Source organism: Nerophis lumbriciformis, linkage group LG08 (genome assembly GCF_033978685.3).
Source record: "Nerophis lumbriciformis linkage group LG08, RoL_Nlum_v2.1, whole genome shotgun sequence".
Taxonomy (NCBI): Eukaryota; Metazoa; Chordata; class Actinopteri; order Syngnathiformes; family Syngnathidae; genus Nerophis; species Nerophis lumbriciformis.
Window position 1 is genome coordinate 24,633,570 of NC_084555.2, and position 144,179 is coordinate 24,777,748.

Consider the following 144,179-nt stretch of genomic DNA (forward strand, 5'->3'; position numbering starts at 1 on the left):
AATTTAGTCTACGAATAAGAACGAGATGAAAATACCTGACAGAGACGAAATCTAATTATTTCTAATTTTGTTTTTGGGTGTGTTGGACAAGTTAGGAACCTATCCAATCACAGTAGCATGCAGGAGAAAGGCGGGGGTAAATCACAGCAGGGATCCAATCAGAGCTACAACTACTAAGACAGGGTGTTTGGATTTTTCATCGGGAAACAATACTATATTGTATCGATGTAATGATTAATGGTAATAATGATAACGGCAACAACACTCCAACGGTTAGTATTACCCTTTTGAATTAAAATTATCTAAAAACCGAGATTGGTAACTGCACTTTTATAAACCCTCGGGCGACGGCAGATATACTGATGCCAGCTCGTCAGCTTGAATGCTAACATGAAATCAAGAGACATATTTTTCCATTAAAAACAACTCATCCCAATCTAAACTTCTATTAACACATTATTGTCTGAGCGACTAAGATATTCAGTTGTGCACATTGAACCTACAGACTGTACACAAAATTACGATGATCGGTATTTACTCAGAGAAAAAGAGAGAAGGTGTTTTTATGACTGAATGAACAGTCTCCCTTAAATAGTCCAAGCCCCTCCCTCGGGCATACCACTGACAGGGGAAAAGGGTGAAAAAAACAAACTTGTACCCTTAATGTACATATCTAGATAATAATTGACAATAGTTCATGCTAAAAATAATCCAGTATATGTCTATATATCCATTAGATCATCAAATTGAACTTAATATTTAGCAACTACATGAATAAATAATACATCCACCTTAAGACCACTTGGTCTGGTTCACTGGTCACATGACCTCCGCAAAGCACGCCAATGCGCACTTATATGGCGTCATCTAAACGCGCATTGTCCTTTTTGACTGAACTCCACGTGACGCCATGACGACAGCCTACAGCTCTGTGAGTCTCTCTTGTGTGCGTGCTTGGGTCTCGCGTGTCTCGCGTTGTGGTGTACATCTGACTACACACCACTCAAAACTTTATATTCTCCAAGTCACAACACTGACATTGTCTTTGTGGCAGCATGCTTGCTCCCACTGTCAGTGTGCAGGTGCGTCCTCGCTCTCCTGGCCAGAAAGAGAGAGGGACGTGCTGGTCCTCAAGTGACGGCATGATAAGAGCGCACCGTTACATTATCCCCTTCCTCCACAAGGTTGACGATGTGCGACAACCTGGAAAGGTAGTCTGCGACAACGTTTTTTCTCCCTGCTCTATGTTGAATCTGGAACTGGTACGGCTGTAATGTTTGGTACCAACGGGTGAGGCGGCTGTTGTGGTCCTTCATTGAGTTAATCTAGGTCAAGGCACGGTGGTTCGTCTCAAGGTGGAACTCCCTTCCCAACAGGTAGTACCTCAAGTTCTCCAGGGCCCACTTGATGGTGAGGCCCTCCTCCACCGTGGAATACCTGGTCTCACGTGGCAGCATCTTCTGACTCAGGTACAAGATCGGTTGTTTCTCCCCAGGATACCACTGCGCTAGGACTGCCCCATGTCCAACAGCAGACGCGTCAGTCTAGACGAGGAACCGCTGCTTGAAGTCCGGTGTTCTCAGCCCGGTTGATGAACTTAGGCAGTTCTTTAATGTTCTGAAGGCGGTTTCACAAGCTTCACTCCAGACAAGAAGATTATTCTGGTCCTTTGCTATCAGAGCTGTGAGTGGAGCAGCAATGGTGGCAAACTGCTGGACGAACCTCCTTTACCAGACTGCCAGGCCTAAAAACGACCTAACCTCTTTCTTTGTCCGAGGCCATGGGCAGCTGCCGATAGCCTCCACCTTATCCACTCGTGGTCGCACTTCTCCACATCCCAAACGATAGCCAAGATACTTTTCCTCCTGCTTGGCCCACTAGCAGTTGGCAGGATTCAGGGTCTGTCCTGCCTGCTGGATCTGACCCAGGACTCGCTCGAGGTGGCTCAGATGATCTCCCAGGTGTTACTGTAGATCACTACATCGTTCAGGTAGGCAGCGCTGCAGTCTTCACACCCTCGGAGCACACAGTCTATCAGCCTCTGGAAGATGACTGGAGCGCCGTGAAGTCCAAAAGGCATCACAATGAATTGGTAGAGACCAGCATGTGTTTGGAAGGTGGTGTAAGGGCGGCCGGCTTCTTCCAAAGGCACTTGCCAGTAGCCCTTACTAAGGTCGAGGGTAGTGATGAACCAGCAGGTCATCAATCCGGGGCATCGAATATGCGTCGAACCCAGAGATGGGATTGAGTTTGCGAAAGTCCATGCAGATGCGCAGCATACCATCTTTCTTCACCACGATGACCACCGGACTGCATCACTCGGACTGCGATGTCTCGACCACCCCCAAGCGCTGCATCTCCGCCACTTCCTTGCACAGTGGCAACCCCAGATGTTGGGGAACTATATAGGACCTCTGGCGGATAGGCTGTCTTTCCCTCAGACGGATGACGTGCTCGACCAGCGCCGTCCTCCTTGGGTTGGCGGCAAACAGCTCTGTCACCTTCTGGAAAACTTGATTAAGTTGACTAGTCTGAGTTGGTGTGAGGTGGTCAAGGACAGGTGCTGTGCTATCAGCGAAGTCTGCACGGGTTGTTTCCTCCTCTCCTCCGCTGTCCACTTCCTTCACCATCAGAGATGCCACTGGATTCTGGATCGGGGCCTCCTTCCACTCCTTCAGCAGGTTGACGTGGTAGGTCTGCCTTGTTTTTCTCTTGTCAGGATGATGGATCTCGTAGGTCACAGGGCCCATCTTCCTGAGCACGGTGTCGGGAACCTGCCACTTGGCTAACAGCTTGCTGTTACAAGATGGCAGGAGCAGCAAGACCTTCTGCCCAGGCTTGAAGTCTCAATGCCTGGCTTGTTGGTCATACCATGCCTTTTGAATACGCTGGGCCCCTCTTAAGTTGACCTCTGCCTCTGTCTGATTCTGGGTCAGTCGTTCCCTCATTTCCAGCATGTACTGCACCACTCTGCGATCATTGGCTGTCGGGGTCGGAGCCTCCCAACTCTTCAATAGCAGGTCCAATGGGCCCTGGACCTCCCAGCCATACAGCAGTTCAAATTGGGGAACTCAAGTGACAGCGCGCCGTCACAGGGACACCACGGACCAACAGTTCCTTCCTCCAATAAAAAGAAGCATTCGCTTTGTGAGGGAGGGGTTACTACTAGCAGAGCTGTGCAGTGGAGGACGCACAGCTCTGCTCATTACCGATGTGTCCGTTGCAGATGACATTGTCTCCTCCTGCAAGGCTGCCACTGCCTGTTCGTTGCCCGGCAAGCCCACCACTGCTGTCTCGTTGCCCAGCGACGCCGCCGCCACCATCTCTAATCAGGCAAGATCGTCGCTGCCATCTCTATTTCAAGCGAAGCCGGCGCCCTCCACATCGTCAGTGGGGGTGTCACGAGTTCCACTCTCTGTGATGCTGCCCTGGATGTCACCTTCAGAGGACTCGCTTCAAGCGACACCATCAACTCCAGCGGGGCCACGACCTCCTCGGCGGCCGACAAAGTGCCCGCTGCGCGTTCAACCTACACAACGGCCGACGGAGAACAATAACCCTTGTTGTCGGCTGCAGGGATAGCCATTTCATGGATGCACTCCCTATCATCGCCGGCGATGCCCGGAACTTGGGCGTAGACCTCAGGGGCTGCTGAGGTTTTGTTTCCGCTCACATCTGCCTCCTCTTCAGCTGCAGATGTGGCCATTCCGTGGCCGCCCGCCTTGCCAGCGGCAGCAACGCCAGGGACTAGGGTGCGGCTCTCTGCTGCTGCTGAGGCAGCTATCCTGCACTTTTTGTCTGCCTCCTCGCCAGCAGCAGCACCATTTTACTCATCGCCGCCACCTGACTCTCGCGCGCTGGTTGCTGGGACACACGGCCTGGTGACCCTCTTCCAAGACCGCCTCCCTCCCTGTTTTTCTTTTTTTGCTTTTTGGGAGTTAAACGGCTGGTATCTGTTTTTTGAAGAACGGGCTCTTGTGACAATCTGTCACATCAGGTCTCACATTTTTCTTTATTTTCTGCATGTGTTTCCTGTTTGGTGCTCCTAGTTTTGTGCTCCTAGTTCAGTTATATTTCCTGTCTGTCTGCCTATGCTCTGTTCTTCCCTTACCTGTTGGTGATTGGCAGCCTGGGCACATCTGGTTATAATTGCCAATCAGGCTGCTATAAATGCCTGCCACGCCCTCTAGTCGGGGCTCAAGAATTAATGTTCTGTTATTGTTAGCATGCATATGAGCTGCTTATGTTACCTTTGTTACAATAATGAAATACTTGTCTTACCTGCACATCGTCCTTCTGTCTCCTGCATCTTGGAATCACAACTACCACAGTCATGCGAGTTTGTGACGTCATTATTATTATGATTATGTTATTATTATATTATTATTAGTGCATCTCCTGGGCCTTAAATCAGGGGTCTTTGAACACACCACAGCTATGTGTAATGAGATGCAAAAGTGAAACTTGCACATAGCTTTCTCCTATGCTACTCAATATAGATTTATGATATTTTTATCTTTCTTCGGCCATCTAATCTTTGTTCCAAAATGTTGATGCAGCGTGTGAATGCTTAAAAGTGACGTCTGTGTTGAATGAAGGGTTCCTTGCTAGGTTTGCCGCTATCCAGGTGGAACGAACCATTTTTCACTTTTGATTGAGAGTGTAGGTAGCCTTAGATGTTTTTATTTTGATTACGGATATTTACATTTATGACTTTGTTGTCATAAGTGAAGCACACTCCAAATTGGACTCGTATGTCCGAAGTTCAAAACAGCAAAATTAGACGGATAGTCCTCCTTGAAACCCATCTCCGCAGACTCCCCACGTTTTTAGAAACAATGTTGTATTAACAATGATACAACACATAATTACCACAAATCAACTGTTAGCATTTCTATCAATTTTCTTCGACTTATCATGTTCAGGGTCACAGAGAGCTAACACCTACCCAAGTGAACCCTGAGTGAAGACAGTCTGCATCCTGAAGTAGTCACCTGTCATTTGCTTTTCACTTTCGGATTTTCTGTCAGGAGAAGTGTGTATTCAAGCATGTATTAACATCTCAGATTATAATGACTGAGAGGAGTATTTTTTTGGTTTTTTTTTTTTTTTGGTTAGCTGAGACAGGAGGTTGTCAGGGTGTTGACGCGGCATTGCTGTGATTTCTACTGCAGACTTTGGAGAAAGTGAAGGGCACGTTTGTCTTTGCAGCTGCTGTGTGACGTCGGACATATCCGCCCGCATGGAGGACAAATCCGAGGATCTACAGCCCATCATGCAGCTTGCAGCTCTCAAAACAAACTGTGATTCAGCGGAGACTCTTAATGAGCTTCTTGAATGGATCCTGTGAGTTTGTCAGCTGTTTTTGCTTTGTGCAGCTTATAAAAAACAAACTCTGTACGCTCTTGACCTATTTGAAAACTTCTCTAAACACATTTTTTCTTATATAGTTAAAAGTGTGCACTATTTTAAGGGGTAGGGTATTCAACGCTGTAATAATGCAGCATATTTCACAGTTGACTACATATCACCAACTTCTTTAATGCAAGACTGATCACCTCTAATAACTGCTTTCTTCTTAAATTGACTGACAAAATGTAACACTGCTTTTGAATAAAAACCATGGCAGCAGTTATTCTTGGCTTGAAGAAAAAACAAATACTTGGTATGATAGTAATAAGCAATCACAAATTATTTTGCAATCCGTTTCTTGAATAAACACCTTGCTTCTAAGAGCCTGTCGCAACAGAACCGTTTTAGGTGGAAACTGTGAGCCTTTTATCCCCATGCAAAGCATGTTTTTTGTGGTCTGAAACAAAGGTTTTTGAGAACTACTTTCAGAGTGGGAAAGTCTGAAAACTCCGGCATTGTCGTTTCCATGGGGCAAAGGAAGCCGCCAGATTACCCGAGAATGATGACATCCCAGCTTCCTTCCTTCCCTGTCACCACCCAAAGGGAGAAGGCACGCGGAACAGCTGTCAACAACAAAGCTGTGATTGTGATGTACAGTTATTACTACTATTAGCACTATGGCAACACAATCTTGTCATCATATATCAAATATACATGCAGTGCAGACACGTACACATAATACACACGTGTTATTTTTTTGAATACAACAATGTCAAGCCTGACAAAGAACAAATGCTTGTTTGCCTTTTTTACTACTGTACACCATCCATCCATCCATCCATCTTCTTCCGCTTATCCGAGGTCGGGACGCGGGGGCAGCAGCCTAAGCAGGGAAGCCCAGACTTCCCTCTCCCCAGCCACTTCGTCCAGCTCTTCCTTTGGGACCCCGAGGCATTCCCAGGCCAGCCGGGAGACATAGTCTTCCCAACGTGTCCTGGGTCTTCCCCGTAGCCTCCTACCGGTCGGGCGTGCCCTAAACACCTCCCTAGGGAGGCGCTCGGGTGGCATCCTGACAAGATGCCCGAACCACCTCATCTGGCTCCTCTCGATGTGGAGGGGCAGCGGCTTTACTTTGAGCTCCCCCCGGATGGCAGAGCTTCTCACCCTATCTCTAAGGGAGATCCCCGCCACCCGGCGGAGGAAACTCATTTCGGCCGCTTGTACCCGTGATTTTGTCCTTTCGGTCATAACCCAAAGCTCATGACCATAGGTGAGGATGGGAACGTAGATCGACCGGTAAATTGAGAGCTTTGCCTTCCGGCTCAGCTCCTTCTTCACCACAACGGATCGATACAGCGTACGCATTACTGAAGACGCCGCACCGATCCGCCTGTCAATCTCACGATCCACTCTTCCCTCACTCGTGAACAAGACTCCGAGGTACTTGAACTCCTCCACTTGGGGAAAGATCTCCTCCCCAACCCGGAGATGGCACTCCACCCTTTTCCGGGCGAGAACCATGGACTCGGACTTGGAGGTGCTGATTCTCATCTCAGTCGCTTCACACTCGGCTGCGAACCGATCCAGCGAGAGCTGAAGATCCTGGCCAGATGAAGCCATCAGGACCACATCATCTGCAAAAAGCAGAGACCTAATCCTGCAGCCACCAAACCAGATCCCCTCAACGCCTTGACTGCGCCTAGAAATTCTGTCCATAAAAGTAATGAACAGAACAGGCGGAGTCCAACCCTCACTGGAAACGTGTCCGACTTACTGCCGGCAATGCGGACCAAGCTCTGGCACTGAGCATACAGGGAGCGGACTGCCACAATCAGACAGTCCGATACCCCATACTCCCTGAGCACTCCCCACAGGACTTCCCGAGGGACACGGTCGAATGCCTTCTCCAAGTCCACAAAACACATGTAGACTGGTTGGGCAAACTCCCATGCACCCTCAAGGACCCTGCCGAGAGTATAGAGCTGGTCCACAGTTCCACGACCAGGACAAAAACCACACTGTTCCTCCTGAATCCGAGGTTCGACTATCCGGCGTAGCCTCCTCTCCAGTACACCCGAATAGACCTTACCGGGAAGGCTGAGGAGTGTGATCCCACGATAGTTAGAACACACCCTCCGGTTCCCCTTCTTAAAGAGAGGAACCACCACCCCGGTCTGCCAATCCAGAGGTACCGCCCCCGATGTCCACGCGATGCTGCAGAGTCTTGTCAACCAAGACAGCCCCACAGCATCCAGAGCCTTAAGGAACTCCGGGCGGATCTCATCTACCCCTGGATCACACTCCTCAGCTTTTTAACTACCTCAGCAACCTCAGCCCCAGAAATAGGAGAGCCCACCACAGACTCCCCAGGCACTGCTTCCTCATAGGAAGACGTGTTGGTGGGATTGAGGAGGTCTTCGAAGTATTCCCTCCACCGATCCACAACATCCGCAGTCGAGGTCAGCAGAACACCATCCTCGCCATACACGGTGTTGATAGTGCACTGCTTCCCCTTCCTGAGGCGGCGGATGGTGGTCCAGAATTACTTCGAAGCCGTCCGGAAGTCGCTTTCCATGGCTTCCCCGAACTCCTCCCATGTCCGAGTTTTTGCCTCTGCGACCGCTGAAGCCGCACACCGCTTGGCCTGTTGGTACCTGTCCGCTGCCTCAGGAGTCCTATGAGCCAAAAGAACCCGATAGGACTCCTTCTTCAGCTTGACGGCATCCCTCACCGCCGGTGTCCACCAACGGGTTCTAGGATTACCGCCACGACAGGCACCAACTACCTTGCGGCCACAGCTCCAATCAGCCGCCTCGACAATAGAGGCGCGGAACATGGTCCATTCGGACTCAAGGTCCAGTACCTCCCTCGTGACATGTTCAAAGTTCTTCCGGAGGTGGGAATTGAAACTCTCTCTGACAGGAGACTCTGCCAGACGTTCCCAGCAAACCCTCACAATGCGTTTGGGCCTGCCAGGTCTGTCCAGCATCCTCCCCCACCATCGCAGCCAACTCACCACCAGGTGGTGATCGGTAGAAAGCTTCGCCCCTCTCTTCACCCGAGTGTCCAAAACATGAGGCCGCAAATCCGATGACACAACTACAAAGTCGATCATGGAACTGCGGCCTAGGGTGTCCTGGTGCCAAGTGCACATATGGACACCCTTATGCTTGAACAGTGTGTTCGTTATGGACAATCTGTGACGGGCACAAAAGTCCAATAACAAAACACCGCTCGGGTTCAGATCCGGGCAGCCATTCTTCCCAATCACGCCTCTCCAGGTTTCACTGTCGCTGCCAACATGAGCATTGAAGTCCCCCAGTAGAACGAGGGAGTCACCCGGGGGAGCACTCTCAAGTACTCCCTCGAGTGAATCCAAAAAGGGTGGGTACTCTGAGCTGCGGTTTGGCGCATAAGCGCAAACCACAGTCAGGACCCGTTCCCCCACCCGAAGGCGGAGGGAAGCTACCCTCTCGTCCACCGGGTTGAACTCCAATGTGCAGGCTCTGAGTCGGGGGCAAACAAGAATTGCCACCCCAGCCCGTCGCCTCTCACTGCCGGCAACGCCAGAGTGGAAGAGAGTCCAGCCCCTCTCGAGAGAACTGGTTCTAGAGCCCTTGCTGTGCGTCGAAGTGAGTCCGACTATATCTAGCCGGAACTTCTCCACCTCGCGCACTAGCTCAGGCTCCTTCCCCCCCAGCGAGGTGACGTTCCACGTCCCAAGAGCTAGCTTCTGTAGCCGAGGATCGGACAGCCAAGTGCCCTGCCTTCGGCTGCCGCCCAACTCACATCGCACCCAACTACTGTACACGACTGCTAAAAACATTGTGTTACCGTGATATACTCTAGTATTGCGTACTAGTGACATTTAATTGTAACTTTTGTTAAAAGTTACAATTACAATTACAAATTTCTGTTTTAAATGTTATTTTTTAGTCTGTCCTTTGCCTCTATTTCTTTGTGTTGTACATCCCTTTTGTTTTTCAACTGTGCTTGTTTTTAAAGGGCTTCATAAATAAAGTTGGTATGGTATGGTAAAGTGTGGAATGAGAACGAGACGATCTTGGTTAAATTGAAACAATGACAGCCCTTTATTTACTTTCTTTTATTGGACAAGATTCACTTTTTTAAATAGTGCACATGCAGTATCAAACCATTAAAGACTACATACATTCATCTATAAACACAATCCAACACTATTTTCTTTATTTTCCCATTTATGAGCACCTAAAAGGATCCTTCGAACATTTTTTCTTCATTTTGTCTCCTCCGCGGTTGTCGTGTGTCTTAGCGTAAACACTTTAGAATGTTGCATCACCTCATTGCAAACACTGTATAAGGAAATATGAACAATCAATCCATCAATTAAAATCATCCGGCCCTTAATCAAAAATACATCAAACCACAGTGCATATTTCGGCTCTGATCCAACATCCGGGCAAAAAAAAACTCAACCCAATGGGCACAATGAAAAACCTTGGAACGGATCGCAGATGTGTAATTATACAGAAATTCTTTACTGAGTCGCTTGGTGTACTTGTTTTGTTGTCAACTGTTAAGATGGTATTATTAAATAAATGCCGGTGTCTAGCAGGGCCGATAATCAACATTTCCGTTTTCTTAGCGTGAAGATGAAAAAAGTTGCTGGAAATCCATTGTTTAATACTATTTAGACACGCCTCCAGGTGACTACAATCTGGCGTGTTGGTCAGCTTAGGCACATGTAAAGTTGGGTGTCATCAGCATAACAGTGAAAGCTAACCGTATTTGCGTATGATGTCACCTAGCTGCAGCACATAGATGCTGAAGAGTGCAGGACCAAGAACAGAACTCTGTGGAACTCACCACGTTACCTTAACATACTCCGAGGTCACGTTGTTATGGGAGACGCACTGCATCCTGTCAGTAAGATAGGAGTTAAACCAAGAAAAGGCTAAGTATGACATACCAATACGTGTTTTGATATGTTAGAATGATATGATCGACGGTATCGACTCAATCGGTTGGGTTAGCGAAGCTACTGTCTTAAACAAATATTTTGGATTGTTTTTATTGAGGCGGATGAGATTGGAGTAGTAATTAGTTTTAGCTAAGATAAGAGCATGTTTATAAGTTATTTCAATGCTTGATGGAAAACCTAAAGTTTAGTTGCACGCCATTTGCGTTTCAGCTTTCTACATGATAGTTTAAGAGTTCTGATTTCTTCTGTGAACCAGGTGGTATGCCTTTTTAGTGGCCTTTTTTAGCTTTAGCAGTGCTATACTATCAATGGTGTTGCGCAGGGCATTGGTAGAGTTGTTAGTGAGGTCATCGATAGAGCAAAAATTATTTGTGAATGGTGCCATAACGAATAATGCTTTGGAAGACAATGGTCTGATGTTTAAAAAGTCCATGTTATAGGTAGTGGGCTGGTTTGAGGAATTTTTGTCAATGGTATCCGTCGTACTATATCAATAACTGTTATGTATGTCCCCGGTATTCATAAGTTTGTCTACGACCCATAAAGTAGACGGGCACGGAGCTATTTCTTAGCGTGTCTTTATTTCAGCCGGCACTTCAATACAACGACACAACATCCGGATTCCCATCATGCATTGCTTACAACTACGGCAAGTTGCGATGTCCAAAACATAACATCTCCTCCCCCCTTAGAAACCCCCCCAACAACAAAATCCTTATAGCAAAACACCATAACTTAACTGTATCATGGGCACTTCACCTATTTTTATTTTTATTTTATTTTTTTTTTTACATAGTTTGGTAACAGTTACCCAACATAACTCTGAGGTGAGGTTAAACGGCCTCACCCCGTGACCACACCCATGGGGATTATTCTGCCCCAGTTGGTTTGGGTTGGTCTCTAAACATAGAGTCTATAAATTCAGGCGTTCTGGAGGACGACGTTCTCTTACCGGATAACGGGGCTCAACAGAATGTTCAGTCTTACGGTCTCCGCTGGGTGACTCTGGAACAGCCGTGCGTGTTGGAACATCCATCACAGGATCTCGTAGTGAAGAGTCGGAAGCAGAAGTCTCACCAGTATATTCCATTGTTCTTTGGGGTGGTGGCAGCAGGAGATGGGGTGCGCTGAACTCGGACTCGTTCGGAGTATCCACCGACGGCTGGTTGGGGGTCGATGCTGTTGCCTGAAGAAGTTGATCGACGTGTCTTTTCCATACCAGTCCAGCAGCAGTACTAACGGTGTAAGAGACAGGACCAGATCGCTTGACTATGGTTGCAGGGACCCATCGGGTCTTGAGATGTTTTCAAAGCTTTCTTCATGGTCTGCACAAACCTTTCAGCAAGACCGTTGGTCGCAGGGTGAAATGGTGCAGATCAAATGTGTTGTACGCCATTTGCTTCAAGGAAGGTAGTCATTTCTTGTGACACCAGTTGTGGCCCGTTATCTGAGACCAACTGAAGAGGAGAACCGAACCGGCTGAAAATCTCCCCCAGCCTCTCAATAGTCTTTGCAGTGGTAGTGGTTTTCATTATGGCCACTTCCGGCCACTTACTGTGGGCGTCCACACACACAAGGAGCATACAACCCTCTACAGGTCCTGCAAAATCAATGTGCACCCGTTGCCATGGTTCTTCGGGAAACTCCCAGGGATGTAGAGGAGCTAGTTGGGGTGCCTTCCTAACTTCTTGGCATGAGGAACAGGTTTTGGCGGTAGTCTCTATCTCTCTGTCCACTCCTGGCCATCAGAAGTAACTCCTTGCTATCTCCTTCATTCGAACTATTCCACTGTGACCTGCATGGAGCTGTTGCAGAACTGATTTACGCAATGATGGCGGGATAATCACCCTCCTCCCCCACAGTAAGCAACCAGATTGCACCGACAGTTCTGCTCTCCTGGAGAGATAAGGTTGAATACTGGGGGCATCGCTACCTGATCTACTCCCCATCACCATGTCCATCACCGCAGACAGGACAAGGTCAGTGCGAGAGGCCCTCCTCACATGAGCAGCAGAAACTGGCGCACCATCCACTTGACTGAAGTAAAAGATTTCTGCTGCCCGCGGCTCAGGCCTGGTGATAGGAAGAGGCAACCTGGACAGGGCATTGGCGTTGCCGTGCAGGTCAGCCTTGCGATACTTGATGTCATACGAGTGTGCTGACAAGAGCAACGCCCACCGCTGCATGCGACTCGCGGCAAGTGAGGGTAACCCAGTGTGCGACCCCAGGATGGTCGTCAGGGGTCGGTGATCTGTCAGCAATGTAAATTGTCTCCCATACAGGTACTGATGGAACTTGCGAACCCCATAGACTATGCTCAACGCCTCCCGCTCTATCTGAGCATAGTTAGTCTCTGCTTTGTTCAAGGTCCGTGATGCAAATGCTATAGGCCTCTCTACCCCGTTTGGCATTAAATGTGAAATGACCGCCCCCACTCCATACGGGGATGCATCGCAGGCCAACTGAATGGGGAGTGATGTATCGAAATGGGTCAGTACCCCTGACGTCACTAATGTCTCCTTTGTTTTCTGAAAAACCTCTTGACAGGCACCACTCCAATTCCACTTCTTTCCTTGACAAAGTAAGTCATGCAGCGGCTTGAGTCTGGATGACAAATTCGGTATAAAACGGCCATAATAATTCAGTAAGCCCAAGAATGAACGTAATTGGCTAACATTCTCTGGCGGCGGCGCATCCACTATCGCTCGAACCTTTGACGGCGCAGTATGCAACCCTCGGGCATCAATTACATGTCCCAAATATTCAACAGACAGTTGAAAAAATTCGCACTTGTCTTTGCGAACCCTGAGCCCATACTCTTTCAGCCTTTGAAGAGCAGCATCCAAATTGTCCAGATGTTCTTGGTCCGTACTTCCTGTGCACAGAATATCGTCCAAATAGCACTGTACACCAGGGAGGCCATGTAGGATCTGATCCATGGCACGTTGGAAAAGTGCAGGGGCTGATGTGATCCCGAAAGGGAGTCGACAATATCTGAAAAGCCCCTTTTGTGTAGTTATGGTGAGCAAGTCTTTAGAATCCTCATGCACGTGCATTTGTAAGTAGGCTTGGTTAAGGTCTATTTTGCTAAACTTTTGCCCCTTACTCAGCCCAGCAAACAAATCGTCAATGCGGGGAAGAGGATACTGTTCTGCTGACAGTACAGGGTTCAGTGTCACTTTGAAATCTCCACAGATTCGTATTTCTCCCGTCTTCTTGGGTACGGGAACTATGGGCGTGGCCCACTCGCTGACAGTCACCGGTTCCAAAACACCGCTTTTAACTAAGGCGTCCAACTCATCCCCCACTTTCGATCGGATAGCATATGGTACCGACCTGGCCTTCATAAACTTTGGTGTTGTTTCCGGTTTAATGTTTAGCTTGACAGTAATGTCCTTCATACTGCCCAACTCCTTCCGGAAAACCTCATCATGTTTCCTCAATATAGCAGCTAGACTAGTAGCCATTGGTGATACCATTTTTACAGTGTGCCAGCTTAGCTTCATTTTCTCTAGCCACACACGTCCCAGAATAGCCGGGTAATCACCTTTGACAACATAGATGGGAAGCTTCCTCACCTGATTGTTACTCTGGACCACGACATCAGTCATTCCTGCCATGGGTACAGGTTCCCCTAGATAGGTTTTGAACCTAGTATCAGACTGTCGCAGCGGAAGGTGTCTCAAAACTTTTTTGTAAACCCCATCTGAGATGATGGATGCTTTTGAACCAGTGTCTATTTGCATACTCACTGGGTGCCCCTCCAGCATGGGCTCCACCCAGTAACCCTCAGAATCTTCATCCATCTTCATTATATTCAGTGTGTGTACACTCATCTCCTGTTCTCCTTCCGAAGAATCGCTGGACACAGTCTCCCTTTGTCTCACAGTGTGCACCTGTGTTTTTCTCCTGTTCTTCACAGAGTCATGTATGTTGGCAGACTTTGATGTTTTCTCCTTGTTCTTTTTTCTTAAGCAGGCCCGCTCGATATGGCCTCTTTTTCCACAACTGCGACAGTCCATATCCTTACACCAGCATGACGTGGCTAGGTGTCCTGATTTCCCACAACGGAAACATGTCCCTTGTCCACTAGGTCTATCCGTTTGAACTGTATGCACTCCGCCTGTAGCGTTCATTTGGTGAGCCTCTTTTGAGGCCATTTCCATGACACTGATTTCAATGACTTTCTGCAACGTTGGGTTACTTTCGGTCAGCAGTTTCTTCTGAGCGGCTTCATTTCTCAGTCCGAGGACCAATCTGTCTCTTAATGCGTCATTTAAACCTTGTCCAAATTCACAATGTTCAGCTAATTTCCTCAGCGCTGCAACAAACATGGTAACAGATTCCCCCTCTTCTTGATTGCGTCTGTGGAATCTAAACCTTTCTGCGAGCATTAATGGTTTGGGTGAAAAATGCTGGGTCAGAACATCCACTGTTTCTCCATAGGTTTTGGTACCCGGTTTGGTGGGCTGCAGCAGGTCACGCAACAAATTAAATGTCTTTGGACCCATCACTGACAAAAATGTGGGTACTACTTTATCATTAGCAATGTCATTTGCCAATACAAAATAGTCAAAACGTTCTGCATATGCACTTCACTGCTCCACGTGTTCATCAAAAGGGCCAATATTACCAACGACTCCTGCCATTTTCCTTTCAGGCTCCTGGTTGTTAGCAATATCCTCTGACAATTATTCCTCCTCAGACGGGTCCTCCCTCCGGTGATGTCACACGTCTCCTCTTCTCCTTTTTTTTTTTTTTTTTTCCTCTTCGCGCTATTCACAACAGACGCAGGCTGTGACGCGCCAAATGCTAACTAGCCGCGTTAGCTTCTCCTCAGTAAAACACCGCCACTCATAAAACTTGACTACACACACATTCCAGACATACCGCGCCCGTGGGTTCTCAAACCACCTCGTCGCCACTTGTTATGTATGTCCCCGGTATTCATAAGTTTGTCTACGACCCATAAAGTAGACGGGCACGGAGCTATTTCTTAGCGTGTCTTTATTTCAGCCGGCACTTCAATACAACGACACAACATCCGGATTCCCATCATGCATTGCTTACAACTACGGCAAGTTGCGATGTCCAAAACATAACAATAACGTTACGTCTATTTCGCATAGTGCGCCTATTGATTACATATAGGAATTGATATAGTGGGGATCTTGAGATTATTTGCTTTGTGCTGCATCCCTAACGCTTCATACTTTGCCACCTCAGTAGAATGCATGTCCACCTATGGCACAGTCATTACAGAAAACATCATTATGTAAGTTGTGTATTATTCTACAAGAAATACTATGTGTGCAGGAATTTTTCTGCTTGGTTCTGGCTTAACTGACTAGTTGTCTGTGTCCGCGCTTGCTTTAGTATAGTTAGTCAAGTGTGACTCAAACAGTAATCTATATTCCTACTAGGAGTGATGGCGCTGTCCCGATTAGGGTGAAGGCCGTCTCTCCTCAGCAAGCCCGGTTTGCCCCAGAAAGAGGGCCAATTATCAATAAACGTTAGTCCCTGTTCTCTACAAAAACTAGCCAGCCACTTGTTAAGCGATGCTATACCTCTCATCACACCTCTCGCAGGAAGGGGGCCAGAGACAAGTACTCGATGCCGAGACATCTTTCTATCGAGATTACAAGTCCGAGCTATAATCCTCTTTGTAATCTTTGACTGTCTTATCCTAGTGTCATTGGAGCCGATGTGTACAACTATGTCCGCGTAGCTAGTGGTGCGATTGGCCTGTTGTACGTGTATACTAGGCTTGTTGTTAGTCAGCTCCCTAAGACTAGGTTCAATGTTGGGTGCTCTGCACCTGGCAATACACTTAATTATGTTTGATTTACTAACTGTATGTTCTGGGTGATGGAGTCCACTATGACCAAAATGTGGTGTCCGGTAGATTACGATTACGATTATGCGTCTCAACTGGTTTACCGTGGCTTGTAGACCGCTTAGGGCTACTACAAACTGGGTTAGTCAGCTCGCTACAGCTAACGCTAGCAAATGTAACCGCGACGCCTAAAGTTATGAAATTACTCTGTTCTAACTGGCGGACACGGTCCTCTAGTAGAGCCAACCTATCAATGAGAAAGATGCATTAACAACAGGAAGCCACATTCACATTGTTTATTTTGCTGAATCAAGTTCTTACTGTCTTCTGAGCGCAGCAGCTTAGAACCGGGACTAGCTTATCTTTGCAATTAGCAACTGGCTTGCCGAAAGTGAGGCAGTGAATAGAGAGTGGGTGCTTTGTAAGTTCAGTAAGACTACTAAATGTTTTGAAGAAGGAATAAAGAAAACTGTAAAACAATTAGAAGCACACTGATACAAAGATAGAACTTAGCTTTTGACTGGCGAATAGCAGCAGCAGTGGGAGCAAGCCAGGTCATTTCTTTCACCAAGTCGAGTTCTAGCTGTCTTCGGAGCGCATTGACTTTAGACCGGAACTAGCTTAGCTTCGCTAGCTAAGCAGCTACCTAGCTGAAAGTGAAGCGGCAAAACAGAGAGTGGGTGCTTTGTAAGTTTGATACGACTACTAAATGTGTTGGAGAAAGAATAAAAAAAGCTGTAAAACAATTAGAAGCTAGAAAGATAGCATTTAGCTTTGAACAGCGGCGACAGATAGAAAGATAGCACTTAACTTTGAGCGGCGAGCAGAGAGAGTGAGCAGACTTCCAGACAATTGCATGCACTGACCTTGCTGCATAGATTATGCATCATAACTTGATAGTTACATCACCATGCTAGCTAAACTAGCTCTGATGTAGCATAACAAGTGGCTGGTAACAATTAGTTTGTGAAGATGAAAGTATAATTAAACCTACCAGAAGAACATTTCTGCTTCAGTTGTCCTCGCCAAGACTCCAAGAAGCAAACTATTGTTAGGGGGACTGTAAGCATTCAAGGAGAGCTGGAGACTGAGGCCAGTTTCAGTGAATGAAGAATCTTTAGGACTCCCAGTCAACATTGTCTTAAAAGTTTGCAGTTTTCTAATTAAGTGTGACGCGTAGAAGTAAGTTCACCTCTTCGTATGTTCAAACAAGAGTGACTTTCTTTGCGTGCATCTGCCATCTTGACTTTTTGTTTTGACGTGTGACTATAGACTAGAACTTCTTCTTCTATAGTTTTGGTGGCTTTGTTTGCTTAAAGTGCCACTCATGGCCAGGCACTGTATTACATCATTCTCACATCGGTAACGTTTCAGCCTGGATGTGACTGACTATTGATAGGACACTGTGGGGACGCTTTTTTTTTTTAACCCAAAACAAAAACGAACCACAAATGTTTCTGTGGGGACATACCCTAAGTTTCTAGAGAACAGTGCCCCACCCAATTTTAGCTGCAATTTTGTGCTCTTGATTTGTTACTTCTGTTTCCATTTGGTGTTGAATGCCGTCCTTTGGCTCCTGTCTGAAAAGGCTATGGTAACCACACCCATCAGGAGACACTTTTCCTGCACCTTGCCTTTGTCTTCTGGGTTGCAACTCAAACAGATCATGACATCTTTGGCCACATTATTCTTTTTTTTTCCCATCATACTCCATCCATCCATTGAAGGGGAACATTATCACCAGACCTATGTAAACATCAATATATACCTTGATGTTGCAGAAAAAAGACCATATATTTTTTTAACTGATTTCCGAACTCTAAATGGGTGAATTTTGGCGAATTAAACGCCTTTCTAATATTCGCTCTCGGAGCGATGACGTCACAACGGGAAGCAATCCGCCATTTTCTCAAACACCAAGTCAAATCAGCTCTGTTATTTTCCTTTTTTTCGACTGTTTTCCGTACCTTGGAGAAATCATGCCTCATTGGTGTGTTGTCGGAGGGTGTAACAACACGAACAGGGTCGAATTCAAGTTGCACCAGTGGCCCAAAGATGCGAAAGTGGCAAGAAATTGGACGTTTGTTCCGCACACTTTACCGACGAAAGCTATGCTACGACAGAGATGGCAAGAATGTGTGGATATCCTGCGACACTCAAAGCAGATGCATTTCCAACGATAAAGTCAAAGAAATCTGCCGCCAGACCCCCATTGAATCTGCCGGAGTGTGTGAGCAATTCAGGGACAAAGGTCCTCGGTAGCACGGCAAGCAATGGCAGCAGTTTGTTCCCGCAGACAAGCGAGCTAAACCCCCTGGATGTCTTGGCTCACACCGTCCCGAAGATGATCAAGAGAAGAATATCGACCCTAGCTTCCCTGGCCTGCTGACATGAGGGTATGTCTACAGAATATATTAATTGATGAAAATTGGGCTGTCTGCACTCTCAAAGTGCATGTTGTTGCCAAATGTATTTCATATGCTGTAAACCTAGTTATAAATGATAAATGGGTTGTACTTGTATAGCGCTTTTCTACCTTCAAGGTACTCAAAGCGCTTTGACACTACTTCCACATTTACCCATTCACACACACATTCACACACTGATGGAGGGAGCCGCCATGCAAGGCGCTAACCAGCACCCATCAGGAGCAAGGGTGAAGTGTCTTGCTCAGGACACAACGGACATGACGAGGTTGGTACTAGGTGGGGATTGAACCAGGGACCCTCGGGTCGCGCACGGCCATTCTTCCACTGCGCCACGCCGTCCCAGTTCATAGTTGTTAGTTTCCTTTAATGCTAAACAAACACATACCAATCGTTGGTTAGAAGGCGATCGCCAAATTCGTCCTCGCTTTCTCCCGTGTCGCTGGCTGTCGTGTCGTTTTCGTCGGTTTTGCTTGCATACGGTTCAAACCGATATGGCTCAATAGCTTCAGTTTCTTCTTCAATTTCATTTTCGCTACCTGCCTCCACACTACAACCATCCGTTTCAATACATTCGTAATCTGTTGAATCGCTTAAGCCGCTGAAATCCGAGTCTGAATCCGAGCTAATGTCGCAATAGCTTGCTGTTCTTTCCGCCATATTTGTTTGTGTTGGCTTCACTGTGTGACGTCACAGGAAAATGGACGGGTGTATATAACGATGGTTAAAATCAGGCACTTTGAAGCTTTTTTTAGGGATATTGCGTGATGGGTAAAATAAAAAAAAAAACTTCGAAAAATATAATAAGCCACTGGGAACTGATTTTTAATGGTTTTAACCATTCTGAAATTGTGATAATGTTCCCCTTTAATCCATTTTCTACCGCTTGTCCCTCTCAGGATTGCAGGGGTGCTGGAGCCTATCTCAGCTGCACACGGGTCAATGCGGGGTACACCTTTGACAATTAGCCACCTTATCGCAGGGCCAACACAGATAGACAGACAACATTCACACTCACATTCACACACTAGGGCCAATTTAGTGTTGCCAATCAACCTATCCCCAGGTGCATGTCTTTGGAGGTGGGAGGAAGCCGGAGAACCCGGAGGGAACCCACGCAGTCACGGGGAGAACATGCAAATTCCACACAGAAAGACTCCGAGCCCGGAGATCGAACCCAGGACCTTCGCATTGTGAGGCACACGCACTGATCCCTGTGACACCGTGCTGCCTGCCATCATACTCATTTACAAAAAAAAAAGCACCATGACTTAGTTACCAACATGTGGTATAGTTGATGTTATGGCTGGCAGAATACAGAAATAGGAGAGACAGGAAATATGTCCAAAAATTAAGTTAAATTAAGAACAAAGGGAATGCTACTGCACAAGTAATAGTATAACAACAAAAAAACTGATGAAAAAAGACATCCTAAATAAATATTCAAAGATAACATATAATAAGGAATCAAAGCAGCATCACAAAAAGATGGGAAATAGCAAGGTAAAAAAACAACTAAACACGCTGGTGAGGTCAAAGTAACAATCCCGCATCAATCATGCCTCTGAGTATGGATGGCTTAGGTAGCAGCTGATTGATAACAGGTTGCAGGTGAGCTGTAGCACCTCTGCCCAGGAACACCAAACAAGGTCGACTGAAACACAGGGAACAGCAGCAGCACCAGCAGCTAAGTGTGCACACCTGTGGCAAAAAACAGCTCATTATATTAGCTGATTGTAGTCACCCAATGTTGCTGGTTCTTTCCCTGATGTCTTCTCTTCACATCAGACCACACCAACTTTCTCCTTGCCACTGTTCCCTGCCTGAACTTGATAAGTGGTTTATTGTGCTACTTGTTATGTTTTAATGTGCCCTGAATCCTGTCACCTTCATCTCAGATAATATTTTTATTTGCTACTTTGTTTTCCATGTTTTTCGTGGCACTGGCTTTTCCCACCAGTGCCATTGTTTTGTGTTTTAATCGTCCTATGCTTTTATTAAAGACTTTGTTTATGCGAACAACTGCGCCTCATCTGCTTCTGGGGTCAATTCTGCTTCACAAATCGTACCAGACAGTCAAGCCAGTTGCTGGAACAAAATGAAAGTTATTTGTAGAAAGGTCTATAAATTATGTTTGCTTTTGACGATAAAGCTCATTGGGAGGTATATATATATATATATATATATATATATATATATATATATATATATATATATATATATATATATACATACATACGTATTAGGGTTGTACGGTAATAGTATAGTACCGCGATACTAATGAATCATATTCGGTACGATACCGTCTCTGAAACGTACCGGTCCCGATCCCCCCCCGCGCCAGCGTCAAAGTCACGTCGTGACATTGCTGGTTTTACGAGCAGAGGAGCATGTTCGGCAGCACACAATCACGGAGTACTTACAAGCAGACACAGTGTGTAGACAGAAAAGGGAGAACGGACGCATTTTGACTTAAAAACTAATGATAAAGGTGAAGCTTGAACACTGAAACGCCCACCGGAAGAGGTGCTTTAAGACATGGCTAGCTAGCTAGCGGCTAACGTCCATTCGCCGTCGGCAGTTTTTTAGCGACTTCTAAATCAATAATCCTCGCCTCCATGGCGACAAATAAAGTAAGTTTCCTACAAGTATCATCAAAATGGAAACAAACGCCATTGGTGGATCGACACCTAACATCCACTGTAATGATATCAAGTACAGACACGTATCTAGTCGATACTACCGTATTTTCCGCACTATAAGGCGCACCTAAAAACCACAATTTTTCTCAAAAGCTGACAGTGCGCCTAATAACCCGGTGCGCTTTATTACGATTCATTTTCATAAAGTTTCGGTCTCGCAACTTCGGTAAACAGCCGCCATCTTTTTTCCCGGTAGAACAGGAAGCGCTTCTTCTTCTACGCAAGCAACCGCCAAGGAAAGCACCCGCCCCCATAGAACAGGAAGCGCTTCACCCGCCCCCATAGAACAGGAAGCGCTTCACCCGCCCCCGGAAGAAGAAGAAAAAACGCGCGGATATCACCGTACGTTTCATTTCCTGTTTACATCTGTAAAGACCACAAAATGGCTCCTACTACGCGACAAGGATCCGGATCATAAAAAGACGCAATCTCTCCATCCGCACACGGATTACTACCGTATTTCACAGCAACTGATATTCCTGTGAACTGCACTGTGGAACGGGAGCACGTACGGTGAATATTCGCACCACAGGGAATGAGGAGTCATCCTTCACTGTGGTTCTAGCTTGCCATGCTAACTTCCACCCATCCAAAAGAGACCTTTCCAGCCGGCGTCATCATAAAAGCTAACTCGAAGGGATGGATGGATGAAGAAAAGATGAGCGAGTGGTTAAGGGAAGTTTACGCGAAGAGGCCGGGTGGCTTTTTTCACACAGCTCCGAAGGCGAACACACCTTCACTAAGACGGGCAGACAGCGCCGGTCGACATACGCCAACATCTGCCAGTGGATCGTAAATGCCTGGGCAGATAGTTTCGGTCACAACTGTGGTCCGAGCTTTCCGGAAGGCAGGATTCACAGAACTGCTGCACAACAACAGCGACACTGACTCCCGATGACTTCTACGAGACGGAACCGGCCATTTTTGGATCCCACGCTTGCGCAACTTTTCAATTCGGACACCGAAGACGAAGGATTCGAAGGATTTACGAATGAAGAATAACTTCAGAAGGTGAGCGCTATGTTTATTTTGTGTGTTGTGACATTAACGTTCGAGCAACATTATGTTGCTATTTATTGCTCTACACCATTTTGAATTTTACTATGTTTGTGATTGCACATTTGCGTACATTTTGGGACAGAGTTGTTAGAACGCTGGTTTTCAATATATTATTAAAGTTTGACTGAACTATCTGACTGTTTTTTTGACATTCACTTTAGCGCAGCGTTTTTTTGACATTCACTTTAGCGCAGCGTAGGCGCGGCTTTTAGTCCGGGGCGGCTTATTGGTGGACAAAATTATGAAATATGTAATTCATAGAAGGTGCGGCTAATAATCCGGTGCGCCTTATAGTGCGGAAAATACGGTACTATGATTACGTCAATATTTTTTGGCATCATAACATCTTCTTTGGTTTTTTTAAATGTATTTTATGTTTATAAACTCAAGAAATATATCCCTGGGCACATGAGGACTTTAAATATGACCAATGTATGATCCTGTAACTACTTGGTATCGGATTGATACCCAAATTTGTGGTATCATCCAAAACTAATGTAAAGTATCAAACAACAGAAGAATAAGTGATTATTACATTTTAACAGAAGTGTAGACAGAACATGTTAAAAGAGAAAGTAAGCAGATATTAACAGTAAGTGAACAAGTAGATTAATAATTACTTTTCTACCACTTGTCCTTAATAATGTAGACAAAATAATAGAATGATAAATGACACAATATGTTACTGCATACGTCAGCAGACTAAATCAGGAGCCTTTGTTTGTTTACTTACTTGTAAAAGACAAGTTGTCTAGTATGTTCACTATTTTATTTAAGGACTTAACTGCAATAAGAAACATACCGTAAGTTTAATGTACCCTAATATTTTTTTGTTAAAATAAAGCCAATAATGCAATTTTTTGGCGGTCCCCTTTATTTAGAAAATAATTTTAGTACCAGTACCGGTACCAAAATATAGGTATCGTTACAACACTAATATGTACATATATATACATATATATATATATATATATATATATATATATATATATATAAATAAATATGTATATGTATATCAAATCAAGTTTTATTTATGCAGAACTTTTCATGCACAGGCAAGTGGCAAACACAAAGTCATGTACAAAACAACAAAACAAAAAATAATAATAATATAAGAAGAGAAGAAATCTGTTAGCATAAAATTGTCAATAAAAGTTAAGAGTGTCTTACTTTGTGACATTTTTTGGACGCACTCACAACACAATACGCAGACCAATCACAGCTCTGCGTTGCCAGCGACCAGAACCGAGGATTTTTTGGAGGTGCACAAAGGCTAAGTGGGAGGCTACGGATGTGGATGGGGTACAAGCTATTTATATATATATATATATATATATATATATATATATATATATATATATATATATATATATATATATATATATATATATATATATATATATATATAAAATGTATATGTACATGTATATATACAGTATATATATAAACCTCATATATAGTTCTCCGCTTTTACACTATTGTATTGCCAAGCAGCTGTTGTTATGGCTGTGGACCTCTTGAGAGAATGTATTATTGCTGGACAGGCATGCTGCTTGTGTGGAGTTTGTGTTTAATGACTTCTGTGCCTCTATGGTATTGTCCTATTTTGCTCAAACTTTCCAACTGATGCGTTCCTAGGCTTTTGCTCTTCTCGTGTGCTGTAACTACGTAAATAAGATGACCACAATATTAGTAGTTCAATAGAACTGCAAACAACATGCCTCCCTTCAACATACAGTTGTATTAACGCCTCGCTTACAGTCACTACATTTACATCCACTGAAAAATACCCGTTATCGCATAAACTGACTTGGAATGTCTGAATTGGATTGTGTTCGATTTTTTCAAAAGATTGGATTAACACGCCGAGATTTGACCAGTTCTCTCTTACATGTACTGTTTGATCAAGCGATTATCAAAATTAGCTTTCTACATGACAAAGCCACATTCTGGCCCTCGGGGCGTACCAGGTTAACACTTTGCATGTATTATTCCATCGAGAATCGAGACTCGTTCGAGTTTTTAAAATAGTTTAGATGTCCGACCGGAAGAAATAGCAAACAAACAACAGAGAATAATAGTCGCCACCAACAAACAAGAAATGGCAGGTGCAGTCAGATAGAAGACTTTAGAATGTTTAACGTTGGTGGTAGCTGAATTATTTGAGAAATCTGACTTATCTTGTGAATGGAATGTGTCATTCAGTGTCTTTGTTATTGAATAACATTTTTTGTAGACTTTAAACCAGTGGGCGCCAATTCGTCGATCCCGATCTACCAGTCTACTTGGGGACCCTACCGGTCAATCGCGAAAATTTTAGAAAAAAAAAAGTGTTAATAACAACAACAGACTCGCAATCAGACAAGTATTTTAACGCCTGAACACGCCCGCATGCCTCTGCCTCTCTCTCTTCAGCCTCTCATCCCGCACCTCTCGACACTATGACGACAGTGGCCATAAACAATTGGCTTTCTACAGCAGGTATGCCCAAAGTGTGGCACAGAAGCCATCTGTGCCCCGTGACTCGTTTGTCATTGGCCCTCGGCACATTACAAAAAACAAATAACACCAGCAAAAATTGGGAAAACAGCAAGACACAAAATGAGAAAGAGCCAACACAAAGGACATAAGACACGGGAACAGGGAGCTCACAGGGAGAGAGAGCAAGTACGCAGGAGGGGAAGCCAGAGACCGGAGGCTTACTACAAAGAGTGAACTACGTTCCGGCACAGGATCCTCGGGTCCGCTGGTCTTTATACTGCTAGCCTTCATTAGTCCCAGGTGCGCTGATTGCTTGCAGCTTTGCCGGCGCGTGGCCAGAGCGAGCAGGGGCGTGTCCTGGCACGCTGGCAGCGGATGGGCCGGCATAGCATGCAGGATTGAGCCATCTTGGGCTCAAAAAGGTTAGTGACCACTGCTTTAAACTGTGTATGTATACCTTATTCATCCATCTAGTCTTTCACTTTTTTTTACTGTTGTCACCGGTCACCAACTTTGCTTCCTCAGCCCACAAGCTTCCAGGTTTCTTTCCGCCATACTATCTGTATATGGGCTACACCCACACACACACACACACTGGGGAGCAGTTAATGACACCCTTACAGCCAACCCTACCATCCTTGTTGGAGGAAGTCCTATTTCACAAATACTGTAGAGGCAGAGCGAAGGATTCTGTTAGGAGAGTTTCATTCACTGCTTTGGTGTATTCACTGCATATTATGTGTGTACCTTTCATCCAATTACGTATGTATGTATGTATGTATGTACCCGCAACTTACGCCAGTCCTTACATGTGTATTGTGTTTAATATTTAACATGTATGTTGCACACATTTGTTTTGGTTCCTTTGCAGACGTCTGTGTGAGTATGAGTGTGTGTGTGTGTGTGTGTGTGTGTGTGTGTGTGTGTGTGTGTGTGTGTGTGTGTGTGTGTGTGTGTGTGTGTGTGTGTGTGTGTGCCGGGACCACAGACAGATATCCAAACTGATTGGTCGCTTCTCTCGCCAGACATCTGACGAGGCATTCTGTCGGAGCGCATTCTCATTCGACGGGTCACCTCAGTTCCCCCAACACACACTGACACACATGCACACATGCCAAGAACATGTGAAGGAAACGACACACACACACACACACACACACACACACAATACATGCATACAATACCAAAAAGTTTGTACGGGTGGTCCTTGTTTTATGACATTTTTCGACATGATGGGCCTGATTTATTAAGATCCAAACAGCGTGTGCAAAAAAAAAAAAAAATAGCATGTACTATGATTGTTGCGTGTGATCCACTAACACTGCCTGTGCAAATGAACCGTGCTGCAGACCGCCTTATATAAATGAGGACTGTTGCAAACGGCAACAGTTACATTATGTTTGTTATACTGCTTCTGCTTTGTATGTACTACACAGCTATAATTAAAGCCTCTTCTTACCTGCACGTCAACTCCTGTCTCCTCCATCTTGAGCTCACAACTACTGCAGCGAAGCATGTTCGTGACAGATGTAGTTCATTTCATATCCTTCTAGTTCAAAATCTATTCCTTTTTTAGCATTAAGCCATTATTCTGCGATAGCGATCATTTTGAAGGGTTCGTTGAATTGTTTTTTTAAGAAAAAACTTGCTTGAGAACTAGTCACAGCACGTGCGGCGTAAGAATACAGTATATTTGGCACGCACGGTACAAGAGTAAAGTGTGTCTCACACGCAGCTACAGTAGTGGTCAAAAGTTTACATACACTTGTAAAGAACATAATGTCATGGCTGTCCTGAGTTTCCAAACATTTCTACAACTCTTATTTTTTTGTGATAGAGTGATTGGAGCACATACTTGTTGGTAACAAAAAGCATTTATGAAGTTTGGTTCTGTTTTTAATTTATTATGGGTCTACTGAAAATGTGACCAAATGTGCTGGGTCAAAAGTATACATACAGCAATGTTAATATTTGGTTACATGTCCCTTGACAAGTTTTACTGCAATAAGGCGGTGTTGGTAGCCATCCACAAGCTTCTGGCAAGCTTCTGGTTGAATTTTTGACCACTCCTCTTGACAAAATTGGCGCAGTTTAGCTAAATTTGTTGGTTTTCTGACATGGACTTGTTTCTTCAGCATTGTCCACACGTTTAAGTTAGGACTTTGGGAAGGCCATTCATAAAAGAACCAAACTTCATAAATGTTTTTTGTGACCAACAAGTATGTGCTCCAATCACGCTATCACAAAAAAATAAGAGCTGTAGAAATTATTGGAAACTCAAGACAGCCATGACATTATGTTCTTTACAAGTGTATGTAAACGTTTGACCACAACTGTACATTGAGAAAATGTGATCACATACAGTATATCAGTTAAATATTTGCACTTAATTACGTAATACTATCGTCTATACTTCCAGTTCTGCTCTACTGCTGAAACGTCTGAGTAATGTACTAATGCTGTTTATATATTTTTGTATTTTAAATTATTATGTACATACTATCTCAAATTTGGCAAAATGTGGAACTTTCGGTACTGAATGTTGTACAATCTTATGTGCTTTTTGTGTGCTGGTATGACAATAAAGTTCCTTGAATTCTTGTGCTACAACGGGTGAGTCTAAACTACGGCCCACGGGCCATGTTCGGACCTCAGTATGGCCCGCGGGTTTTCTCGAAATATTATTATAATAACATTCAAGTTAATCTACTGCAAGCGTATCCTCATCTTCAAGCAAACGTGAGTAACGTCAGTCAATAACCATGTGTATTAAATACAAATTGATGAGCTTAGCATCAAATTATAAGTAGCAATCCAAACAATCATTGTGCAGATAAAAAAAATTAAAATAAATAAATAAATAACACCTCAAGTTAACACAAATGTGGCACATGATGTTAGATGCCCACTGAATTATGTATACTTGATAAAAAATTGTCTAACCACCATACACAATTCAGAATTACACACTTCTAATGCCACTAAAAAGCATGATAGGCAACGTGCAAAACAGTTTGTCCTAACACTTTGCCATATTTGGCAAATTTTATTTGTGTTTGATGTTCCGGATTGATTGCAAAATGTTAAGGATGTTGTCAGGCCAAATCTTTTTGGCCCAATGTGGGCCCTAAGTTAAAAAGCTTGGACACCCCTGCTCTACAAGTACCAAGACAAAGAAGACTTCCAGGAGCAACCCAACCTTTATCACTTCCTTAAGTGCTACAGTAAGAACTTGAGGAGACTCTTCTGTCGTGTGGCAACACTTATGAATTATGTAAACCAGTGGTGTTTAAAGTGTAGCCCAGTTTTTTTTTATGAACCTTGGGCACATTGTAGGAATAAAATCAACTATTACAAAACATCAACATCAGAAAAATAGAGCAAAAAGGCATAATGCAATGAGGAAAAAGCTGAAATGTTGATACAAATAATGAATAAAAATAAAAATATGTGTTTTTATCAGCCGGCTTAATTACATATAACATGATAACGTCAGAAACCCCCACCCCTCCGTTGTCTCTGTAGTTTTAACCAAAAAGTCAAAATGACAATGCAAAATAGAATTTCCAGACAAAAGAACATTGAGATTTTATTTTTGGACAAATAATGCAGCCCAACAATAATCTATGACTTTTTAAATGGATTCCTATTGTTCACAATGCGCTTGAATGTTACAGAAATTGCTCTTGTTTGTGGATGATGACCGGCAGACTTGGTTTTGTTTGACCCCCACACTCTTGAACTGAAATAATTAATGTATTCAACACAGGGCCCAATGATACAAATCATAAACATTTGTCACAGATGGCATGTTTGTTGTCTGCATTTTTCTTCATGTTTATATTCGGTTCTGTCATTTTTCTGCATTTCCACTTCACTTATTTTAATGTTTGTTACCTCTTCTTATCGCTTTACCCATGTGTAGTTTTTACACGCCACCCTATTGTATCTCACCTGTGTCCAAATAGCTTCACGTCTTCTTCCTTATACAAAAGGTTATCTTCTGTTATTCTATTCGTAACCTCTTTTGCTTGATTCTTGGGTCAATTTTTGCCAGATACAGGGGCACAGTATATATTAATTGAATTGTAATTTATTGTAATGGGGAACATTGATTTGATGTACTAGTATTTTGGGTTACAAGCTTGGCCACAGATTCAACTGTATTAAACTTGTAAGCCGATGTATCACTTTGTTTGTTTCTTACTAAGGACTTCCTACTGGCTAAAGTTAATACAGTAAGGGCCTGATCTACTGAGATCCAAATACCACATGCTAAACTGCATGTGCAATCAATAAAATAACGTGTACTTTTAGTAGGTGTGTTGCGTGTGTTCAACTAACACTCAGCGGCCACCAATTGAAATGTGATGCAGTCCGCCTTATTTAAATGAGGTTTTTGCGTGAACGATACGGGGCATCACCACAAAGACACTCGATCATTTACTGCACATTCATGTTATCATGGTCCTACCTGTCACGTTTTGCTATGTTTTCAAACATGCAGCATACATGTGTTAATGTTTATGTGCATTTCAGAAGCAGTATTGCGGTGCATTTACATTAAAACCACGTTTTTTTGCATAGTGCATATTTATTTCACATAGCATATCTTTTCAAAATATATCTTATTTATGAAAGACAAATGTCATTTGAAAAAAAATGCCAAAACGTATTAATTGAATTTGTTTTAATCTGTCTCTTAAGCAGGGGTCTCAAAAACGCGTCCCGCGGGCCAATTGCGGCCCGCAAGACGTTATTTTGCAGCACCCACCTTAATATGAAAGTTAAATGTGCAGCCCGCGAGTTTTAAATGAATGGCGCTTGACAGTGTTGTGTGCGGAGTTAAAGGAATCTACCAACCCCGATGTGGTATAAGGCTCTCCACATTATCAAGGGCTTACCATGATGGCACTGCTTTTGATGTCCTCTAGTAACTGTCCCCACAGCATTATTATCTCCATACTATCAGAGTGCCGCCTCAATCTCATGTCGTATGAGGCTTCTGCAGACACACACGAGTCATTGCAAGACACACTTGAGGAACAGCCATACATGTCACACTGAGGGTGTACATATTTTATTTTATTTATTTTTTAACACTGTTACAAATATGCGCCACACAGTGAATCCACACCAAACAAGAATGACAAACACATTTCGGGAGAACATCCGCACTTAAACACAACATAAACACAACAGAACAAATACCCAGAATCCTTTGCAGCCCTAACTCTTCCGGGCTACAAAAACACCCCCTTGCTACCCCCAACCCCGCCCAACCCCGCCCACCTCAACCCCCCTACAAACACCTCATCTTACCCCCCCTCCCCATCTCCCGAATTCAGCGGTCTCAAGGTTGGCAAGTATGCATTGACGTCACTTGCGTGATGCAAGCAGAGAAACATTTTGCCGCTTTTCCACGACACCCGCACACGCTCTTCCTCCCTCCCTCCCTGCCTCCCTCGCTCGCCCGCCTGCTCGCTCCCTCCCCCTTTGTAAACAGTCCGGGCGGGGAAGACGAGCGGTCCGGTAGCTTTCAAAGCACTCCGCCGAAGGACCGAGCGACAATACAAAACTGTGGTGCACTGGACCCCAGCGCTGATACTCCGACAGAGAGTCGCTGGGCGAATCAGAAGTGTAACACGTTAGTGGTGATGTTACCCCTTTCGGGGCTAATTGTGCTATCGTAAATGTAAACTCCACTGCGAGACGCCCACCCCCCTCCCCCTTCCCCCCTGCCCTCCTCCCGTTGGCTCCAGACCGAGACGATTTTTGATGCAATATTTCTTTGTTGAGCACAGGGGCACCCCGATGTGTCTTATTTCATTTAATTTAATTTCATTTTTATTTATCTCCTTCATTGATGTGCATCTTTGATCGATAGACAATTATACATCAATTATTCAATTGTACATTTGCACACCAATGCCTGAGAAGGAGCAGGATGAAGAAAAATCTTATATTTTTCTGCCACCTTCAACATAATACGTAGTCTTACTTAATGATATCATATAAACCAACAATTACATCCAAATATAACGAAAACAAACAAAAAAAAAACCACAAAAAAACACAAGAAGTGCATAACTTCATGATGTACAAACCGAACAAAAAAAAACAAAAAAAGTAATATACACCTCACGGGATGATACAAAACAAATACAAAACCAGGCAAAAAATAAGTAAAATAATAAATATAACGCAAAATGTAAACACTTATGGCTGTCCATATGATCTTATTGTTCTGTCTTTATATATTTTTTCAATTGGAATATATTTTTACAATCTTTTATCTCATTGTAAAGATAATTCCATAGTTTAACCCCCACCACTGATGTGCACATTTGTTTTAAAGTTTTCCTTGAATACTGATGTTTGAAATTACCTTTTCTTCTATGCTCTTCATTCTCAGAAGTGATGACAAACATTTTTTGTAAATTTGCTGGTAATGTTTTACTTTTAGCCTTAAACATGACACATAATGTCTGTAACTTTACTAGCTCCTGTAATTTCAATAAACCCGAATTAATAAATAATATGTTAGTGTGTTCTAAGTAATCTACCATATGAATAATCCTTATAGCTCTTTTCTGTAGTTGATACAGAGAAAGTTGCGGTGCACAAGGAATACAATTTGAAACATCATTATACAACTAGACATGCTGAAAAGTATGCAAAATACCAGGGAGATGAGAGAGTGAACCGGGTTGCAAATTTTAAAACCAGTCTACTGAGGCAACAAGATTTCGTCAAGGAAACAAGCGAAAAGAGCGATGCAGCAGTCAAAGCTAGCTACATGGTGAGTGAGATGGTTGCTAGGGCGGGAAAGCCATATAAGAAAGTGAATTCATTAAAAAGTGCATGTTAGATTTTTTTTAAGAAATCTTTTCTTGCGGCCCAGCCTCACCCAGTTTCTGGATCCAGTGGCCCCCAGGTAAATTGAGTTTGAGACCCCTGCTCTAAATGGATTGCTCTCCTTTTCTGCTCACTAAAAAGACCAATTCCTGTGTTTAGTAAATCAGCTTTGGGTTTACTATCAATTTTGCACATGTTTTAGTTCACGCAAACTTTTAGTACAGTGGTTCTTAAACTTTTTTTTTTACCAAGTACCACCTCAGAATACACTTGGCTCTGCAAGTACCACAACAATGACCAACATTAAAATACAGTCAAGTAGTAGGCATAAGTATTCTTTAAAAACAAAGCAGAGGTAATATTTAACAAGTAGTCTGGCATCTGTAACATTACACACAATTTAAACAGTAACACTGTGTTTGAATGTAGGAAAATAAAACACTGTACTTAAATAATGAATTAGATTTTTGGCATACCACTAGATGGTGCCCGCGTACTACTAGTGGTACATGGAGCACAATTTGAGAATCACTGCCTAGTAAATCAGGCTCTAACTGTGCAAAGCTTTTGTATCCAGTCTGCTTTGTACGCAATAATATTGCATTGACTGATTCTTTGTTTTCCACTCTGTGTAGTAATTCATACAAAAACCTCAAAGTGTAAGTTTTACAGTAAAAGTGTGTGTGAATATACTGAACATGCATGCACACAAACTTGGTTGTGTTTCTTGGCAGCAAGCGGGGTCAGGTCAGTGCCAGACGGCTGCAGGGACACACTAGTCCGACAAAAACACATAAGCACATAAAAGTTGGCACATATATCTCTGAGTGAGGTAAGAGTAAGCAGAGCACGAATGTGTGAATCCATCGAGAGGAGCAAAGGGAGTGCGAGAACATTTGCATAAGGTAAAAGGCCAATGTTAAAAAGCTCGATCTTGCAGTGTTTAAGAAGGTGAAAATCACAACGGGTTTGGTCCAGATTCAGTGGTGCAGTGTTCTGTAGAAGTAAAAAAAACACTACACACACATCACTTGTATGTACAATCTATTTAATTGAAGTCTGGAAGTGAACCTCTTCCACCCAATGATCTGTTCAACCCAATGATGTGAGCCATTCCTTCACTAGATTTTCAGTTATCAATAATATATGATAAAGGGGACATACAATGACTTTAATCTACATTTAAAACACTTCATTGTGGTCTGGATAATACATATTGGATATGCTTTGGCGTAAATGTTGCTCTACAGTCACTTTTATAACCTGGTTTTGAGTCTGTCTGCAAGAGGTTTCTTTCTGGAGGCGCTCCCAGATTGCAAATTAAACCATGTCTCACCCTTTATAAAAGTATCATGATTTATCTTTTGAACATGTACTCTGTTTAAATATATATCTTGAAGTCGTCACCTCATATTTTCTTCCCAAACACAGTAGTAAATAAACTTCATTAACATACACTACATACACACCTTAGCTCTTGTAAAAAGAGCTCAGCAGCGCATGCACTTTTTGCGTCGGATGAAAAGAACACAGCTCCCTCCCCCCGTTCTCACCACATTCTACAAAGACACTATAGAGAGCTGCTGACCAACAGCATCTCTCTCTGTCTGGATTGGAGCTTGCAGTGCCTCGGACTGGAAGTCTCTCCAGAGAGTGGTGAGGACGGCGGAAAAGATCATCAGGACTCCTCTTCCTCCTATCCAGGAGATCGCAAAAAGCCGCTGCCTGACCAGGGCTCAGAAAATTTGCAAAGACTCCTCCCACCCCCACCAAGGACTATTTTCACTGCTGGACTCTAGAAAGAGGTTCCGCAGCCTCCGAAGTAGAACCTCCAGGTTCTGTAACAGCTTCTTCCCTCAGGCCGTAAGACTCTTGAACACATCATAATTAAATTATCCCCTCAACTCCCCCCAAAATGGATTAACTCGCTGGAATAAAAAAGACAATATAACATACATCCATAAACATGGACGCATGTGGAAAAAGTGCAATATATTTATCTGTACAGTGATCTATTTATTTATTTATATATATATTTATATATATTTATTTATTTTATATATATATATTATATATATTATTTATATTATTTATATTATTTATATTTATTTATTTATTTATATATGCACCTTATTGCTTTTTTATCCTGCACTACCATGAGCTTATGTAACGAAATTCCGTTCCTTTCTGTGCTGTAAAGTTCAAATTTGAATGACAATAAAAAGGAAGTCTAAGTCTAAGTCTAATAAAATATATATATTCACACGGTCACAAAATTGGGTACACCTGCACACTTGCTGATCGAATCAGTGAGTACATAAAAAGCTGCTTTTAGCAGAATTAATGTTATTGCATGTTGAACACCAGTGTTATTATGCACATGCCAAGATTAAATGAAAATGATACTTTATAATATCTTTTTCTGTATTTCCTCACAGTCTAAGGCAGAGAGGCTCCTCCCTCTTTTAGATGAGAGGTTGACGTAATATCCAAATAAGTACGTCTACTTCGCTGTGATATCACAATTTAGCCAGACTGCAAAACCCTGCGAATAGAGGCTTCCAAAACTGCGTTCAAGCTCACGCCATAATGTATGAACCTTACAATTTGACACTTTGGCATGGTTTCACTTAGTTTAGCAGTTTAAAAAAACAAAACAAAAAACATATATATATATATATATATATATATATATATATATTAGGGCTGTCAAAGTTAAGGCGATGATAATGCGTTATGGCGATTATCTTTTTAACGCGCAATTAACCGTTATGACGTTTATGACCCTCTCCCCGTTCCGTAGCTTGGGGAATTGTGTAATTGCGTACAGTTACTGATGAGCCACAAACTCAAAAATAGCTAACAGAACTGCACAAAGATTTATGGAAATCTCAGATCCAAAGCCATGGCAAGTTGTTTTCCGTAAAAGATAAGACAATTTTACCTTCAATCGCCGTGAGACGACATTATTGGAGCGAACCCTGCCGGCGTGCAATGCTGCTTGAGGAGGAGCTTGTCTTGTCATGGTATTAAAATGTGTTTTGTCTAGGGCATACTTATTAATGACAATTCTTTCTGCGATTATTGCGATTAATTTTGAGTTAACTATAAACAAAATGTAATTAACCTGCAAGTAAATATTTTAATCTTTTGACAGCCCTAATATATAAATAAACTATTATATATTTTTTAACTGCTGCTTAAGACTATAGGAGAGGCAAAAACATTTAGATTGGCACTAAAAGAATAAGTATGATTTGTTTCATCTCTGATAATTTGTGAAGGTCTGAAGGAGCAGCGGTATTGACAGTGGGTTGGTTCTGGCACATTGCTGTGTCCATTGTTGCAATAAAACAGGTGTAAACATCTACTGCACTGGTTATTTACAGGAGTTGACCACATTTTTAGTCTGTCTGTTGACAGACGAACTTAGTACTACAGTACACACGTTGTTCCAAACACACACTCCTAAAGACACACACAGTTCTTGAAGGGCAGCCAAACCACAAGGATAGGCTGCACAGTAGCAACTGAATCAGGGTTATACACTGTGTGTGTGTGCATGTGTGCATCTGTGTGCGTGTTTGTGTTTCTTTGTGTGTGTGTGTGTGTGTGTGTGTGTGTGTGTGTGTGTGTGTGTGTGTGTATGTGCGTGCGTGCGTGTATGTGTGCGCATGTGTGTGTGTGTGTGTGTGTGCATGTGTGCGTGCCTGTAACCAAACCAGGGCAAAGCTATTTATACATTTCAGCACCAATGGCCTCAAGCCCCCTCACTCATTCACACACACACACACACACACACACACACACACACACACACACACACACACACACACACACACACACACACACCAGAAATAATATCTCAGCAGGTGTGTATTGCATCCAAGTGTCTACGTGTGAAAACGAGAGAGACAATGAACGTTAAGTGTTAATTGAGCACAACGCAGAACACCGAGAGCTCCACTTGATTGCAGGTAAGCTGTTGAAGGATGTATTTATTTCTTCTTTCCCCTTTTCAGCAACACCTGGGGTTGTCAACACAAAGGCGATAATTATTTGGTTCTCTTTTTAACTCACGGAAATATAATAATGAGAATGTGACAAATTGTTTAAGATGACGCTTGACCGTGCGCGGCGACGTATCACATAAAAGGGTCTTGCCTAAGGACTGATCAGGATTTAAAACCTGACTCTACCTGTACCGAGAACTAGCGGCATTACCCTTGATAAGCGGAAGAAGATGGATGGATATTTACAAATATATAATAATGACATTGGTTCATTTCTGAATGTTAGTTATTGGTGGTGTAGGAAATCATTTCACTATAAAAAGTATTTCAAACATTGTGTTATGTTGGCATTATGAGAGGAAGAACATATTAAAAACCTCTTCAGTATGATGATTCACAACAATGTTAACTACAACTGCAATAATACACATTGTATTGAATGAAAACTTCTGCAGATACTGTATCTGGAGATATATTCTGGGAGAATCACTGATGATGTGTCCAGGTTGCACCATGAGGTGTATTATCAAAACTAATCTAGTATGGCATCGCCATTGACTTTCAGGAAGAAGCTGGATGACAACCCCGAAAGAGTGGTGACAACTGGAGAGACAGTTGACAGCCCGGAAAGACGGCAACCGGGGCAGGGAGGGTTAGCATCCCAAGCTGCAGCTCTCGCAAGGGAGCACCCATATAGCGCTACGAAAAACCCTGAAGATACATAAGACCAAGATAGGCTGCCTTGGGAAACCCGTGGTGCAACGCACAGTGCCAGTACCCTGTACGGCACCTGATGAGACGGAGGAGGATCCAGGCCCGGACACTCCCCACAGAGCCCAGAACCTCCAAGCACCCCTGGCGCAGCCCCAGGGCAGACCGTCGGAGGGGGGACGCGTGGTGTAGAGCGCTACCTGGACACAAGTCGAGGGACTGATCACCCTCGGCTGAGTCGCCCGGGTGAGGGTGTTTGATTAAGACCCGAAATACCCTATGACCCCGGGAAAATCACTGATGATGTGTCCAGGTTGCACCACGAGGTGTATTATCAAAACTATGTCACTCATGTAAAAGTGTATCTAATGGTGTAGACCAGTGGTTCTCAAATGGGGGTACGCGTACCCCTGGGGGTACTTGAAGGTATGCCAAGGGGTATGTGAGATTTTTTTTTAAATATTCTAAAAATAGAAACAATTCAAAAATCCTTTATAAATATATTTATTGAATAATTCTTCAACAAAATATGAATGTAAGTTCATAAACTGAACATCAAATCAAGTAGGCTATTCTATTAATTACCATAAACCCAGAGTTTCCCCCATACCATGATGGTTTGACCCTACCTGGTGGTGCAACACGGCACCAACTGCCAATCAACTATCGATGTAGAAAACAATGGTGATTTGGTTAAAGCGTAGCAGTAATGCAGCTGAAAACAAGGAGGAACATGTGCCAAAGAAGGCCAAACCAGAGCCGGCTAAATTCAGACAGTATTCTGAAGAATATGTGTTAATGGGATTTACGGCTTCGAGTTGTAACCCCCCCAAGGCATTGTGTTTTTTCTGTGGAGAAATGTTAGCTAACAGTGGCATGAAGCCTGCACATCTTCAGCGGCATCTCCAGACAAAACACGCTTGCCATGTCGGTAAGGCACCTGATTTTTTTAAGAGGAGACTAAATGAATTCAGGTCATCTCAAGACACGATGCGGAAGGCTTCCACAACATCAGCCAAAGCCCTGGAGGCTTCTTACGTGTGGTGTCTTTGCCTGTTGCTAAAGCCAAAAAGCCGTTCACTATCGCTGAAGAGCTGATACTTCCAGCCGCTGCAGTGCTGGCCGAGACAATACTGGATAAAAACGCAGCCGAGAAAATAAAGAATGTGCCTTTATCAAATGACTTTGTTTGCCGGAGAGTAGATAAAATGGGAAAAGACATTGTTGAGCAAGTTGTTGGAAAACTTAGCGACACATTTTCCCTCCAGCTGGATGAATCCACAGATATTAGTGGAAATGCACAACTTGTAGGTTTTGTCAGATACATCGATACTGACGATATTTATGAGCACATACTTTTTTGTAAAACATTAGAGGGGAGAACAACAGGAGAGGACATTTTTGACATTGTCAACACTTTCTTCTCTGAGAATAGCATCAGCTGGAAGTCCTGTAGCAGCATCTGCACAGATGCAGCAGCGTCAATGACGGGTAGCGTGAGAGGACTGATTGTACGCGCTAAAAAAAGAAAACCCCGACGTGAAGTGGACTCGCTGGGTCATACACAAGGAGGCATTGGCGTCCAGGAAAATTAGACCTGTGCTTCATGACGTTTTAAACGACAGCGTCAAAGTCATCAACTTTATAAAGTCTAAGCCACTTAATTCACGTCTGTTTCGTCGCCTCTGTGAAAATATGGGAGCTGAACACACGCAACTGCTGCTGCACACAGAAGTGCGCTGGCTCTCCCGAGGGATTATACTAAACTGGCTGCTGGAATTACGTTCCGAGGTACACACCTTTCTGATTGATCACCATTCCCCCCACGCCACCTTGTTCCAGGACACGGACTGGCTTGATAAGTTATGTTATCTGGCAGATATTTTCGGCAAACTGAATGAACTGAATATGTCCCTACAGGACAAGGACACCAACATTTTAAACCTTTATGACAAGGTGGGTGGTTTTCAGAAGAAAGCTAAGCTGTGGAAAACGGCCTGTGCTCAGGGAAATTTCACCTGCTTTCCTCAGGTGGATGATTTTCTCACAAATGAGGATGTGGACAGAGCTCCAGTCAAGTCAGTCATCATGGGTCATTTGACCAACTTGATTCAAGATTATTACTACTTTCCTGACATGGAGGAGAAATCTGCACAGCTGGATTGGGTGAGAAATCAGTTTCTATTGTCTGAAGCTACCAGAAGCAAGCTATCTGTCACTTATCAGGAAAAACTCCTGGAAGTGTCATCTGACCGTGGCTTCCAGATGAAGTTTTCCACCTCCACACTCACACAGTTCTTGGTGTTTGTGAAGCAGGAGCACCCTGACCTGGGGCAGAAAGCTTTGGAGAAGCTATTACCCTTTGCCTCCACATATTAAGTGAGTCCTCCTTCTCTGCAATGACTGTGATCAAATCAAAGCAAAGAAACAGACTCTGCGTGGAGAAGAACTTGATCACAGCCGTTGCCTCCCTGCCACCAAGACTGACAAAGATCCTCAGTGAAGCACAAGCTCAGGTTTCTCACTAAAATGTCTGTCAAAAAGAACTGTGAAAAGAAATGCAACAATGCAATATTTAGTGTTGACAGCTAGATTTTTTGTGGACATGTTCCATAAATATTGATGTTAAAGATTTATTTTTTTGTGAAGAAATGTTTAAAATTACTAGTAATTAGCAGAGGTGTGGACTCGAGTCACATGACTTGGACTCGAGTCAGACTCGAGTCATGAATTTGATGACTTTAGACTCGACTTGACAAAATGTAAAAAGACTTGCAACTCGACTTAGACTTTAACATCATTGACTTGTGACTTCACTTGGACTTGAGCCTTTTGAATTGACATGACTTGACATGACTTGCTACTTTCCCCAAAACCCAAAGATGAAAAAGTTATTCGGGAGCGCTCCGTATTTTTCATTGTGTACTTGTCTATCAGCGTTGCGTGTGTCAGCTGGTGTGCTGTCAGTACAACAGCCAATCAAATTAGATCTGCTTTGTTTTCATCACACAGCATTCATCCAATCAAATTGCAGGACAACCAACGAAGAAGACATGTCCAAACCACACGCCAGTGAACAAAAAATGATACCTAAAATAATTTTGTTTGGGTATAAAAATTACGAGGTGGTCAACACAAAACGGTTTGCAGTATGCAACACATGCGGTTCGAAAATTACTGATGGAGAGGCAACAACTTCCAACTTCGTCCGGCATTTGAAGTTGCACAAAGAACGGTAAGTTTTGAATGTAAGATAACGTTTATTGGCTAAGTAACGTGACTTTTATTTGCTGTGTAGTTAAATCAGTGAGGCTGTAAACTCACTGCTAACGTTATAACGTTATTGCAAACACGGGAATCTGTTGCCGTTCACTACCTTATTCATACTTTTTGTTCAGTGATTTTTTTTAAGCAGGGTTACGTTAGTCAATATATCACACGTAACGTTAGACGGCGGTCAGCAGCACCGCGTATTTTAGCCACCTAAAAAAAGACAAAAATAGTCAAATAAATGTCAGTTAAAATGTATACTATATTATGAATATGTGTACCGTTTTAGCTAGCTTTCTGACATACTGTTGGTTGTTTACCTCAGTGGTCCCCAACCACCGGGCCGCGGCCCGGTACTGGTCCGTGGATCGATTGGTATCGGGCCGCACAAGAAATAATTTTTTTTTTCTTTCTTTTTTTTAATTAAATCAACATAAAAAACACAAGATACACTTACAAGTAGTGCACCAACCCAAAACAACTCTCTCCCCCTTTTGTTCTGGGCATTGAACATGAAGACTCTTCCTTCACTGTTCCGAGTGGCCATGAGAGTCTTGGCAGTGCCTGCCTCCAGTGCTCCAGTGGAGCGAGTTTTCAGCCATGGTGGCATCATACTACGCCCCCATCGTGCACAAATGACTGACAAACTCTTGGCTAATTTGGTCTTTTGCAAATGCAATGCAGCATAGGGCCCTGACATATAAAAAGTACAACTTTTTTGTTATGTTCACGTATATGTCATGTTTTTTCAATGTTAACACTTTTGTACAAATAAGTACATTTGCACTTTATTTTTCAATGTGTTTGTTCTGTAAAGGAATGAGTTAATGTTTAAAATGACTGGTTAATAGTGCTATTATAAAGTGCAATGTCAGCACAATTTTCTTTCCTGCAATTTAAAATGCACTTGTTTTAATAAATAAATACAGCGTTTGAAAAGAATACACAATCTGTGTTAATATATTAGTCTGTGGTTAAAAGGACTTGAAAGGACTCGAAACTCAAAATGCAGGACTTAGGACTTGACTTGAGACTTTCCAGTCTTGACTTTGGACTTGACTCGGGGCTTGCCTGTCTTGACTCGGGACTTGACTCGGACTTGAGGGCAAAGACTTGAGACTTACTTGTGACTTGCAAAACAATGACTTGGTCCCACCTCTGGTAATTAGTAATTAGACATTATTTATTTCTAAATGATTGTTGAATCCCACGAAATGTAAGGCAACATGGCATTGTAGTGAGCTAACCAGTTAGCCTTAGTGTGCCTCCACTACAAACAAGTTAGCAACTACTGTTTCCGCGGCTCCTAAGAGTCTGACATCTATTGCAAACTTGCCATTTGTCTCGGAGGAAGCGGACAAAAGTACACAGTCAAATCAGCTAGTAATGTTTGCAGCGTTGTTGCTACAGTAACATGTCGAAATGTGAGTCACGTTGTGGTGCGTCAGTAGCTAATCAAATACCAATAATAATGGATTACATTTATTTAGCCCTTTTCTATCGACTAGATAAGGGGTCTCCAAACTATGGCCCGTGGGCCGGTTACGGCCCGCTAGCGTCCAAAATCCATTTTTATTTTTTATTATTTTAAATCTGACTTTTCTAATCCATTTTTTGGTGTCTCTTAGCCGCTCAGGCAAATTGTATTATCTAAAAATGTATTTTCCTGTATGACTTATATTGTCTTAGCTGTTTTCATGTGATCTGATTGTTACATTCTTATTTCAGAGTCACCACACAGCTGCATGACCATTTCAACAAGGACGGAATAAACAACCTCTGGATTGTGTTCTTCGACTAATGCCATAGCATGATGCAATTATTTGCCATGATATAGCAATGGACACACAGTGAGAAATGGGTTCAGTGGCTATACTGGATCTGGGCCGCCCTGGGTGGCCAGTCAAGGGTGGCTAGTCAAGGGTGGCCAGTCAAGGGTGTTGGAGGTGCCAAATGTGGCTCTCTGTCTGGCCTCATGTTCATGCAGCACATTGCGAAAACATCTATACAATGATCCTAGAAGGTTTCGGACATCCGCATCATCACACACACCAAAAAATGCAGATACAGTTTGAGTGTGCTCATTAAGCTCTAGATAAAGCCTCTCCTGATGGAAGTTATCAGAGTCCTCTTTTTGCAGCCTCTCAATGCAGTGCAGAAAACAAAAAACATCCTCTTTATTGCCTCTCACTTCCAAAAATAAAGCTTTAATCTGAAAAATGAAGAATATCATATGAAGATATGTTGTGGATGAAGCAAGAAGTGCTTGTCACCATATTCCATCGTTACCGAATACACGATCAGTCCATGCGTGCACGAAGACAACGTCACTTCCGTCAAATTGTTTTAAGCAATTATGATCATGCCCATCATACCAGTTCTCATGGTTTTCGCTTTTGTAATCATTATTTGAATAACAATAACATATGAAAGATTACACACAAAACAAATGTTACTTAAGAATACAGTATTTATTTTGGAACCATAAAGCAGCCTTAAATAGCAAATACATATTTGTTACTATTGCATTAAACACATTAATTCGCAATACTGATAATTTAAAAGTGTAGTTTTTGTTACACCACACATATAGATTTTTGTTAAAATGCGTTGTTTAAAAAGATGTATGTGATGAGTTAGTGGTGCCCCCGTGCGTCATTTATTGCGATGACAGAAAAGTAAAAGTGGTTGAAAATGTGGCGATAATTCTCCCTTTTTTAAATGTACATTCTGTTAATTTTTATATTATTGTTCCCTTTTACTCATTGGTAAGCTATAGTTTTACACAAAACATTAAAATAACACAGAAAAATGTTAAAGTTCCGGAAGTGACAGATTGTGTTTTCTGCTATCAATGGTTTAGTGTGCTGTAAACTTAACAAAAGGATATGTACTTCACTGTTTCGAGGAAAACAAAAGGCCATCGAACAGCAATGACTAGAATGGTGCATTTTTCTTTAAAGCAATTTCCATAACAAAGAAATTTTATATTAAACTTTTTCAAATTAAGTATTTACAAATTATTTTCGTCATAATTTTCTATCATTAAACAATATATTTAAACAACACTAACAAAAAACAAGAAACGTAAGGAATAACAGTTAAAAGTATAAAACAAAAATCAAATAAAAGCATCATATTACACAATACATATTGTTTTTTCTTTGATGTAATGTTTTTTTATGTCCCTGAGAGGGACAAGCGTTAGGAAATGGATGGATGGATGATAAAATGAAAAACTATTTGGTTTGCATGACATAACATTGTATTTATGAATAAGACCCCGAACGTGAGATTGGACATTAATGGTTAACTGACTCTTTTTCAATGGGACAAAAAAAGAGCATTCTAAAGAAACAGCCTGGATGAATTTAGACAAAAGAGATTTACAAGGTAACATTTGTGACATGATTGTAACTCTATTTGGGATAAGAAATGTGTTATGTTTAGTCCAATTGTTTTCAAAATGGATATGAGGTAACAAGTTTCTTTGGGACACAACCCTTTTTGGTGGACAAGTTCTATCAGAATTAATTGTGTTCCTTGTGTGTTATTGTTACATTTACTAACTAATATGTTTATTTTAGCAATCATTAAGCTTGGACAAACTTACTCCATCTGTTCATTCTGTAGAAAAGACTTTAAGAGCTGAAGAAGCTGGACTGAAATGCCATTTATCAATCTTTTATAATCAATAAGATTCATGTCAATAATATACTTTTCAACAAATTATTATGTTTGAATGAAAGTCCATTTCTGTCAAAAAAAGAGGATATATTAGTTTTCTTTTTAAATGTTGTTGTAGTCAGACACATACTTGCCAACCTTGAGACTTCCGATTTATACACACTGGTAAGATGCGCTCATACACATTGGTAAGATGCTCTTATACACACTGGTAAGATGCTCTTATACACACTGGTAAGATGCGCTCATACACATAACTGAAATCCTTGCACACATACTACTGAAATTGTTGTCTCTCACACGCACATGTAAAAAGCACAGACAAACGCAGGTGAAATCCATTTATACATACTAGAAAAAACATTTCCAGGTGTGTGTGTGTGTGCGTGAGAAAAAAACATTTCAGCAGTATTTATGAGAATGTTTCAGTAGGGTGTGTGAGAGAAAAAAAAATGTAGTTGGTTATGTGAGAGCATTTCAGTAGTGTATGTAAGAGTGTTTCAGTAGTGTGTATATTAGTGTTTCAGTAGTGTGTATAAGAGTGTTTCAGTAGTGTGCATAAGAGTGTTTCAGTAGTGTATAAGAGTGTTTCAGTAGTGTGCATAAGAGTGTTTCAGTAGTGTGTGTGTGAGAAAAAGATTCTAGTTGTTTATGTGAGATCATTTCAGTAGTGTGTAAAAGAGTGTTTCAGTAGTGTGTATAAGAGTGTTTCAGTAGGGTGTGTGAGAGAAAAACATTTTAGTTGTTGGGACGGCGTGGCGCAGTGGAAGAGTGGCCGTGCGCGACCCGAGGGTCCCTGGTTCAATCCCCACCTAGAACCAACCTCGTCATGTCCGTTGTGTCCTGAGCAAGACACTTAACCCTTGCTCCTGATGGGTGCTGGTTAGCGCCTTGCATGGCAGCTCCCTCCATCAGTGTGTGAATGTGTGTGTGAATGGGTAAATGTGGAAGTAGTGTCAAAGCGCTTTGAGTACCTTGAAGGTAGAAAAGCGCTATACAAGTACAACCCATTTATCATTTATCATTTATTTATGTGAGAGCATTTCAGTAGTGTGTATAAGAGTGTTTCAGTAGGTTGTGCATGTGTGTGTGCTTACCTGCATAAGTAATGAGTGTTATTCTGTGAGTTTAGGCGTAAGCCAAAGAAAGACGGGATACCGACATTGTGTGATTGTCGCCCGCAGGTTTGTGGTTGTATTTTATTTTCTAAAGGTGTTAACTATAGCAAATGTTGCATGTTTTGTTCTGCTACGGAATGGCGCTTAGAATGTACATTTCAATATTTTACAGACTGTTTGTAGCTGTCTTTTTCATTGTAAATTGTTAAAGATGTATATGTACACAGAAAGGTTTTACATGGCTGAGGGCGTAAGCCAAAGAAAGACGGGATACCGACATTGTCTGATTGCCGCCCGCAGGTTGGAAGGAAGAGAAATAAAGCTGAGAACAGTGAAAAAGTCTCATCATTGTGCCGACCCAAATCAGTTACACTGTCATAGAGATGATCTTTCACTAGCTTTTTTGCATAAGGTTCTTAAAAACTGCAGAGCGCTACTGTAACTGTAAAAATAAATAGACCAAAATCAAATGTCTACTGTAGAGAACACTGGTTCTCCGGATCATACAAAATACCTGCACCTCAGGGAGAACAGCACTCCTTTAAAATGAAAAGTGTACAGATTCCGGACAGAGAGCAGATGGTATGAACGAGTAGTGAGGGAAGCCATCTATGTCAAGGTTGAACAGAGGAGGTCGTCTGTTACACCACCTGTGTTCCACATACAACACTGTTCTTTCAACCAATCCTAAAAGACTCTACAATTTAGCCTCCAACAAATACCAGAAGTTAGAAACATTTGTTTACAACTGAATGAAATGCTAATGTGGGGGATTCTGTCTATTTTGGACTGGTAGTACAAACCCCGTGTTGCTGGCATCAAATTCTAAAGTTAATGATTATTTGCAAAAAAAATGTTTATCAGTTTGAACATCAAATATGTTGTCTTTGTAGCATATTCAACTGAATATGTGTTGAAAATGATTTGCAAATCATTGCATTCCGTTTTTATTTACATCTAACACAATTTCCCAACTCATATGGAAACGGGATTTGTAGTTGATCGACAGCGATCGTTCTGTCACACAATACCTTAAAGCTAACGAGGAAAAATTACACTCAACGACTGTTGTTGGCTTTGACAGTTAGGATTGCGTGTTTGCATTAAAAACATTGTTTTTCCCACTACGATAGGGCGAAGCCATCCTTACCCAGGCACACCCTCCTGGTTTTGGAGTATAAATATTTGGGGTTTTGGCACCAGCCACTAGACTAGATCTGACCAATCTAAGTCTAAGACTCGATCTGACCAATTTTAGTCTATGAGCACGAACTGATGAAGTCTACTCGGAGGAGAGGCGAAACATCTTCTAAGACAAACCAAGCAGTCCAGTTGCGATCGATTGAATGCCCTGAGATGACAATGACTTGGATGAATGAGAACATTCATGGGCATACAAAATAAGACTAAAAGTGAATGTGGCCCCCTTAACATCCATTCATCCATTTTCTACCGCTTGTCCCTCTCAGGGTCGTGGGGGGTAGTGGAGCCTATAAACATTTAGTTGAATATCCCTGCCACATTGTCGACTGGGGGCCATCCATCAATTAGACGATTCCATTTTGATCCCAAATAAATAGGCCAATACTGCACCACTCTGATGTAATCATGCAGCATAATTTTTCTTGGTTGAGTCTGTGCAGAATGTCCATTAAATATGCTTTTGTGTGAAAAACTCTTAAGGGTTTTATAACTTTGCAAACAAGAGCTGCAAGTTTGAGAACTTCACATCAAGTTTTGAGAGTTGGTTAATTATGTATGTTTAGGGTATTTAAAAAAGGGACCAAAATGTCTACAGCATTTTAATAAATCAACATAAAGGTTACAAGTGTGTGACCTTTTTCTCTGTGACTTGTTTGAAGTCCCCAAAAAGGACATTTCTTCCCCAAAGTGTGACAGCGAAAGCAGATTCATGGCACACATGCACGCACAAGACGAGATTAAAAAATAATGTTCTATTCTTGTTATCATTATTACTTTTCGCATGCATTTAAAAACATGTTAACATTTTGGTAGAATTATACATCACACACATTACTGTCACACTCTCTTCTTGACTGATTCCATGATGTAATTTGAAAGTCAAACACAAAATCAAACCAACGGAAATATTAATCACATCTCACGATCTTTAGTAGCCTCTCCCGAATTTTGATCCTTGACGCAAAGTGGACAATTTCTAGTATTAAGGTTAGAAAAATTAACATTTTAATGCGGATTTATCCATTAACTGTTATGTGTGTACAGGGGAAGAAGATAGCACAGACAGCTCTATTTATTATTCATATATATATTTACAAAAGTATGGAGTGTGAAACTAATCCTAAATGTATATGTGTGTGACCTTGTGTGGAGATTAAATGAAGAGTGTTACCCGGAAGTGTTGAGCGAGGTGCGGAAGTCCAAGGGGGGGGGCAAGGCAAGCTCGGAGGTCCGTGAGACAGGCAGGAAGTCGGGGGCAGTAGCGAGGCGTCAATGTCCGTGTCCAGGTGGGAGGTGGAGCTCCAAGATGCAGCCAGGGAACCAGAGGGAACACGGGGAGACGAGACACACTGCTCATGACATGGGAGCGGAGGTAGGCTGCTAGAAGGCCTGAGAAATGAACACGGAGGGGGAGAAACACAGAGAGAGAAAAAATGCATAGAGCTTGATAGGTTCGGCTTACTGTACAGGACAGATCGCTACGTTCTGGCACAGGATTGCAGGTTCCTCTGGCTTAAGAAGGCAGGAGAGCTCATTAGCGACAGGTGTGTAGATTGCCGATTGGTGATTGAATGCAGCCGCTTGCTGCAGCCGGAGTGGCGCGCATCGGTACGCTCTTGGAGGTGCACCCAGCGCAGCGCACAGATGAATGCGCACTGGTGTGCGCTCGGGCCGTGACATCAACATGATTAATCTAATTAAACTAATTTAGAGCAATTGACCGATCTACAGCAGAAAATTACTCAAAATCCCTTAAACATCTCTGGCGCATTTCAGGCAGTTTTTCCAATTAGTGTTGCTGTCGTACATGAACAAATGTGCAGTTGATTGTGTAATGATAGCTGCAGAAGTAAACAAATCAATAAAATGCACCTTAAAGTACCACATTCAGTACATGTCCATGCACCAAATCAGTCCGATTTCTCAAATAGTTTGGCTCTAAATAAGCATCTTACAACCCATGGAAACAATTTAATCTGATCGTGTTCGTTTTTTGAAAAATTCGGACTAACACACCTGGATTATGCGATTTAAAACCAGATAGACTGATATACATTTTTAACATTAAAGAGATCATCATCAGACTTTATTCCGGACACAAATGTCGTCCATAATACACAATACACAAAACACAAACAACATCAACAAAACTGCTCCATATATTTAAATAAAAAGATAAACAGAACAAAAATGTTTGTCTAATGCTGTACAATCAAAGGTGCCAATCTTTCCAAAAACTGGAGAGGAGCCTAATTGAACTTTGGACAGGGTTCGTCAGAGTGCATATTATGTTATTTGAAAAGTCTGTAAGCCTACACATACATACATGAGGTTAGATATAATGCTGTTAAAATAACAAGTTAACTCATGTAATTATTCACAAAATGTCTTTGCATTAATTATGTAGATACGCAGATTAATCACACAATTTATTTTGATCCTAAATTCTCCTTTTCCCTAACTGCAAATACTTACCTGAAAGGCGTTTTTTATACAGTTGATTTCAATTATGCGAGCATGTAATAACCTGTGATTAATCATGATTAATCCAAATGCAAAAGGGTGATTAATCTGTTTAAAAAAAAAAAATCATTTGTCAGCGCTAATTAAAACCAATACAATGTAGGTAAATCAAGATCATTGTTAGGAAAGTTACTTAAAAAATAATCAATTACAGTTACTTGTTACTTTCCCAAAATACAGAATTACTCTTGAGTAGATGTAATTAATTACTACAAAAAGTAATTGATGCTTTCCTTTTTATTTTTTTAAAACATTCGTATAGCTGGTGTATGCGGTTGAGATGTGTCAAGACATCAAAATTAGTCCAAAGCCACCGTGTGAGTTCCATCCATCCATTTCCACCCCTTGTCCCTTACGTGGTCGTGGAGGGTGCTGGAGCCTATCCCAGCTGCACACAGGCGGAAGTCGGGGTACACCCTGGACAAGTCGCCAACACAGATAGACAGACAACATTCACACACTAGGGCCAATTTAGTGTTGCCAATCAACCTATCCCCAGGTGCATGTCTTTGGAGGTGGGTCTTTGCAGTCACAGGGAAAGCATGCAAACTCCACACAGAAAGATCCCGAGCCCAGGATCTCACCCAGGACCTTCGTATTGTGAGGCACACGTACAAACCCCTGTTCCACCGTGCTGCCCCACCGTGTGAGTTATCTAATCGAAATATTGAATCTAAACAGCACACATTAATGTTTAGCAGCTATTTTATTGAATGGCGAGTAAAGAATGTATTGGTAAATACATGTTTTATGTTTGTTGCCATGAATTCATGGCTGTGTTGTACTTCATCATTTTTATGCATGAGACTGTTACATTTGGTCCAATTTGGTCTCAAAAATTTGGGGAACCCTTATCCAAACCAAACGGTCATCTCAAAGTGACCTGAAAGCGGAACTCAAATATGGATCATAAAACCTGCTGTAAAAACAAGGGCTTGTGAAATATCCAGTGTAGCGTTTACATAGCTGTTGGTTTAAATAAGGCAATCTAAATATATTAACCAACACAATTATTTGATTAAATATCATGTAAAAAGATGAATCAAAACTGCAGTCAGAATTCTGCTACATCTGATTAATTGCTACTAACAGTACGGTCAAGAGAAATCTAACTAATGAGCAGTGAGCAAGAGAGATTTATATCTATATAACAGTGACGTGCAGTCAGGGGAGGCAGGTGAGGCGTGGCCTCACGTGCCATCATGGAAAGAAAAAAAATGTAAAAAGAAAAAAAAAAAATAATTACATTGTTATATGTATCCAGTGATTATACTATAAAGTTATTTTCCATTTAACTTCACCAGTTTTAGATTATTTTTATTCAAAATCGCTGAATTTTCACATTTGCCGTTCAAACACTGAGAAGAGACTTGCGGTGAGTCAGCAGCCAGTTGAGGCACGTCACTGAGTTGAGCCTCACCATGGATTGCGCAATGACTCGGCTAACTGCTGGCCTGCTGTGCAGTGAGACCGTATTGCTATATGAATTATATTATACATTTCCATAGTTTAGTTAGCTGAGGTATATAATGTACAGTGTATTTTGTCAACAACTGTATGTGTGTAACGTATTTCTTGTGCTGAGCAATCATAAAACGGCTGCAAAAGACGCACTGGCTGAGGCTCGCAGTAATCCCGCCTCCTGGTGGTAGAGGGCGGTAGTGATCCCAGAGATCATTCTTGCGACTACTCGGCTGCAGAAGAAGTGACAACAAGCAGCAACAGTTAGCAGCGATCGTTTATTTTTTCCTCTTGCCTGGACTATTAACATGGAGGATTACATATCTAAAATAAAACAGTTTTCTAAACTGGACTTTCAATCGAAGCAGGAGGTAATACTTAAAGGAAGATCTCCATCGAGACAGAGAGACTTTTAAAACTGAAGAAAGATAAGGAAGACTTGTATAAACAAGTTATCGATGCTTTTGTTCAAAAGGAGCAGCGCATGGACTTCATTTATAAGTAAAGGTAAGACCACAATAACGTTTTTTTTATTAAATGTGCTTTTTTGTGTGCTACAGTTTGTATGTGTAAAGTTAAAGTTAAGTTAAAGTACCAATGATTGTCACACACACTAGGTGTGGTGAAATTTGTCGTCTGCATTTGACCCATCCTCTTGATCACCCCCTGGGAGGTGAGGGGAGCAGTGGGCAGCAGCGGCACCGCGCCCGGGAATCATTTTTGGTGATTTAACCCCCAATTCCAACCCTTGATGCTGAGTGCCAAGCAGGGAAGAATGCTGGTATGAGCTTTTAAACATAACCTGTTAACTGCTGCCAATCAAATGGTGAATGAGATACTCTTTAGGGTTCATATGTTTGTAAATCTCATTGTGATGAAGTCAGTGCCTCACCAGCCATGAACCTCACCGCACATCACTGATATATAACCATTGAGGTGACATAGTGGATTAGAGGAAGGACATTGTATACAATGAATTTGTTTAGACAATATATAGTATAGCCCACCACAAAACGGTCCAATTGTTCTGCTTGATGGATGCTACATGCTCCAAGTCAACATCTAAGTTTCATTCTCATTTGTTTGCTTGTTTGTTTGTCTGTCGACTTTGTTCTGCAGCTAAGCTAACGAGGCCCTAGTTTTGCCCAGGTCAGTGGTATGGTCCAATTAAAGCGTGTGATCAGCTGGAACACTTTAATGATGGTTGTGGTGTCGGAGTTGAGCGGCTTACACAGAGTGGGAGAGAAGCGGTAGCATGCTGTGAGATGCTGGCTGTTGCATGCCAACGTTGTGCCTCAGTAGCTCTGCTGCAGACAGAAGACAGCAAAAATGAGCCCTCCTTGGTTTCCGTCAGTGGGAGCAGAATGCCAGTCGATCACTGCAGTTGTCTGCTGTAATGATAACAGGTACTGCAGTTCATTTGACATCAATTTAAATCATTTTAAAAACCTTTATATGCATTGACATGAACAAGTTTTGGATAATTTTACAAATATGTGACATCTTCTTTGATGCTATTTTACTTTTGTGGAAGTCTCTCTCTATGGTGGGTTCTCCTGGTGCCGACAGATCTTCTGGGAGCCCAGTGGTCAGGTTTGAACAAAGTCTTTTATTGCCACACACAAGTCTCGGTTGCTTTTGAGCAATATATATTCTAGGACTTTTCAGTCCGGCGTGTCTCTGCTTCCTCTTGCTCCGCCCTCCTGCATGTGTCTTGCTCTGCTCCAACTCCCAACTCCAACCACGTGTCTTGTGCCGGCTGCTGCTAATAAGGGCGACAGGTGATTAGATAACACGCCCCAGCTGGGCAATCTACTCACCTGCCGCTGTCTTCGAATCTGGTCCTTACACACCCCGCTCCACGGCAGGCCCGCAGACCACGCGCCCCTCCACAACTTTGTTTAGTGAAAACACACATCACACTTTGTTTACATACTTCTATATCTTCAGAAAAAAGTTGTTGTTTTTTCGGTCGCTTAACACAAACATCATAATCTGGATTGTTTTCCGTAGCTGTACGCGACCTGGCAAGGTTGTTTCTTCGAGATTCCCCTAGAGCACTAGTTGTCAAACATTTTTCCCAAAGCACTATCTCATAAAAAAACGTTGTTGTCCAAGTACCTCCATATTGACCAACATTAAAACACAGTAGCGTAGTAAGCCTAATTATTCATTAAAACAAGGAAGAGGTTTTATTTAACAAGTATATTTAGATATTTGGCCACTGTAAAATTACATGCAGTTTGAACAGTAACACAGTGTTGAATGTAGGAAAATATAACACTGTACTTTTAATCTACTTTGACGTACCACTAGATGGAGCCTGCATACTAATAGTGGTACACGTGTCACAAATTGAGAATCCCTGCCCTAGAAGACAATGCAACAGAGACGCAACTAACTCCTTCCCTGTCAACAACACCTGAGGAGTTGAACTCTGTTCGCCGTTCCTGCAGAGCGACTCCAGGCCTACAGACATTACACGCACACACCATGGACCATCGACTGCCACATATGCACACATACCCCCACGCCTTTCGGTTATCGTGGCTATCATTTTTATTTATTTTTTCCAGGCCCCAGACTGAGAACCCCCCGCCTCCCATAGAAGTCTAGCCTGTGATCGACTTTTTGTATTTCCTCCCTAACTAATACAAATTTATAACATTTGGACAACAAGGAGTGCCCAGAACTTTAAATATGCGGACAGAGTTTCCTCTGGGCCGCTGCAATACAGCACACAAGAGAGGAGTGGTGTGTGACTTTTTTTCACATTTTTATCAATGCAAACATGTTTAAAGTACAATTTCAATGTTAACGTGCATTAATTAGAAAACAAGAATGAAGGTTATGGCAAACAAAAAAATAATTGCGTATTTCAACTTTTTCTCCTAATGCATTGAAGCTATTAAGTGTGTTTAAAGGATTACTTGATTAATCGAACAAACTAATCAATGGATTACCGTATTTTTCGGACTATAAGTCGACATTTTTTTCATAGTTTGGCCGTGGGTGCGACATATACTCCGGAGCGACTTATGTGTGAAATTATTAACACATTACAGTAAAATATAAAATAATATTATTTATCTAATTCGTGTGAGCGACGAAGAAAATGTCCGCACTCGTCACTCACACGCCAACCAATAAGAATTCGACGGGGGAGGGTCATGGCAGAAGTGCATTGTGGGTCATGGAATGCTAACTGCTATATGCTATAAGCTACTGCTGGAGCTATTAAAATGGATCACATCAACATTGGCGGTAACTTATAAAAACTGAGAAGGGCTGAACTAAAATGGCACCGAAAAGGAAATCATATACTGCAGATTACAAGCCGGACGTAGTGAAATATGTAGCAGAAAACGACGATCGAGCAGCAGAAAGAAAGGGAGCGGCGCATACCAGGAGCGACAACGAAGAAGTAGATTTCATCGGATTTAGCGATCAGGAGAGACAGATTGTTTGGTAAATGTATAGCAAGTTCTATATGTTATAGTTATTTGAATGACTCTTACCATAATATGTTACGTAAACATACCAGGCACGTTCTCAGTTGGTTATTTATGCCTCATATAAGGTACACTTATTCAGCCTGTTGTTCACTATTCTTTATTTATTTTAAATTACCTTTCAAATGTCTATTCTTGGTGTTGGGTTTTATCAAATAAATTTCCCCCAAAAATGCGACTTATACTCCAGTGCGACGTATATATGTTTTTTTCCGTCTTTATTGTGCATTTTCGGCCGGTGCGACGTATACTCCGGAGCGACTTATAGTCCGAAAAATATGGTACTTATTCTGCAGTCCCTGAGTGCAGGCATTCAGTTTGACAGTAAACAGTCCTTCCATTTAGGAACAAAAAAAACGTCTACGTTGAAGTTGTTTATTGATTGCCTCAATTACTGCAAAACCAAGCACACAAAAGAATGCACATCAATTCACATGAAATGCCAAAAAATATGTATAAATCGTGTCAAATTGCCAACACAGTCTGGCATGACCAAAAAGAAGCAACCAAAACCACACAGCAAAAAAGCCAGTAGCTATCCAGCCAGCCTGATGCTAACATACAATGGATATTGCCATTGACAGGCTAACACAAATTAGCATCTCAATCGCGATCTTTTATAAACTATTGCAAACATCCGTAAAATGAGATTTTGAAAGAACAAACTTGACATGAAACAGCATGTTCAACTACTTACAGGCATATATTCTTCAAACTCTGTGGAAGTTGAGTTATGACTGCTGGCGTTGTTCTATTGCACAGCATTGTACACTGACCGGCTACAGAAGCCGGTTGCACTAAACACAAACTTTCAAACAAAAAACATTTTCAGTGTCTTGTGAAAAAACTTTCATGTACATTACTCTATGAATAAATGAATCAATAGCTGGAGCCCTACTAATAAACGTGGTATTTTAAAACTTGCTTTCATGGTTGTTGTTCGCCATACTTCTAACAGAACATGCATCCATCCGTCCATCTTCTTCCGCTTATCCAAGGTTGGGTAGTGGGTAAAGTAACCAAAGCAGAGACGCCCAGACTTCCCTCTCTCCAACTACTTTGTCCAGCTCCTCCCGGGGGAACTCGAGGCGTTCCCAAGCCAGTTGGGAGACATAGTCCCCCCCAACATGTCCTGGGTCTTCCCTTTGGCCTCCTACCGTTCGAATGTGGCCTAAACACTTCCCCAAGGAGGCGTTTGGGGGACATCCCGAGGAGATGCCAGAACCACCTGATCTGGCTTTTTTCAATGTGGAGGAGCAGCGGCTTTACTCTGAGACAACAAAGTCCATCCATCCATCCATCCATCTTCTTCCGCTTATCCGAGGTCGGGTCGCGGGGGAAGCAGCCTAAGCAGGGAAGCCCAGACTTTCCTCTCCCCAGCCACTTCGTCCAGCTCCTCCCGGGGGATCCCGAGGCGTTCCCAGGCCAGCCGGGAGACATAGTCTTCCCAACATGTCCTGGGTCTTCCCCGTGGCCTCCTACCGGTTGGACGTGCCCTAAACACCTCCCGAGGGAGGCGTTTGGGTGGCATCCTGACCAGATGCCCGAACCACCTCATCTGGCTCCTCTCGATGTGGAGGAGCAGTGGCTTTACTTTGAGCTCCCCCCGGATGGCAGAGCTTCTCACCCTATCTCTAAGGGAGAGCCCCGCCACCCGGCGGAAGAAACTCATTTCGGCCGCCTGTACCCGTGATCTTGTCCTTTCGGTCATAACCCAAAGCTCATGACCATAGGTGAGGATGGGAACGTAGATCGGCCGGTAAATTGAGAGCTTTGCCTTCCGGCTCAGCTCCTTCTTCACCACAACGGATCGATACAGCGTCCGCATTACTGAAGATGCCGCACCGATCCGCCTGTCGATCTCACGATCCACTTTTCCCTCACTCGTGGCCAAGACTCCTAGGTACTTGAACTCCTCCACTTGGGGCAGGGTCTCCTCCCCAACCCGGAGATGGCACTCCACCCTTTTCCGGGCGAGAACCATGGACTTGGACTTGGAGATGCTGATTCTCATCCCAACAACAACAAAGTCACAAATTTAAAAATAAAAAATCTAATCTAAAAGAAATGGTCATAATTATCACTGCTGGTTTTGCTGGGATAATTAACAGAGAACGCAGATAATGTGTAAACAAAATGGCAAAATATGGTTTTAAAGAGGGCAGTTTAAAAAGAGCATCAAACTTCTGTCGGGATGCTATATTACTTGCAGGTTGTTACTTTTCACAATATCACCTTTAATATATTTCAATATCACCTTGAATAATTGTAATAATGAATTCATCATTTCCAGTCTTGCAGTGTTGCACATACACATGGTGAGATATACATACTAACTGTGTGTGGATCTAGTCTGGCTAATTGTGTATTATTGTGGCTGTGGGCTTGTGTGTGTCTCTGAGTGTGTGCATGTATAGATTCCAGCCCCTGGTCCGCTGCAGTGGGCGGTGTCTGTTGTGAAGCTGTCTAATGGTAGCCCAGCTGGAGTCAGGCACTCAAAGTGCAGCCAAGGTCACAGTCACTGCGTCCTAAGACCCATCATTTGGCAAAGCATTTCAGCCTGCAGTGTGTTGTGCTCTTGTGTGCGTGGTTCTCTCAGGGGGTCGGTTTGCTGATAGGTGGCACTAAGCCAAAAACAGACGAAAGAAAAATCTGCCAATGGCTGATTAAAGATAGGAGGAACATGTGACACTGAACAGAAATGACTGAATATCTTAAAGGGGAACTGCACTTTTTTGGGATGTTTTTTTAAGGGCTTTATAGGCAGAATGGAGCGGCTCCAATAAGCTCCATTGTAAGCGGACTTTTGATCCGTTTACCATTCTACTGTAATTGGAAGTTAAATAACTTTGTTATCCTTAATAAACTAACAAACAAAAATAGAATGGACTCATTTCTGTAAACAAAAATGTAACTAAATTGTTTCCCAGTTGGATTAGCGAGCTCGGAAGTTGTCTTTTGTACATTGCCATCATTTGATCACAGCATTCATGCTCGTCCGTCCGTGTTGATGGGCTCATATTTTAATTTTTTAATTTTAATTTTTTTCCAAGATGGCGCTGGAGCTCTGTGCTCTTGTATCATCCTTTTGTGTTCCTGATGTTTCCCTCTTGTTTTCATGTGTTTTTTTGGGTTTTTTTGCCTTTTGGTCCGGGTACTGTGTGACAAGGGGTGGAAATGTTGTGACTTCTGAGGTGCTTTTTTGTGAACATCTGAATCTGCCTCCCGGGAGCCTTTTGGTCATGGAGACCAGCTGCTGGGTTTCTGCCACACCAGAGTCCGTTTGGAGAGACTGGAGGAGATGCGGATGAAGAGACAGGGCTGCGAAGCTGACTGAATGAGCTGGTATCGGACACCTCGGCCTCCCTAGACCCATCCGCTCATCCATGCAGACTGGACACTGGCCGAGAGTTAGTGGGTGGCCGAGGGTGGAGTCGGCTCTCTTGGTTGCTTTGTTGGGTCTGCTCCTGTCTCTGGCCATGCTCCCCCCACCCCAGCAGACGATGGCGTGGAACACCGCAGATGCCACCACAGTGTATATGTTTTGTTTTTGTTTTTTTGATGTTGTTTTACTTTTGTGAATATGTGTAGAAGTGGCTGGTTGCATCAGCTCTGCTCTTTTAATGTCTTTAATGTCCTTTGAGTGAGAGGGGTTGGGATATTATAAGCATCTGCTTCATCCAACCCCTTTTCAAGCCTTGCATAAATGTCCCTGCCAAAATGTTTAAAAAAAAAAGTGTGTTGTTGTACTGTGCAGGTTTAAAATAAATAATTCAATCAATCTTTGTGTTCTTTGGTGTTTGATGTGTCCCTCTTACACACATGCTTATGTGTGCTATGGCTATGAGTTTTTTATTCCCTTGGCCTCAGTCTGGACCCCCTCTCCAGGGCACAGGCTTAGACTGAATTTGTTTTTCTTCCCCCCCAAGCGTTTACCTGTTTCTCACCTTTTTTGTAAGGGGTGGCGGAAGTTAGCAGACCCGTCAGCGATCCTGTTCTGTCTCCCTGTAATGTTTGTCTGATCTTGAATGGGATTGTGCTGAAAATCTTAATTTCCCCTCAGGGATTAATAAAGTATTTCTAAATCTGATTCTGATTCTGATATTGCCCATCCGATTTAAAGCTGAAATATTAACACAACTGGACATTTGGCCTTGTAGTCATATTGTTTCCTCGTATTTTTTGTTATTTTGCGGCTAATCGCAAATAGGTAGGCTGTCTGTTTGTGCGTCCTGTGTGTAAATATGGCAGCCCGCTCTTGTCTCCAGCCACCGAGACAAAGATTGTCAATGACTGAAAAAAGGGTTCATTGCATCAGTTAATTGTACTGTTAAATAAACGTGTTCAGGTGCTGAGAACCATGCACAGAGCGAGACCTCTTTCTCCCTGTTTGAAGCGAGAAACAAAAAAATAAATTTGATTGGCGAACATGTCTGTCACTTAAATGCCGGAGAACCTCCGCCTCTTGCAGTTATGTAATTGCACTAATTAAAATATTGATGTTGATTTGATGTCAATGGACTTCTCTTCCTCCTATCCAGGAGATCGCAAAAAGCCACTGCCTGACCAGAGCTCAGAAAATCTGCAGAGACTCCTCCCACCCCCACCAAGGACTGTTTTCACTGCTGGACTCTAGAAAGAGTTTCCCCAGTCTCCATAGCAGAATCTCCAGGTGCTGTAACAGCTTCTTCCCTCAGGCCATAAGACTCTTGATCGCATCATATTTATCCCCTCAATTCCCCCCAAAAAATGGATTAACTCGCTAGAATATAAAGACAATATAACATACATCCATAAACGTGGATGCATATGCAAAAATGCAATATATTTATCTGTACAGTAGTCTTATTTATATCTGCACGTTATTGCTCTTTTATCCTGCACTACCATGAGCTAATGCAACAAAATTGTGTTATTTTCTGTACTGTAAAGTTCAAATTTGAATCACAATAAAAGGAATTCAAAGTCTAAGTCTAAGTCTAAGATTAATCGTGCAGGCTGAATAGGAAGGTTATGCCGCTTGAAGGAGCTAAGGGCAAAGCAAACTGAAGACAATGCAATTGACGGGGCTGACATATAAAGAAACAGTCTAATTGGCAACCAGGTAGAGGTGTGTCCTGGTTACCAGTTCGGGACAAGTGTCGGTGCCAGCGCTTGACGACAGACAATGGAAGCACACAGCTAATGGAAACTAAAAAAGTAAGCGTGCTGGAAAGGAAATGACCTAATATCATGAAAATAATAAACACCAGTCCAACACTGACATCGGCCAGTGTAATTACCTCTGCTCATAGACGCTATTGTTCACACGTGGACGTTCCCGACTTAACTGCAAAGATGCTTAGACTCTTGTTCATCCAAACAGCAGCTCCTACTTAGGCAAGTAAAATGCCTATGTGGTGCTCCACCCTGCCCTGCATGAGAAAATTGCCCTTTTTACTGGAGCCTTTTCTTTAATCCATATACATTTAAGAATAAAAAATACTCAATACTTAAATTCCCTCGAAATCTGTTTTGTTATCTAACCGGGCATATATTAGAGCAGTGGTTCTTAACCTTGTTGGAGGTACCGAACCCCACCAGTTTCATATGCGCATTCACCGAACCCTCCTTTAGTGAAAAATAAAATGTTGTGTTTTTTTTCAAATTCAAGACAAAGTTATGTTTTTGGTAACACTTTAGTATGGGGGGCATATTCTAAGTAACAAATTTAGAGTTATTTGGTTAGGGTTAGGGTTAGAGGGTTAGGGTTATAATAAGGCCATTAATAAATACTTAATAAAGACTACTTAAGAGCCAATATGTTACTAATTTGCATGTTAATAAACAACTCATTAATGGTGAATATGTTCCCCATACTAAAGTGTTACCATGTTTTTTTACTGGTGCACAAAATGAACCGTACATGAACTTCACCTTGTTCAAACAACAAAACCAACACAGTGCAAAAACCCACAACAAAATACACACCTGCCAATCAGTCTGACTTCTGCTGTTGCCGCATCCGTAATACGCCGATAGGGAGAAGTTTTTATTTATGAGTCGGGTGTGTCTTGACCTCCGCCGAACCCCTGAGCCCGACTCACCGAACCCTTAGGGTTTGATCGAACCCAGGTTAAGAACCACTGTATTAGAGTTATTGTGAAACTTCTCACCAAAACCAAAAAGATACATTTCTAAGATATATTTGTTGTATATATTATTAGTATAATGCTGCCTAAGCTTGAACCTTGTGAAATAACGTAAAAAAATAAATAAAGGATGCAATGTACATACTTGCTATTTATTGTATTTGTATTGTTTACTATTTATGTTGAAAAATATCCTGCTGTGATTACCAGACACCTAATATCAAAATCTAAAGTTTCGTCTCAGAAGTTTGAGTACCTGGACTGACCTGTGAGAGGCAGTATTTTGTCACAAAATACTGAGGTTTGTCATAAGTGGGCCAGGGCATGGTACGATTTAATGCACAACATGGAAGAGTCAAGCGATTGCTCCTGGCAAGTTCTTGATAATACATGACACGATAAGACTGGGAATGATCTATGAAGTCAGAGTAGAAGCGATTGCACATGCAAACGGGAAGAAACATGAAACAAAGGTGGAATTGCACCCTTTTCTATTGCTTGTATTCCGTCATTTGACTTCATCCCGGAAGTGAATAACAGCGGTGATCAACCAAGCCAAGATGGCTGTTGTGCAACAAACAGCGCACAAACTATCTGTGTTATGATCCGTTGCCCGGATCATAGTTTGTTTACGTTTTATGTCTCTTGTTGGCTTAGTTCTGTTTCAGCACCCCTGTTTTGTGTCTCTTTGGTTGCCATGGTTATTTATCGTTTTCACCTGCCTCTGATTTGTGTTCGGGACGATCACCTGTTCCCATACTTGCCAACCCTCCCGGATTTTCCGGGAGACTCCCGAAATTCAGCGCCTCTCCCGAAAACCTCCCGGGACAAATTTTCTCCCGAAAATCTCCCGAAGTTCAGGCGGACCTAAATGACGTGTCGACAGCCTGTTTTCACATCCGCTTTCCCACAATATAAACAGCGTGCCTGCCCAATCATGTTATAACTGTAGAATGATCGAGGGCGAGTTCTTGGTTTCTTATGTGGGTTTATTGTTAGGCAGTTTCATTAACGTCCTCCCAGCGCAGTAACAACACACAACAACAGCAGTCACGTTTTTGTCTACCGTAAAGCAGTTCGTCTGCCGTAAACCGCAATGTTGTGACACTCTTAAACAGGACAATACTGCCATCTACTGTACATGCACATGTGACAATAACATCTAGGGCTTTTAGAGAGTGCAGTGCACAACTGCGCACACAACAAGGAGATGAAGCAGAATGCATCATCAGAGAGGGTGTTCAGCATGGTTAGAAAAATAGTGACAGAGAATAGAACAAGGATGGACAATTCAACCCTTAACTCAACAATGAGTAGATGAGTGTTATGTGTGTGTAAATGTGTAAATAAATGAACACTGAAATTCAAGTATTTCTCTTATTTATATATATATATATATATATATATATATATATATATATATATATATATATATATATATATATATATATATATATATATAGCTAGAATTCTTCTTGATCTTAGCGCTGCTTTCGATACCGTCGATCATAATATTTTATTAGAGCGTATCAAAACACGTATTGGTATGTCAGACTTAGCTTTGTCGTGGTTTAACTCTTATCTTACTGACAGGATGCAATGCGTCTCCCATAATAATGTGACCTCGGACTATGTTAAGGTAACGTGCGGAGTTCCTCAGGGTTCGGTTCTTGGCCCTGCACTCTTTAGTATTTACATGCTGCCGCTAGGCGACATCATACGCAAATACGGTGTTAGCTTTCATTGTTATGCTGATGACACCCAACTCTACATGCCCCTAAAGCTGACCAACACGCCGGATTGTAGTCAGCTGGAGGCGTGTCTTAATGAAATTAAACAATGGATGTCCGCTAACTTCTTGCAACTCAACGCCAAGAAAACGGAGATGCTGATTATCGGTCCTGCTAAACACCGACATTTATTTAATAATACCACCTTAACATTTGACAACCAAACAATTACACAAGGCGAATCAGTAAAGAATCTGGGTATTATTTTCGACCCAACTCTCTCCTTTGAGTCACACATTAAGAGTGTTACTAAAACGGCCTTCTTTCATCTCCGTAATATCGCTAAAATTCGTTCTATTTTATCCACTAGCGACGCTGAGATCATTATTCATGCGTTCGTTACGTCTCGTCTCGACTACTGTAACGTATTATTTTCGGGTCTCCCTATGTCTAGCATCAAAAGATTACAATTGGTACAAAATGCGGCTGCTAGACTTTTGACAAGAACAAGAAAGTTTGATCATATTACGCCTATACTGGCTCACCTGCACTGGCTTCCTGTGCACTTAAGATGTGACTTTAAGGTTTTACTACTTACGTATAAAATACTACACGGTCTAGCTCCGTCCTATCTTGTCGATTGCATTGTACCATATGTCCCAGCAAGAAATTTGCGTTCAAAGAACTCCGGCTTATTAGTGATTTCCAGAGCCCAAAAAAAGTCTGCGGGCTATAGAGCGTTTTCTATTCGGGCTCCAGTACTATGGAATGCCCTCCCGGTAACAATTAGAGATGCTACCTCAGTAGAAGCATTTAAGTCCCATCTTAAAACTCATTTGTATACTCTAGCCTTTAAATAGACCCCCCTGTTAGACCAGTTGATCTGCCGTTTCTTTTCTTTTCTCCTCTGCTCCCCTTTTCCTTGTGGGGGGGGCACAGGTCCGGTGGCCATGGATGAAGTGCTGGCTGTCCAGAGTCGGGACCCGGGGTGGACCGCTCGCCTGTGCATCGGCTGAGAACATCTCTGCCCTGCTGACCCGTCTCCGCTCGGGATGGTGTCCTGCTGGCCCCACTATGGACTGGACTCTTACTATTATGTTGGATCCACTATGGACTGGACTCTCACAATATTATGTCAGACCCACTCGACATCCATTGCTTTCGGTCTCCCCTAGAGGGGGGGGGGTTACCCACATATGCGGTCCTCTCCAAGGTTTCTCATAGTCATTCACATCAACGTCCCACTGGGGTGAGTTTTTCCTTGCCCTTATGTGGGCTTTGTACCGAGGATGTCATTGTGGCTTGTGCAGCCCTTTGAGACACTTGTGATTTAGGGCTATATAAATAAACATTGATTGATTGATTGATAGAATTCACTGAAAGTCAAGTATTTCTTATATATATATATATATATATATATATATATATACGTATATATATATATATGAAATACTTGACTTGGTGAATTCTAGCTGTAAATATACTCCTCCCCTCTTAACCACACCCCCAACCACGCCCCCCCCACCCCACCTCCCGAAATCGGAGGTCTCAAGGTTGGCAAGTATGCCTGTTCCCGAGCACTAATCAGAGAGCTATTTAGTCCTACCTTTTCCCGTCACTCAGTCTGGTGCTTTTGTTTGCTTTACGCAACTGCTAACGCTGTTCCTTGTGTGTCCCGATTAAGCCTTGCCTTATGCGTTCCCTGTGTATAGCTATCCCGTTAGCTTCCTGTGTGCAGTCGGCACGCTCTCGCTCTCCTTGTGTTTTGCTTGTTTTGTTCATTTAGTATTTTGTATGATTTATGCAAATAAATCATTGTCCTACCTTGCACGCTACGCTGTCTTCGGAGTTCCTGCATCATCGTCGGAACAACAATCCGCTCATCATGCCGCCCCGCACTTGTTACAATCTGAGTACGGAAGGGGCCTAGATCTTCCTGCAAAAAGCAAATACGAGAAAAAAAAAGATCCATTTACTTTATCAAAAAAAAAAAAGTCAAGTGATATCGTGGCGTATCCGTTGGTCGCATTCCAAGACATGTCGAAGCATTTGTGTGTGACTGGGTCAAGGTACTAAGTATCAAGATGCTCCCGGAAAAAATATGTATCGTTTTTTTGAATGGGTGAGGTTGCATTTCATGATTTATTTTCACGTGTACTAACAAGTTTGTTGTTGTTGTTGCACGCACTGTTGACAAGTCCGCGCTTTTTTCTCTGTCTTTATCAAAATATAGATGTCAACATTGTGTATGTGCTGAAAGCTTCATTTATGATTGATGCCTTTGGTAAAAGCTTAACTCTTTTGGGTTTTGCTCACATTTGTTTTCTTTTGCGGAGTTGGTGCTTTGCAAAAAAACACTTGTAGCAAAAATATGTTTTAAGAAACACAAATAATATCAAGAAAATACTTAAATGGGAAATAATAAACATTATGAGTATATCAAACAAACCTTTAACAAAGTGATCACTGCAAACTCATGCATTCTTCCACTCTGCTCCCTTGGACTGGAGTGCTTCTTTTTTCGTCGTCGTTTTGTAAAATTTTGTGCCCTTCCGCCCTTCTTGATTACCTTTTGAGGAACTCTGATGAAACTGTCATCCGTGTTGCAATTCGAACGGTTTGTACAGCTGAAAACAACGCATGCATGGGGCACTTTTTCTTCTAGAAATGGCACTTACAAGACAAGTGACTTTTATCAAATTCATCATATAAGCATGTGTGTATTTACTGCATCGTCCATCTCACTTTGAGCTATGCTGGTTGCCATTATTAGTTTGTTGCGCTTTAGTCATCTTGGCTATCGTTTCATTCTAAGTGACAATTATGGACGCTCAGACGTTCTAAATGTGGATTTCAGGCATCAGCATTTTTCATTGTGACTATTGAACTTGTCTAATATCTGCCATTGCGAGCAGATCGGGGGGGGGGGGGGGGGGGGGGCAATTAGTCTTATCACACCTCACCACAAGATAAACTGTCAGGATAATATTTAGATCAACCAACTAGTCCGAAGGGCAGAATGGGGCTCAGAATTTCCCAGAATACATTTATGTATTGGACAATAATATTTTTTTATTTTGATGTGCATCTTAAGTTAATGTTTTTTTTTGCTGCACAAACTGTCTTGTAAATCAGTGGTGCAATTTAATGTATTGTTTAATTTTGCAAACTAACCAACCAACAAACATGAGGAAAAACAATACAGGACATGTTGCCTTCGCTCTTTTGTGCTTGTTTCAAGTAATTATGTTTTGCATTCCTAGGGGTGAGTGCAACAACACGTGAATACAATATTTCGGTAACACTTCATAATAAGGAAACACTATTAAACAATAATGAATAAATAATAGTAAGTACTAAATTATTGAATACAGTGGAACCTTGATTGTTTAAACTAAGCTGGTTCTTGAACAAGGTTTGTAAAAACAAAAAGTTGGTATAGTAAAGCAAATGTATCTATAAAAAACAATGTATATATGAATAATAGGTTTCAGCTTCGACAAAAGTCCCTATTTTAGTGAAGGTTTGTACACTTAAAGCACAATATAAATTGTTATACAGCAGTGTATATGAAACAAGCATAACAACGGGGTGATGGATCAACTTTCTGTTGTAATAAAAAACAACAACAGGCTGTTGTATGCACTGCTCTGCCAACACGCGCACACACACAGAAATGACAAAAATCCTTTTTTTAACAACCATATTGCTACAATAATAGACATTTAAATATGTAAAATCCACTTACATCAACATCGGCAAAGGAGGAGCTGACGTGAAAGGAGCAGACAGACAGAGGGAGAGAAGTGATCGGAGTTAGGGGTTGTGTGTTTGTGAAAGAAGTGCTGCTGAACGAGAGGCAGTCTTCTCCTCGGCTGTAAGATAAGTCTGCGTTGGCATATTTTTCCAAAAAAGTCTGGTCTCATTACATTTAAAACTTGCTACGGCACGAAACCTGCTTCCACGATTCTTGCATACTTGTGAGTGCCATTACTGTACTCCTCACAAATCATCCTTTTTTTTAACTCCACAGCGATTCTCTTCATCATGCCACGCTTGTCTGTTGTCTTGTTGGGACTTTTATTTAGTGAACAAAATGGACAAAACTTGTCAAAAGGTGAACAAACACAAAAAAGCCACACACGCTGCGTAGTGTACTGCAAAGCTCTGCCTCCCCAAAAATGCTGCGCCATGGTTTTTGCTGCAGGCAGGACACAAAATGAATGAATAAAAGAAATGTTGGTACACAGTGGTGTGCGCACAGAAGCAAATTTGGCTGGATCTAAAAGTAAATTAATTATTAGTCAGTCTTACAGCGACAAACTTTCTTATCATTGCCGCACATCAAGTTTGAAATTGTATCTTAAAGCGAAACATGAACGTGAGAATGCAGTCACTAGCATGAATGGACAGCAAACAGAGAACAACAAATTATGCTGGCCGACATGGTCCGGGCGCACGTCAGTGAGCATTCATGTGTGCGCTGGGCGCACCTCCGAGAGTGCGCAAGGCGCCTGCCAGGTGCTGTAGCAAACAACTGCAATCAATCACCGTCAATCAGCACACATGAAGTTGATGAGACCTGCCTTCATAAGCCTGCCTAACCTGGTATCCCGGGCCAGAACGTACTCATCTGTTCCTGTACAGTAAGCAAATATCTAACTCTATGCACTCTTGCTCTCTCTGTGTGTTCTCCCCCATCGTGTTAAATTGTCTCGTGTCCTCCTTATCATCCTCCCTGCAGCCTGCCTTCGTTCCCACGTTACAAGCAGTGTGTCTCGTCTCCCCGCGTTCCCTCTGCTTCCCTGGCTGTCTCTTGGATCTCGACCTCCTGCCTGGACATGGACCTTTGACGCCTCTCTCCTCCTCTCGAACTCACGTCTGCTCACGGACCTCCGAGCCAGCCTTGCCCCTCTTGGACTTCCGCCTCTCGCTCAACACTCCCGGTAACACTCAGCAGTTAATTCCCACACATAGTCGCACACCATACACTTTTGGATTTATTCACACTCCATTCCCTCATGCATTATTTAATTACATATATATATATATATATATATATATGTTTCCTTCCTCCTGTGCACCCACATAACACTGGCAGCAGTTTACCTGTGTTCACTACAGATATATGTCAGTTAAAAAATTTATTTTCTAAATGGACAGCCACCGCATGCAGTGTTGTCAACGTGGCGACTCTGTCGTTAAATCTGGCGACTTTCCAATCCTCTTGGCAACTTTTTTGTAAACAGCTACGAGCGACAAATCTAACAACTTTTTCAGATGTTATTGGAGACTTTTTTTGTGTGTCATGGAGACTCTAAAATGCGGCAATACTGTGTTCAACGGGCTGTGACTGGTGCTGGTGTGAGCCTCTTCCCCGTTCCAAAGCTGTGCTTCTGTTGCTCGGGCAGAGCAGAAACCCTCACAGGCATAGTTGCCAACCCTCCCGATTTTTCCGGGAGACTCCCGAATTTCAGTGCCCCTCCCGAAAATCTCCCGGGGCAACTATTCTCCTGAATTTCTCCCGGACAACAATATTAAGGGCGTACCGTGATGGTACTGCCTTTAGCGTCCTCTACAACCTGGCGACGCGTCCGCTTTTCCACCATACAAACAGCGTGCCGGCCCAGTCACATGTTGTATGCGGCTTCTGCATACATACGAAAGCGACTGCAAGACATACTTGATCAACAGCCATACAGGTCACATAGAGGGTGGCCGTATAAACAACTTTAACACTGTTACAAATATGCGCCACACTGTGAACCCACACCAAACAAGAATGACAAACACATTTCGGGAGGACATCCACACCGTAACACAACATAAACACAACAGAACAAATACCCAGAATCCCTTGCATCCGTATACACCCCCGCTACCACCAAACCCCGCCCCCCCAAACCACACCCCCCTAACAACGCCCACCTCAACCCTGCCCCCACACTTCAACCCCGACCCCCCAATCTCCCGAATTCAAAGGTCTCAAGGTTGGCAAGTATGCTCACAGGGCAGGCAGTTCGAGCATGTGCAAATCTTTTGCAGTCTAGGCTTTCATTGTGATGATCTGTCACTTCATTAATGTTTGTGCTTCCTTGTTTTGTGTTTATTGCCTATCAGTGCTCTTATTTTGATTTCCATTTTCTGCATGTCCCCGCTGAGCGCTGTTTTCCCCTCACCTGCTGTTGATTGTCAGCCGGTCCACACCTGGTGCTAATCAGCAGGCTTCCATTTATGACAGCCTCGCCTGCTTTTCAATACTCGAGGATTTGTCTATATGTTAAGAACCGTTTGCATGCATGACTGCTCTTCCTATGTTAATTATATTAAAATCATCTTACCTGCTCTTCGTTCTCCTGGTTCCTGCATCTTGGGGTCACCAATACCGCAGGTATGCGAGCGCCTGACATTCATGTATGCATTCCATACTGTACATCTGTACCTAGAGTGATATATTATTGCAAATACTTTCAAAATGTGTACTTAATTCTTACTATATTTAGTGTCACAAAGTTTTCAGCAAATCATTGACTTGCAGTTCAGTAAAACATTTAAAAAAAGTTAATGTATGACATTCTGACTACCAATGTGCATTTGTAGCCAAATATTGCGGTATTTTCTTAAGCAAATTTTAATTATGCAAGCAAAAAAATAATTGGTGATTATCATGATTAATCACAGTACAATAGTGGGATTAATCTGTTAAAAATGAATCACTTAACAGCACTAATATATATATGTATATATATATATATATATATATATATATATATATATATATATATATATATATATATATATATATATATATACAGTATATATATATATATATATATATATATATATATATATATATATATATATATATATATATATATATATATATAGAAAATATGGAAAATATTTCATTATTTATATAGATTTTATGTAGAAATGCTGACTCAATCATGTATTAAGTATAAAAATGCAATGTCAAGCATTTTATAAATAAGCCTAATAATAAAAAGCTAAACATTTATATCTATGTTTTTAAACTGCATCTAATGATAATTTGTGTTGAAAATATGCTTTACAAATTATGAATTCAGTATTTACTAATGCTTTATTACTGCTTAATAGTGTGTACTTATTAAAAAGTGTTACTTATATGTCTAGTAGATTATTGTGCCACGATGAAGCCTGCCACAATATGACACGTGCGAAGCTATAGCCTTTGTTGTTTTTTGTCTTTCATGCTATAGTCTGCAAGGAAAGCTGTGTTTATTTCAATCAGACATGAACCATGTTGCTATCGGTTTGATGTGTGTGGAAGTTCCAATAAACGGTTGCAGTTATCTCCAACTGTTAGAACACATAGTGCTAGCTCACCAGTTGTATATGTGTGTGTGTGCGTGCGTGCGTGCGTGCGTGTGTGCGTGCGCGCGTGTGTGCGTGCGCGCGTGTGTGCGCGCGCGTGTGCGTGCGCGCGTGTGCGTGCGCGCGTGTGCGTGTGTGTGGTCTTCCCTTGTGATCTTGCCATACAGCCTGCAGGACATTGCACATGGAGCATCAAACGGAATGCTAAAGACGACCCAGGTTCTTCCTCCAAAGCCAAACCAGAGGCATGAGGCAGTTTCATAAGTGTGTAATACACCATTGTAACCTTTCTGCTTAAATAAGTGATTTATAAATCAGTAAAGTGCCTAATGCAGTTTTCAGGGCCGCACAAAGACACGATCTCCCTGTGTGTGCATGGCTTTTCTCCACCCAAATCCCAAACACATGCACGTTAGGCTAATTGGAACTTGCATAGGTGTGAATGTGAGTGTGAATGGTTGTGTATATGTGCCTCGTGCCTGAGGTCTAGCCTCCAGAATGAGAACAAGTCGTATAGAACATTTTCGACATTCACCATCATTATCCCCAGCACTGATGGTTAAAATGCACAGTACCCAGGCCCTTTAAAACGTCAATGGGCAGAAACGACAGCTCTGTTATGGCCCAAAGCCTCCTGTATAATGGCGTGTAAGTGCATCGGTATGTACCGGCATGTAAACAGGTCTCTTGGATTGTGTGAATGTGTCGGCTTATGTTCATCCATGCAGAAACAAGTATGCATACGTTGCATTTACTTTATAAACGTATGTGTGTATGAACAGGGGGGAGCTTGAGGTCTGCTGTGAGATCAACCATTTCGCCAAGGTTCATGCACGTATGATACAAAGGTGGGTAGAGTAGCCAAAATGTGTACTCAAGTTTAAAAAGCAGTCATTCAAATAATTACTTGAGTAAGAGTAAGTAAGAATTCGGTGAAAAAAACTACTAAAGTACTGAGAAACTGGTAGGTGACATCTGATTTATGTGTGTGTGTGTGTGTGTGTGGGTGGGTGTGTGTGTGTGTGTGTGTGTGTGTGTGTGTGTTAGAGAGAGATATAGAGGGAACCTACTACAGTACAATCATATACACTTAGCCATGACTAACATTGAGGACACCGAGGTCACGTCCTCTGTATTTTTTTAGGTGACAAAAGGATGATGATATGACTGACTGTTATTGTACTCTGTGTAGGACATAGTGTTCGCTGTATATCACATATATGTATACAGGACCCTCTACAACTCCAACAACGTAACGCAAAGAAGTCCACTTTTACTGTAAACATGATCCGATTGTCACAGCGCGGGCTCGAACTCGCTTTTCCCCGGCAGCTGGGTCTACCAGCGTCTCTGCTGGCAGCGCGCCGAGACACGCCCCTTCTCGCACTGGCCGCGTCACGCCCACATGCCGGCAAGGCTGTGTGCGATCGGCAATCTGCACACCTGGGACTGATGAGGGCGACCTGTATAAGGACCAGTGGCCCCAAGGATCCTTGCGGGAACTTAATTACCGTTGGTGTACCGTAAGCCGGCAAGCCTTATGCTCTCTCTGTTTCTCTCTGCGTTTTCCCTCCGTGTTCTGATGTCCTTGTTGTCCTCCCATAGTGCTTTCCCGAGTGTTACCCATTGGATCTCCTGTCGTTCCCCTCTGGATTCTGACTGCCTCCCTCAATCCTCGACACCCTCGCATGGACACGGACTCTGATGCCTCTCTCTCATCCCTGGATCATCTGCCTGCCCTACGGACTGCCTTCCTGCCTTGTTCCTCCTCTCTCCCAACACATCACGGTAATACACAACAATTAATTACACACATAGTCAAACACATACACCCCTCGTGGATTAGTCACGCTCCATTCTCTTGTTTAGTTTATATTGTTTGATTATTATATATATATTATTTATATATACATAATAAATCATAGAGCTTTACTTCCCCCTTGTGTCTGTATCGTCAACTCCATCTAGCAATACATAACACCGATCCAACATGTGCTGTCAACATAACGTTAATATGAAATCATACTGATGTAACTAATGGTGCGTTCATATGAATACAATTGATGTGAAACGCTGTCAGTATAATGCTGTCGTCGTGTCAGTCAGGTGTCACGTCGGGGTCGCATGTTAATGCGCGGATCTTTTTGCCTGGATGCAGAGGGAACTCCATGGGCAATGTGCAGGTAGGACAATGATTTATTTTCTATAAATCAGACAGGAAAACAAACAAAAATAGAACAAGCGTGCCGATAGCATGCGAAGCTATGGAAAAGTTAACGGGAAAGCTTAGCATAGAAACAAGGTAGGAATCACCAATCGTAACTTGTTTCGTAAAGCAAACAAGACAGCCAGACTGAGTGTGGCGAAAAGCAGGAATAAGTAGCTCTCTGATTAGTGCTCGGTAGCAGGTGAGCTTCCCGAACACTAATCAGAGGCAGGTGAAACTACTCAGCACCCATGGTAACCAAGAACACACAAAACCAGCGGTGCTGAAACTAAGGTTGTCTTTAACTAAACAAAACACGATCTGGCCAACGGATCATGACATCAGGTGCCCGAATGACAAGGCGCTTCATGTAATATTTTACCCCAAACTTATTCCTGGCCACGTCGTGCTCTGTCACTGATTTGAAATATGAAGGAAAAATCTGCTCTGCTATTTCCGTTGGCTCCGTAGCGGACGTCATTAGTACTTGCTGAAGATTGTGGGTTCGAACCCTGGTTGAGATTGAAACTTTGGTATGTTTTTTAGATGTATATTTTAATGACGTTAAAATTGTTTAACATGCTAAACTTCAGGATATTAATACAAAATTGGACTGTTACAAAATTCTGCTGATTATCAAAGATGTTAGATGAGTGATAGATAGTTATAACTCAATAAAAGCTTTTTTTATTCTGTAAATTAATTGTGTTGCTCAAAGTAATATCATTTATATGGTGTTGGAATACACATGATTTCAGTATTTCAAAGTTCTTCTTGTTCAACTAATTTTTAACCTCTGTATTTGTCAAATCCTAGTTACAGCCCTGCATTTGACGCAGTCGATCACGTTATTTCCGAGATCGAAATCCTTATTTTTTTCAGACAAAAAAATAGTTCACACTTTGCTGTTGGTTTAGCTGTGCTCCTTCTTGCTTCTTTGTCATCAAAGGCTGAATTGGTGAAACAGAGTCATGTGACCGTGCGCGCTGGAAGAGGTTTCTCTAACAAGCCAAGAGAATGTGTCTTTGCAAGAAGTAATAAATATATTAGAAATATATATAATGATGATGTAAAATAAATGTAGCAATATACCACAGTTAAAGTAAAGTTTTGTCTTCTCAAAAATAGTCAAGTAAAAGTAGAGAGTATGTTGCATTACAAGTACTCTGACAATAATAATTTATCATTAAAGGCCTACTGATATGCGATTTTCTTATTTAAACGGGGATAGCAGGTCCATTCTATGTGTCATACTTGATCATTTTGCGATATTGCCATATTTTTGTTGAAAGGATTTAGTAGAGAATATCGACGATAAAGTTCGCAACTTTTGGTCGCTGATAAAAAAGCCTTGCCTGTACCGGAAGTAGCAGACGAGTAGCGTGACGTCACAGGTTGTGGAGCTCCTCACATTTGCACATTGTTTACAATCATGGCCACCAGCAGCAAGAGCGATTTGGATCGAGAAAGCGACGATTTCCCCATTAATTTGAGCGAGGATGAAAGATTCGTGGATGAGGAAAGTGAGAGTGAAGGACTAGAGGGCAGTGGGAGTGATTCAGATAGGGAAGATGCTGTGAGAGGCGGGTGGGACCTGATATTCAGTTGGGAATGACTAAAACAGTAAATAAACACAAGACATATATATACTCTATTAGCCACAACACAACCAGGCTTATATTTAATATGCCACAAATTAATACCGCATAACAAACACCTCCCCCCTCCCGTCCATATAACCCACCAATACAACTCAAACACCTGCACAACACACTCAATCCCACAGCCCAAAGTACCGTTCACCTCCCCAAAGTTCATACAGCACATATATTTCCCCTAAGTCCCCAAAGTTACGTACGTAACATGCACATAGCGGCACGCACGTATGGGCAAGCGATCAAATGTTTGGAAGCCGCAGCTGCATGCGTACTCACGGTATCGTGTCTGGGTATCCAACTCAAAGTCCTCCTAGTAAGAGTCTCTGTTGTCCCAGTTCTCCACAGGCCAATGGTAAAGCTTGACTGTCATCTTCCGGGAATGTAAACAATGAAACACCGGCTGTGTTTGTGTTGCTGCAGTCGGCCGCAATACACCGCTTCCCACCTACAGCTTTCTTCTTTGCTGTCTCCATTGTTCATTGAACAAATTGCAAAAGATTCACCAACACAGATGTCCAGAATACTGTGGAATTTTGCGATGAAAACAGACGACTTAATAGCTGGCCACCATGCTGTCCCAAAATGTCCTCCACAATCCGTGACATCACGTGCCGGCGTCATCATACCGAGACGTTTTCAGCTGGATATTTCGCGCAAAATTTAAAGTTGCACTTTAGTAAGCTAACCCGGCCGTATTGGCATGTGTTGCAATGTTAAGATTTCATCATTGATATATAAACTATCAGACTGCGTGGTCGGTAGTAGTGGGTTTCAGTAGGCCTTTAAAGTTACTTAAGTAAATGTAACACGGTAAATGTAGCACGTTGTGATGCACCTCTGCATTTGAATATGCATTTATTTAATTTTCTTTAGAGTTTTGTATGTGTTTTTTGCCTTCTGTCCACACACAGTTCAAGGTTAAATTTTTTTTAAATCCTCTATATATGATGTTGTATTAACTTACAGGGTTTTTCTTGTTTTGTATATGTTTTTTTTTTTTTGTACTTTTTAAGGGAAACACTTATTTCTTTGTTCATTATTGTTCTATGGTTGTATTGTTGCAATGCTTTGTCCAAAAAATGACTTTCTTCAGCCTGTTGATTGGCTAAAAGCCATTATTGTTCCACTGATGTTGTATTACAACCTACGGATGGATTTTTTTGTGTTTTGCTTTTTCAAATAAAAGTTTTTACCACGAATGGAATCAATAAAGGTTCAGAAAATACTCCTGCACATATCAACAATAGGGATACAAAAATTGAAAAAAACTCACAAGGCAGTATTATTGCACGAAGATAACATTAAAATTACAATACAGGGAGAGTGCAATAATTAATATTGTGATGACAATCTTCATTTACCACATCGGGCTTCAAATACTGTGGCTTTACTATCATGCAGATTTCTTTTTAAGCATATCTTTGAATTTTTGGCCTAAATTAGGTGTTACATTAAACCTTTCCTACAGTATGTCTTATATGTATTACAGTTCAGTATTTGTGTTATTTTCTATTACGTTGAGGCGATCGATAAAATATAGTTTTGGACTATGGGAATCATGAACCTTCTCCATCCAAATGAATCCAAGGAATGCAACAATAGCAATGTGCATAGGAAAAACATTTCATGGTGGGTAAAATCATTATACTAAATATTGCTATATGTTTTTATTTTTTATTTTTTTTATGTTTCACAGTACAAACAATAAAATGTATGATTTATTGGGTTATGTTTTCTTTTTGTTGCTGGCAAACTTGATTTTAGAAATTATTACAAAAATCAATAACTTAATAATTTGTACATTAGCTACGCAAAAATATGTTTGCCACGATCAGGCCAAGAACCAATTGGCCGTAATCGGGGATGTAATTATAGTTATCATGACCAAAGTGTTCACTGTTATCATCGCGGTATTGTTGAATGTGCTCAAAAAGTACTTATACACACACACTGAAATCTTTCGACCAGGTTTTTTATACATTTTGTTGAAATAAAATAAATAGACACACTGTTAGCGGTATAGCTCGGTTGGTAGAGCGGCCGTGCCAGCAACTTGAGGGTTGCAGGTTCGATCCCCGCTTCTGCCATCCTAGTCACTGCCGTTGTGTCCTTGGGCAAGACACTTTACCCACCTGCTCCCAGTGCCACCCACACTGGTTTAAATGTAACTTAGATATTGTGTTTCACTATGTAAAGCACTTTGAGTCACTAGAGAAAAGCGCTATATAAATATAATTCACTTCACTTCACTTCACTTAGAAAACCCACTACTTTGCATGTTTTGTGTTTCTTATGCTTCACTGATAGTGTTTTAGTCTTAGTATTGTATGTGTTTTAAACGCTTTTATTGTTTAGATATCAGTTTGTACTGTAGCACTTTAAGATTTAATTAAATTAAAATTGTGTAACAAATAAAACATATTTGTGATATTATTATTTTTTCTGGCGGGCATTTTGGCGTTCTACTCTCTTCAGCGGTCTTTGAAGGCATCGTAAAAACACTTTTGTTTTTTATATATGTAGAACGATCACTCTATCGTAAGAGAGCATGACTTGTAGGTTCAATGTGCACAATTGAGTAGCTTAGTTGCTGAGACAGCAATGTGTTTATATACATTTAATTTGGGGTATGTCGCTTCTTAATGGGAAAAGACGTTAAAGTCTCTTGTTTTCATGTTTGCGTTTAAACGAGCTGTCATTATCTGGCAGCTCTGCTTCCTAGTGTCTCCTTTTTGTCGCAGTGCTTGGTTTCTGAGTCACGGGGCAGAGCCACCTAATTGCCATTCCCTTCTGATTAGTTAAGCTCTCCATTTCATTCACTCGGCCCAAGTAGATTCCTGATGGTTCACCCTTCCAGTCGTGTTCGTCTCCACTGTTTTTGCTCCACTCACCCTTCTCGTTTCCTGTGGCTCTGGCCTGGCGTTGCTGTGTAGTGTTAGCTGTTTCCTCTCAAAACCTTTTGTAAGTGTTTCCAGTTTTTCCACTCTTTTTGTGTGCATCCTTTGTTATTTTTTCTCACTCCCTTTTTGAGTGTACTTTTTTGTTAATATTCTTATTAGTTCTTCTTCTCTTCTTAAAGCAATCTTCAGCACACTTAACACAAATACATCTTTTTCAGATTTTTTTTTTTTTCCTATGTTTTCTACAGGGAAATAAATAAATAAATGATAAATGGGTTATACTTGTATAGCGCTTTTCTACATTCAATGTACTCAATGCGCTTTGACAGTATTTCCACATTCACCCATTCACACACACACATCCACACACTGATAGCAGGAGCTGCCATGCAAGGCGCTAACCAGCAGCCATCAGGAGCAAGGGGTGAAGTGTGTGGAAATTACCATCTTATTATTGTTTAAATATGGTAACAATGATTTATACACTAATCCAAACATGTTTTTTTGTGATGTAAATTTCTAATGATTCAAATAAATTGTTGCTATTAAATCACAGATCCAATCACGGTTTATAGTGGTGTGAGAAAAGATAAACACATCTGCATTTTATTTTTTTTGTTTGAAAATGTTAGGGTCCATGATTGTGTCACATTAGATGTATTTTTTTTTTAGTTTGCGCACAACAGCTCTATAGGTTCATAAGAACACAGACATTCTAACACACACATTCACACAGCTGAGCACAACTAATTATCAGCTGTGGTGGCATCATTTTTGTGTTCCCTTTAGCCTCCCTCTCGTTCGTGTATGGGATCCCAAGGTAGACTGAAGCAACCATCAGCGTATGTTTATCTCACCGTCAGCACTCTTTCCTTGTTCCCGCCTGTGGGCTTTGAAACATTTTCGTGTTAGTCTCTTGGCTTGCCGTCGGAGCACATTTATGCATTGAGAGCACTTTCTATCGCCAGCAAGCATGGAATTTGTTCCGATCAAACAACTGTTGGCGGGCAGGCATAAGAATCGTGTATATGAGTTTTAATTTTTTTAATCACACCCATATTGAAAGCAATTGAGCTAACACGAAGATAAATGCACATGATGAGTTGGTGTTTGTTTTGACCATCACACACACAGGAAGTGAAAATGAAATGCAATATGGAGTCCTGTAATAAGTATGTATATGTTTTCTGTGGTATTTATGATAACTTAATGAACAGTAAACATATCAAGGTATAGGCTGTACCAAAAATGTTTGGGTAATCCTGCTTTGCATGAATGTCATTTGACATCCTTTCAATTGGGGATAGATTCCAGCATAAAACAGTAAAGCTTCTTTAGATCTAAGTCGTTCACTTCACAATCAAACATTGACATGTTTCATGATCAACTGGCAACATTACAATCCTGACGGCAGATTGTGACACCATCACTCGACCACAGAAAACAAATATAGTGGGGAAAACCCATTTAAAAGGCGGTTTGATACAAAAATACTACCATTCACAGCATGGTGCGGTTGGTAGAGTGGCTGTGCCAGCAACCTGAGGGTTCCTTGTTCGATCCCCAGCTTCTACCACCCTAGTCCCGTCCGTTGTGTCCTTGAGCAAGACACTTCACCCTTGCTCCTGATGGGTCGTGGTTAGTGCCTTGCATGGCAGCTCCCGCCATCAGTGTGTGAATGTGTGTGTGAATGGGTGAATGTGGAAATAGTGTCAAAGCGCTTTGAGTACCTTGAAGGTAGAAAAGCGCTATACAAGTATAACCCATTTACCATTCAACTTAAATTGCAACTCATGATTCAAACAGATTCTTGCGATACAAGTTACAAAAAACCTTTTACAGGCTACAAAAGCTCATTTGGCTGCTGACGTATGAGGTACAAGCGCGGCGATGGCCTATAAAAAAAAGCATGTTTCATAAATCTATTCTTGAAAATCGATTTAGGATTGCAATAAATATGAATTGCGATTTTTGGATGTGAATTGATTTCATTCCTACAATATACATACATATCAAATATACGGTATGCTGGCCTACAGATGAGTTTGTTGTTTATGTCTCTTTTGTCCATCCATCCATCTTCTTCCACTTATCCGAGGTCGCGGGGGCAGCAGCCTAAGCAGGGAAGCCCAGACTTCCCACTCCTTAGCCACTTCATCCAGCTCATGCCGTGGGATCCCGAGGCATTCCCAGACGAGCCGGGAAACATAGTCTCCCCAACATGTTCCCCGTGGCCTCCTACGGGTCGGATGTACCCTAAACTTCTCCCCAGGGAAACCAGATTCCCGAACCACCTCATCTGGCTCCTCTCAATGTGGAGGAGAAGCGGCTTTATTTTGAGCTCCTCCCAAATGACAGAGCTTCTCACCCTATCTCTAAGGGAGACCCCCGCCACCCGACGGAGGAAACTCATTCTGCCTGCTTGTAACAGAGATATTGTCCTTTCGGTCATAACCCAAAGCTCATGACCATAGGTGAGGATGGGAACGTAGATCGACCGGTAAATAGAGAGCTTTGCCTTCTGGCTCAGCTCCTTCTTTACCACAACATATCGATACAGTGTCCACATTACTGCAGACGCCACACTGATCCGCCTGTCGATCTCACGATCCACTCTTCTCTCAGTCATAAACAAGACTCGGATATACTTGAACTCCTCCACTTGGGACAATATCTCCTCCCCAAAAAGTAGATGGCACTTGACAATTTTCTAACTTGGAGGTGGTGATTCTCATCCCAGTCGCTTCACACTCGGCTGCAAACCAGTGAATTGTGAGTAGAAGATCCTGACCAGATGAAGACATCAAGACCACATCATCTGCAAAAAGCAGAGACCTTATCCTGCAGCCACCAAACCAGATCGCCTCAACGCCCTGACTGTGTCTAGAAATTATGTCCATTAAAGTTATGAACAGAATCGGTGACAAAGGGCAGCCCTGGCAGAGTCCAACACTTACTGAAAACAGGTCAGACTTACTGCCAGCAATGCGGACCAAGCTTTGACACCAATCATACAGGGAGCAGACTGCCACAATCAGGCAGTCTCTGAGCACTCCCCACAGGATTTCCCGAGGGCCACGGTCGAATGCCTTCTCCAAGTCCACAAAGCACATGTAGACTGGTTGGGCAGTCTCCCTTGCACCCTTAAGGACCCTGCCGAGAGTATAGAGCTGGTCCACAGTTCCACGACCAGGACGAAGACCACACTTCTCCTCATGCATCCGAGGTTTGACTATCTGGCGTAGACTCCTCTCCAGTACACCTGAATAGACCTTACCGGAAAGGCTGAGTAGTGTGATCCCACGATAATTGGAACACACTCTCCGGTTCCTCTTCTCAAAGAGAAAAAACACCACCCCGGTCTGCCAAACCAGAGGCACCGCCCCCAATGTCCACGCAATGTTGCAGAGTCTTGTCAACCAAGACAGCCCCACAGCATCCAGAGCCTTAAGGAACTCCGGGCGGATCTCACCAATCCTCAGGGCCTTGCCACCGAGTAGCTTTTTAACTACTTCGGCATCATTAGCCCCAGAAATAGGAGAGCCCACCACGGATTCCCCAGGCACTGAGAGGAGAGATAGTCTTCCCAGCGTGTCCTGGATCTTCCCCGTGGCCTCCTACCGGTCGGACGTGCCCGAAACACCTTCCTTGGGAGGCGTTTGTGTGGCATCCTGACCAGATGCCTGAACCACCTCATCTGGCTCCTCTCGATGTGGAGGAGCAGCGGCTTTATTTTGAGCTCCCCCCGGATGACAGAGCTTCTCACCCTATCTCTAAGGGAGAGCCCCGCCACCCGGCGGAGGAAACTCATTTCGGCCGCTTGTACCCGTGATCTTGTCCTTTCGGTCATGACCCAAAGCTCATGACCATAGGTGAGTATGGGAACGTAGATAGACCGGTAAATCGAGAGCTTTGCCTTCCGGCTCAGCTACTTCTTCACCACAACAGATCGATACAGCGTCCGCATTACTGAAGACGCCGCACCGATCCGCCTGTCGATCTCACAATCCACTATTCCCCCACTCGTGAACAAGACTCCGAGGTACTTGAACTCCTCCACTTGGGGCAAGATCTCCTCCCCAACCCGGAGATGGCGCTCCACCCTTTTCCGGGAGAGAACCATGGACTTGGACTTGGAGATGCTGATTCCCATCCCAGTCGCTTCACACTCGACTGCGAACCGATCCAGTGAGAGCTGAAGATCTTGGCCAGAGGAAGCCATCAGGACCACATCATCTGCAAATAGCAGAGACCTAATCCTGCAGCCACCAAACCAGATACCCTCAACGCCCTGACTGCGCCTAGGTTTCCACAAACTCCTCCCATGTCCGAGTTTTTGCCTCCTTAACCGCCGAAGCCGCACACCGCTTGGCCTGTCGGTATCTGCCCGCTGCCTTCGTAGTTCCATGAGCCAAAAGGACCCGATATGACTCTTTTTTCCAGCTCGGCGGCATCCCTCACCACTGGTGTCCACCGGTGGGTTCTGGAATGACCACCACGACAGGCACCAACCACCTTGCGGCCACAGTTCCGATCGGCCGCCTCGACAATCGAGGTACGGAGCATGGTCCACGCGGACTCAATGTCCAGCGCCTCCCTCGTGACATGTTCAAAGTTCATCCAGAGGTGGGAACGGAAACTCTCTATGACAGGAGACTCTGCTAAACGTTCCCAACAGACCCTCACAATGCGTTTGGGACTGCCAGGTCTGTCCGGCATCCTCCCCCACCATTGGAGCTAACTCACCACCAGGTGTTGATCGGTAGAAAGCTCCACCCCTCTCTTCACCCGAGTGTCCAAAACATGAGACAGCAAATCCGATGACACAACCACAAAATCGATCATGCAACTGCGGCCTAGGGTGTCCTGGTGCCAAGTGCACCTTTATGTTTGAACATGGTGTTTGTTACGGATAATCTGTGACTAGCACAAAAGTCAAATTACAAAACACCACTGGGGTTCAGATCCGGGAGGTCGTTCCCCCTGATCATGCCTGTCCAGGTTTCACTGTCGTTGCCAATGTGAGCCTTGAAGTCACCCAGCAGAACAAGGGAATCACCTGAGGGAGCACTCTCCAGTACTCCCTCAAGATAATCTAAAACGGGCGGGTACTTTGAGCTGCTGCTTGGTGCATAAGCACTAACAACAGTCAGGCCTCCCACCCAAAGGCAGAGGGAAGTTACCCTCTCGTCTACTGGGTTAAACTCCAACGTACAAAAATTGCCACATCAGCCCGTCGCCTCTCACTCCGTGCAAGGCCAGAGTGGAAGAGAGTCCAGCCCCTTTCGAGAGGACTGGTTCCAGAGCCCTTGCTGTGCGTCGGAGTGAGTCTGATTAGATCTAGTCGGAACTTTTGTGTTGCCCTGGTCTATGATTACTTCAAAACTGATATGGTTTATAAGAGCAAAATATGTCCATACTTTTTCATAGACACCATAGTCTGTGTTTTCTCATGCTCTTTCAGAATGTTCTTAAGGAAAACATCAGTAGAGAGGACACAAAATAGAATACTGCCGGCCTGCATTATTTTTCTCTCGTTTTAATCGGTATGAACTTATTTCTCCGTTTTTTCCACATGTTCTGAATCAGTCTTTCTCCCCTCGAGGGTGCTCCTGATTTCCTGGATCGCATTTGGCTTGAATCTTTCAAATTGTCTACATCCACACTGACCAAAACCATTCTTCTTCAAAGTCAGAATCATTAAAATCATTGTTGCAAATTACAATCCTCTCGCTTGGTCAGTCCCATTTTGTGCGAGTCAATTTGACTGTAGAGGTCCATATTTCCCTCATATTTCTATCATTTGGAAATGTATGCAGGCTGACCCCTTCTTTAGTTGTATTGCTACATCTGCAACATCTGGCAGCCATATTTGCTAATTCCTTCAAATTCTGTGCAAAAATAACATGATTCAGGAAGAAGATGCTAACAACACACATACTATGCAATATGAATTTGCCTCCATTCTTCTGTAGGTGACATCAGCAGACTCATGCAGACCCGCCCACATTTTGGAGCTAAAAGTCTGCATTCCAAAATGTGCTGGAACTTGTTAGAAAACAAGCTAACAATCACTACTGTGTCTATTTTGAGGGTCATTTTATCTGTTGACATAATTTTTTGATCTAAAACTATGAAATAAATGCCAGTGTTGTCGGCATTAGATGGGTATTATATGTTATGTATGTGTCAATTTGTCAATGCGACTAAACATTCAAATGTAATTCGGTCTTCTTTCTTTGTTTGAAAAAATGTGAGGAAAAAAATGAGAGAAATACACATTTCAAGCAAACATCTTAAGCTTCAATTGAATGTATAAAATTATTTTGAAAATATTTTTTGATGGTGAGAAATTCACACTAAAGTACAAAGTTTGACAACTAACCTGCTCCCCCCATACAATGTTGCATCTATAACTGTTCATGCTGGTAATGTACATTTTCTGTACCACTTCCGTCCATCCATCTATTTTCAGCTAGAGCCTATTCCAGCTGCATTCGGGCGGAAGGCGAGCTACACCCTGGACAAGTCGCCACCTCATCGCAGGGCCAACACAGATAGACAACATTCACACAGTAGGGCCATTTTAGTGTTGCCAATCAAACTATCCCCATGTGCATGAATCAAACCCAGGACCATCTCACTGTGAGGTACAATTGCTAACCACTGTGCCACTGTGGTGCCCTTCTCTACCACTTATCCTCTGCAAAGTCATTGCTTGATTGAGGAGCTACAACATAAACAGAAGATTACATGTTACTGCAAAACAATACACGCCTAAAAAAATGCTGCTTTAATTCCTAACACCAAGGTTTTCCCCAAAATCACAACACTAAAACAATGGACACAGTTACTTGGACATGGCTTAAAGGGGAACATTATCACCAGACCTATGTAAGCGTCAAAATATACCTTGATGTTGCAGAAAAAAGACCATATATTTTTTGAACCGATTTCCGAACTCTAAATGGGTGAATTTTGGCGAATTAAACGCCTTTCTATTATTCGCTCTCGGAGCGATGACGTCACAACGTGGCGTCACATCGGGAAGCAATCCGCCATTTTCTCAAACACCGAGTCAAATCAGCTCTGTTATTTTCCGTTTTTCGACTGTTTTCCGTACCTTGGAGACATCATGCCTCGTCGGTGTGTTGTCGGAGGGTGTAACAACACGAACAGGGACGGATTCAAGTTGCACCAGTGGCCCAAAGATGCGAAAGTGGCAAGAAATTGGACGTTTGTTCCGCACACTTTACCGACGAAAGCTATGCTACGACAGAGATGGCAAGAATGTGTGGATATCCTGCGACACTCAAAGCAGATGCATTTCCAACGATAAAGTCAAAGAAATCTACCGCCAGACCCCCATTGAATCTGCCGGAGTGTGTGAGCAATTCAGGGACAAAGGTCCTCGGTAACACGGCAAGCAATGGCGGCAGTTTGTTCCTGCAGACGAGCGAGCTAAACCCCCTGGATGTCTTGGCTCACACCGTCCCTTATGCCACCGAAGATGATCAAGAGAAGAATATCGACACTAGCTTCCCTGGCCTGCTGACATCAACTCCAAAACTGGACAGATCAGCTTTCAGGAAAAGAGAGCGGATGAGGGTATGTCTACAGAATATATTAATTGATGAAAATTGGGCTGTCTGCACTCTCAAAGTGCATGTTGTTGCCAAATGTATTTCATATGCTGTAAACCTAGTTCATAGTTGTTAGTTTCCTTTAATGCCAAACAAACACATACCAATCGTTGGTTAGAAGGCGATCGCCGAATTCGTCCTTGCTTTCTCCCGTGTCGCTGGCTGTCGTGTCGTTTTCGTCGGTTTCGCTTGCATATGGTTCAAACCGATATGGCTCAATAGCTTCAGTTTCTTCTTCAATTTTGTTTTCGCTACCTGCCTCCACACTACAACCATCCATTTCAATACATGCGTAATCTGTTGAATCGCTTAAGCCGCTGAAATCCGAGTCTGAATCCGAGCTAATGTCGCTATAGCTTGCTGTTCTATGCGCCATGTTTGTTTGCGTTGGCATCACTATGCGACGTCACAGGAAAATGGATGGGTTTATATAACGATGGTTAAAATCAGGCACTTTGAAGCTTTTTTTAGGGATATTGCGTGATGGGTAAAATTTTGAAAGAAACTTCGAAAAATAAATTAAGCCACTGGGAACTGATTTTTAATGGTTTTAACCCTTCTGAAATTGTGATAATGTTCCGCTTTAAGTCTTTCTTATTTTACTGTGATTCTGCTTAACTTCGTAGATATGTTTCTTCTTGTCTTACCTGTGCTGCAAAAAACTAAGGATAAAGCAAAACACACATCCAGAGTTAATCCTTTTATGCTGTTTTCAGTCGTTTTGTATAGCCTTGGGAGTGAGAATCCCACTTAAGTGTGACTGTGCGTCGAAAATTTCCTTTTTGATGAAGTTGAAAGCAAATGTTGCCTTGAAGCATACAATGATGCACATAGACCCAGTCCTGCTTCATAGCCCATTAATGCCTGCTCTTAGAGGCGAATGCTTCTCCCCCTTGTACAGTTTTGCTTTCTTCCTGTTGTTTTCTCTCTGCGGTGCAATACTGTTTAGACCTGTGACTGTAACGCCCACTAATATCATTATTTTTTATGGTATACATCTTCTCTCAAGCTGCCTCCTGAGTCGCAATCCAAACCATTGTACGTCAAGAAGGTGCCGCCTCCACATTGCACGTCACCTCAGCCACACTGCTCCTGTTGCTCTCCTGTCAGAGATTACGAGATAATGAGCAAGACAAGAAAATATGCAATATATGTCACAGTTAGTATGCGACTATACTAAGTCTGTTTAGGCAAATGTGTCTAAGTTCATTGAGCACATATAGTTGGAGACAGAAAAGTTGCAATGAAATCACAAATGCCGATTTAAAAATATTTTCTTTAAGAACTCTTTAACAACTCACAATCAGCCTTCGCTGGAGTAGGGCTCCGACCCAGAGAAGAAAGAATAAAAAAATAACAAAAATCACACTCAAGGAGTGAGAAAAACTATCGAGGACGCACCCAAAGGTGTGGAGAAACAGAGGTCGCCCACAAAAAGGTGTGGGGAGGAACAATTAAACGCTAAACGGCAGCGCCGGGATAAAGCCACAGGTACGAAGAACGTGAGTGGAGCCAGAGCAGAGTAGATGAACACAACTGGAAGGGTAAAGCATCACGAATCAACTGGCGCCGAGTGCATGTACTGGAGAGCTTAAATAGCCAAGTAGGAAATGGGTATCAGGTGTGCGCGATTCGCAAAGGTGGCTTCGCCCCGTAGCTTGGAAAACAGGTACTGCAACAAAAAGCGGACAGGCGGTAACAGAGCTACCAGAGCATGACAAACTCCCACCATCTTTCAAGTAACCATCCACGGTTAATGTAAAATAGCAAGTACCTTCAAACTAAATTGCATGATTAATCTGTGTGTATACATGAAAAATGCAATATTTTTTATTAATCATGAGTGAACTCCTTATTTTTGACAGCCCTAATAACGTTTGTACCTACGCAACATATAATTTGTTTTCTTTTTTCTTCTTTTGTCTTTCTCTCTCCTCCCAGTCTCTCCCTCTTAAAGAATAATATTAGCAAAATAAATGTTATAAAAAAACACTTAAATAAAAAAGACAGAAAAAGGGGGAAAAACATAAAATAATGTCAATGAATACCGATTACAACATTTTGAAAGAGCTATAAACATGTTTGTGGTCAAATTTAATTTGAAGAACCCTGCAACTCATTAAAGGGGACCTATGATGATTTTTAATCTACATTTAATCGACATTTAAAACACTTCCTCATCCCAAAGGAGAAGGATGCAGAGAACGTCCAATCTCCCTGATAAACGTTGAGGGCAAAATCTTATTCACTGTCATTGCACAGAGGATGGTCGAGTATCTGCAAAGAAATGAGTACATCGATACACCTGTACAAAAGGCAGGAATATTAAGATTCTCTGGGTGCTCAGAACATTCCAGCATGATCTGGCACCAGATCAAAGTGGCAAAGTAGGAGAGGAAGGATCTCCATGTAGTCTTCCTGGACCTTGCCTATGCCTTTGGTTCGGTGCTCCACAAACTCCTGTGGTCTGTCATCAACTTCTTCCACACCATCACAGCCCTGGTTAAATCCTACTTCCAGGACGTGCAGTTCTGCTTCACCACCTCTTACTTTACCACCTCTTGGTAGCGCTTGGAAGTAGGCATCATGGCGGGATGCACTATCTCACCCCTGGCATTCACAATGGCAATGGAGGTCATCATCTGCGCCTCAAAGTGGGTGGTAGGCGGTCAGCTGGTTGACTCTGACCAGCGCCTCCCCCCATTCAGAGCTTACATGGACGACATTACAACGTTGACCACCACCGTCCCATGCACCAAGAGGCTTCCCAGAAAATCCCCCCATTCAGAGCTTACATGGACGACATTACAATGTTGACCACCACCGTCCCATGCACCAAGAGGCTTCCCAGAAAATCCCCCCATTCAGAGCTTACATGGACGACATTACAATGTTGACCACCACCGTCCCATGCACCAAGGGGCTTCCCAGAAAACTGGAATAGAACGTCAGTTGGGCCCGTATGAAGATCAAACCATCCAAGTCACGAAGCATCTCAGTTGTGAAGGGAGTGCTCTCTGACCTGAAATTCTTCATCGGAGATGACCCAATCCCAACAGTGTCTGAGCAGCCTTTAAAGAGCCTTGGCAGGTGGTATGATGCAAGCCTGAAGGACAAAGACCAGGTGCAACAACTGCGTAAGGATATCAGCAGTGGCCTACAGTCCATCGACAACACCCACATGCCTGAAAAGTTGAAGGCCTGGTGCCTGCAGTTCGGACTCCTACCCAGGATAGTGTGGCTCGTCGCAGTTTGTGAGGTCCGCAATCTCAACCGTGGAGAAGTTGGAAAGAGGAGTCACAGCCAACATCAAAAAATGGCTCATAGTTCCACATTGCCTTACCACCATTGGCATCTACGGAGATGGCGTCCTCAAGCTGCCCCTCACCAGTCTCACAGAGGAGTTCAAGTGCGGAAAGCAAGACTCCAGATGACAGTAAATGAATACAGAGACTTAGTAGTGAGCAACAATGCACCGACCTTGGCGACAGGGCGCAAATGGAGACCAGCCAAATCAGTGGAAGAAGCAACAACAGCCCTCAGACATGCGGACATTGTGGGTTATGTCCAGCACAGAAGAGGAGGCTTTGGGCTAACAGCTACCCACCCAGCTTGGAGTAAAGCTACAGCACTAGAACGGAGGAAGGTGGTGATGGACGAAGTACGCTGCCAGGAGGAGGCTGCAAGATGGGCCAAGGCAGTCTCTCTGGGCAAACAGGGTCAGTGGACGAGATGGGACAGTGTGGAGAGGAGGAAGATCAGCTGGACGGACATATGAGCCAGGTGAGCTTTGTCATCAGAGCTACATATGACGTCCTTCCAACACCAGCTAATATTCACCAGTGGTTCGGCGAAGACCCGGTGTGTGCCCTTTGTTCCATGCCAGTCACCCTCAAGCATATTCTCACAGGGGGCAAAATTAGTCTAACCCAAGGACGTTACACGTGGCGTCACAACCAAGTCCTAAAGACCCTTGCATCCACCATGGAAGACAAACAAGTTGCCATCAACTCCTTACCACCACCAGCAGCTAATCACCAGCAGGCGATTACCCTTGTCTACGTAAGGGCTAAGGTAGTCAGGCGCGGCTCCATACCGCCCGGGCAAGGCCAACTACGCTTGGCCCACGACTGGAGAATGCTAGCTGATCTTGGCCGGCAGCGTGCGTTTCCTCCGGAGATCGCCGTAACCACCCTGAGACTGGATGTGGTGCTCCGGTTCCTTTCACAAAAAAAGTTGTTCATCATCGAACTCACAGTACCCTGGGAGGACTCAGTAGATCAGGCTTACAAGCGAAAACATCTACGCTATGTCGAGCTTGCAGTTGAAGCACAACATCGTGGCTGGAACATTGATGTCCGCCCAGTGGAGGTGGGCTGCAGAGGCTTTGTGGCGAGATCTACCACCAAACTGCTTGTAGATCTGGGGGTCCGAGGCCAAATCATGCGTATAGCCATCAAAGCTGCATCGGAGGCACCCGAAAGAGGCAGCCAGTGGCTGTTCATTACGAGGAACTACCCCTGCTGGGCCCCCAAGTAGCAAGCCAGGAGGTATGCGGCCAGCTTAGGCTTGACTCTGGGAAAAAGACGCCCCTGCCATGCATAGTCCCATGAGAAGTCTGCTGCTCAACACCAAGCAACTCTCATGATTAATTGTGATTGACGCAAGTCCGGTGCCGATCATGCTGTGGCTGGCCACCCCTGGAGAGGTTGTCTAGTGTTAAGGCCGAAACGCCAAGTGACCCAAGGGGACACGACTGATGATGCATCCAAAATTGCAATGCACCCATCCACCATTCCACCAGTCATCACCAAAACAACACACACTCTCAAGTTACAGGTTCGCTGCCCACCTCTTGCCATCCAAATCACTGCCGTTGTGTCCCTGGACAGGACACTTCACCCTTGCCCCCAGTGCTGCTCACACTGGTGAATGAATGATGAATGATGGGTGGTGGTCGGAGGGGTCGTAGGCGCAAACTGGCAGCCACGCTTCCGTCAGTCTACAAATGTAGCTTACCACAACCAGGTGTAAATGTGGAGTGAATAAATGATGGGTTCTCAGTTGTCTGTGAAGCGCTTTGAGTGTCTAGAAAAGTGCTATATAAATCTAATCCATTATTATTATTATTATAAGTATGTGCCAGCCCAAAGGAATTTACAACTTATCCTGTGTTTTGTAAACTAGACAATACGTATTAGATATGCTTTGGTGTCAATTGTTTCATGAATATTGCTCCACAGTCAATTTTATAACCCGTTTTTCGAGTCTGTCTGCAAGATGTTTGTTTCTGGAGGCATTCCCAGATTGCAAATGAAACCACGCCCCACCCTTTCCAAAAGTGTCATAATTAATCTTTTAAAAATGTACTCTGTTTAAATATATCCCCCAGGGAGGCGTTTAGGGCACGTCTGACCGGTAGGAGGCCACAGGGAAGACCCAGGACACATTGAGGAGACTATGTCTGGGCTCGGAACGCCTCGGGATCCCCCGGGAGCAGCGAAGTGGCTGGGGAAAGGGAAGTCTGGGCTTTTCTGCTTCAGCTGCTGCACCTAGGACCCAACCTCAGATAAGAGGAAGAAGATGGATAGCTGGATGGATGGAGGGAGATTCACCCGGTGACGACATCAAGTACACTTGCACACTTTCCGATCTATTCAGACACTACATAAAAATGCTACTTGTCGCAGCATTTATGTCACTATATTTTGCACGTCGGGTTATTTATTAACATACCAATATTTGATTAATAATACTTTATTCTACCTTTTTTGTGTTTCATTCACAGCCTGAAACTGAAAGGAAGGAGCTCCTCCACCTCTGGCTGGACTTGACTTAATGTCTAAATTAATACATCCACCTTGCTGTGATGTTACAACGTAGCTAGACTGCAAAACCCCGCCAACACAGGCATCCAAAACTGCGTTCAAACTCACACCAAAATGCATGATCCTTATGATTTGACGCTTGGATTTGTTTGACACAAATATCTAAGACTGTAACATGTATAAGTCAGAAAAGACAAAATACATCATAAGTCCCATTTATTGGACATTTTACATTTGCCTCTTAATGCAAAACGGAGGAGGCCCCTTAGGACCGTCGGGCATGATCTCTGTATAGCGAGGGGCGCCCCTGCATGACATAATATATAACATACATACTATGTAATATGTAAGGGAAAACCTCATCATAAGGAAGAAAAAAGGATGAGCTAGATGGAAGATGGAAGACAAGAGACGCTCTTTATTGGTTGGACTGGCAGACCGGCATTTGGACTGAGCACTGGTCCACATCCCTGCCTGTTAGACTGACATAGCAACAACCCTGCCACCGGCCTAATCCCCCAAATCATCCCCCATGCCACAGGAGCTTAGATTGAGGGGGAGGATTTTGCCTGGCGAGTCCATGCAAGGGAACAAGACAGGAAGGATGGCTTAAGAAATTGGGAAAGGTAATGGCAGCAAGGAAATAAATATGTCATCCATAATGATAAAGTATGATAAAGATGAGTAGAAAATGTGACTGTGAATGCAAAACACCAGGGGGTTAAATTGGCAACTATGGAAGAGCGAGAGACAGAGTCGAGGTGGACAAAGGAAGGCAGAGGAATGGAAAAATGCTTTTCAGTTTCTGTACAAACACATATACACATTCTGTACATATGCAAGTACATATGCATACATACACTTATGCACATAATCACGTTTCATCAAACATATATTAACATTTTTGCCCTAGGGTAAACTGGGAATAACACATGGCACACTGACAAAACTTAACCTACTATAACAATCTACAAGGTTAATGTAGGTTGCTTCTCTTTCTTCCCCTCCATTTTTCTGCATTCTTTCATATCTCAAGTTATCATTACGTATATATATTGTTGCATTTGAACAACTGTATTGTTGATATTAAAGGTAAAGCATTGGTATTGTTCATTATCAATAGTGCTTTTTCTATTGGTATTTGTATTGCTCCATTTGTAGTGTAATAATGCTCATTATCATTTCTGTATTATTTTTTATTTTTGCTAACTGCTTATTTGCTATCACTTTTACCATCATATTTGTACATGTCGTATTTGCTGATGTTGCTCTATTGTTGTTGTTGTTGTGTTTGCTGTTGTTGTTTTTGTCTCTCTGTCTAATCCCCCTCTTGTCCCCAAAATGTCCCCCTCTCTCTTCTTTTTTTTCTCTTTCTATCCCCTCCTGCTCCGGCCCGGCTGCACCAAATGATAATATAAATACATTTAATAAAGTCAAATACAAATAAGGCAACAAGAGAAGTATCCTACACTTCTCTTTTGTAAAGTAAATCTGAACAGCCGATATGGGCATCTACATCAACTATATGATTTGCCTGAGAAGCTGGACAGGACAAAAAAAAAATGGCAGCAAGGAAATAAATATGTCATCCATAATGATAAAGTATGATAAAGATGAGTAGAAAATGTGACTGTGAATGCAAAACACCAGGGGGTTAAATTGGCAACTATGGGAGAGCGAGAGAGAGAGTCGAGGTGGACAAAGGAAGGCAGAGGAATGGAAAATGCTTTTCAGGAGAGAATGAAACAAAGATGGAGGGAGGGAGGCTTTTAGCTGGTGTTTCAGCTCCGTCCAACAGCGGGTCTTTGGCGCTAATGAGTGTGGCTGCTCTCAGGAGTGTGTTTGTGCAGGGATGACACAGAGAGTGTGGATGCTGTGCTGGTGGGGGTCTCTAAGAGCTGGGTGTTTGCCCGTCGATGCCAAACCTGCCATGATGCATCCTCTTTTATCCCACCACCTCCCCTTGCTCATTAGTATGATTGAATACCCTCCTCCCTCTTTCATCTGTTCTTTGCCAGGGCCATTGACCATACATTTCCAATTGCACTGCAGCATTCACATACTGCCAAGACCACCCCAACAACAAAAAAATTAAAACAAATCTTTCCTCCCACTTTGGTTTTGGCCTTGCTCCCGACATCCGGAGAGCGGCAGGCTGTGGCCTTCAGTCCTTTTATTACCTTCTGTGAAAAAGACCTGGTCTTGTTCCCCCCTGCTTTCACAGGCTCTCCTGAAATCAAGTTCACCATTGATTGTTTAAGGGCAATCAATACAGCTTTCCTTGTGTGCATGTACGTTAAATAGTCTGCATGGTCAGAAGGCTACAAATGTATCAATAGGTTATCAGGCTTTCGCTGTGGGCATTAATACACATTGGTACAATCAGTATGCTCCTCAATATACAGCTGGTTTAATTTAGTACAATTACACTCAACAGAAGGTATGCCTTTTGCAACATTTCATAAATACTGTACGTGTACACTTCTCATATTTACTATCATTATTATTGCATTACAATCTCAATGGACAATACAGTGCTACATGTACTTAATTTTAAGTTATGAGCATCCCTCGCCGCTTGTAGCAATTGTCCACAGCCCAGTTCCCACAGCCAGAGATTGACACAATCCTGCCCTCCAACCACCAGGACTGAGAATGTGAAAAGGAAGTATAAAGTATTATTTTCATTTTCGCATAATAAAACCTATATGAGGCATGCAATGACATACTGTAGATGCTGCTAAAGCAGCTTTTTTTAATGTAGTTCTGTCATACTTGCCAACCTTGAGACCTCCGATTTCGGGAGGTGGGGCGTGGCTGTGGGCGGGGGCGTGGTTAAGAGGGGAGGTGTATATTGACAGCTAGAATTCACCAAGTCAAGTATTTCATATATATATATATATATACACATACATACATACATACATACATACATACATACAGTACATACATTTATATATATATATATGAAATATATATACATATATATATATATACATACATATATATACACATACCGTATTTTCCGCACTATAAGGCGCACCTAAAAACCACAATTTTTCTCAAAAGATGACAGTGCGCCTTATAACCCGGTGCGCTTTATTACGATTAATTTTCATAAAGTTTCGATCTCGCAACTTCGGTAAACAGCCGCCATCTTTTTTCCCGGTAGAACAGGAAGTGCTTCTTCTTCTACGCAAGCAACCGCCAAGGTAAGCACCCGCCCCCATAGAACAGGAAGCGCTACCGCCCGCCCCCGGAAGAAAAAGAAGCGCGCGGATATTTCGTTTCATTTCCTTTGTTTGTGTACATCTGTAAAGACCAGACTACAAAATGGCTCCTACTAAACGACACGCTTATAACGCAGAATTTAAACTTAAGGCAATAAGTCATGCCGAAGAACACGGAAATAGAGCAGCAGCAAGAGAATATAACATAAATGAATCAATGGTGCGTAGGTGGAGGAAGCAAGAAGATGACCTGCGCCAGGTAAAGAAGACAAAACAGAGCTTCCGAGGGAACAAAGCACGATGGCAACAGTTGGAGGACGAACTCGAACAGTGGGTTGTTGAGCAGAGAGCAGCAAGCAGAAGTGTCAGCACCATCACTATTCGAATGAAGGCAACAACGCTAGCAAGCGAACTTCACCTGGATGATTTTAAAGGTGGTGCTTCTTGGTGTTTTCGGTTTATGAAAAGACGCAATCTCTCCATCCGCACACGGACCACTGTTTCACAGCAACTGCCTAACGACTTTAAAGAAAAGCTGGCTACTTTCCGTGCATATTGTAAAAAGAAGATAGCGGAAAAAAAGATCCGGCCAGAGAACATTATCAACATGGACGAGGTTCCACTGACTTTTGATATTCCTGTGAACCGCACTGTTGATTCAACGGGAGCACGTACGGTGAATATTCGCACCACTGGGAATGAAAAGTCGTCCTTCACTGTGGTTCTAGCTTGCCATGCTAATGGCCAGAAACTTCCTCCCATGGTCATATTCAAAAGGAAGACCTTGCCAAAAGAGACCTTTCCAGCCGGCGTCATCATAAAAGCTAACTCGAAGGGATGGATGGATGAAGAAAAGATGAGCGAGTGGTTAAGGGAAGTTTACGCGAAGCGGCCGGGTGGCTTTTTTCACGCTGCTCCGTCCATGTTGATATATGACTCTATGCGCGCCCACATCACAGATGGTGTCAAAAAACAAGTGAAGCACACAAATACAACACTCGCCGTCATTCCGGGTGGATTAACCAAAGAACTCCAACCGCTGGATATTGGTGTCAACAGGGCATTCAAATCACGACTGCGAACTGCGTGGGAAAAATGGATGACCGAAGGCGAACACACCTTCACTAAGACGGGCAGACAACGCCGGACAACATACGCCAACATCTGCCAGTGGATTGTAAATGCCTGGGCAGATATTTCTGTCACAACTGTGGTCCGAGCTTTCCGGAAGGCAGGATTCACAGAACTGCTGCACAACAACAGCGACACTGAATCCGATGATTTCGAAGAGACGGAGCCCGCCATTTTGGAAGCCACGCTAGCGCAACTTTTCAATTCGGACACCGAAGACGAAGAATTCGAAGGATTTACCGGTACGAATGAAGAATAACTTCAGAAAGTGAGCGCTATGTTTATTTTGTGTGTTGTGTGTTGTGACATTAACGTTCGAGCAACATTACCGGTATGTTGCTATTGCTCTACACCATTTTGAATTTTACTATGTTTGTGATTGCACATTTGTACATTTTGGGACAGAGTTGTTAGAACGCTGGTTTTCAATATATTATTAAAGTTTGACTGAACTATCTGACTGTTTTTTTGACATTCACTTTAGCGCAGCGTTTTTTTGACATTCACTTTAGCGCAGCGTAGGCGCGGCTTATAGTCCGGGGCGGCTTATTGGTGGACAAAATTATGAAATATGTAATTCATAGAAGGTGCGGCTAATAATCCAGTGCGCCTTATAGTGCGGAAAATACGGTACATATACATATACATACATACATACATACATACATATGTATATATATATATATATATATATATATATATATATATATATATATATATATATATATATATATATATATTTATATATATATATATATATATATATATGGGTATATATACATCCTGAAAATATGCAAACAAAACTGTGTTTAGATAATTGATACTTCAAACTTGCATAAATAAATCTTAAGGAATATAACATAACTTGGCTTCTGAGAGCTTCAAAATGTAATGAATAAAATGCTAACGTTGTTGATAAACAAGCAATTATTTTAATAATTAAATATGGTCATTTTAAATGAATTATTATGATCATTTAAAATTAATTATTTCATATATGTTTATTTTAATGTATAATTCTATGGCTGGAGTCAGAAAAAATACAAATAAAAACACAATTAATTTTGATGTTTTTAGCAAAATATAGTAAAAATGTATTTAGTTTTTTTTGTAATTAATAAATATATTTATTTTTAGGTAAGATAAACATAATAATGCAATTTATCTGGATGATTTAGTTCTTGTCACCCTGTTGTCCTCCTGTCATAAAAAAAAAGGCTGTCCTCACTCAGGTCCGCATAGAGCTGGAGGGGGCGTGGCCTCCAGCTCCGGCTGAAAATCGGGAGATTTTCGGGAAAATATTTGTCCCGGGAGGTTTTCGGGAGAGGCGCTGAATTTCGGGAGTCTCCCGGAAAATTCGGTAGGGTTGGCAAGTATGAGTTCTGTATCGATCTGAGAGTGTGCAGGTGTACCAAATGTTGTGACCCAGTGAATCTATGTACAGTAATGCTTATGAAATGTATTTTCCTCTGTGTCTGGAAAAAAAAAATCTCTGACATTTGTCTTCAAGATACAGTACATATATTTACCTGTACATTTAAGATAAATTATGATACTTTTAGAGAGGGTCTGGCGTAGTATCATTTGCATTCTGGGAACACCTATATAGACAAATATCTTGCAGACATACACAGAGAGTACTTTATAAATGTGACTGTGAAGCTAAATGTATGCAAACATTACACCAAATCATATCCAATATACAAACCCTGTTTCCATATGAGTTGGGAAATTGTGTTAGATGTAAATATAAACGGAATACAATGATTTGCGAATCATTTTCAACCCATATTCAGTTGAATATGCTACAAAGACAACATATTTGATGTTCAAACTGATAAACTTTTTTTTTTGCAAATAATCATTAACTTTAGAATTTGATGCCAGCAACACATGACAAAGAAGTTGGAAAAGGTGGCAATAAATACTGATAAAGTTGAGGAATGCTCATCAAACACTTATTTGGAACATCCCACAGGTGAACAGGCAAATTGGGAACAGGTGGGTGCCATGATTGGGTATAAAAGTAGATTCCATGAAATGCTCAGTCATTCACAAACAAGGATGGGGCGAGGGTCACCACTTTGTCAACAAATGCGTGAGCAAATTGTTGAACAGTTTAAGAAAAACCTTTCTCAACCAGCTCTTGCAAGGAATTTAGGGATTTCACCATCTACGGTTCGTAATATCATCAAAGTGTTCAGAGAATCTGGAGAAATCACTGCACGTAAGCAGCTAAGCCCGTGACCTTCGATCCCTCAGGCTGTACTGCATCAACAAGCGACATCGGTGTGTAAAGGATATCACCACATGGGCTCAGGAACACTTCAGAAACCCACTGTCAGTAACTACAGTTGGTCGCTACATCTGTAAGTGCAAGTTAAAACGCTCCTATGCAAAGCGAAAACCGTTTATCAACAACACCCAGAAACGCCGTCGGCTTTGCTGGGCCTGAGCTCATCTAAGATGGACTGATACAAAGTGGAAAAGTGTTCTGTCGTCTGACGAGTCCACATTTCAAATAGTTTTTGGAAACTGTGGACGTCGTGTCCTCCGGACGAAAGAGGAAAAGAACCATCTGGATTGTTATAGGCGCAAAGTTGAAAAGCCAGCATCTGTGATGGTATGGGGATGTATTAGTGCCCAAGACATGGGTAACTTACACATCTGTGAAGGCGCCATTAATGCTGAGCGGTACATACAGGTTTTGGAGCAACATATGTTGCCATCAAAGCAACGTTACCATGGACGCCCCTGCTTATTTCAGCAAGACAATGCCAAGCCACGTGTTACATCAACATGGCTTCGTAGTAAAAGAGTGCGGGTACTAGACTGGCCTGCCTGTAGTCCAGACCTGTCTCCCATTGAAAATGTGTGGCACATTATGAAGCCTAAAATAGCACAACGGAGACCCCCGGACTGTTGAACAACTTAAGCTGTACATCAAGCAAGAATGGGAAAGAATTCCACCTGAGAAGCTTAAAAATGTGTCTCCTCAGTTCCCAAACGTTTTTCGAGTGTTGTTAAAAGGAAAGGCCATGTAACACAGTGGTGAACATGCCCTTTCCCAACTACTTTGGCACGTGTTGCAGCCATGAAATTCTAAGTTAATTATTATTTGCAAAAAAAAAAAACATGTTTTTGCTTGAACAACAAATATCTTGTCTTTGTAGTGCATTCAATTGAATATGGGTTTAAAATGATTCGCAAATCATTGTATTCCGTTTATATTTACATCTAACACAATTTCCCAACTCATATGGAAACGGGGTTTATATATTATCTACACCTAAAGGAAGTGTTTTAGGTGTCGATTAAAATAATTATCAATACATTAAATAAATAGAGAAGTTGCCGAATAGTCTGCCTAAGGTGATTAAATGTGTTTCCTTCAGAAGTTGTTTTTGTTCCATTTGTCGGACTTGACCATGGAGATTTCATATCCATTGTGGCATACGTGAATGTGCTCTATAAAAAAATAATACAAGCAATCTTGTTTTACTTTTATTTTGTTGAATATATTGGGTGATTTTTTGGCATTTACATATATTATTACTGTGACAAAATCAAAACTTTTTTTTTTTTTAATAATACTGGACACAGGAGTATGTTTTGAATGTTTTCTGTATATCACTAATTGTGTGTGTTTAAGAGTTAATGCAAAACCAACGTTTCCTACCAGTTGGTATCTGTTTTTGTGTTTTTGGGATCCTTCTACTGTAAGTCTGGGGTCAGCTTTTGAGCCGCGTATGGCACTTTAGCGCCGCACGAGTGGCTCCCTGGAGCTTTTTCAAAAATGTTTCAGAATGGAAAAAGATAAAAAATATAAATTTTTTTGTTTTACTTCGGTTTCTGTTGGAGGACAAACATGACACAAACCTTTTTAATTGTTAGAAATCCCACTATTTATATTAACCCTTCTGTTGTCCTCATTTCCTGTATACACCCCGTATCCTCCAGGTCAAAATGACCCGTCTTCACTAAACCCCTAATATAAGCAGCTTAATTGAATTTAAACACCACATTTCATTTTGCTTGAAGAAACAACTTGTCATTCACCAAAAGATGTGTGAATAACTGAGTTTTCCCTCTTCACTTCATTTCTATAGCTTAAGAAAAGCAAAATATTTTGCGTTTTGAATGCATTTGTATTCATCCCAATGACTCAGTTTCTTTCTTTTCTTTCTCCAGTGAACAATTGAAGACAATGTACAATACAAAAATATGAAAAAAAACATAACCTATTCAACTAATTAACTAATTAACTAACCCTAATTGGCACATGTAGGGCAGTATGCAAGTGTGCAGCCTTTGCAGATATATTTCTTACACCTGCAGCACACAGTATGTGTTTTACAGTCCTTCTTTTGAGGGCAGAGCTGACATTTCTTCCTCTTACTTGCCCTAGCTGGGGAAGTGGCTGTGGTAGCTGGATCCTCAGGTTGATCAGGAGCTCCTGCACTCTGAATAGCTTTTACAACTGCTGCTGAGGCTTCTGTGCTTCCTTCTTTCAATGAGTGGAATTACAAGTGCCTTTCCCAGCTTCTACAGGAACACCCTCCTTTTGTTCTGCTTACGAGACATCCAGGTCGGGTTGATCTCTCTCTAAATCACAAAGGCAATGTAGGAGGAAACATCAATGATGTTGTGGAAGATGACCAGGGGCCAGTGGGCAGTCATCCTTCTGCAGCTATATGTTCCAATCACCTTAACTAGGTTGTCCACACCTCCCTTGTTGCCGTTGTAGTCTAGGATGATGACTGGCTTCCTGTCCTCACGATCGCTAACGTCACCATCTGTGTGCAGTGTGCTCAGAAGAACTACATTGTCCCAGACCTCTCTTATGGCTGCAAGTTTGTCTGTCACACGTCTTGCTGGTCTTGACTCACGGTCATCAAATCGTATCAGTCTTGAGTAGGTGTGAAAGAGTTTGAGTGGGATTGTGGCTCGGAAAATTGGCCTTCCACTCTCTGCATCCCATAGACTAGTTGCAGCCTCACCTCGGGACCTGTATACACCGGCTAAGATTAGCAGCCCTAAGTAGGCCTGCAGGTCAGTCTTATCCATCTTTTTCCAGCTGTCTCCATATTTGCGAAAACCCTCCAAATTTGTCATCTCCAGGATTATTTTTTCAATTGCTGGTGTGATAAAAAGGTAGAATGTAGAGACAATGTCATGGGCATAAGAAACGGCATACCTTGTGGGTCCTGGGTCATCTTTATGATGTTTTGTCCTGCATGCCTGCCTTGATGGTCATATGCTGCTGAGGACCATGTTATTTTGCCATTTTTTGAAAGGAAAGTCTCTCTTTCAGCTTCAGGGTTTTCTTCTTCTGAAGATGATTCATCATGCTTTGGATTGTATTCCTCCCCATCTTCTTCTTCTGATACATCCTCCACTTCCTCTTCTGAATCAGAGTTGTCTTGCTGGACATCTGAAAAAATCAGCTCTAGAGCCTCTTCAGCGGTATAACGCACACTTATGGCTTCAGCACAGACATAATTCGGGCCCCTGTGATCTGCAGCACCTTTATAATCTCTGGAAATCCACAGAAAAAGAGCTATGCTACTGATGAACTATAACAACTAAAACATTGTAACATTCTGTGATGTATAAATAACTCTGTGACTTCGAGTGCAACACTTTGTGACTCACGGGTCATTTTGACCCGAAAACCACGTTTGTAAATTTTTTTTGTACAGTTTACATGAAAATGTGAATAAAAGTAACATTTCACTTTTTCTACTGTTGGTGCCAATCTAGGAAAAGTCATAAAATTTCAAGTTGAAAAAATATCGTTTAGGGGATTTTTTTTTCGTTTTTCACACAGTGGCGGGTCAAAATGACCTAAGGACAACAGGAGGGTTAAACATACTTCACAGTATTTGGCGAGCGCTGTTTTGTCCTACTAATTTCAGCGATCAATGAACTCACCGTAGTTTGTTTACACGTACTACTTTCTCCGACGGTGCCACATAAAGACTTGTTTTATGGCACTCCTTTTTTGTCTCATTTTGTCCACCAAACTTTTTATGATGTGCGTGAATGCACATAAGTGAGCTTTGTTGATGTTAATGACTTGTTGGAGTGCTAATCAGGCATATTTGGTCAATGCATGACAGCAAGATAATCGGTGCTAACATGCTAAAAAGGCTAGTTGTACGTACATATTGCATCATAATGCCTCATTTTTAGGTATATTTGATCTAATTTAATTACCTTTACTCATGTTCTTTGTGTATTTAATTTATATTTGCATGTCTCATGACACGTTATCTGTATGTAACACTGGCTGCATTTCTGTGTTGTTTGTATGCCATGTTGTTCCAGACCACAGCAAATATTACCCAGCTTGCAAAGATTGTAATAAATCCATTAGAAGAATACATCCTGCCGTTTCCTTTAACTTGGAGACACACATCTATAACTTTGGCCATTCTGAGCCAGTAATTTCCAGAAGTTATCTCAACCTGTGAGAAGCCTCCAGTTTACTGACGATTTCCAATGTTGCAAAAATGTGTAAAATTAAAATTAAAATACAACATTTCTGTCAAAGAAGATTTGTTTCAGTCTTTGATAGTAGGCAAATATAGCTAGTATAGACACTTACATAAAGTGTTGCCTTCATTATAACACTTATATAAGGCTTTTAATTTTTTTGCGGCTCCAGACATTTTTGGTCCAATATGGCTCTTTTGACATTTTGGGTTGTCGACCCCTGCAATTGGACAATTGGAAATCAAGTCATGGAGGCATGGCGGAGATATTCATACAATATTGTCTTCTTCGAAATTTGCTCCAAACGAGCCACTTAAAAATGTAGACTTTAGTGAAGTATTTTGCCTTAGTTACATCACCGCATAGCTCCATATATGGTCGAGGTTTACCGGAAGAGCTTTGCGCGAGTCCGCCATTTTCATTCAGTTGCAGTCCAAAGTTGTGGTCAATAAGTTCCTTCTTTTTCTCTATCCTATTGTTGTGGGGCAGACTGACTCGTACATGCACATGCATGATAAAATCCTCCGCTGTTGCCATTTCTAATGAAAACTTAGCCTATACTTCTAACTTATATTTGTCAGTAGACTTGATATGGAAGCGATAAAACCTAGAATATGGCTGACGGCGTGGGGACGTAGTCGAAGGGGGCTTGGCCTGGAGGGGGACTTCAGCACGTAAACAAGACCACCCACAAAACGGCGCAATGCAAAGAGACAGTGAAAAAGTGGCTTGAAGATGGTCTGTAAAATATAATCTATGCAACATTTTGACCAAAACTTCATCATTAATTGTTATGTAGACCACAAGGAAGTGTTTTAAATGTAGAAAAAAAAGACCCCTTTAAAGGCAACCTGAAATGACTGCTACTAAACATCTGGGCAGTAAGGGAGTGGTTATCACATCTTCCTCATAGCCTGTGTTTTAACGTTTTGCATGTCAACCTCCCTTCCTCCTACATCCTAAAAACATGCATGTTAGGTTAAATTTAGACTTTAAATTGTCTGTGAGTATGAATTGTTGTTTGACTACAGTCTAAGGCAGGGGTCTGCAACCCGCGGCTCTGGAGCCGCATGCGGCTCTTTCATGCCTCCGCCGTGGCTCCCTTTGGCTTTGAAACCGAATGTCAACAAATAATGCTTACTTGATTTATTATATTTCATTTTATTTAGTTTACCGTATTTTTCGGACTATAAGTCGCAGTTTTTTTCATAGTTTGGCCGTGGGGTGCGACTTATACTCAGGAGCGACTTATGTGTGAAATGATTTAGACATTATTGTAAAATATCAAATAATATTATTTAGCTCATTCACGTAAGAGACTAGACGTATAAGATTTCATGGGATTTAGCGATTAGGAGTGACAGATTGTTTGGTAAACGTATAGCATGTTCTATATGTTATAGTTATTTGAATGACTCTTACCATTATATGTTACGTTAACATACCAGGCACGTTCTCAGTTGGTTATTTATGCCTCATATAATGTACACTTATTCAGCTTGTTGTTCACTATTCTTTATTTATTTTAAATTGCCTTTCAAATGTCTATTCTTGGTGTTGGGTTTTATCAAATAAACTTCCCCCAAAAATGCGACTTATACTCCAGTGCGACTTATACTCCGAAAAATACGGTATTTTAATTTAACAGTTGTTATTTTGGAGAGTTCTGGGATCTTGTCTTATGAAAATAAAATACATATTAATATATTGTCGATGGAAATGTATGTCACAGGCCTTATGCGACATCTCTTGCTGCCATGCAATTGTATTGTTTTTAGCGGTCAACCCCTAGCAATGGACGGATCAAAAAAGAGAAACATTTTATTTATTTATATTTTTATTAATTTGCTGTTTTTATTGATGACTAGGTAGTTGTTTAAAATTTTTCGTCAAACGAATATTCCGCAGTCGTATGCCTTCAGAACATTGGAATGAGTTGATTTTTATTTTTGTATTCATTAATAAGGAAAGGAACAGTGTATTTTTTTCTAATGTTCAAAATAATTTGATGATTTGCTTCGTTATACCCAGAAATACTTCAAATAAGTGTTTATTTTAATAAGTCCTATAGCACAAGTGGTGTTATCGTCATTTTAGGAATCTAACAGAGTTCGCGGCTCTAGGTGGGTTTTATTTGGGGGAAAATGGGCTCCTTTGGCTCTTTGTATGCTGAAGGTTGCCGACCCCTGGTCTAAGGTGTACCCCGCTTCTTGACCCAAATCCGCTGGGTCACCTATTGCCCTGAACATGATAAGCAGTAGAAAATTTAAAAATACATGTATTTGTCGAACATTTTCAAAAAGAGAAAAACTCACCTTTATCCCTACTGAATATTTAGTATGAAGTGTGAGGTTGAGAATTTAAACCTTAGCCTGTGCCTGAATAAAAAAAAAAGAGTAATATTCATGATAGAGACTACTCCTAAATACCATTTAACAAATGAATTATGCACATTTGGGTTCATTGGGAGGCACAGATTAACCCTTGAAACATTTGATTGAAGTAATGCATAATTTATTATTGGAAAAACTTTTACTATTGTGGTGCATTACACAATATATTTTTTTTAATTATTTTTGATAAAGAAAGCAAAGTATAAATATGTTAATAGTTGCATTTCAAGATAGTATTAAGTCTATGCCTGTTTATTATTTGTGTGGCGCATAAACATCCTGCAAACAATCACAAAGTTCCAAAGGTGGCTGGTATAGGTTCAAGCTCGCATGTGACCTTACGCATGTTGGTAAAAAAAAAATAATAGCACTATTATGCAATACACAAAGATCCACTGCAGAGGATAGTGGTCCCCAGGAGGATAACGGTCAGTGCAGACTGTCTCTTTCTGCATTGTTGCACAGGGTCAATCACAAACTGCTGAAATATTGCAATATAATTAAAGTTTCTGTAGAAGAAATCCAGTTGGAAAACCTGTTTTCCGTCATTCAAATGTGGTGGCCTTTTTTTTAAATTTTATTTGTATTTATTTTTTACTGTACAGTCATCTGCTGGGCAAAGCAGACTGTGAGTGTTGACTAAAATGCACTAAACAACAGAGTGAGGAGAAGCAACGAAGCATTGTGGTGGAATTGGGTATGACTTTGCACGCACACAAGCACGTACACACACGCACTCAGTCACACACAGAGTTGCTCCCCTCAACCCTCAGACGAGGGCCCTCTTTAAAAAATTCATTCAGTCAATAATGACCCTTCACCCTCCCAGCCTCTCTTAGGAGCTCGCATAGCTGCCTCCTCCCACACAGCCTTTCTGTCTCTCTCCATCTCAGAGAACTCGCTCACTCGCCCATGCATGCACACTTTTCTTCGTCCTTTCCGCCCCAAACCCTGAGAATCCGCACATGACATTTCTTGGCAATGTAATATCCTCATTATTCCACCAATTGGTCACTCTATTAGGTACAACTTGCTGGTATTCCTTGAGGCACGGAATCAACACGTTTCATTGATTTTGGCACAAAAGCATCACACATTTGCTGTAAGTTTGAGATGATGAAGGCTGTTGACATGGTCCTGCAAGACGACAATACTGAAGTTAAGGTTAGTTAAAGGCAGGGCAGAATGTATCCTTACCCTTACGTGCAAATTGTTTTTGCAAAATTTTAACTCTTCCATTTTATTTTTTTCAGTCATTTACCTCTCAGCAACAGGTCTGGCCAATTTACACTTTTTTGGAATTTTGCCCATCAGCCACAATCCTTATGTGAAACAAGAACACTCATGTCTTTATCTTTTCTGTGTGTTCTAAATATATTTATAGCATATTCATGAAAACATGTAATTAGTGTTGTCCTGTACCGGTACCGGTACCAAAATTATTTAGATACTTTTCAGTACTTTTTTATACTTTTCTAAATAAAGGGGACCACAAAAAATTGCATTATTGGCTTTATTTTAACAAAAAAATCTATATTAAACATATGTTTCTTATTGCAATTTTGTCCTTAAATAAAATAGTGAACATACTAGACAACTTGTCTTTTAGTAGTTAGTAAACAAACAAAGGCTCCTAATTAGTCTGCTGACGTATGCAGTAACATATTGTGTCATTTATCATTCAATTATTTTGTCAACATTATGAGAGACAAACTGTAAAAATGGATTATTGATCTACTTGTTAATTTACTGTTAATATCTGCTTCCTTTCTCTTTTAACATGTTCTATCTACACTTCTGTTAAAATGTAATAATCATTTATTCTTCTGTTGTTTGGGTGCTTTTACATTAGTTTCGGATGATACCACAAATTTGGGTATCAATCCGATACCGAGTCGATACAGGATCATACATTGGTCATATTCAATCATTTGTCATGGGACATATTTCCTGAGTTTATAAAAATAGTATAAATTTTTTTAAAAACCCAAAGAATATGTTGTGATGCCAAAAAATATTGACGTAATCATAATAGTATCGACTAGATACGCTCCCGTACTTGGTACCATTACAGTGGATGTTAGGTGTCGATCCACCAATGGCATTTGTTTACATTTTGACGCCGGTGATCTACGGTGTGTAGTGAAACATGTTTAGCTATTCCTCGTCCTGCAGGGATGATACTTGTAAGAAACGTACTTTATTTGTCGCCATGGAGGCGAGGATTAGTGATTTAGAAGTAGCTAATACACTGCCGACTGGGGCTGGTCTTTAGCTGCTAGCTAGCTAGCCATGTCTTAAAGCACCTCTTCCGGTGGGCGTTTCAGTGTTCAAACTTCATTTGTATTGTTAGTTTCTAAGCCAAAATGCGTCCATTCTCCCTTTTCTGTCTACACACTGTGTCTGCTTGTAAGTACTCTGTGATTGTGCGCTGCCGAAACCGCTCCTCTGCTCCTAAACCAGCAATGACACGATGTGACGGATGGGTGGAGGACCAGTACTTTTCAGAGACGGTATAGTACCGAATATGATTCATTAGTATTGCAGTACTATACTAATACCGGTATACCGTACAACCCTACATGTATTATTTACTGTGTCTTGGTCAACTTTTTTCCTAGGTGCATTGACATCCAGCATATTGCAAATACTACATGTTATCATGAATGTGTCTACATATATACATACATACAGTATGTATATACAATTGGTGTTAGAGGGTCTTTTTTTAGCTTTATAGCTGAATCTCTACTACATGCATTCTTAGACGTGTTGTCACTTTTCACAATTTAAAATGCACAGAAAAGGTAAAGACATGTTTTCTTGTCTCCTATAAAGATTGTGGATGATGGGTAATATTCCTAAAAAAGTTTTTTTTTTTGTCCTTTAGACCTGATCCATCTACTGTCACACATCTGGGGCTGTATAGCTCGGTTGGTAGAGCGGCCGTGCCAGCAACTTGAGGGTTCCAGGTTCGATCCCTGCTTCTACCATCCTAGTCACTGCCGTTATGTCCTTGGGCAAGACACTTTACCCACCTGCTCCCAGTGCCATGGTTGTGTAAAAGCGCTTTGAGTCACTAGAGAAAAGCGCTATATAAATATAATTCACTTCACTTCACTTCACATCTGTAAATCCTAGAGATTGTTGTGTGTAGAGGAGCCAAAACAATATTTTAAGTATCAATACTTAAGAGTAATAAACATTAACAATAATAATATTAAAAACTTGTCATACACATAATGACTTGAGTAAAAGTAAGTATTCATTGAAAATAACTCCTCAAGTAATGAGCAACTGGTAAGTAATGATACATTTATTCGCTATTTTTTAATGGTGTCTACTGTCATAATCTCGCATGACAGCTATTATTTGTTACATGTTTTCTTGTATTTCCTCCTTCCACTTCCTGTTTACGTCTAGTTCCACCATCCTCTGGTCTGAGCGTCTGTCCCTGAATGGCAATCAGGACACACCTGTTCCTGGTTGCCAATCAGGAAGCCCGTCTGGTCAGTAGGACGGGGCTGGATCATTACTTTGCTTTGAACCTTAACTTGCTGCTTAACTTCCCCTATGGCTCTTTTGTCTGGTTGCTTTTTTTATGCGCTTTCCTTCTGCACTGCTTTTGTTTTTTCACTAATAAAAGAGTTAGTAACTACTTTATGCCTGCTGTTTCTGCATCCTGGAGTCTAGACCAGTGTTTTTCAACCACTAGTGTGCCGGGAGATATAGTCTGGTGTGCCGTGGATGATTATCTAATTTCACATAATTGGGTTAAAAATATTTTTTGCTAACCAGTAATTATAGTCTGCAAATTATGTGTTGTTGTTGAGTGTCAGTGCTGTCTAGAGCTCGGCAGAGAAACCGTGTAATACTCTTCCGTATCAGTAGGTGGCAGCCGGTAGCTAATTGCTTTGTAGATGTCGGAAACAGCAGGAGGTGGCGTGCAGGTAAAAAGGTGTCTAATGCTTAAACCAAAAATAAACAAAAGGTGAGTGCCCCTAAGAAAAGGCATTGAAGCTTAAGGAAGGCTATGCAGAACGAAACTAAAACTGAACTGGCTACAAAGTAAACAAAAACAGAATGCTGGACGACAGCAAAGACTTACGGTGGAGCAAAGATGGCATCCACAAAGTACATCCAAACATGACATGACAATCAGCAATGTCCACACAAAGAAGGATAAAAACAACTTAAATAGTCTTGATTGCTAAAAACAAAGCAGGTGTGGGGAATAGCGGTGAAGGAAGACACGTAACTGCTACAGGAAAATACCAACAAAACAGGAAAAGCCACCAAAATGGGAGCGCAAGACAATAACTAAAACACTACACACAGGAAAACAGCAAAAAACTCCAAATAAGTCACGGCGTGATGTGACAGGTCGTGACAGCACACCTACTTTGAGACAAGAGCTGGTTATGGTTTAAAGTCATATCCAACAATTGCAACAACGACTTTTTACTGTCAACTGAGTTTCGTTTTTTATGGATTTCTGCTGGTGGTGTGCCTCCGGATTTTTTTCAACGCAAAATATGTGCCTTGGCTCAAAAAAGGTTGAAAAACACTGGTCTAGACCAACAACACCCAACTCAGACTGTAATAAACAAAAGTCTTCAATGAATGCAAAAATAATTGTAAATGTAAATGTATCTTTTGCATTTGTTACATAGGTTTCACATTGTTTTCCCCCCATTCACGTTGACGCAGTGCCTTAATAAATTCTCCCACAGCCAGGAAGCTTTGGGGAATTGTGACTTAAAACACATTATTCACCTCTGACTCCAGCAATGTCTCTGCCCATTACCACCCATTTCTACCATTCACGTTTCCAAGAGGAGGTCCCCCTGTGGAACACTGCTCCCTGTACGCACAACAGGACACCACCTCTCCTCGCCATCCCTGCCTCCCTCCATTCATCCATCATGAGTCGGCTGCTAAATGAAGCAAAGCGCGTTGCCTTTGACCCCTTTCAATGAGCCATTAGGTCTTCCAGGGGGTGCCACACTCCTGCAGTCCAGAGGGGAGCGATTTTGAGCAACCCCTCTCGCATCAGTAATGTCCCAGAGCATTCAGGGTGCATTAAGCCTGTGGACATCCCCTCCATCTAGACTTCTCTCTCTTCCCCTTTGCCTTGAGGCATCATCTCTCTCTGCATTCATGTATTCCCTTTCGTCCGCAATGGTGACGCTGAGCTGAGAAAAAGCACATGGATTAAAAGCTGTTGTCACCATCCAACCCATTTATTGTTGTTGCGGCAGCCAGTTGAAAACGCTCCGAGGATGTAATAGCGGTCTTAAACCAATTTAACATAACCCCAAATGCAAATGCATCAAATAAATGAAAACAAAGAGGTATAACGGTTACATGGGGGTTACTCTAAATCAATTCCAATTCAATTTATGGGTGTTATACTTAAATTGGAGGCGGAACAGACAAAAAGGTATATTTCCTGCTGTGGGATAGACAACAGAATATTGTACATAGTGTATTATTTCCAAAAGGGAGTTGGTGAAGTAATAGCTCAGAAAACTGTGCCATATTTATACTTTCTTTATTGATCTATTTGCATCCAATAAAATCATCTGCTGTTTGTGTGAGGACAACATTTTTTTGTTCCTAAAATTATCATGTAATATATGTACATATGTATTATGTTATTGGCATGTTTTCAGTGTCCATTTTATTAGTGCTGTCAAATAATTGATCTTTAAAGGCCTACTGAAATGCGATTTTCTTATTTAAATGGGGATAGCAGGTCCATTCTATGTGTCATACTTAATCATTTCGCGATATTGCCATATTTTTGCTGAAAGGATTTAGTAGAGGCAGCACAGTGGAAGAGGGGTTAGTGCATCTGCCTCACAATACGAAGGTCCTGAGTAGTCTTGGGTTCAATCCCGGGCTCGGGATCTTTCTGTGTGGAGTTTGCATGTTCTCCCCGTGACTGCGTGGGTTCCCTCCAGGTACTCCGGCTTCCTCTCACCTCCAAAGACATGCACCTGGGGATAAGTTGATTGGCAACACTAAATTGGCCCTAGTGTGTGAATGTGAGTGTGAAAGTTGTCTGTCTATCTGTGTTGGCCCTGCGATGAGGTGGCGACTTGTCCAGGGTGTACCCCGACTTCCGCCCGATTGTAGCTGAGATAGGCTCCAGCGCCCCCCGCGACCCCAAAAGGGAATAAGCGGTAGAAAATGGATGGATGGATGGATGGATTTAGTAGAGAACATCGACGATAAAGTTTGCAACTTTTCGTCGCTGATAAAAAAGCCTTGCCTGTACCGGAAGTAGCAGACGAGTAGCGTGACGTCACAGGTTGTGGAGCTCCTCACATCTGCACATTGTTTACAACCATGGCCACCAGCAGCGAGAGCGATTCGGACCGAGAAAGCAACGATTTCCCCATTAATTTGAGCGAGGATGAAAGATTTGTGGATGAGGAAAGTGAGAGTGAAGGACTAGAGGGCAGTGGGAGCGATTCAGATAGGGAAGATGCTGTGAGAGGCGGGTGGGACCTGATATTCAGCTGGGAATGACTAAAACAGTAAATCAACACAAGACATATATATACTCTATTAGCCACAACACAACCAGGCTTATATTTAATATGCCACAAATTAATCCCGCATAACAAATACCTCCCCCCTCCCGTCCATATAACCCGCCAATACAACTCAAACACCTGCACAACACACTCAATCCCACAGCCCAAAGTACCGTTCATCTCCCCAAAGTTCATACAGCACATATATTTCCCCAAAGTCCCCAAAGTTACGTACGTGACATGCACATAGCGGCACACACGTACGGGCAAGCGATCAAATGTTTGGAAGCCGCAGCTGCATGCGTACTCACAGTACCGTGTCTGCGTATCCAACTCAAAGTCCTCCTGGTAAGAGTCTCTGTTGTCCCAGTTCTCCACAGGCCAATAGTAAAGCTTGACTGTCATCTTTCAGGAATGTAAACAATGAAACACCGGCCGTGTTTGTGTTGCTGCAGTCGGCGACAATACACCGCTTCCCACCTACAGCTTTCTTCTTTGCTGTCTCCATTGTTCATTGAACAAATTGCAAAAGATTCACCAACACAGATGTCCAGAATACTGTGGAATTTTGCGATGAAGACAGACGACTTAATAGCTGGCCACCATGCTGTCCCTAAATGTTTTCTACAATGCGTGACGTCACGCGCTGACGTCATCATACCGAGACATTTTCAGCAGGATATTTTGCGCGAAATTTAAAATTGCACTTTAGTAAGCTAACCCGGCCATATTGGCATGTGTTGCAATGTTAAGATTTCATCATTGATATATAAACTATCAGACTGCGTGGTCGGTAGTAGTGGGTTTCAGTAGGCCTTTAAATCAAATGAATCACACTTTTGAATTTTGATTAATCATCATTAATCATGTTTTTTTATTCGATTGCGTAATTGCAATAATCTTTTAAAAAAGACAAACATTTTTGGACACAAATATAGTCCGAATGTTCATGCAGGAATTTTTTTAGATGGGCTACTTGAAGGCACTACATTTATTTTGCTCAAAACTTGGTGATAGCTTTATCGAAAGTACCGTTGTAGCATAGTTGTATTATGTTATTGGCATATTTTCACTGTTCTTGTGTATTTTCAATCAATCAATCAAAGTTTACTTATATAGCCCTAAATCACGAATGTGTCTCAAAGGGCTGCACAAGCCACAACGACATCCTGGGCTCAGATCCCACATCAGGGCAAGAAAAAAACTCAACCCAATGGGATGACAATGAGAAACCTTGCACTAATTTTAATTAGTGCTGTCAAAGAAAAACAAAAAATCACAGTTTATCACTCACTTACCTAATTTAAATTACATTTAAAAAAAAACAATATTTAGACACAAATCCAATTTTTTTCAAAATGTTATACAGGATTTTGTTATCAATCAATCAATCTTTATTTATACAGCCCTAAATCACAAGTGTCTCAAAGGGCTGCACAAGCCACAACGACATCCTCGGTACAAAGCCCACATAAGGGCAAGGAAAAACTCACCCCAGTGGGACGTCGATGTGAATGACTATGAGAAACCTTGGAGAGGACCGCATATGTGGGTAACCCCCCCCCTCTAGGGGAGACCGAAAGCAATGGATGTCAAGTGGGTCTGACATAATGTTGTGAGAGTCCAGTCCATAGTTGATCCAACATAATAGTAAGAGTCCAGTCCATAGTGGGGCCAACAGGACACCATCCCGAGCGGAGACGGGTCAGCAGCGCAGAGATGTTCTCAGCCGATGCACAGGCGAGCGGTCCACCCCGGGTCCCGACTCTGGACAGCCAGCACTTCATCCATGGCCACCGGACCTGTGCCCCCCCCCCCCCCCCTCAAGGAAAAGGGGAGCAGAGGAGAAAAGAAAAGAAACGGCAGATCAACTGGTCTAACAGGGGGGCTATTTAAAGGCTAGAGTATACAAATGAGTTTTAAGATGGGACTTAAATGCTTCTACAGAGGTAGCATCTCTAATTGCTACCGGGAGGGCATTCCATAGTACTGGAGCCCGAATAGAAAACGCTCTATAGCCCGCAGACTTTTTTTGGGCTCTGGGAATCACTAATAAGCCGGAGTTCTTTGAACGCAAATTTCTTGCCGGGACATATGGTACAATGCAATCGACAAGATAGGACGGAGCTAGACCGTGTAGTATTTTATACGTAAGTAGTAAAACCTTAAAGTCACATCTTAAGTGCACAGGAAGCCAGTGCAGGTGAGCCAGTATAGGCGTAATATGATCAAACTTTCTTGTTCTTGTCAAAAGTCTAGCAGCCGCATTTTGTACCAATTGTAATCTTTTAATGCTAGACATAGGGAGACCCGAAAATAATACGTTACAGTAGTCGAGACGAGACGTAACGAACGCATGAATAATGATCTCAGCGTCGCTAGTGGATAAAATAGAACGAATTTTAGCGATATTGCGGAGATGAAAGAAGGCCGTTTTAGTAACACTCTTAATGTGTGACTCAAAGGAGAGAGTTGGGTCGAAAATAATACCCAGATTCTTTACTGATTCGCCTTGTGTAATTGTTTGGTTGTCAAATGTTAAGGTGGTATTATTAAATAAATGTCGGTGTTTAGCAGGACCGAAAATCAGCATTTCCGTTTTCTTGCCGTTGAGTTGCAAGAAGTTAGCGGACATCCATTGTTTAATTTCATTAAGACACGCCTCCAGCTGACTACAATCCGGCGTGTTGGTCAGCTTTAGGGGCATGTAGAGTTGGGTGTCATCAGCATAACAATGAAAGCTAACACCGTATTTGCGTATGATGTCGCCTAGCGGCAGCATGTAAATACTAAAGAGTGCAGGGCCAAGAACCGAACCCTGAGGAACTCCGCACGTTACCTTAACATAGTCCGAGGTCACATTATTATGGGAGACGCATTGCATCCTGTCAGTAAGATAAGAGTTAAACCACGACAAAGCTAAGTCTGACATACCAATACGTGTTTTGATACGCTCTAATAAAATATTATGATCGACGGTATCGAAAGCAGCGCTAAGATCAAGAAGCAGCAACATAGATGACGCATCAGAATCCATCGTTAGCAGTAGATCATTAGTCATTTTTGCGAGGGCTGTCTCCGTAGAGTGATTTGGATGAGATTTGCGTTTATACAATATTAAACTATCACTCCATGCTTGATGGAAAACCTCAAGCTTGGTCGCGCGCCATTTGCGTTCCAACTTTCTACATGATAATTTATGAGCTCTGGTTTCTTCTGTAAACCATGGGGTGCGCCTTTTAGGGGCCCTTTTTTGTTTTAGCGGTGCTATACTATCAATGGTTTTGCCCAGGGCATTGTCAAAGTTGTTAGTGAGGTTATCAATAGAGCCGACATAATTTGGGAATGGTGCCATTACCGAAGGCAGTAGGTCAGCAAGAGTCATCGTTGTGGCAGCATTAATGTTGCGGCTGCTATAGCAGTTATTATTATTATTAGTTTGTTGACAATGAGTCAGAACTTCGAATTTTATAAGGTAATGATCGGACATTACTTTAGTATACGGGAGTACCATAACTTTGGAGGTGGTGACACCCCTGACCAGCACTAGATCTATCGTATTGCCGTTGCGATGCGTAGGTTCATTTATTATTTGTGTAAGACCACAGCTATCAATTATAGTCTGGAGCGCCACGCACTGAGGGTCCGATGGGGTATTCATATGGATATTAAAGTCCCCCATTATGATTATATTGTCTGCGTGCGTCACTAGATCAGCAACGAACTCTGAGAATTCATTAATAAAGTCCGAGTAGGGCCCTGGGGGGCGGTAGATAACAGCCATATCGAGAGGCAGCGGTGCGACAGACCTCATAGTAAGCACCTCAAACGATTTGTATTTATTATTTAGGTTAGGGGTAAGGTTAAAGTTTTCATTGTATATTAGTGCGACCCCCCCACCCTTTTTAAGGGGACGGGCAATATGCGCATTCGTATAGTTAGGAGGAGATGCCTCATTTAGCGCAAAAAAATCGTCTGGTTTGAGCCAGGTTTCGCTAAGACCAATGACGTTAAGATTGTTGTCTCTAATGACCTCATTAACTAATAACGTTTTGGGAGACAATGATCTTATGTTTAAAAAGCCCATATTATAAGTATTGGGCTGTTTTGACGAGTTTTTGTTTAAATTATCCGTAGTAGAAATATTAATAATGTTGCGTTTATTATACGTAGTGCACTTTAAATAGTTTCGACCATATCTAGGAATTGATACGACGGGAATTTTCAGATTGTTTGCTTGATGCTGCGATCGACTGAACGCATCATGATTTGCCACTTCAGTAGAATGCATATCTACCCCGGACACATTCACAACAGAAAACACATTATGTGAGTTGTGTGTTATTCTAAGAAAATTGCTATGCGTACAGAAATTATCCAGCCTGGTGCTGGCTAGTTCTAGCTTAACTGACTTATGGGTTATTTGAATGCACTACACTTCTTTGCTGACAACTTGATAACACTTTTCTCTAAAATAAAGTTGAGGTTTACTTTGAAGTAAAATTTGCTATCGACCACACCAGTCTAAGTCTCCTCACTCATCTTTGCACTGAATTATGCATTGACCTGAACACTGATCATAAAACAACCCACGCCGCGTTTCAGGAAACCATCTGTGGTTCAGGTAAAGGAGCATGTGCATTCAAAATAAATTGCATGATTAAACTGCTTAATGCGATCGTTTGTTGTGATTAATCGCATGAATTAATGCATTCAATTCGACAGTTCTTATTTTAATCAAAACTTAAACAGTAAAATGTCCTTTTAAAATAAGCCCAACAAGGGTAATAGGCACAAAAGTACGATAGAGTTTAAGGGGTTTGTCTCTGAAATAACATAAATAAAAAGATATTTCCCTTTTTTGTTTTCCAACTAATCGATAAACTCCTTTGTGGCTATTTACTACATAAACGTGCATAATGAAGAGTAACAGCTCAAAATAACGTAATGGGGCCTGGAATAGTCCCCTGGAGAATTATTGCATAATGATGTGTTGCGTGTTTGCTTTCGACTCACTCAGCTGACCACCTGTCCATCTCATCGTAATGTCCTCTTCTCGCCGTACATCTGTCCGCTTGACTTGCTCCATCCATCAGTGTATTTATTCCTCCATCCATGCCCTAAGACCTTGACACTTCCTCCATTATTTCCTCCCTTCCCAAAGGTAATTTTGAATATTAAATATTTAAATATGTTAGCAAATTGTGGGATATCTCAGTGGATTATGTATATAAATCATCATTTAGGTTATCTTGAGACGACCTGTCACATTAGGTCTCCAATATTTTCATATTTCCTTAGTTTCTGTATTTATTTCTTAGTCAGCACTGTTACTGTTACTCTTCCACGTCCTGCCTGGCTCCTTGAGTTCCATTTTCTTCACCTGTCTCAGATTAGCTATTAGCTATCATGCTTATGATCGTTAATCAGAGAACTATATTATGCTGGCCAGCCCTGTAGTCAGGGCTAGAGGGTTGTTAGCTAAATGCTAATGTCGCTAACGGATTATGTTTGCCGGTATAATTGTTACCTTTGTTATGCTGTCGTGCCTGTTGCAGTATGCGCTATAATTAAAAGGGTTCTTATCTGCTCGTTGCCTCTTGCCTCTTGCATGTTGGGGTCACAATTACCGCGGCGATGTGTGTTTGTGACATAGCCCGTCGGCAATGTGGTGCCAATCAGAGATGTCCGATAATATCGGCCGATAAATGCTTTAAAATGTGATATCGGAAATTATCGGTATCGGGTTTTTTATTATCGGTATCGTTTTGTTTTTTGTTTTTTTTATTAAATCAACATAAAAAACACAAGATGCACATACAGTTAGTGCACCAACCCAAAAAACCTCCCTCCCCCATTTACACTCATTCACACAAAAGGGTTGTTTATTTCTGTTATTAATATTCTGGTTCCTACATTATATATCAATATATATCAATACAGTCTGCAAGGGATACAGTCCGTAAGCACACATGATTGTGCGTGCTGCTGGTCCACTAATAGTACTAACCTTTAACAGTTCATTTGACTCATTTTCATTCATTTCTAGTTTCTATGTAACTGTTTTTATATTGTTTTACTTTCTTTTTTATTCAAGAAAATGTTTTTAATTTATTTATCTTATTTTATTTTATTTTATTTTTTAAAAAGGACCTTATCTTCACCATACCTGGTTGTCCAAATTAGGCATAATAATGTGTTAATTGCACGACTGTATATATCGGTATCGGTTGATATCGGTATCTGTAATTAAAGAGTTGGACAATATCGAAATATCAGATATCGGCAAAAAGCCATTATTGGACATCCCTAGTGCCAATCTTTTGGACCGCATATTTCCTGGAACTCCGCTGGTTCCCGGCCCTACGCCCATTCCTGCTCCACGGCTTTCCAAATCCCAAGCTTTGTCTAACTCGGCTCTTCGGCTTCCCAGAGCCCAGCCTCTTCCTGTGCTGGCGCCTTGCCACCTCAAGACTCCTCTTCCCGCTGGGCCGGTGACGACTCATCTGCAGCCCATTGCGCTGTCCATCCTGATAGTCAGCACGGGACGTATCTTTGTCCCTCCTCTTGGCCTCCCTCCACCCTTCACTGGATTTTACGAGGGGGGATGCCACCAACCAACAGCTCCTTCCTCCAGCAAGAAGAAATGTCTGGCATCAGCTTCGTATGGGAAAGGGCACTACTAGCAACTGTGCGGCTAGGGAGGCACAGCTCCTCTCATCTCAGGTGGCTCTGCCGCAGATGACATCTTCTTCCCCTGCGTGGCCCTCCTGGCCAGCGGGGTTGCGTTTCCACACGCAGAACACGCCTCTCTACCATCGTTAGGTAGACGAGTGGTGGTTATGGTAATGGTTATGGTGGTAAATGATCATTCACGCGTTCATTTCGTCTCATATTGACTATTGCAATTCTCTTTTCACTCTTTTGAACAAGGCAACGCTAACGAGACTTCAGACGGTACAAAATGCGGCTGCCAGACTATTGACCGGTGCACCCAGAACAGCCCATATTACCCCCATTTTATCCAGTCTTCTTTGACTGCCAGTTAAATTCCGCATTGAGTTTAAGATTTGAGTCCTGACCTTCCGTGCATTGCATAGTGGGACCCCTCAGTTCCTCACTGACTTGCTATGCCCCTACTCTTCGGGGCACAGCCTCCGGTCTTCCGGCCAGGGTCTACTAAAGATCCCCAAAACTTGTTTTAAAACCCGTTTAGACCTGGCATTCCTGGCTAAAGCTCCCAGACTCTTATTTTTGCACCGGTCCCTCCGTGATCTTGACTGTGTTGAAACTTTTAAGAAACATTTGAAAACTTCTCTTTTTAGTAAAACTTTTAGTTAATGCATCTTTTAACTATCAATTGTAATCCACTTTGTATCCTTTGTATGATGTTGCCCCTGTTGTTTTAATTGAATTGTTGTTTCACTTTACCTATGTTTTGTTCAGCGCTTTGGGATTTTATATGTGAAAAGCGCTTTATAAATAACATTTACTTACTTACTTATGTCCGGAACGATTACAGGATCGACGCCTGCCGCTGTCAATATCGCTCCCTTAGGTTAAGTGGTAAGGTATCGGCTATCCTCCTTAAAGTCTTCTCTATCGCATTTGCGTATTCTGTTGTCTATACGAATGGTTAAGTCAACTAGTGTGAAGGGTGGCAGTTTTGTCACAGGTAGAAAATTCGTTCTTGATGCGACAACTTAATCCCTTGCAAAAAATGCTGCATGAAGCAGGGTCCCCAAATCTATTCTCTGCAGCTAGGATGCGAAAGTCTTTGGAGTATACGGCTACAGAGAGCTTGCCTTGCTGAAAGTCCAGCAGGTAGCTGCCTGCTTCTCTGCCTTTTAGGTGGCGATCAACCTTCATAGTTTATTTGATAAACAAGGGTAGTGAGGTTTGCACAGCAGGAGCATTCTTACTAATCGCCATGGCTTTGTCAGATAACAGGCTCATGATAAAAGCTATATTAGACTGGTTAGAGGCATAGGAACCAGGCTGTTGATCAAATACTAATGAGCACTGATGAAGGAATTGCTCCCAACAGCAAGACCCACTGGTGAAACAGACGGGCGTAAGGAATATTGGGCTCCCGAGGAGTGGGAGGACTAGCCGCTGGAGGAGATGGGAAAGTACCCATTCCGGCTTGACCTCCATCCTGGGTGAGTCACAGTGCTCATCAGATCGACACACTGGCTGAGGGTGCCGACATTGGCAGACAGCGTCTGGAAGGCGGCCGTCAAATCACGCAGCAGCTGGTCGTGATTATCGATAATCTGTTCAAAGCCAGTAAGCGCAAAATAAACGTGTTCCTTTTCTTCGGGGTCCATGTTGGCCAGTAGATTTGTCATGATTGGCTTTCCCTGGAGTAGGACCCCAATGCAGAGAAGAAATAATAAGAATTATGACAAAAAGCGCAGTCAAACAGGAGTGGCAAAAAATAACTAAGGATTCACACAAAAGGTATGGAGAAACTGAAAACGCACACAAAAGGTGTGCATAGGAAACAGTCAACGCTAGACGGCAGAGCCAGAGCATAGCCACAGGAAGGAGAAGCGTGAGTGGAGCCAGAGCAGTGCAAATGAACATGACTGGCAGAGTGAACCATCAGGAATCTACTGGCGCTGAGTAAATGGACTGGAGAGCTTAAGTAGTTAGGAGGAAATGGGTATCAGGTGTGCGCGAATGTGAATCTGCCCTGTGAGCTGAAAGTCAGGCGCTGCAACAAAAAGCATATGAGCATAAGTGCGGTGGACCCTTCCCTTGATGTCGTTATCCAGGTCCCTTTCTCCTGGTCACCACTGACGACTGCAAAGTCTCCTCATGGCAATGGAATCACATTGACATCTGCACTCGCTAATGGCGCAGTAAGTCCTCTCCCGCTCAATCTTGAGGAAGTCACCAGGAACCATCATGGCACGTACCTCTTGGTGACGTAACAAGCGTAGCACAACAAGAAGCGTTAGAATGCGCAAAGTTTTACTTCTGACACCAATTGTCGCATCCAGAAGAAGAGTACACAAAGTCAGACGCTCTTTTTAACTTGTATTGTGAGCTTGTGCTAACACAGGCTTAATTTCAACATATATATTCGTTCTTCCTGCACAAAAGTCTATCTTCGTCTTTTACACGACTAACAACACTTCTTCAGTCTTCGCCAATCACCTTCTAGGTGGGTACGTTCACGACCATTGGAACACTGAACATCACCAACACACGAACACAACATCACCATCAGCAAATGGTTATAATATATACTGTACTCACAGCATGTATATGAAACGTTGATGGAGGTTTTTAAATGTTTTTATAGAGGTTTTTAGGCGAAATACAATTAATTTTAGCTCCATTGTTAGCTGACTTTTGCTAGTGTTTATTTACAAGTTAGAATGCATAAAAAAACATATGTGTTCTTGACTTACATAAAAATTGTGAATAATAGGCAAAATTCTGCCCCAAAATACCCAAATGTATATTTAACTTTATTAAATGTTTGGAAATATACATTTTTGGGCGCATCTGGAGATATAGGGAGGAATTATGAGAACACGAGGGGGACAAAACAGAGAGACGAGTAAAAAACAAAATCAACAACTGCACTTCTTGAGCAGACACTATATGTTCAAATATGATTCCAGTTTTTATGAAGAAAATAATTGAAAAATTATCAAATAAAAAAATGCTGCTTGCTCAACTGACATTTGGGATTTTTTTTTAAAAGCTTATTTATAAATAAATATAATTAAAAACAGCCGTATTAAAAAAAAGAGAGTAAATGCCTTTTGATTTGACTGAAGGTTTTGACATTTTGTAAAAAAGATGATGAATAATCAGACACGCCCAAATACAATTATCTGACAAGCACACAATCAGGCAGCTTTCTCCATATGTCATGGTCCATACCATAGTAAGAGTAACAAACAGTGTCTCCAACTTGCATTAGAATTGTCTATTGTAATTTCCTTGGTTTCAATCAAGGCACATAATTGCTGCTTATAATGCCACATTAGCACCCACACTCTAAATTATGATTGCACAGGCAAATTATGATTATATCCGTTGCCTTGATCTTACCTCTCGCTGCAGGGTTCATCAAAGCTACTTATAGCTGCAAGCAATGGGATGACAACAGCTCTCACATCAGGCTATTTTCTGCCCCGTTCCACAGGTTTCCACGTTCCTAACAAATGCACCACGGCAGCGCCACACAGAGCGAGACTAGCGGTGGATGAATGTGGCAATCAGTGCTCGGTGGCTACGAAAGAGTCATAGAGGCTGATTGCACGGTGGGGAGCTGCAGAGCAGAGCTCTTCAGATTCTCTCCATGCTCCGAATAACAAGCTCCATCGCCCTGAGTGTGAAAGAACAGGCTGCTAATTGGAATCAGCACGGCTCTCCCTAAGCTTATTCTAACATCTTCTGGCTCCATTGTTTGTGCTAATGTAGGTAAAGTATGTGGGTGTGCAGCTGTTTTGGTGTATGATGCACATTTCCACAGTGGCACATTTATTAATGATGCATGGGGCCGTGGCACACCTCACTGACATGATAAGGAAAGCGCCAGAACTGAATGTAGTTTATGATTTTTTGTTAAACACCAAATTCCCTGTAGCCTCTCTGCTTTAAGGCTATTCTCACAATACTTCAATAGAGGTGCAATAAGATGTGCTCAACTTGCACATGCTCAATGATGCACAGGCACTCAAGTAGGAGGAAAGCAATTGCAATGTGTACATTTTAGTGGTAAACATTTTGAATTAGAATCCATCACATTTTCGTAACACAACGTTATTGCTTTGCTTATCTCCACAGTAGGGGTCTAAAGATGGTACTAAGATCCAAATACCACGTGCTAAACAATGTGTGCAAACTGTAAAATTGTGTGTACTATCAGTGGGCTGGTTGGAAGTGATCTATTAAGACTGATGGAGACCGCCTTATTTCACCATGGAGACGTGTGGTGTTGTGCTGTGTCATGCAACATGCAGCAGACATGAACCACTTTTTTCTCTGCATTTTAGAAGCAGTCCTGCAGTGCATTTACAACGGAACCCACTTTTTAGCACACTGATGGCGCGCTCATAGGAGATGCTGGCACTAACTGCGAGCATGCACTGGAACATGTTAATAGAAAGTGTTTTTATACATGTGACAAAATGAACATCAGTGTAAAAAAACGCCAGTAGGCACCAAAACGCATCAATTGCATTTGTTTTAATCAGCTCCTTAAGCCATCCAGCAAAACTATAAAATTATATTGCTGAATAGTTATGTCTAATATTTTTTTATTTTTGACAGTCCATATACGTAAATATTTAGGACGGAGTCGCAGCGCATTAGCCTCCTTTCTAACAGCCATTTCTCTGCAACTGCCAGTTTGCACGTACATTTTAGACATGCTAAATAAAGACGCATAAGAATTCCAGCAAAACAGTTTTAGTTTTGATAAACCACACAGTGTGTGTTAATTATTTATATTTGCATCTTAATTTTCTCCTATATTTGCAGTTATTTTTCTTCCTTTTGTGGGTGTTCTAATGACCAGCATATATTGTGCCTATACATGAAGACATATAAAGTAAATGGATTGGACTCTTTATTTTGTTCACTTTGGAGAGGCCTTCCGCTCACAATTGTAATAAATCACCTTTGCATGTGCTATCACGTTTGCATGTGTTTTAGAAAATGCAAACCTTAGTAGATCAGGCTCTATATTTACTGTCTACTGTGCTAGTACTGGCTTCTTAAAGGGGAACATTATCACAATTTCAGAATGGTTAAAACCATTAAAAATCAGTTCCCAGTGGCTTATTATATTTTTCGAAGTTTTTTTCAAAATTTTAATTTTAACTTTAACCACCCGTCCATTTTCCTGTGACGTCACATAGTGAAGCCAACACAAACAAACATGGCAGAAAGAACAGCAAGCTATAGCGGCATTAGCTCGGATTTCAGCGGCTTAAGCGATTCAACAGATTACGCATGTATTGAAAAGGATGGTTGTAGTGTGGAGGCAGGTAGCGAAAACCAAATTGAAGAAGAAACTGAAGCTATTGAGCCATATCGGTTTGAACCGTATGCAAGCGAAACCGACGAAAACGACACGACAGCCAGCGACATGGGAGAAAGCGAGGACGAATTTGGCGATCGCCTTCTAACCAACGATTGGTATGTTTGTTTGGTATTAAAGGAAACTAACAACTATGAACTAGGTTTACAGCATATGAAATACATTTTGCAACAACATGCACTTTGAGAGTGCAGACAGCCCAATTTTCATCAATTAATATATTCTGTAGACATACCCTCATGTCAGCAGGCCAGGGAAGCTAGGGTCGATATTCTTCTCTTGATCATCTTCGGGACGGTGTGAGCCAAGACATCCGGGGGGTTTAGCTTGCTCGTCTGCGGGAACAAACTGCCGCCATTGCTTGCTGTGCTACCGAGGCCCTTTGTCCCTGAATTGCTCACACACTCCGGCAGATTCAATGGGGGTCTGGCGGCAGATTTCTTTGACTTTATCGTTGGAAATGCATCTGCTTTGAGTGTCGCAGGATATCCACACATTCTTGCCATCTCTGTCGTAGCATAGCTTTCGTCGGTAAAGTGTGCGGAACAAACGTCCAATTTCTTGCCACTTTCGCATCTTTGGGCCACTGGTGCAACTTGAATCCGTCCCTGTTCGTGTTGTTACACCCTCTGACAACACACCGACGAGGCATGATGTCTCCAAGGTACGGAAAACAGTCGAAAAAACGGAAAATAACAGAGCTGATTTGACTCAGTGTTTATAATGTGTTTGAGAAAATGTCGGATTGCTTCCCGATGCGACGTCACATTGTGACGTCATCGCTCCGAGAGCGAATATTAGAAAGGCGTTTAATTCGCCAAAATTCACCCGGTTAAAAAAATATATGGTCTTTTTTCTGCAACATCAAGGTATATATTGACGCTTACATAGGTCTGGTGATAATGTTCCCCTTTAAAATAGACTCTAGGGCAATGGAAAAAGGTCATATACTCTGATGAGTCCAGATTGACCCTGTTCCCAAATGATGGGCAACATCAACATGATTGAGCCAGCAATTAGACTCCATCTTCTTGACCTTTACATTGTTTTTTCTTCCTCTTAGACATTTGCATGATACATGTACAATATGAGAATGGCTGGCCCTTTGAATTGTTTATAAAAAATGGACAAACTGATGTTTACATTAAGGGCCTGATCTTTTAAAAGGTTTGCGTGTACTAAAACACATGCAAACTTGATAGCACACGCAAATAGGGATGTACATTGTTCGAATGTTATCGATACCAATTCCAATATCGATATTCCTTATAAATACTGGTATTCATCGGCTGTAAATATAATTTTTGTAAATAAAGATGTATTTTATAATCCCTCAAGGGGCAATATATTTTGAGCCACAGGTTGTTGTGGTTCATACACTGTATAGCCTCCATGGCCCACAATAAACAGTCAATAAATAAATAGTCAATACAACACATAATCAGACAAGAACATGGAGCTTAGAATGGATAAAAATATAAAAGCTTGTGATAGCCTGCTGCAGTCAAACTGTGGTATGTGGCTACATGTAAAGAATCACTTGATTAAAGTACAGTGTTTTATTTTCCTATATTCAAACACAGTGTTACTGTGCAAACTGTGTGTAATGTTACAAATAGTACAGACAGTTTTATAGCTTACACACACTAATGAGTATTTTCATCGTTGAAGGCGTGATAACTTGAAACTTAATGGACACATATAAACGCGCTGTTTTTTGTGTGAGTATTTCCACACCCTCAATCGTCACAATAAGTCTATCACTACAGGTATATGTAATGCCGTCTACCTAGTTTGTTCTAAAATTCTGACGTCAGCTAAGCTAGCAGCCACTTTTTTTTTTCATTGTATTTATTTCAGGCAATGACATAAATAAATAATAATAATAAAAAAGTACAAAGTTGACAACACAGACATAATAATATAAATTAATTTAGTGCAAAAGGTAATGTACAGTATGTCAGCATGATTGTCCAGTTTTGCCTGAAAGGGAGTGGGAAGAAGATAATTTATTTAATCCCACACCCAGTTTTCCATTCAGTGATTATTCACATGAGTTTCACTCTTACTTTGTTCAAGGATTAATACAAATGTTGTATCATAGTGGCATTACCACAGGTAACAATAATTATTACACTGTAACAATAATTTGTATCAACAATGTAGGAATAATGAATACACCAACAATGGTAATAGACAAAATACCAACAATGGTAATAGACAACATAGCAATAATGGTAAGGAAACATTGAGCCACTCAGAGAAAAAAATGAGAAAATGGTTAAAAATGAAGGGTTCAATCAATATGACTTTCATGCCAATGATGAGTGTATGTAAACAGTAAATATGATTTAATTCTCTCAAACCTATTGTTTTTGTTTGACACTAGATATCATTAGATTAGTGCATGTGTTTGTCACTGCAAAATTTCTGTCAATATATTATTATAATTTCTTGTTATATTTAAATGAGAATTAGCCCCTTCAGAACAGATTTAGAGACAGAGCACATTTCTCTGTCTTCTTGAGTAAAGATCCGAATACATATTCCTTTTAAATGAGCAGCAGCTAACATTTTTTTGTTCGGTCTGTGCTGATAGAACAGCAGCTTGGAGAACATACTGTTCCTGCACTGCAAACAAAGACTGGTCTACCCCAACAGTCCAATACAATCGATACAAAACAATCCAATATTAACATGCACAATTATCCATGTTTATATGCATACATATCTTCACATATTATTAAAACAATCTCACCTTATTCTATTGTTGGGCAGTGAACCTTACAGATGCAATAGTTGAGCTCAACCTTATACTGCATGTCAGAATCAGAATCAGAATCAGAATAGATTTTATTGCCATTGTTTGAGAACGGGTTCACAAACTCTGAATTTTTCTTATTGCAATCGTGCAACATAAAACACATATAACACATATTTGGTAATAAAAAGAGCTGTAACTGAGGTATCAGATCTTGTTGTTGTTCATGTGCCTGATGGTCGAGGGGGAAAAAACTGTTCAGGTGGCGGGAGGTGTGGGTCTGGATGGACCGTAGTCTCCTGCCTGAGGGGGGGAGGGGAGAATAGTTTGTGTCCAGGGTGAGAAGAGTCAGCTGTGATCCGACCCACACGCCTCCTGGTCCTGGAGGAGAACAGGTCCTGGAGGGATGGGAGCTTGCAGCCAATCACCTTCTCAGCAGCACATACGATGTGCTGCAGTCGATGCTTATCCTGGACTGTGGCGCCGGGGAACCACACGGTGATGGAGGAGGTGAGAATGGACCCGATGATGGCTGAGTAAAACTGCACCAGCATCTCGGTCGGCACCTTAAGTTTCCTCAGTTGCCGCAGGAAGTACATCCTCTGCTGGGCCTTCTTGATGAGGGAGCTGATGGTCGACTTCCACTTGAGGTCGTGTGTGATGGTGGTGCCCAAGAAACGGAAAGAGTCCACAATGGAGACAGGGGTGGTAGAGTCAATCAGAGTGAGGGGGGATAGTGGGGCTATGACTTTCCTGAAGTCCATGATCATCTCCACTGTTTTATGGGCGTTCAGCTCCAGGTTGTTGAGGCTGCACCAGGACGCCAGCCGGTCCACCTCTCTCCTGTAGGCGGTCTCATCGCCATCCGAGATGAGCCCGATGAGGGTAATGTCATCCGCAAACTTGAGCAGCTTTACGGACTGGTGACTGGAGGTGCAGCAGTTTGTATACAGGGAGAAGAGCCAGGGGGAAAGTACAGAGCCCTGAGGAGTACGAGTGTTCGTGGTTCGACTGTCTGAGACAATCTTCCCCAGCCGCACGTGCTGTCTACGGTCTGTCAGGAAGTCATTGATCCAACTGCAGAGGGAGTCGGGCACGCTGAGCTGGTAGAGCTTGTCTCGTAGCAGTCCAGGGAGGATGGTGTTGAAGGCAGAGCTGAAGTCTACAAACAGGATCCTAGCGTAGGTTCCTGGGGAGTCCAGATGCTCCAGGATGAAGTGGAGGGCCAGGTTCACTGCATCATCCACAGACCTGTTGGCTCTGTAGGCGAACTGCAGTGGGTCCAGGAGGGGGGCGGTGATGTCCTTGAGGTGGGGCAGGACCAAGCGCTCAAAGGACTTCATAACCACAAACGTCAGCACAACCGGCCTGTAGTCATTAAGTCCTGTGATCCGTGCTTTCTTGGGGACAGGGACAATGGTGGAGGTCTTAAAGCAGGACGGCACGCGGCATAGCTCCAGAGAGGTGTTAAAAATGTCAGTGAAGACAGGAGCCAGCTGATCCGTGCAGTGTCTGAGAGTGGAGGGGGAGACACCATCCGCCCCGGGGACCTTCCGCGTATTCAGGTTCAAGAACTGCCGGCATACATCCTCCTCTCAGATGGAGAGGGCCTTTAAAGTCCTATGATGTTCTTGGAGTCCTGTGATGTCCTTGGAGTCCTTTAAATCCTTTAATGAAGTTGGTGAGGAGGGTGATGGTGGGGGGAGCTGAGCTTTGATGAGCTGAAGGCTGTTCATGACGACAGTAATGTATGTTGAGGCCCTGAGCGAGAGTCCGGTCATTCAGGGCCTGGGGGGCTTTGGGTTTATAGTTTGTAAGGGCCCTTAGTCCTCTCCAAACGGCCGCAGAATCATTGGAGCGGAACTGTTCCTGTAGACGGTTAGAGTACACAGATTTAGCTTTCTCTACTTCCCTGTTGAAGTGGTACTTCGCTTCTCTGTAAGTACTCCGGTCCCCGCTGTCTCATTAAAATCACTTGTTTTGCCACATGTAGAGGTGAAGGTGATGCATTAGATTTGATGGCGTCTCAAGGTCACCATAGGATTATTTTTCAAAATCTTAACGTGAATTCTCATTGGCTGTTGTGGATGGGCTTTGTGGCTTCATACATTTGGCCATGTGTGTGTGTGTAGGAATGGGTCATCGAATTTTGTACTTTTGTGGGCCCCGACCAAATTCCCTTGATAGTATCGGGTATCGATTCACGTAAAATCAAAACCTGTGTTGCATGTGACGTCACGTCCGGTAGCAGACTCGGCCAACTCAAACACTTGGCGGGCAAACTCAGCCCAGACTGCCTCTATGTAATTTTGAAATTTAGCATGCCAACAAAGCAAGTTTGCCAGGTTGAATAGACTCCAACATAGTCAGGTTTCAGTTTTCAAAATGTGCTAGCTCAATGCTAATTTATATTGGATTTGCTATAGACATGCTGCTGATTGGCATTACCAATTTTACATGGCGATTTCAACACTTCCAACTTAAGATGCATGTTACAATCCATAATAATAATAATAATAATAACTGGGATTTATATAGCGCTTTTCTAAGTACCCAAAGTCACTTTACATGTAGAACCCATCAATCATTCACACCTGGTGGTGGTAAGCTACTTTCATAGCCACAGCTGCCCTGGGGTAGACTGACGGAAGCGTGGCTGCAATTTTTGCGCCGACGGCCCCTCCGACCACCACCTATCATTCATCATTCATCATTCAATTCACCGGTGTGAGTGGCACCGGAGGCAAGGGGTGAAGTGTCCCGCCCAAGGACACAACGGCAGCGATTTTTTTGGATGGTAAGAGGCGGGGAGCGAACCTGCAACCCTCAGGTTTCTGGCACGGTTGCTCTACCCACTACGCCATGCCGCCCCCAATCAATCAGCTGCTGTGTAATTTTTACAGTAAGATACTTACTGTGTGATATAAACATTTTTTAAGGCGCAAAACCATTACAAGATTCATATTCAAGACTTCTCCCTGACTAGGCAACATACCGTAGACCAGTGGTTCTCAAATGGGGGTACGCGTACCCCTGGGGGTACTTGAAGGTATGCCAAGGGGTACGTGAGATTTTTTTTAAATGTCTGTCAAAAAGAACTGTGAAAAGAAATGCAACAATGCAATATTCAGTGTTGACAGCTAGATTTTTTTGTGGACATGTACCATAAATATTGATGTTAAATATTTCGTTTTTTGTGAATAAATGTTTAGAATTAAGTTCATGAATCCAGATGGCTCTCTATTACAATCCCCAAAGAGGGCACTTTAAGTTGATGATTACTTCTATGTGTAGAAATCTTTATTTATAATTTAATCACTTGTTTATTTTTCAACAAGTTTTTAGTTATTTTTATATCTTTTTTTCCAAATAGTTAAAAAAAGACCACTAAAAATGAGCAATATTTTGCATTGTTATACAATTTAATTAATCAGAAACCGATGACATAGTGCTGTATTTTACTTCTTCATCTCTTTTTTTCAACCAAAAATGCTTTGCTCTGATTAGGGGGTACTTGAATTAAAAAAATGTTCACAGGGGGTACATCACTGAAAAAAGGTTGAGAACAACTGCCGTAGACTATACCAAACAGATCCAAAGGCTACAATATAATAATTGCAAATGAGACTTAAAAGTGTAATAAAACAAGAATTAACAACTGGTGAGCATGGTTATTAATATCATCAGCTCACTGTTAAATGTTATTAAAAAAATTACGTCTGTCAAACGATGAAAATATTTAATATTGATTAATCACAGTTTGAACATAGTTAACTCGAAAGTAATCATGATTATTAGTCATTAATAACTGCATCCTAGACAGATAATTTAAAAGTTTTTATGACCATGACCAAACAATAAGTTTGCTTCAATGACATGTTGTTTAAACATTTTGCTTTTTTAAACAGCTCAACACAAAAAGGACCTGAACACGCTTTTAATGACATTAAAAAATAAAGACCTGCAGTGCGTTGGTGTCTTACCATATTTTGTATTTGTAGGAAAACAGAATTTGTTTTCCTGCTGTAGGAGCACTTGCATTCAGAGGAGGAGCTATGCCATGTTTAGATACCAGTTTCACAGATTAATAACACACAATGTGTTTTGTTACGATCATAGTTTGATCATCAAAGATGTTTGGTAATCAGTGATATTTCCACCTTAATATCTCTCTGGCTGGTTCCTTTCTACGAGGATCAAGGGATGGGGGGGCGTCCGCAGGCCCGTTAATGACTGTAGAGGCCGATGCGCGTAGCACAGACCCTGCTGCATCGCGGGCAGACGTAAGTGTTGAAGCCTGGCTGGTCTCTCTTTTCTTGCATTTCCTCCTCTTTTCTGCTGCTGCACTCGAAGCTTCAGCTTGTACTGCGCACGACATGGCGCCAGTTGTCACGGTCACTCGCCTCCTGCTGTCATTTCTGGTGTGGGATTTTGGCAAGGAACAGCTGCTTCTTCAGCTGGTCTTTGTACCGCTTTTTTGGTGCGCCACGACAGCGTTTGCCCTACTTCAGCTCACCGAAGCAGACTGCTTTGGGTATCCTCGAGTCTTCCATTCCGTTTTAACCTTCTCTATTTATTAATACAATTTAATATTCAGGCTGCTAAACATACTGTCATTGTGGACTATCACTCAGAACATGTTATGAAATACTATACACTTTTTGTCAATCTGCCAAAAAACATTTATTTTGGTAGAAATATCATAGATTATATTACAAAACATTTTTGATAAAGCATGATCGTATTGTAAGACACTTGTTCATTGTTGTGGTAGTTAAACCGGATGCGATGCGCACCGCTATTATTGTGAAGCCGGAAGTTTGTTAGTGGTACGAGAATCGGTGTCTTAACATGAATTGACGATAAAAGTGTCTCTTTTATCCTCTTTACCATCTATTTTCTGCTGAGCTTCTATTCCATCTTACTAAAGCAGTTCGAGTAACAATCTACATTTTATGTTAATAATGCACTCTGTCACGGCCCGGGCGCAACCCGGTACGCATTCATCTGTGCGCTGCGCTAGGCGCACCTCCAAGAGCGCGCCGGCGCGCGCCACTCAGGCTGCAGCACGCGGCTGCATTCAATCGACTCAATCAGCAATCTACACACCTGTCGCTGATGAGCTTCCGTGCCTTCTTAAGCCAGTTCAAACCTGCGTTCCGGACCAGAACGTAGTTTCCTGTTTCATACAATAAGCCAACTCGTTTCAACCTCTATGCTCTATCTCTCTGTGTTTTCTCCGCCTCCGTGTTCATTTTGTCTCGTGTCCCTTGTCATTCCAGGAGCATTTCCTCCGTTCCCGCGTTACGATGTGTATGTCTCGTCTCCCTGTATTCCCTCTGGTTCCCTGCATGGCTGCCACTTGGATCTCGACCTCTTGCCTGGACAGGGACTTTGACGCCTCTCTCCTGCCCTCGACCTCACGCCGGCTCACGGACCTCCGAGTTTGTCTTGCCCCCTTGGACTTCCGTACCTCCCGGTAATACACTACAGCTAATCTCTTTACATAGCCGTTCACCACACACATTTGGATTAGTTTCAACTCCATTCTATTATATAATATTGTTATATAATAAATATAGAGTTAACGACGTCCCCGCTGTCTGTGCCGTCTTCTTCCCCTGTGCACACGTAACACACTCAACTGTAATGTTAACCTGAAGCTCCTCCTCTCTACATAATAAAATAGTCTTGTCTTGTTGGCATACTTGCCAACCCTCCCGGATTTTCCGGGAGACTCCCGAAATACAGCGCCTCTCCCTAAAACCTCCCGGGACAAATTTTCTCCCGAAAATCTCCCAAAATTTAGGCGGAGCTGGAGGCCACGCCCCCTCCAGCTCCATGCGGACCTGAGAAACGTGTCGACAGCCTGTTTTCACGTCCGCTTTTCCATAATATAAACAGCGTGCCTGCCCAATCACATTATAACTGTAGAATGATCGAGGGCGAGTTCTTGGTTTCTTATGTGGGTTTATTGTTAGGCAGTTTCATTAACGCCCTCCCAGCGCGGCAACAACACACAACAACAGCAGTCACGTTTCCGTCTACCGTAAAGCAGTTCGTCTGCCGTAAAAAGCAATGTTGTGACACTCTTAAACAGGACAATACTGCCATCTACTGTACATGCATATGTGACAATAACATCTAGGGCTTTTAGAGAGCGCATTGCACAACTGCGCACACAACAAGGAGACGAAGCAGAATGCATCATCAGAGAGGGTGTTCAGCATGGTTAGAAAAATAGTGACAGAGAATAGAACAAGGATGGACAAATCAACCCTTAACTCAACAATGAGTAGATGAGTGTTATGTGGGTGTATATGTGAAAATAAATGAACACTGAAATTCAAGTATTTCTCTTATTTATATATATATATATATATATATATATATATATATATATATATATATATATATATACATACAGTATATATATATATATATATATATATATATATATATATAATAAAATATATATATATATATATATATATATATATATATATATATATATATATATATATATATATATATATATATATATATATATGTAGCTAGAATTCACTGAAAGTCAAGTATTTCTTATATATATATGAAATACTTGACTTGGTGAATTCTAGCTGTAAATATACTCCTCCCCTCTTAACCACGCCCCAGCCCCAACCACGCCCCCCCTCCCGAAATCGGAGGTCTCAAGGTTGGCACGTATGCTTGTCAGGAGAACGACTTGCCATGGCTTTGGATCTGAGAATGTTATAATGTCCCCATTTATTTGTGCATTTCTCCTTGCTGTTTTCAAGGTTGTAGCTCAACAGTAACTGTACGGCACTACATTTCAGAGTCACGACAGATTCGCGTTAAAAAAAGCTAACGCCATTAAAGTAACTTATAGTAAATGCGTTAACTTTGATAGCCCTAATATTTTCTTTTGTTTATGTATTATTAAACAAATTACAATTTATTAACACATCGATTCCCAGGTGCAGGAAATTGCTACAATATCGATTCAAATGTGAAAGGTACCCATTCCTATTTGTGTGCTTGTCTTTTTTTTTTTCTTCACATGCTTAGGCTGTGCATGAAACGAGTGTTTGCAAGGATAAGTGTGAATCACACGCCTGCTGCCAATGGGGAAGCTGGCTAAGGATGCCAACGTGTGCGCGTTTGTATGTCTGAGTGAGACTGCCCCTAACAAGCCATTACGATCTTATTGATTCCTCATTAAAAGCCCACGGCTAAAAAAATGCAGCCTGTTGTTGCCGTCGAGGGAGGCTGTGCGTGTGTCATCCACCCGAGGAGCGGAGACGTGAACTCTGCACGTGTTGCCCATGCACGCGCCCACACAGTTTAAAATACAAAGCACACACCTGGCACACAGCAGCTCTGTCTGTGCACATACCTGTAGGCGCTCTTCACCAGCGCTGCACTTTGCCACTCAAGTCCTCCCTTCTGCGTGATGTGTGCATGTACCCCTCCTTGTTTTTCTCATGCCATCCCCCACCCTCCCCTGCCTCACCCCTTTTTAATTAAAGCATGCAGCGGGTGTGAAATTAACTCTCTCCTACACCAGGCCTGACAGCTCTGAGTGGGAGGAGGGAAAATGAGACGCCTTTGTCTCTGCACGTAATTAGAGAGATGGAGGGAGAAAAAGAGGAGTGCAGCCCAATGGCATGAAAGAAGGACAGGGGGCAAACAGGCTGAAAAATGATGGAGAGATGGAAAGAGAGTAGTGGGTATTTAAAGGGGCACTGTATTTGTCCTCCCTGGTGCCTGGGAATCAGTTTCCACTACTTCTGTGCCTGCCGCCTTCTTTTGTTGCAAGCAAAGACAAACCACAGAACAAGAAAGAGCTGCAGAGAAAAGGAGGAGGTAGCGGGAGTGGCGGTGACTCGCTTGATAGATGGTACAATTTGGAAAAGGAGAGAGGCAGTCTTATGAGTTTAGGAATTGATGAAGACAAAATGGGCCTGGGTAGCAGGGGTAATAACTTGCAGGGCTTTACACCACTCCTTATGGGTCGTGTCCCGACTCGGCCTGCCTCTGATGGACACTTTCCCTCTTCCGTCGCCTGGCTGCACCTCCCCTGTGCGGCTGAAATGAGAAAGGGGGAGGAGCCTTGTGGTATTTTGTAGGCGCAAAATGTCTCGGCACAGCGGATGAAATGCACCATCACAGGAATTTTCTGGTACCGTCCGGTATTTAGAAGCAAAATTAGGCATCCTGTATTGACCCTATAAGGCAGTGTTTTTCAACCACTGTGCCGCGGCACACTAGTGTACCGTGAGATATGGTTTGGTGTGCCGTGGGAGATTATGTAATTTCACCTAATTGGGTTAAAAATATTTTTTGCAAACCAGTAATTATAATCCGCAAATGTGCCGTTGTTGAGTGTTTGTGCTGTCTGGAGCTCGGCAGAGTAACCGTGTAATACTCTTCCATATCAGTAGGTGGCAGCAGGTAGCTAATTGCTTTGTAGATGTCGGGAACAACGACGATGGTACACATGTAAAAAGGTATCTAACGCTTAAACTAAAAATAAACAAAAGGCGAGTGCCGCTAAGAAAAGGTATTGAAGCTTAGGGATGAAAAACAAAGCTAAAACTAAACTGGCTGCAAAGTAAACAAAAACAAATGCTGGACGAAAGCAAAGACTTACAGCGTGTGGAGCAGCAGACGGCGTCCACAAAGTACCTCTATACATGACATGACAATCAACACCAAAATAGGAGCGCAAGACAAGAACTAAAACACTACACACAGGAAAACACCCAAAAACTCAAAATAAGTCACGGCGTGATGTGACAGGTCGTGACAGTACACCTACTTTGAAACAAGAGCTATATTGATGCATGGTTGGTTTATGGTTTGAATTCATAACCAACAATTGCGAGAACGACTTTTTACTGTCAATATTGGCTGCTGAGTTTCATTTGTTAATGTTTTCTGCTGGTGGTGTGCCTCGGGATTTTTTCAATGAAAAAAATGTGCGTTGGCTCTGAAAAGGTTGAAAAACACTGCTTACCGTGGAAATGAACATCTGTTATTCAAATGTCAATGGAATTCATGAAAGACATGCATTTTACAGCAAACCCATTCCCTGCCTTGACAACTCTCTCAGCAATGAGGGACTAAAATAGCAAAATTAAGGGAGGATATTCGGTGTAAACATTAAAGGACTCATAACATTCAGATGACTGAAATGTCACTAACAAGAGGGACAAGCGGTAGAAAATGGATGGATGAAAATTCTAACTGTACTTGGAGGGCAGCACGGTGGTACAGGGGTTAGTGCATGTGTCTCACAATACAAAGGTCTTGGGTTCGATCCTCGGGCTCGGGGTCTTTTTGTGTGGAGTTTGCATGTTCTCCCCGTGACTGCGTGGGTTCCCTCCGGGTACTCCGGCTTCCTTCCACCTCCAAAGACATGCACCTGGGGATATGTTGATTGGCAACACTAAAAAACAGTGTGTACACATGATACCCCACTCATATATGACTGCCCACTCATATATGCCTGCCGAGAACCGGCCCTGGTCCCTACTCTTCCATAGGCACCATAGCCTGTGTTTCCTTATGCTTATCGGCATTTTCTCAAGCAACCTGAGGAAAACATCAATAGAAGAGGAGGCAAAATAGAATACCTTTTTTTTCTCTCATTTTTATGCGCCGGCTCTGTTTTTCTTTCTCCACATGTTCTACTCAGTCTTTCTCCCCTTGAGGGTGCTCCTGATTTTCGACATCCCATTTGGCTTGAGTCTTTTTTTTTTTTCCATCCGATGATATCTACAAATTACAATCCTCTCACTTGGTCGGTCCCATTTTCCGCAGGTCTATTTGATTGGAGAGGTCCATAATTTCCTGATATTCCCATTGTTTGTAAATGTATGCAGACTGACTCCATCTTTAGTTGCATTGTTGCAACCTGCAACAATGTATCTGGCAACCATATTTGCTAATTATTTCAAATTCTGCAGGAACATATTATGATTCAGGAGGGAGATGGTACCAAAACACATGCTACGCAATACTAAATCGCCTCCAGTCTTCTGTAGGTGACATCAGCCGGCTGATGCAGGCCTGCCCACATTTTGGAGTTAAATGTGGGCTAGAGATGTGATATATGCATTAAAATGTAATATCGGAAATTATCAGTATCGTTTTTTTTATTATCGGTATCGTTTTTTTGTTTTTGTTTTGTTTTTTAATTAAATCAACATAAAAAACACAAGATACACTTACAATTAGTGCACCAACACAAAAAACCTCCCTCCCCTATTCATTCACACTCATTCACACAAAAGGGTTGTTTCTTTCTGTTATTAATATTCTGGTTCCTACATTATATATCAATATATATCAATACAGTCTGCAGGGATACAGTCCGTAAGCACACATGATTGTGCGTGCTGCTGGTCCACTAATAGTACTAATCTTTAACAGTTAATTTTACTAATTTTCATTAATTACTAGTTTCTATGTAACTGTTTTTATATTGTTTTACTTTCTTTTTTATTCAAGAAAATGTTTTTAATTTATTTATCCTATTTTATTTTATTATTTTATTTTAAAAGTACCTTATCTTCACCATACCTGGTTGTCCAAATTAGGCATAATAAAGTGTTAATTTCCCGACTGTATATATCGGTTGATATCGGTATCGGTAATTAAAGAGTTGGACAATATCGGAATATCGGATATCGGCAAAAAGTCATTATCGGACATCCCTAATGTGGGCGTTCCAAAATGTGCTGAAACTCGTTAGAAAACAAGCCTAAAATCACCTGTAGACAATTTTTTTAGGCCCAGAACTTGTCAGCATAAGAGAACTCTTTAACCTAAATCATTATGTGATTTTCTCACTGTGGGCACCCATAATGGGAAAAAGCCAAAATACAGGTTATTTCCTGTTAATTTATTTGTGTAATGGTCACATAATAATGACACAATAATGTAATATATATATATAAAGGTTTAAAAATGATTACAGTTTACGCGTATCACACCAATTACTACAGTATTACAACAACATAAAAGCACATTAATGCAAAATCGGTGGTTCTATGTCATTGTTTCCATTTTACGAGCTTAACTGTGTGGAGTGATGGCTGTGGTTCAATCAGGTGTGATAGTGGGGATTCTTTCAAAATAAAATAGAAAATAGAAGGATGGTAATTTTTAACACAGTTCCTGGGGGGGTGGGGGCAGAATGCTATATATATACAGCCAGTTTTAGTATGTGTTTTATTCCATTAGCTGACAAACTGGGACGATTAAGGATAAAAACATTTTTATAATTTTCAGCTAAACATATTGAGGCTTTTCATAGAAAATTTTGTTTGACAATGCAAAGTAAATTAGGTACTTAAACCATCCAAAATGTGAAAGGAGGCCGTCGGAATGTCAAAGAGAGGTCAACTGGTTGCTCGGCGACCCTGTTTGCCATTGATCACTGTGTCATCTGTTCAAGTCTACACGGAGTACTTTTTGTCATGTTTACAACATTTCACCAGCTGTCAACATCCTGCAATGCTTGCCAATGGCCTCCTGCCCAAGATGTCATTCAAAAAAAAAAAGAAAAAAGAAATAAGCTCCACCTACTTTACTACATTTCTTGCACACCAAAACCCAGGCGGTCTCAGTAGGACCAGACAGCCCGCCTCAACCCATGGCTCCAGCTATCGATTGGTTCTTACGGTAATGGGCATCTGTCTCCCTATTGTCTAATTGGCTAAGTGATGGGATTGATCCTCAGATTGTTGGCTAGGTTCATTTGCTGCGGCTGATATCGAGGCCAGCAAGCGGACTGCATTGCATGTTTTGAGCTGCTGGGAGCTGTGCAAGTCATTCCGTGTAATGGCTTCGTATATGATCAAGTGGAAGCCACGGTGGGTGGGGCTGGATGCATTAGTGCTGGAGGATGCAATGTGAATGTTGATTACAGTTCATCATGGCCATTCTTATGTGAAAATCACTGTGCACTTTTTTATGGTTCTATGTATGACGTAAAAATAAACATTTTATTTTATGTACCATAGTTTGCCATGTTTTCGATCTCTGATCGACCAGTTTAGAATGAAACATAATAAGAATATCTTACAATAGGATTTCAAAATATGGGAAAATTCCCAGGAAATTAGGGAAAAATAGGAGATTTTCAGCAATAACAAATAAATTAAATGTTTACAGGCATACATACATACATACATACACATGTAGCAGGTATATAATATATACAGTGGGGCAAAAAGGTATTTAGTCAGCCACCAATTGTGCAAGTTCTCCCACTTAAAATGATGACAGAGGTCTGTAATTTTCATCATAGGTACACTTCAACTGTGAGAGACAGAATGTGAAAAAAAATCCAGGAATTCACATTGTAGGAATTTTACAGAATTTATTTGTAAATTATGGTGGAAAATAAGTATTTGGTCAATAACAAAAATTCAACTCAATACTTTGTAATATAACCTTTGTTGGCAATAACAGAGGTCAAACGATTACTATAGGTCTTTACCAGGTTTGCACACACAGTAGCTGGTATTTTGGCCCATTCCTCCATGCAGATCTTCTCGAGAGCAGTGATGTTTTGGGGCTGTCGCCGAGCAACACGGACTTTCAACTCCCTCCACAGATTTTCAATGGGGTTGAGGTCTGGAGACTGGCTAGGCCACTCCAGGACTTTCAAATGCTTCTTACGGAGCCACTCCTTCGTTGCCCGGGCGGTGTGTTTGTGATCATTGTCATGCTGGAAGACCCAGCCTCGTTTCATCTTCAAAACTCTCACTGATGGAAGGAGGTTTTGGCTCAAAATCTCATGATACATGGCCCCATTCATTCTTTCCTTAACACGGATCAGTCGGCCTGTCCCCTTAGCAGAAAAACAGCCCCAAATCATGATGTTTCCACCCCCATGCTTCACAGTAGGTATGGTGTTCTTGGGATGCAACTCAGTATTCTTCTTCCTCCAAACATGACGAGTTGAGTTTATACCAAAAAGTTCTATTTTGGTTTCATCTGACCACATGACATTCTCCCAATCCTCTGCTGTATCATCCATGTGCTCTCTGGCAAACTTCAGACGGGCCTGGACATGCACTGGCTTAAGCAGGGGGACACGTCTGCCACTGCAGGATTTGATTCCCTGTCGGCGTAGTGTGTTACTGATGGTAACCTTTGTTACTTTGGTCCCAGCTATCTGCAGGTCATTCACCAGGTCCCCCCGTGTGGTTCTGGGATTTTTGATCACCGTTCTCATGATCATTTTGACCCCACGGGATGAGATCTTGCGTGGAGCCCCAGATCGAGGGAGATTATCAGTAGTCTTGTATGTCTTCCATTTTCTGATAATTGCTCCCACAGTTGATTTTTTCACACCAAGCTGCTTGCCTATTGTAGATTCACTCTTCACAGTCTGGTGCAGGTCTACAATTATTTTCCTGGTGTCCTTCGACAGCTCTTTGGTCTTGGCCATAGTGGAGTTTGGAGTCTGACTGTTTGAGGCTGTGGACAGGTGTCTTTTATACAGATAACAAGTTCAAACAGGTGCCATTAATACAGGTAACAAGTGGAGGACAGAAGAGCTTCTTAAAGAAGAAGTTACAGGTCTGTGAGAGCCAGAGATCTTCCTTGTTTGAAGTGACCAAATACTTATTTTTCCACCATAATTTACAAATAAATTCTTTAAAATTCCTACAATGTGAATTCCTGGATTTTTTTTTTCACTTTCTGTCTCTCACAGTTGAAGTGTACCTATGATGAACATTACAGACCTCTGTCATCATTTTAAGAGGGAGAACTTGCACAATTGGTGGCTGACTAAATACTTTTTTGCCCCACTGTATGTTATGCATTCCACCAAAATTCCCTCACGTTTTATTTGATTGCTCTATTGTATTCATTGTCACTTTTATTTTGTAATTTTTTCAGCAAATAGTTCGTTTTGGGAGCATATGTGTTGAAGTCCTACCTTCTTCCGGTAGTGACGTTGTCGTCCTCACTTGCTGTTGAGACATGCCGTGAGGAGGTGAGTGTTTTTCCCTGCTCTCGTGTTTTAAAGAGAATGTAACTGTGAAACGAGGTTATAAGTTACTCTTGTGCTGCTAATGTTGCTGACATGTTCATGTACATTTGTTTTGCTCAGAGTTTGAGTGTTTTAGCAAACGTTTTGCTAGTGTACTGTTCGGTAGCACTTTTCACTCACACACAGTGGCTGCGGCACTTCATTGAAGTTTTCCCTCCATTTTAGACTTGGTGTGCTGCAGAGTCCTGTGTTAATGCTGCCGCATTATTTCCTGTGTATATCATACAGGTATGTTTCTGTTGCTCCCAAAACTTTATTCTATTCTTCTGTACTGTTTTAATTCATTGTTTATTTTGCTATTGTATATAATATTTGACAGTGGTATATTAATTTTCAGTGCATTTGTAATTGTGATGTATAGGTTTTGTGACATTTATGAATGTTTTATATAGCATTTCTGGTCATTTACACTCACTTGCTGTTGAGACATACCGTGAGGAGACTGGTGTGCTGCAGAGTCGTGTGTTAATGCTGCCGCATTATTTCCTGTGTATTTCATACAGCAATAAATACGCCACCTGTTTCGGCTAAAGGCAACCACCGAGTCCCCTTGTCTTCCAAGCAACACCAGCAATACACAACGCAGACTCGAACCGGCTACACACACATACACACACATATATATATATATATATATATATATATATATATATATATATATATATATATATATATATATATATATATATATATATATATATATATATATATATATATATATATATATAAATACACAGTCGCGATCAAAAGTTTACATACACTTGTAAAGAACATAATGTCATGGCTGTCTTGAGTTTCCAATTATTTCTACAACTCTTATTTTTTGTGATAGAGTGATTGGAGCACATACTTGTTGGTCACAAAAAACATTCACAAAGTTTGGTTCTTTTATGAATTTATTATGGGTCTACTGAAAATGTGACCAAATCTGCTGGGTCAAAAGTATACATACAGCAATGTCACTTGACAAATTTCACTGCAATAAGCACGTTTGGTGGCCATCCACAAGCTTCTGGTTGAATTTTTGACCACTCCTCTTAACAAAATTGGTGCAGTTCAGCTAAATTTGTTGGTTTTCTGACATTGTTTCTTCAGCATTGTCCACACGTTTAAGTCAGGACTTTGAGAAGGCCATTCTAAAACCTTAATTCTAGCCTGATTTCGCCATACCTTTACCACTTTTGACGTGTGTTTGGGGTCATTGTCCTGATGGAACACCCAACTGAGCCCAAGACCCAACCTCCGGGCTGATGATTTTAGGTTGTCCTGAAGAATTTGGAGGTAAACCTCCTTTTTCATTGTCCCATTTAAAGCACCAGTTCCATTGGCAGCAAAACAGGCCCAGAGCATAATACTATCACCACCATGCTTGACGGTGGGTATGGTGTTCCTGGGATTAAATAAATGATAAATGGGTTATACTTGTATAGCACTTTTCTACCTTCAAGGTACTCAAAGCGCTTTGACAGTATTTCCACATTTAGCCATTCACACACACATTCACACACTGATGGCGGGAGCTGCCATGCAAGGCGCTAACCAGCAGCCATCAGGAGCAAGGGGTGAAGTGTCTTGCCCAAGGACACAACGGACGTGACTAGGATGGTAGAAGGTGGGGATTGAACCCCAGTAACCCTCCGGTGCCAGCAACCCTCCGGTTGCTGGCACGGCCACTCTACCAACTTTGCCACGCCGCCCAAGGCTTCACCTTTTCTCCTCCAAACATATTGCTGGAGATTGTGGCCAAACAGCTCAATGTTTGTTTCATTTGACATCACATGGACAAAGATAAGACCTTCTGGAGGAAAGTTCTGTGGTAATATGAAACAAAAATTACAGAATGTTTACCAGGCTGAATATTACATTTTATTAATAAATAGAGAAGGTTAAGACATTGTTCATGCAGGGATATGAATACTATTAACTTGTACAACATGTAATGTACAGAATATCAGAAGCATTTATTCAGGTAATAATACCACATTTTACACTACCAAACATTTTTGACAATTAAAGCATGATAGTAACAATCCACATTTTGTATTATTAATGTGTGAAACTGATATCTAAATGTGGTATAGCTCCTCCTCTGAAGGAATACAAATTATGTATAGCTACAAAATACAAAAATCTGGCAAAACACCAATGCACTGCAGGAAATATATATATATATATAAATAACTTTCCTCCAGAAGGTATTATCTTTGTGAAATAATATATATATATATATATATATATATATATATATATATATATATATATATATATATATATATATATATATATATATATATATGTATATTTATAAAATTATATACACAGTATATATATATATATATATATATATATATACATATATATATATATATATATAAATAACTTTCCTCCAGAAGGTATTATCTTTGTGAAATAATATATATATATATATATATATATATATATATATATATATATATATATATATATATATATATATATTTATAAAATTATATACACAGTATATATATATATACATATATATATATATGTATATATATATATATATATATTTATAAAATGATATACACAGTATATATATATATATATATATATATATATATATATATATGTATATATATATATGTATAATATATACAGTCATGGTCAAAAGTTTACATACTTTCGTAAAGAACATAATGTCATGACTGTCTTGAGTTTCCAATAATGCTGGGTATTGTGGCCATACAGCTCAATTTTTGTTTCATCTGACCACAGAATTTTCCTCTAGAAAGTCTTATCTTTGTCCAGGTGATGTCAGATAAAACAAAAATTGAGCTGTTTGGCCACAATACCCAGCATTATTGGAAACTCAAGACAGCCATGACATTATGTTATTTACAAGTGTATGTAAACTTTTGACCACGACTGTATATATGTATGTATATATATATATATATATATATATATATATATATATATATATATATATATATATATATATATATATACTGTATATATATATATATATATATATTATTTCATGGAATCTCCTGTCATTGCAAAAGATGAGTAGGCAGACACGTCATTTGTCTGTGGCTGTCACATATGTAGAGGGAACCCGATACATGTATAGGGTACCCTATACATATGTGACAGCCACAGACGCTTCAATAAACTCCCCTGAAGAGCAGGGAAACCTGTGAAACCAAACCATATACCTGTAGGGATGAAATAGCCTCCGTGCGTTTTTTCCTGACCTAAGGTATATTCCGCTCTACTCCGGTATTGAGCACTGTTTAACGGATAAACCACAGCAACCTCGGCTATATATATACAAGCCACTAACCACTAAACTATCCATTCTTATACATAAGGAAACATAAGGAAGCCATGTTTTAGGGCTACCAACTGAGGGTTTCCGTTAGGAATAAATTATAGGCTACTGTTTATGCTTGAAACATTTTTCATGCTGGTTCACGTCATTTCACATTGCTGTGGTAATTGTGAACCCAGGATGCAGGAGACAGGTGAGGATGTGCATGTAAGAGTTTTTTAGTACCTACTAGAAGCATAAGGAAGCGCATCAGGGAAGAGCAATTACAAGCACAAGCAATGGTAACAATAACTGAGCAGTTTACATGCAGCACAGTCAGTCAGTAACATATGTCAGTTCACAACACTTGACAATCATCCAGCCCTGAAAGCAGCTGCCACATAAAGAATCCTGATTGGTAACCACAAACAGGCGTGGCAGGTTGCCAATCAGGGACAGGTGAGGCGCTCAAGCAGCCAATCAGGAAGTGGAACAGAAAGTAAGAGGACTGGAAAAAAACAACAGTATACTCGACAAAACTATGGAAACACAAGAATACTGACTTGACCGGTTTTATTTTCACTGGAAGATAATCTCATTTCTTAAGTATCCAGGTAGAGTGTCCACATGTTGGCTCTATTTGAATCTTAAAGAAAATATAGCCAATAAACACTTGGGTTCACTAAAGTTCAAGTTCATAAACAGGTGAAACTCAAAAAATATAATATTTGTGCAAAGGTTTGTTTATTCCAGCAATTACATTAACAAGGTGAAACTAACAGAAGACCAGTGACGTGCGGTCACTAGAGGCAGGTGAGGCGGGGCCTCACCTGCCATCATGGAAAGAAAAAAATGTAAAAAGAAAAAAAAATAATGAAATTGTTGTATGTAACCAGTGATTATACTATAAAGTTATTTTCCATTTAACTTCACCAGTTTTAGATTATTTTTATTCAAAATCGCTGAATTTTCACATTTGCCGTTCAAATACTGAGAAGAGACGTTGCGGTGAACAGCAGCCAGTCGAGGCGCGTCACTCAGTGCCTCAACATGGACGAACTTGGCTAACTGCTGGTCTGCTGTGCAGTGAGACTGTATTGCTATATGAACTATATTATACATTTCTATAGTTTAGTTAGCTGAGGTATATAATGTACAGTGTATTTTGTCAACAACTGTATGTGTGTAAAGTATTTCTTGTGCTGAGCGATCATAAAACTGCTGCAAAGACGCACTGGCTGAGGCACGCGTAACCACGCCTCCTGGTGCTTAAGGCACCTAGCTTTGCCGCAGACTGCACCCACCGACGAGAGCGCCACACCAACCAAAGCGCACACCCAAACCCTCCACGTGCAAGACCGAATCCACCCCAAAAAAGTCACTTAACAAGAAGCCAAAAAGTGCAAAAACAACATTGCTCGCGCCGGAGGAGCCGTGAACGACTGTAAGGACACTACATTAGGTACACCTGCAGACTGCAGCACGGATTTCATATTTCATTCATTCACAACTCCTCCAACACGAACACCTCTGTTCCCGCACTTATAAGTAAAGGTAAGACCATAATAACATTTTTTTATTAAATGTGCTTTTTTGTGTGCTACAGTTTGTATGTGTAAAGTTAAAGTTAAGTTAAAGCAGGGGCGTCACTAGCTTTTAAGGACAAGGGGGGCTTTGCCCCCAGGAGATGCACAGGATGCGAGCGAATGTTACGCACGGGCACAAAACTTCACAAACGGCTAACAAAGACTTAGAAATTATTCATTGTTATTATTTTTTTTTTTTTTTAAATGCACGGGACCAAATGAAATGCTCCCCGGGACGATGGCTTTTAACCATATATTTTCTTTTTCTTTTTATGTATTTATTCATTTTACATTTTATATTAAATGTCTTGGTTTTTCCTCCCTCTGAAAATCCTATTAAATGTTTAACAAGCCATCCTATAATAATAAAACAGCTATTAATGTAACAATACAGTAATACAAATATATTTAATGATGTTTTTTTCATTATTTTAACAATAGGCTTATGTATATTACTTTATATAGATTCTACAAGAAACACAAAACTTAAAAAAAATAAATGATTTACAATTGCACACACAAGGTTTTGTGCAGCTTCACTCATTGTAAAGGAAGATAATGTGCTTCGTACAACTGCAGGACCGCAAGCAAGGTCGCAGAGAAAATGCGGGCTGGAATTTGAGTGATGTGGGCATTGTCTATATGAACAAGTGGAATGGATTGGATACCGATGCACGAAAGGGGCTCTCTACCTTACGCTACGAAGTGGGGGGAAACTGAGTGAATAATAACAGGTTATATGATTATTTATTTAAACTCATATTTGGGCCACTTTATAATGAATATGTCGGCATTTATTTGTAAAAAAACCCCAAAAAAACACAAAATTATTTAGGGGGGCTTAAGAATATTTTAGGGGGGCCTGAGCCCCCCTAAAATAGGCCTAACAACGCCAATGAGTTAAAGTACCAATGATTGTCACACACACTAGGTGTGGTGAAATATGTCCTCTGCATTTGACCCATCCCCTTGATCACCCCCTGGGATGTGAGGGGAGCAGTGGGCAGCAGCGGCGCCGCGCCCGGGAATAATTGTTGGTGATTTAACCCCCAATTCCAACCCTTGATGCTGAGTGCCAAGCAGGGAAGAATGCTGGTATGAGCTTTTAAACATAACCCGTTAACTGCTGCCAATCAAATGGTGAATAAGATACTCTTTAGGGTTCATATGTTTGTAAATCTGACTGTGATGAAGTCAGTGCCTCACCAGTCATGAACCTCACCGCACGTCACTGTAAAAGACATAGGCTCATAACATGCAACTTAAGATATTTCAAGCCTTATTTTGATATACGTTTGATGATGATTATGGCGCATAGTTTATGAAAACCTTCAATTGAAAATCTCTGGAAAATGTTTAGTTCTCAAAAACTGCAAGCCACGATCATCATTATAACAAATAAAAGCTTGACATACCTAATTTTTGATGTAATGAGTTTATATCACACATTACTTTCACATTTAAAGCTGTTTTGCTCAAATCAATGGATCAATTTTTTTGAGTACCACCTGTAACAAATATACAATTGGGTTCACTTAAGGTTGTAATGTCTGCTGTCAAGACTTGGACTGTGGAGTTTTTGTTTTCCCAAGATGCAAGAGAATTTGGATCGGACATGGCTTGAAGGTGGGTACATGATTTATTTATCAAACAAAGAATAAACGAAAAGCGCGCACTTTGGCGGAGGTAAAAAACTTGGCGAATGAAAACAAGACTTGCACAAAGGCAGAAACCTACTCAGTGGCCTAGTGGTTAGAGTGTCCGCCCTGAGATCGGTAGGTTGTGAGTTCAAATCCCGGCCGAGTCATACCAAAGACTATAAAAATGGGACCCATTACCTCCCTGCTTGGCACTCAGCATCAAGGGTTGGAATTGGGGGTTAAATCACCAAAATGATTCCCGGGCGCGGCCACCGCTGCTGCCCACTGCTCCCCTCACCTCCCAGGGGGTGATCAAGGGTGATGGGTCA

The 144,179-nt window shown here is 41.9% G+C and overlaps 1 long non-coding RNA gene and 1 pseudogene across 1 annotated transcript; one reads left to right on the forward strand and one right to left on the reverse strand.

Moving 5' to 3' along the window:
• LOC133612044 (uncharacterized) overlaps positions 1 to 1,138 on the forward strand; it is a 17,935-nt pseudogene extending 16,797 nt beyond the window's left edge.
• Positions 1,139 to 50,478: 49,340 nt separating this feature from the next.
• LOC133611262 (uncharacterized) lies at positions 50,479 to 118,681 on the reverse strand. The gene is made up of 3 exons (XR_009815966.1): positions 118,496 to 118,681; positions 62,858 to 62,969; positions 50,479 to 51,051 (listed from the first exon to the last, which is right to left on the reverse strand). It is a non-coding gene; the product is annotated as an uncharacterized lncRNA (long non-coding RNA).
• Between the last annotated feature and the right edge of the window lie 25,498 nt (positions 118,682 to 144,179).